Source organism: Coregonus lavaretus (assembly GCF_964263955.1).
Source record: "Coregonus lavaretus genome assembly, chromosome: 30".
NCBI classification, from domain to species: Eukaryota; Metazoa; Chordata; class Actinopteri; order Salmoniformes; family Salmonidae; genus Coregonus; species Coregonus lavaretus.
This window is the reverse complement of record NC_140017.1, coordinates 5,443,332-5,584,377: the sequence shown is the minus strand read 5'-3', so window position 1 is coordinate 5,584,377 and position 141,046 is coordinate 5,443,332. Positions and strand designations below refer to the sequence as shown.

Genomic DNA, 141,046 nt, shown 5'->3' with positions numbered 1-141,046 from the left:
ACAGACAAACAATATTCCATGTTTAGATCATGAAAGTTTCAAAGTAATGAGATTCATTGTCACCAATTAGCATGGAGCATGAACCAATTAGACTACATTATCTATGGATGTAATATGTCATCATCATTCTTTATCAGACACCGTTTCTATGGTCCCCTTGTAACCTTCCTTGATGAGCTCGATCAGGCCTGTAGAGCTGGTGGCGTGACCTATGTCATTGTGTGGGATAATGTCAGGTTCCACCATGCTCATATGGTGCAAGCATGGTTTCAGGCCCATGCACAATTTACCACCCTGTATTTACCCCCATACTCTCCTTTCCTTAACCCGAATGAGGAATTTGTCTCCACATGGAGATGGAAGGTTTATGATAGGCGCCCTCATGAACAAGTCACTCTTCTCCAGGCCATGGATGACGCATGCAATGACATCACGGCAGACCAGTGTCAGGCCTGGATTCGCCATGGCCAAAGGTTTTTTCCAAGATGTTTGGCTAATGAAAACATCCATTGTGATGTAGATGAGAACCTGTGGCCAAAACCACAAGACAGAGTTGATGAAAATGTAGAAGTACAGTAATTACTCCTATGTTTTGCTTTTTACAGTACAAGCAAGCAAGTTGAGGAACACTGCATTTGATGTTTTACAGTACTGTATTGTTTTTCATCAATATAATATTTCAGATTTTGTTCAATGATTCCACTGTGTCTGTAGTATTCTCTCTACTACTGCAGTATTTTTACAGGGATGGATTTACATGTAGTACCATAATGAAACATGTATCACCTATTTTGTACTACAATATTTAATGATCGTACGAACAATGACACAGTGAAACTATCGGTTGCTTGTGTGTGGGTGATCTAAATTAACGTTTCATTGGTATTTCACAATAAATTTGTTTTTTGAACCAATGTTTGTGCAAGTGCAAGATTTCTTTAAAGATATGAATGCACAATGCAATGTTTTGAACATTGGACAGCCTGTGTTACAAGTGATGACCGTTTTGAGTTTTGTGTCTAGTTTTGAAAAATGACGTCAAGGTTCTGAAATTAGTGCCAAAGTGATTGTAAAAAAACTGTATTATTTTTCTATTATTTTCTGCATTATTGGGAAGTAAGCATTTCAATCATTTCACTGTTAGTCTACACCTGTTGTTTACAAAGCACGTGACAAATACAATTGGATTTGATTTGACATTAACAAAATGCTTAGATCAACACCCAATCTCCAATAACAGGAAGTCATTCAGAGTACCTAGAGTCATTTCCCTTTTGAACATGAGCTGCTGAGTGCAAGGCTCATGACTGACACGGATGGGTGACTGACACGGATGGAAATTAGACTCCGGTTATGATGAAACTCGTTTTGAAACATTCTGAGCCTCGGGCTACAGATTGTACCCATGAACCCAGTGGATATACTGTATATTGGGTTAACTGTTCTTGCATGCAAGTTGTGTGCCTGGTACTACGAAAGATTGACAGGACAGAGTCATTGATACACAATACTAAACATAGAAGAAGGGCTTTGCACCCACACGCACACACATACATAAACACACACACACACACCTGGAAGGCATGCCCTTCTCCAAGACACACATCTGTCCTAGCCAGGTAGCTCCACAGGGCAGGCTGGAGGTCAGAGCAGGCCGAGGGCAGTAGTGGTTGGTTGGGCAGCTGAGACAGCTCTCTATGTATCTAGCACCAACCGTCGGCCCAAACGTACCCTTTGGACATTGCACCGGTGTGGGACTTGCCACTGGACAATAGTATCCTGTTTGAATAAATAGAGTTTTACCACATGAGATGGTAGTGATAGTGTACCACCAAGGGTATTCAGGTATTGTCACAAGGTGGCATAGTCAGGTTTTGTCTCTCATGCCACACACAGTTAGAACATAATAGCCTAACAATAGGATCTTCATTATTCCCAATATCCAGGTCTATCTAAGCATGCAGAGACTCACAGATAGCCTACCTTGTTCATAAAATGGCCTCTCCATCTCCCTGGTTTCCTCCGTTCTGTTGTGGCCATAGACAGTGTGCTCCTCCACACAGACATACAGGCACCAAAGCAGCAGGGTGGGCCACCTGCAGACCCCTGACCCTAACTTCCTTAGCATCATCCTGGTCCTGGACGGTCCTGCTACTGCTGTCCCAGACTCAGTGAGGGCCAGTGGGGGACAGGAGACCAGCACTTTACCTGGCCTACTGAACCATCGGTTTTGGCACTCCCGAGTGGCGCAGCGGTCTAAGGCACTGCATGTCAGTGCTAGAGGCGTCACTACAGACCCTGGTTCGATTCCAGGCTGTATCACAATCCGGACGTGATTGGGAGTCCCATAGGGCGGTGCACAATTGGCCCAGGTTTGGCCGGGGTAGGCCGTCATTAAAAATAAGAATTTGTTCTTAACTGACTTGCCTAGTTAAATAAAGGTTAAATATGTTGTTGTTTTTTTAAACAACATTTATCAAATATATAGTATTTTTTTATGGGACCTGAGAGGTAAGGTAACATGGGAGGCTAGTGGGTTGAAAGCGGCAACCCAATGCATCCAGTTCAGATTACACGCTTTCTTCATATCAATCCTACCATTGAACTGATATTTATTTGGCTCTCGTCACATCATCTCAACTTTGCTTTGCGGTTCATTGCAATTCTCCCAAAATTCTAGGAATGTACTATTTATTTGCATTGGATGTTCAAAATTACCGGACTGTTTTTAAGCCGGTTTCAATACCACTTACCAAATAAATATCAATGAAAACCAGTAGCCGTTTGAATATAGGCTAGCCACCTAGAAACCACAAATACAGAACTAAAGTGTATAATGCAAGACTGTGTATGTGTGGGTGTGTGTGTTTGTGTTTGTGTGTGTGTGTGTGTGTATACACTAGGAATGTGCATGCGCATGGGTTTGTGCGTGTGTGTGTGCTTGAGTGTGAATGCACTTGAGTGTGTGCCTGGGATGTGTAATAACCTGCAGTATGTTCAGAAGTCAACCGTCTCCACAAGCAGAAGCAGGTGGTCTTAATCCACAACTGGAGGTCCCCCTTATCTCTTCATTTGATGCCTCTCCTGGCCTTTATCTAGTGGTACACATACCCATACACTAAATCAACACCACATACCAAATAAATATCAATGAAAACAAGTAGCAGTTTGAATATAGGCTAACTGCCTAGAAACCACAAATACAGAACTAAAGTGTATAATGCTTTAGATGAACACATAATAAGTGATGGCAAAAACAAAATAGAATTACAGGACATTAGCTTTAAAAATGCTAAATCCTCTCAGCCTCATTGCAAAATGTGAATAATAGCATGAGATTAAAACTGCACATTTTTCTCTCTGCTCTATGTCAATGTGTGTAGAATTACAGGAAATTAGCTTTAGAACAGGAAAATGTTTTCTTTGCCCCATGGCTAAATGTGCAGAATTGTAGGAAGTTAGCTGTCCCCTGTCCGATGCACCACCCCCCCCCACCCCTGACTCAGACCTTGTGGTACACCACTGTTTCTTTTTTTAAGAATGGACTTTGGCTACCTGGAATAACCTACATAATTCACCAAAGAAGCTCTGGACTATGCACTGTCAATGACAACTAGCTAGTTACCTAAGAGAGTTGTGGTGACCTTTTACACACATACAAGCAGGATGAGATGAGTGAAGGATGTGCCCTGGCTGCAGTCAATGGTTAAACTGTCTGTGTTGGCATGATGGCTGCAGATAATAATATGCCATTTAGCAGACGCTTTTATCCAAAGCAACTTACAGTCATGCGTGCATACATTTTTGTGTATGGGTGGTCCCGGGGATCGAACCCACTACCTTGGCGTTACAAGTGCCGTGCTCTACCAGCTGAGCTACAGAGGACCACCAGATCAATGGCATTATGGTTATACTCATTCATATATAAATATGACTCATATAGAGATGTTGCAACAGATGAGCTCAAATGAGGTGAGAGTAATATAGATAGGTGGGGTGATTACCAACAAAACCGATACATGCACAACTTTGAGGCAAACAGACGGGGTTGGCTTACAATCAAAGGAATACTGACAACATGTAAACTATATCTAGTCTGCAAACGTTTATTGAAGCACTTGTTGTCTCTCAAATACATTGTTACAGTTGTTGGTTACCTAGCTAGCACATTTTAGCCATGTTAGCATAGACGTGAGGGGGGTGAAAACACGTCAAAACAAGAGACGGCATCAAAAAGTGCCGGCCTTAGCCTCAGAAGGCATTTTTTATGGACTTGTGATGATGTGGTTTGAGTTTTAACAGCATATATTATGTCTCAATAAGGCTACATTCACAGACAATAACACTAGTCTGTGAATGTAGCCTAGTGCCTCCACCCTACACCCACCATGATCCTGGGTGCTCCATTAGGTATTCCAGAACTGATTAGAGAACTCTAGCCAGATGGAAACATTCAACCAAGTGCAGCCAGACCCTGATAATATATACCGCCATTGTTTTCAGAGGAGGAGCAGATGGTGTGAGGTCTTTGACAGAGGCCTAATTTCCATGTCTGTGTACTCTTCGTGTTAAGCGAAGTAGGCCTAGTCTCTGGCCCAGACTGAGGGGATTCAAGCGAAAATCAAGACTTATCTGAGAGTTTATAGAATGAACTGAATGAACTTCAACATAGAGTTTTGCCATTCTCACCCAGTTGTTGACTCATGACAGGGACTGATGGGAAACAACCATTGAGCTTTAGCCTAGTTGGCTAATATCTGATAGTGCCATTAAGTGCCTGTCACATGTTGCCCTCCCCTGTTTTTCCCCCAATTGGAAACCAGCCCTTTTTGTGTATATTTAATATTTATTTAGAGTTTCCAGTGACCTTTATCATCATTTGTGTGCTTTACTCTATGTTACATGATTTTCAATGGTGTGCTGTGCCTCTCCCTCCTTTTTTGTTTTCTGATGTATTTATTGTAGACTCCTCCCCCTTGGCTGGTCTCCTTGGAGACTGAGTTGGCCTAGGTCTGCCACACCTGGGCATGATTGAAAGAACGAGCTACCAGCTCCAGTTCGGAGACTATCCTGAGAGAGCGATTTTACAGACATGCTGGGAACATGAGCGAGGACAGAACACGAGCTTTGGGTGGGGTAATAACCAGGCGAGGGAGATGGGACTGTATGGAAGGGAGTTTAGCCCTACCATAGCTATTCCTGTGAACCCACCATGGCTACTTCCGCCTCCAGTAGTAGATCTAGATGTGTTGGAGAGACTACGGAAAGATAGGGAGGGGGTTGATCCATCTAATGTTTAATAGATGTCAGGATACTGTATATCAGGATTTTGTGCCCATTTTCACAGATGGTTCAAAAGACCCAAGGAGAGGACATATTGGGTCAGCATTTGTAGTGCAGGAATGAGGGGTGTCAGGAAGTGGAGCTGATGTCCGTACTGTTGGCCTTACAGTGGGTGGAGGAAGTCAAGCCAGACAGAATAGTTATTTGCTCTGACTCATTTGCAGTGTTGATGAGTCTGAAGTCCTTTAGCCCACGTAGCAGACAAGACTTTATGAGGTACTACAAACCCATGGCAGGGTTAGACAGATGGGTATACAGACTAGATTTACTTGGGTCCCAGCCCATGTGGGGGTGGAGGGGAATGAGCCAGCTGACGTACTGGCTAAAGAGGCCCTTAGTAGTGGGGAATTGGATGTTGAAGTTTCAATGAGCAAGGCAGAGGCAAAAAGCCTGATATGGACAGTGGTGGTGCAGAGATGGCAGGAGCTGTGAAACAGAACCACTAAGGGCAGGCATTTATTTCAAGTACAGAGGAAAGTCGGGGAGGGGAGGACGGCAGGAAGGTACAGAAGAGAGGAGGCTATTTTTACAAGATTAAGGGTGGGACACAGCTGGTTGAATAAGACATTAAATGTGATAGGAAAGCATCCAACAGGAAAGTGTGATTATTGCCAGGAAACAGAGACAGTGGAGCATGTACTGATACAGTGTGGACAGTATGAAAGGGAAAGAGAGGCTGAGATCCAGTATGAGGGAGAAGGGGATACAGGAAATGAGTTTAAAGAGCATACTGATACAGTCTCAAATATTTTATATTTTTTAAGAGAAACTTTAGGTGGTGGTAAGGCACGATAAACCCCACCGAAGAAGAGTTTGGGGACTGCTGCTGGAGGGCAAACACACCAATGCCGGATACTGCCGGAACAGGATCCGGCACCTCTCAAGTTTGGTTCCGGAACCCATTTGCCAGAATCCAGTACCTTTTGTCGCATGATAATTTTCTTTCACTGATTGCAATGTAAAAATTTGAATAAAAAAAGTTAATTCAAGTTGCCTCCTCTGTAGTTATCCTGCCCCCTAAAAAATTTAATGTGAAATGTGGCTAATATTCTAAGAGTGAATTCATGTTGGGTCGGCCCGGGTTTATGGTTGCCGCAACATTGTAGCCAATGATCAACGACTGGCCACTGCTCTCCAGCATTGCACTTCATCTTGCTGATAAATCTGTCTATTCAGAAAGAAACTAAAATAATTCAGAATACTACACCAGGAGCAGGCCTATAATTTAGCCAAAGATGATCAATAGTTTATAAAAAATAATAAAATAATAAAATAAAATCAAGCCTAGCTGTGGATTGTGTGTAGCCCAATCACAGCATGCCTACAGTCGGGAACGCACAACAAATCTGTCAGTGAACAGAGAAGACTAATCTGTCTGTAGGCTACCAAATATGTTATCAACTTTCAAATTGACCTACTAAAACAAGAGAGAGAGATAGGCTTTCGGCAGAGCTCATCGGCCATCGACGGTCAGTGAGCTGCGCATCATTGGGTGAGTCAGAGAAACTGGAAAGCTGTTTTAGGACTATAATTTTCTCATGTTGTACAATGTGTCTCCACACAAGTAGGCCTAGACTATTGATGGATTCAAGACAAGGTGGTTTTTATTGATCTCAGATTCTCAGTTTGCCAGTGTCAAAGTAACCTGTCATTATGATGTAGAATTGCATAAAATGTATTTATAAAAGGCCACATTTTTCACAGATCCTAGGCTTAGATTTTTGGTTCTCCTATGTGTGCAACTTCTGCATGCGGCTCTACTCTACTACTCTATGCCAGCACACAAAAGCGATGATAATGCATGCAATGCTTTATTATAAAGGTGATATTTTTTAAATGCGTTCAGGTACCTCATAGCCCCCCAGATCACCCCCATCTCGGCTCACCTTTTGTTCTGGCACCTCCCAATTTACAAATTAAGCACTGGCCAAACTGGTGCTGCCACCACGACCACTACCTCCATTAGTCACCACGTCACATCCAGACTGCAGCCAGAAGGGGACCTGAGTCGACAACACTCTATCCTGCAGATAAGGAACAGTCGACCCCTAAACATGCGAGCTTGGTCAAATACTTCTGTTCAGAATGGCTCCCTGCTCATGCATTTCTTCCTCTCCCCCTCTGTCGCCAGCATGGAACAGATCATGGGCTCGGTGCCACAGACGCTTGATGATAACGGGCGAAGAGGAACGACTGGCAACCAACAACCAATGGACAAATGCTGGACGAGCGACCGACGGTGGTGGAGGAGGCCATCTTGAGGACCTCCAGCAGCATGGACAGTGTTTTGGGACTGTGTGTGTGAATGGTGTGAACCCCTCTGATACTTTATAGTCTTGTCTGTGTGGTGGCCTGGAATCTTAGAAACCTGCAAATTGACATACTGTACTTTTGGCCATGTAGTGTACATAAGGGAATTAATTTAATAGTGCATTGAAATTATAATTCAACGTGGTGGTTTTTAGGACATGTGTCCCCATGGTAGTTGTATTGAATCAACTTTGCATGTCCTCTTTTATTGACCTGCAAACTCTTCCTGATATTGACCCTGTCGCCCCACATGACTCCTTTTAAGACCACAACGCTTTTAACAATCTTGCCCTTAATACAGGATGACATCATTTGAAATTCTTTAAACCGATGTTGCAAGGAATGTTGGCGCTTGAGCATTCTGTGACAGTGAGCGTTCTTGTGCGTTGTGTTGGGTGCTATTCGTTATCAACATGACCCTCCACATGTTGTGTGTTGACACAGGCCGAGTTAAGGACAGCCAATGATAAGAAGGACCCGTCCCTTTATAAGCACGGTCTTGATGAAGAGTCATTCTGCCAAACCTAGTACCCAGGTAAGGACAGGCCACTCTCTCACTTGTTGATCTTCAGCTACTTCTATTGTTGTTTGGTCTATTCAGTCTGAAGATTCCTGTGAAAAATCCTAATTCATTTTCCCATTTCTACTCAGTGGAAAAAAAATATGCATCTCAAAGTAGTGATCTTCGCCTTGTCATTCTTGACAACCACAGGTTTGTGCTTTCTTCACTTTCCTTTTCATTAAAAACATAATTGCATCTGCTATCGAATTGTGTTTATCATAATATAGAGCAGATGCAATGATGTTTTAAAGAGAATAATAGGATTTAAAATGAGTTAATGTATCAATGGTGTTAACTTCTCCTATCTTCTACTGTAGCCCACCCACTCCACCGAACCAGCAGAGAAACATCACAGACCCTACAGGACATCATTAACAATCAGGCTCATGAGAAGACTGACCTCAGCAAGGATGTCAAGTATGTCCTCATACAATATATGACATAAACTATTGAATCATGAATCAGAAATGCATGTATACAGGTGAGTCTTTTAACAGCCTTTTAACAGTCCTATACAGCCTTATAACAGCCTTATAACAGTCCCATAACTGTCCCATAACATACTTATAACAGGCTTATAACAGTCTTTTAACAGCCTTATAACAGTCCTATAATGGTATTTTAACAGCTCTATAACAGAATTTTAACAGCCCTATACCAGTCCTATAACAGCCTTTTAACAGCCTCATAAATCAAATCAAATCAAATGTTATTTGTCACATGCGCCGAATACAACAGGTTTAGACCATACCATGAAACGCTTACTTACAAGTCCTTAACCAACAATGCAGTTTTAAGAAAATAGAGTTAAGAAAATATTTACTAAATAAACAAATGTTTAAATATATATATATTTTTTAAGTAACACAATAAAATAACAATAATGAGGCTATTTACAGGGGGTACCGATACCGAGTCAATGTGCGGGGGTACAGGTTAGTCGAGGTAATTTGCACATGTAGGTAGGGGTAGAGTGACTATGCATAGATAATAAACAGCCTTATAACAGTGTTTTAACTGATCCTGTATGTTAACAGTGGGCTGTGGAAGAGCCATGTGGAGAACAGCAACCTGTACACCCAGGACAGCCCCAAATCCATGGTGAGCGAGATCAGGCACAAGCTTTCCCTGGAGTCCGAGAGGCTGCGCACCCGCCTTCGCCAGGAGCTCACTAAGCTGAGGGAGACACTCGCCCCGTACCCTGCCCACTCCCAATCCAGCGAGTCCACCCTGGCCAGCATGAGAGATCGCCTGGGCCCCCTGACCAAGCAGCTCCAGAGCGCCGTGAACGGCAACAGCCAGGAGCTGTGTAGCCACCTCAGGCTCTACTTTCAGGGATTGGAGGCCGCGGAAAGCCAAGCGGCAGCCGGACCCACCCTATACCTGGAGGCCGTGCAGTGGATCAGCCAGACCTTGGATGACAGCAGTGCCAAAATTACCTTCGTCATCCAGGCCTTCAAAACCAAGGCGTCCAGCATGATCAGGGAGCTCAATGGTACCATCCAAGGGGACTTCTGGCAGGAGGTGAACATCCGGCTTGGACAGGAGGTGCAGGCGTTGAGTCTGGAGGTCCAGGGCAGGGTGGGGGTGCTGAAAGCAAAGCTGGCCCGTCTCCTGCTGGCTCCACAGCCCCTCAAGGCTGAGGTGTCCACCAGCATGGAGCAGTTCTGCCAGAGCGCCGCCTTACAGGACCAGTTGTTCCATGCCCGAATTGAGAAGCACCTTCTGGGGCAGGAGTCACAGGCTCAGAGCCCCAGCGAGCCGCTCTCTCTACAACCTCTGGGCTTATTGGAGGAGGACTTCTCTGATAAACTAAGTGCTCTCCTCCAAGACATTCTGCACACTGTCCAGTAAAAGCAGAACTTTTCTCATAGCAGAATGAGAGAGATGGCGAGAGAGAGAGAGCACATTGTGTCCCATTATAGGGACCATTTAAACTATATAATTGTTTCTACTCCTTGTGCTTACATATATCAACTCCTTTACCATTGTATATACAGTACAGTAAGTAATCCATGTATATTCATGATGTTTTCGTTGTTGTGTTTATTTCATGTGGATGATTGTTGTAAAGGCATTTTATGTGAACTGTAAATAAAGCTTGTGTGAAGTTTACACAGTGTAAATAGTATGTATTGTTACGGCTAGTTCATATGCAGTACTTTTACTGTATTCTCATAAAAACAGACATCGTTACACATAACATTGAATTCATATTAAACTTTATTTTGTATTTTTTCAAATAATATACAGTACAGAGCAGCAGCAGCAGGTCTGTAATTGGAGCATGATTGACACGAAAACTTGGTTTGCTAAACCCAGCCATCTTAGGTTACAAGTCAGCTGTATTGAGTACAGTATATCAAAATAAAATCCCCAAAACCCATATCATATTATAGCATTGTGGAAGACTCAGTGCATATATCTATGGATATAGGAAACATATATCTATGGTCATAGGAAACGCTATTAATACTAGTCAGATAAATGCCATAGGTAATATATCAGTTCCCACATTCCAGAATAATGATATCAATTGAAAGAAGTATTAATGTTGCCTCATCTTATCTTGTACAGTATTGCTCAAGCGTTTTAACATACACTACATGGCCAAAAGTATGTGGACACCCCTTCAAATTAGTGGATTCAGCTAATGCAGCCACACCCATTGCTGACAGGTGTATAAAATTGAGTATACCACCATGCAATCTCCATAGACAAACATTGGCAGTTGAATGGCCCGTACTGAAAAGCTCAGTGACTTTCAACGTGGCACCGTCATAGGATGCCACCTTTCCAACAAGTCAGTTCGTCAAATTTCTGCCCTGCTAGAGCTGCCCCGGTCAACTGCAAGCGCTATTATTGTGAAGTGGAAAGGTCTAGGCGCAACAATGGCTCAGCCATGAAGTGGTAGGCCACACAAGTTCACAGAACGGGACCGCTGAGTGCTGAAGCGCGTAGAGCGTAGAAATCGCCTGTCCTCGGTTGCAACACTCACTACCGAGTTCCAAACTGCCTCTGGAAGCAACTTCAGCACAAGAACTGTTCTTAGGGAGCTTCATGAAATTGGTTTCCATGGCAGAGCAGCCGCACACAAGCCTAAGATTACCATGCGCAATGCCAAGCGTCGGCTGGGGTGGTGTAAAGCTTGCCGTCATTGGACTCTGGAGTAGTGGAAATGTGTTCTCTGGAGTGATCAATCACGCTTCACCATCTGGCAGTCCGACGGACGAATCTGGGTTTGGCGGATGACAGGAGAACGCTACCTGCCCGAATGCATAGTGTCAACTGTAAAGTTTGGTGGAGGAGGAATAATGGTCTGGGGCTGTTTTTCATGGTTCGGGCTAGGCCCCTTAGTTCCAGTGAAGGGAAATCTTAACGCTACAGCATACAACGACATTCTAGACGATTCTGTGCTTCCAACTTTGTGGCAACAGTTTGGGGAAGGCCCTTTCCTGTTTCAGCAAGTCCCCGCAGCAATGTTCCAACATCTAGTGGAAAGCATTCCTAGAAGAGTGGAGGCTATTATAGCAGCACAGGGAGGACCAACTCCATATTAATACCCATGACTTTGGAATGAGATGTTTGACAAGCACATTTTCCTTCATAACCTGTAATTGATATAGCATATCAGGAATTATTTAACTTAATCTATAACCAAAAGGAGAATGAGACACCTGTGTCCACTTATTTTCTTAGGACACGATCAAGGTCTTCTAGCGGTTTTGGCTACAAAATTATTTACATCATGAGAAATCTGAAACACACCCTATCAGATTGGGCAGCTCGGAGGTGGACAGGTTGGTTGGTAGATGGTCATTGGCCGAGACACCTGTCAGTCAAAGGCGTGGGACAGACCGCCTGCCCAGTAGAACTTCTTGAGGACAAACCAGCTGCCTAGGACCACCAGGGCTATGGCTGCGGTGCCAAAGAGGATCCCTACCACCAGCCCTGTGATGTTAACCCTGTCACCTCCTGACTGTACCCCTCCGCTGTCTGGATCACACAGAGGAAAAGTAGAGCTTTAGTTTGGGGCGTGCTTTAAATGACACGTTTATGCTCCCATCTAGACATATTCACCATCTGACACTTTAATTTAGCAAAAACATTTAACTCACTATATGCCAATGCAGCAGGTCTTTCCTCTGTAGGAGAAACAACAGGGAGGGAAAACATCATATTATTTGTTGAAATGGAATTTGAGTAGCAGTGGTACTGATAACATTTAACTCTATAAACTCCAGTGAATGACTTGCTACCCGTGATCATTATTACTGAATATCAGAATCTCAGACATAATGTTGAACAAAATCGTTAACAGATGACTCCAGATCTCACCATCTCTGCTAGTATAGAGTGGTCCCAAAGAAACAGTAGCTGATTCCGCTGACTCGGATCCAAAAGGCTCCAGTGATCTCTTTCTCCTGCTATTGCAAGCCTGTGACAAAGACAAGTTCTTATGGTTATACAAACCATTTATAGTATTGCAGCGAATTCAGGGGGTAGCGCCGACCGGGACTTGGAACTCGGGTCCAGTGACTGTCAACCCAACACGTTAGCCACTTCACCAAGAGATCCGATCTCTTGACGAGGTTGCTGTGATGGGTCAAGGTCAACACTGTTTTATCGATGGTACTGAGTGTAGAGAACAAGGTATGTTAGAATGGTGTAGGTAGGTGAACTCCACTTACATCAACCAGTTCCTGACACTTGTTGGGCTCACACAGTCAAAGGATACAGTGCAGGTAGATACTGGACCTTTCCAGGTTATTGTGCGTCACAAAGCGGAATGCCTCAAAGGAGAATCGGGAATTCTTGGAAATCCCATTCCGTGTGACTGATGAGCGTAGATCAACAGAGCATCTGTGAATAAGGATTATAAGAATGTGCTTTGTCATTTAGCACATTCTTATTACAATCAATATATTGAGCTGTAATGTATCATCCATATTTCTCTATATTTGAAATTGATGAGAGGATGGTTTTTATCAAACCCTGTGAAGAAGTTGTGCCGCTCATGGTTTGACATGTTGTACGCAGATGGGGTTGCAAAGCAGTGGTCAAGTAACAGATTAAAACTGTTTTAGGGAGAGAGAGAGAGAGAGAGAGAGAGAGAGAGAGAGAGAGAGAGAGAGAGAGAGAGAGAGAGAGAGAGAGAGAGAGAGAGAGAGAGAGAGAGAGAGAGAGAGAGAGAGAGAGAGAGAGAGAGAGAGAGAGAGAGAGAGAGAGAGAGGGAGAGAATCAGAGAGTGAGTGAGAGCGAGAGCGAGACAGAGACAGAGACAGAGAAAGAGAGAGAAAGAGAGAAAGAGAGAAAAAGAAGACAGAGAGAGAGAGAAAGAGAGAAAGAGAAGACAGAGAGAGAGAGAGAGAGAGAGAGAAAGAGAGAAAGAGAAGACAGAGAGAGAGAAATTGAGAAAGAGAAGACAGAGAGAGAGAAAGAGAATACAGAGAGAATCATCATGTCAATTTGTTTAAAAAAAGAGTGTATTCTATTCACAACAATGAAAATATAGAATATACAAATATGAACATAAAGGATATGACAAACTACAATACAAAATACATTAAATGAGTGTGGACTCATTGACATTTGACCCAGTAGATAAGTTAAGGTTGACTTCCTTCCCAGTGAGGTTGGTGGCCTTGACCTCCACGTAAACCTTGGAACGCAATTCAAGTCCTGTCGGTGGAATCACCAATGGGTGGCCGTAATCAGTGTCCTACACAACAAACAGTAGAGAAGAGAAAGACTTGTGAAGAAGATCCCAAGTGAGATTTATTCTGTAAATATCCAAATCAAAAGACTAATAGTAGAGTAAAATAAGAGTAAGAGTCAATTAACACTATACAATATGTCGCTAAGATATAGTTACATTGTAATAACATTCTATAGGCAGTACAGTGTACTTGAGATATTATATACTTCTCAGACAGCCCTGACCATTCATGGATGCTTTTTTATACATTAGGAATTGAATCCTGCACTCACATTAAAAACACTCATACTCAAGGTGTCGATGAACGTGCCATTGTTGTCACTGGTGGCCACTGAGACTGACGACCTAAGATAGACAAAGTGAGAGAGAGCTGGTGTTAGAGAAGAAGGAGAAAGTGTCATAGTTCATTTATATGTCAGCTGACCTAGCTACATCTAGCTACCTCACTAGCTATATAACCCAATTCACCCTCTGGGGATCAATAAAGGACATTTTTACTGATAAACAGTTAGAGGGCCGAGACTCACGCCACGATCTGTGTGTTGTTGAGAAGGTACTCCAGCGGGTAGCGGCAGGAGAAGTGATAGTAGAGGATGATCCCCACAGAGGACTTGGGGGTGTCAAGGTAGCCCGTAATGATGAACGACTGGATGCTGGAGAAAAAGCTGAATGGACCAGAGGCATCCGGGCCCTCGTTCAAGATCTAGGCTCAATCAACACAATGATGGATCAATGAATTGGTGATTGAAAGGGAAAGGGGGTATCTAGTCGGTTGTTGATATAAGATCAATGAATGATAGATCAATTATATAGGATCAACACAATGATGGATCAATGTAGGATCATGATTGATTGGATTGATATAGGATCAACACCTTGTTATTAGTACAGAAAACAGAACTCATCAATATTAGGTTTGTTTTACATTCGATTCTATAATAAGGTAAGGTAGTATCATTTTACACAATTGCAAAGTTCACAGTAGGCTACACAACGGTCCTCTGTAGCTCAGCTGGTAGAGCACGGCGCTTGTAACGCCAAGGTAGTGGGTTCGATCCCCGGGACCACCCATACACAAAAAAAAATTTATGCATGCATGACTGTAAGTCGCTTTGGATAAAAGCGTCTGCTAAATGGCATATTATTATTATATTATTACAACATTTTCCTATTTCAAATAACCACCAGAGGGCTAATCTCGGACACAGTTCACATTATATACAGTTAAAAAGCCCAAATCCTAATGATTTCCTAATTTACACTGTAACTAAGGCACTCTTTCCCACCTGGACAAAAGGAACACCTACATGTATGTGAGAATGCTGTTCATTGACTACAGCTCAGCGTTCAACCCCATAGTGCCCACAAAGCTCATCACTAAGCTAAGGACCTGAGACTAAACACCTCCCTCTGCAACTGGATCCTGGACTTCCTGACGGGCCGCCCCCAGGTGGTAAGGGTAGGCAACAACACATCTGCCACGCTGATCCTCAACACGGGGGCCCCTCAGGGGTGCCTGCTTAGTCCCATCCTGTACTCCCTGTTCACGCACGACTGCGTGGCCAAGCACGACTTCAACACCATCATTAAGATTGCTGACGACACAACAGTGGTAGGCCTGATCACCAACAACGATGAGACAACCTATAGGGAGGAGGTCAGAGACCTGGCAGTGTGGTGCCTGGACAACAACCTCTCCCTCAACGTGAGCAAGACAAAGGAGATGATCATGGACTACAGGAAAAGGCGGGCCAAACATGCCCCCATTCACATCAACGGGGCTGTAGTGGAGCGGGTCGAGAATTTCAAGTTCCTTGGTGTCCACATCACCAACAAACTATCATGGTCCAAACACACCAAGACAGTCGTGAAGAGGGCGCGACAACACCTTTTCTGCTCGGCATCCGACCGTAAGGTGCTACAGAGGGTAGTGCGTACGGCCCAGTACATCACTGGGGCCAAGCTTCCTGCCATCCAGGACCTATATACTAGGCGGTGTCAGAGGAAGGCCCAAACTTTTTTCAAAGACTCCAGTCACCCAAGTCATAGACTGTTCTCTCTGCTACCGCACGGCAAGCGGTACCGGAGTGCCAAGTCTAGGTCCAAAAGGCTCCTTAACAGCTTCTACCCCCAAGCCATAAGACTGCTGAACAATTAATCAAATGGCCAGCTGGACTATTTACATTGACGTCCCCCACCCCCACTGTTGCTACTTGCTGTTTATTATCTATGCATAGTCACTTTACCCCTATCTACATGTACACATTACCTTGACTAACCTGTACCCCCGCACATTGACTCAGTACCGGTATCCCCTGTATATAGCCTCGGTATTGTTATTTTATTGTGTTACTTTTGATTGTATTTTTTACTTTAGTTTATTTAGCAAATATTTTCTTAACTCTATTTCTTGAACTGCAATGTTGTTTAATGGCTTGTAAGTAAGCATTTCATGGTAAGGTCTACACCTGTTGTATTCGGCGCATGTGACAAATACAATTTGATTTGATTTGATTTGACTCTCTCATTGTGCATGCACTGTAATATGCAGACGTCCTAATATGTACACCTTACCTAAGACATGTAATATGCAGATGTCCTAAAATGTACACCTTACCTAAGACATGTAATATGCAGATGTCCTAAAATGTACACCTTACCTAAGACATGTAATATGCAGACGTCCTAAAATGTACACCTTACCTAAGACATGTAATATGCAGATGTCCTAAAATGTACACCTTACCTAAGACATGTAATATGCAGACGTCCTAAAATGTACACCTTACCTAAGACATGTAATATGCAGATGTCCTAAAATGTACACCTTACCTAAGACATGTAATATGCAGATGTCCTAAAATGTACACCTTACCTAAGACATGTAATATGCAGACGTCCTAAAATGTACACCTTACCTAAGACATGTAATATGCAGACGTCCTAAAATGTACACCTTACCTAAGACACTCTGTTACAGTAACCCTCTCAACTGCAGTGACTGGTGACAGGGGTTCTCCTGGCTGTGATTGACAGGCAGCTGGTAGCGGATGGTAGCTTAGTGGTTAAGAGCGTTGTGCCAGTAACCAAAAGGTCGCTGGTTCTAATCCCCGAGCCGACTAGGTGAAAAATCTGTCGATGTGCCCTTGAGCAAGGCACTTAACCCTAATTGCTCATGTAAGTCGCTCTGGATAAGAGCGTCTGCTAAATGATGTAAATGTAAATGGATGACAGGCGGATCCACGCTGGTGTCAATCAAGCCCTGGCACTGGCTCTTGTTGTGCTTTCCATTCAGAGCCAGACCAGCGGGGTCAAAGCCTGCCCACTGAGCCGAACACAGGTTCACCTTCAGGTTGATCATAATGGCCCCGCAGTCCACCGTCAAGTCGTTGTTGTCTGAGGGGCCACAGAGGAGAGGTAGTGGAGGTTAAAACATATACAGAATAATTAGTAGGCTACAGTAGCTGCTGGGAGGAATCACACAGTGAGCTTACCACTGTCTGATCACCAGGCAGCATGTCTCAATTATTGTTCAGGTCAAAAAGTTCCCCCTGAGACTTTCACATGGGGAATACCACCCCTGAATAGCCGTGTGGTTCAACCCTCAGGACTTACCTGGGACCCTGTACAGAGCAGAACAGTTGTAGGTAATGGATAAGGCAGGCTGGAGGGAAATAGCCATCACAGCAGAGACACAGCACAGCAAGAGCATCTTAACTACTGTGGAGAGAGAGGATGAGAGACACACTTAGAAGACATTCACAGAACAGAAAGAACCACAGTCAGTATCCATGACCAGAGTGCAAAGCAGATGATAATGCAGAGATGGTTGTGAGATTGTTATCCAACATAGGAAATGCACATTTAAATGTACCACTAAAAAAAATCTGTACAATTTCTAAAATGATAAACTTCCCCCAAAATTGATTCACTATTCTAAGTAAGTTTGATTTGACCTTTCAAAACTAAAGCAGGAGAGCTGAGTCTCAAGTCATCCCATCCTACCTGTGAGGTTCCTGAAGAGGTGTTTGTGTGAGCAGGTGGTGGTGGGATGTGTCTTATAAACAGGTGTTATACCTCCCTGACATTTAATATCACAGGGGAGTGAAACACACATCCCTCCCATTAACACACACACACACAATCTTTAAAAAAAAAAGTGAAACCATCAAACAACCACTAAGAGGACTGTCAGTGGGGTTTGGCATAGATCTCAAAGGTTAACCTGCTAACCTGTTAACCTGCATGGGATATTTCATATTACTTGGAAACAAATAGGGGATATCTTGAAAATGATTGAGCGTTGTTGCTTTTCAGGGACATATCGTACACTGTATTCATATCTGTTTCAAATATCATGTTAGATTAATCCAATTCAGCATCAGGATTTTCATTGAAATGAACCCACTTGAATGCAAGATGGTTTCACTAGCTACAAATATATATAACTTTTAGATATTTTTTATTTTTATAGGTTGAGATAATGTGTAGAATATCCGATAATATGAATTCTGAGCCAATGAGATGATACAAAAAATCTATACGGAATACTATAGAATGATTCTCCATTGGACAGAGGTTAAGCCTAGTCCTGGGCTAAAACGCATGCGTTTTAGCCCAGGACTAGGCTTAAACTCTGTCAAGGAAACAGGCCCTTAGAACTTCACGTGTTGGGCATGCATTGATTGACATTTCATTACAAAACCTTGTTTGGAACAGGGGTGCGTCTGTTTGATTTTTGTATACATTAATCACCACACAAAACCTATTAATCAAAATGCCGTACAATCTCTGGGGATCCTTTTGCATTTCTTATCAAACTTCCATCTAAAAGTGAGAAATTAAGTCTCCACTAGAGACAAAGCTGTTTTTGGGATGTCCTATGTAGGAGAGTGGATTCATGTCTTGAGAATGAAACACTATGAATGCTGGAAATGTGATAACGCACGCCACAAGGCAACAAACACAGAACCAAAAATAGCCATTGTTAATTTCACTTGCATGTCAGCCCTCTGTTCTATTGTGTTCCAAGAGCTACTTTGCAAGTAGACTTCACTATAGGCTACAACTGCTACTGTTCAACTGTGAAGGCCTATTGTTCAGTGTGAAATATAGAATGAAAATGACCTGATATGTTTTTGCCAAAAAACACTTGGGGAGAGAAGAGATTTGTTGCACTATATGGATGCGTCACTCGGTGACAGTCCCTTCACTTTTTGTTTCTGCCCAAGATCTCTCCAATGACAACTCTTTAGTGTTCAACACGAGATGCAATGGGCATTCTTATGTGGTCTAATTATATTATCAGATTCCAATAATCCTAATGGCTGCAGGGTTCACTCAATGGGACAATTCCAGATTACGCAAAACTCTGTCAATCTAAGACAGTGTAGTTTGAAGCTAAGCTGTTTACTGTTTAAATCAATGGATAATCAAGGTTTATTGATTCTGAAAATGAATGAAAGGGCAATACTGTACATCTGGAAATACCATAGTAAACAAATGCATGTTGCTTACCTTACATGTTTTTTTGTTGTTGTTTTTTTACGTTTATTTTATCAGGGAGTCATACTGAGACCAAGGTCTATTTTACAGATTAGTCCGGAATTACATAAATTATAGAAAATGCACACATCAAAATATAAATGCAACCAGAAAGAAAAGCACAGTCATGATTTGCCCTAGAGGCAGCAAAACATAAAATGTAAGAACATTTTGAAGATTGTTCCACAAATAAGGTGCAAGAAAACTAAAAGTTGATTTACCTAACTCGGTAGAGACCAAAGGAATTTCCAGAGTTAGCCATCCCTGAGACAGGGTGTTTAGTTTAGTAATGATGTTAGGTACAGTGGGACTTTTTGTAAAAGGGCTTTATAAATGAAAACATAGCAATGTATCAACCTAAGTGACATCAAAGAGGGCCAACCTACTTTCTGGTAGAGAATGCAGTGATGAGTACTAAAATTGTCGCTCGTAAAAAAGCGCAGTGCGCTATGATAAACTGCATCTAACAGCTTTAATTAAGTGGTAGCTGCATTCATATAGATGATGTCGCCATTGTCTAGGACCGATAGGAGTATAGACTGAATAATCTGCTTTCTACTATTTAACGAGAGGCAGGACCTATTTCTACAGAAGAAGCCCATTTTAATTCTCAACTTCTTAACTAACTCATCAATATGCTTTTTAAAAGACAACATTTCATCTATCCAGATGCACAGATATTTGTATGCACGGACACGATCAATATGGACACCATCCAAAGTACATATGCTTAAATCATCAGACATATATTTATGCGCTCTAGAGAACAACATATACTTAATTTTACCTACCTTCAGTACTAATGTCAGGTCAATAAAGTTTTTCTGTAAAACAATGAAGGCATACTGTAGTTCAGATAGAGCCTGATCAACCGTTGGGGCAATAGCATACACAAAAATTTCATCGGCATACAAGCGCAGGCTACAATTTTTTACAGACAAGTCAATATTGTTAATGTAAAAGGTAAAAAATACAGGACCCAGAATCGACCCCTGCGGAACACCTTTCATAATATCCAGGAAAGCTGATTTAACACCATCAGTAGATATACAGTGCCTTCGGAAAGTATTCAGACCCCTTGACTTTATCCACATTTTGTTACGTTACAGCCATTAAGCATCCTTGAGATGTTTCTACAACTTGATTGGAGTCCACCTGTGGCAAATTCAATTGATTGGACATTATTTGGAAAGGCACACACCTGTCTATATAACGTCCCACAGTTGACAGTGCATGTCAGAGCAAAATCCAAGCCATGAGGTCGAAGGAATTGTCCGTAGAGCTCCGAGACAGGATTGTGTCAAGGCACAGATCTGGGGAAGGGTACCAAAAAATGTCTGCAGCACTGAATCATTCTTAAATGGAAGAAGTTTGGAACCACCAAGACTCTTCCTAGAGCTGGCCGCCCGGCCAAACTGAGCAATCGGGGGAGAAGGGCCTTGGTCAGGGAGGTGACCAAGAATGCCGAAGGTCACTCTGACAGAGCTCTAGAGTTCCTCTGTGGAGATGGGAGAACCTTCCAGAAGGACAACCATCTCTGCAGCACTCCACCAATCAGGCCTTTATGGTAGAGTGGCCAGACGGAAGCCACTCCTTAGTAAAAGGCACATGACAGCCCACTTGGAGTTTGCCAAAAGGCACCTAAAGACTCTCAGACCATGAGAAACAAGATTATCTGGACTGATGAAAGCCAAGCCTGAATGCCAAGCGCCAAGCACCGCGCCACAACCTGGCACCATCCCTACGGTGAAGCATGGTCGTGGCAGCATCATGCTGTGGGGATGTTTTTCAGCGGCAGGGACTTTGGAGACTAGTCAGGATCGAGGGAAAGATGAACGGAGCAAAGTACCGAGAGATCCTTGATGAAAACCTGCTCCAGAGCGCTCAGGACCTTCCAACAAGACAATGACCCTAAGCACACAGCCAAGACAATGCAGGAGTGGCTTCGGGACAAGTCTCTGAATGTCCTTGAGTGGTCCAGCCAGAGCCTGGACTTGAACTCGATCTAACATCTCTGGAGAGACCTGAAAATAGCTGTGCAGCAACACTCCCCATCCAACCTGACAGAGCTTGAGAGGATCTGCAGAGAAGAATGTGAGAAACTCCCCAAATACAGGTGTGCCAAGCTTGTAGCGTCATACCCAAGAAGACTCAAGGCTGTAATAGATGCCAAAGGTGCTTCAACAAAGTATTGAGTTAAAAATTTTTTTTAAATAATAATAAATAAATAGGCCATAGTGCAAAATATTTACAATTTAGTATTAACACTGGAGTGATAGATGTGCAGAAGATGATGTTCAAATTAGCAAAATAAATAACAATGTAAATAACAAGATGGGGATGAGGTAGTTGGCTGGGCTAATAAAAAAATAAAAATAAAAATAAAAATAAAAAAGTATTGAGTAAAGGGTCTGAATAATTATGTAAATGTGATATTTCCGTTTATTTTATTTTATACATTTGCATAAATTTCAAAAAAACTGTTTTTGCTTTGTCATTATGGGGTATTGTGTGTAGATTGATGAGGAGGGGAAAAAACAATTGAATCCATTTTAGAATAAGGCTGTAACGTAATTTTGTGGGGAATTTTGGGGGGAAAAAGTCAAGGGGTCTGAATACTTTCCGAATGCACTGCACATTGAGTTCTATCTGTCAAATAATTTTTTAACCAGTTACATACAGCCTGGTCTAGGCTAATTGAGGAAAGCCTCTGAATTAGCAGTGAGTGATCAACGGTATCGAAAGCCTTTGACAGGTCAAAGTTAACCACATCATTTATAACTAGGGATACAGCCGAGATAGTGCTATGACCTGGTCTAAAACCTGACTGATGTACATTTAGAATACATTTCAAGATAAGAAAGATCTTAGCTGAGAATTAATCAAGGATTCTAATATTTTAGCTAGGCAAGAACGTTTAGAAATAGGCCGATAATTATTTAGGTCACAAGGGTCACCGCCTTTGTGAAGGGGGAGTACATGGGCCGCCTTCCAAACCTTGGGGATAGTACCAGATGTAATCGTCAGGTAAAAAATGTGGGTTAATGATTCAGCAATCAGTGGGTTAGAGAGCTGCAGCAAAAATTGATCAAGCATATCAGCTCAAGTGGATTTTTAAAAACATATATCTTAAGCAAGGCATCTAGCACATCACAGATAGTAAATTGTTGAAATGAAAACATAGATTCACTAGAAGTTGACGGGTTAACCGTCGAGTCAGCTAGAGGCTGGCAGAGGTAAGAGCAGTCGATTGACTGACCAGGGACAACTACACCACCGTTTCTCTCAAATACACTGAACAAAAAAATTTACGCAACATGCAACAATTTCAAATATTTTACTAAGTCATATAAGGAAATCAGTCAATTGAAATACATTCATTAGGCACTAATCTATGGATTTCACATGACTGGGAGTACATATATGCATTTGTTGGTCACAGATACCTTTTTTTTAAGTAGGGGCGTGGATCAGAAACAAGTCAATATCTGGTGTGACCACCATTTGCCTCATGCAGCGCAACACATCTCCTTTGCATGCATAGAGTTGATGAGTTTGTTGATTGTGGCCTGTGTAATGTTGTCCCACTGCTCTTCAATGCCTGTGCGAAGTTTCTGGATATTGATGGGAACTGGAACACGCACGTCAATCCAGAGCATCCCAAACATGCTCAATGGGTGACATGTCTGGTGAGTATGCAGGCCATGGAAAAACTGGGACATTTTCCGCTTCCAGGAATTGTGTACACATCCTTGCGACATGGGGCCGTGCATTATCATGCTAAAACATGAGGTGATGGTGGTGGATGAATGGCACAACAATGGGCCTCAGGATCTTGTCACGGTATCTCTGTGCATTCAAACTGCCTTCGATAAAATGTAATTGTGTTCGTTGTCCGTAGCTTATGCCTGCCCATAGCATAACCCCACCGCCACCATGAGGCACTCTGTTCACAACGTTGACATCAGCAAATCGCTCGCCCACACGACACCATAGCATCGCCATCTGCCTGGTACAGTTGAAACCGGGATTCATCCGTGAAGAGGACACTTCTCCAGCGTGCCAGTGGCCATCGAACTGCAGTCAGGTCAAGACCCTGGTGAGGACGACGAGCACGTAGATGAGCTTCCCTGAGATGGTTTCTGACAGTTTGTGCATTCTTTGGTTGTGCAAACCCACAGTTTCATCAGCTGTCCGGGTGGCTGGTCTCAGACGATCCCACAGGTGAAGAAGCAGGATGTGGATGTCCTGGGCTGGCGTGGTTATACGTGGTCTGCGGTTGTGAGGCCATTTGGACATACTGCCAAATTCTCTAAAACAACGTTGGAGGTGGCTTATGGTAGAGAAATGAACATGCAATTCTCTGGCAACAGCTCTGGTGGACATTCCTGCAGTCACCAAGCCAATTGCACAAAACTTGAGACATCTGTGGCATTGTGTTGTGTGACAAAACTGCACATTTTAGAGTAGCCTTTTATTGTCCCCAGCACAAGGTGCACCTTTGTAATGATCATGCTGTTTAATCAGCTTCTTGATATGCCACACCTGTCAGGTGGATGGATTATTTTGGCAAAGGAGAAATGCTCACTAACAGGGATGTAAACAAATGTGTGAACAAAATTTGAAAGAAATAACCTTTTGTGCATCTGGAACATTTCTGTGATTTTTTATTTCAGCTCATGAAAATTGGGACCAACATTTAACATGTTGCTTTTGTATTTTTGTTCAGTATAAAAAGCCTGCCGAGATAAAAGGATGATTAAAAGCATCATTTATCCCATTCTTCTCAGTTAGATGCCAGAGTCAGAGAGAACTTGCTTAGGCAGGGAAGAAGAGGAATGTGTATGCTGAGTGAGGCCAAGGTAGTGTATGCACTGAGCATGTACTGTTCTCCAAGATTTTGAAGGATCACCAGCAGAGTCAGAGATAGAGCTTAAAAAGTAGCTTGATTTAGCTTTCTTAATCAAGATAGTACATCTGTTTATCAATTGTCTGAAAGATTGCCAGTCCACTACAGAGTCAGTTTTCCTTGCTTTGGCCCAGGCCTGACTTCTCCTCTGAATGAGCTCAGACAATTCCGAAGAAAACCAAGTGTTCGATCTATCTTTGACTCTGAATTGTTTAAAAGGGGCGTGTTTATCTGCCAGATAAATAAATATGGAGGATACATTTTCTAGAGCCAACTCAGAGTCAGGAATACAGGAGACAGTGGCTAAATCAGAGTAGAGCATGTCAAGTAAAAACCCTTGAGCAGAAAATGTTTAAAAATATATCTTCTTAATTAAACGAGGATTAGTATTTAGCTGTTTCATATCTCTAATACATACTATGGGACAATGATCACTGCGATCATATGAAAATACTCCACTAGACAAATATTTATGTGGGTTATTAGTAAGAATTAAATCAATCAATGAAGAGTTAACAGGGTTTTTCACAATTAGCCATGTGGGTTTTTAGATCATTTGAGTCAAATTAAAATTAATGCATATACTCTTAAATTGATCTGAGGCCGGGGATAGCCAATCCAGATTCAAATCCTCTAAAATGATCAACTCTGAGGACAGAAAAGGTGTTAAACACTCAGATATAGCACCAACATCATCCACCATGGCAGATGGGGGGTGGTAAATCCCAGCAACAAATAAATGTGTATTCTGGTTTATGGACACATTTACAACCAGGAGTTCAAATGTCTTGGGAACCAAAATATTTAAAGATTGGGACACCATGAAATTAGATTTTACATATATGGCCACTCCTCCCCCTTTCTGTAATCTGTCACATCTAAATACATTATAATAATTTACTTCAATGTCTTTATCAGAGACATAACCATTTAACCATGATTCCAAGAGAACCAGAATCTCAAGACATGATTCCTGTACACAAATGTCAATAATGTCATAATTTGCACATTTAAGTGCATTAGCCAAAGCCCCCTACGAGATTTAAAGTCGGAGGGGGTATTAAGCTCATTCCTATAAGAGCTAACAGGCATAGGGTCATCTGCAGCTATTTATTGAGTGAGCTGATATTTTGCCAAGGTCCCAGGCCAACCACTTGAGGGCAGAGCAGACTGAGCATCTGACAGACCTCCCTCAAGTCGCTGGATGCAGGGGCTGGGGCGAGAACTGGGAGAGCAGTGTTGGCAGAGCTCAGTCCACCCGCATGAAGCTCCCGCCAAAGGAGTGGAGCTGCTGCAGGGGACCAGAGTGGCTGCCAATGCTCAATTCTGGGTGTGCACAGGAGGTCTTGGTGTGGCTCCTGTTGCAGGGTTGGGGCTGCCATGGGGGGCAGGAGTGTCCCAGGCCTGTCCTGGGGATTGGAGTCGGGAGGGTAACCAAAACCAGCCTGTGAGGGAAGCTGTGGGGGGAATTAAGGAGGGGGGTGTGGAGGGCAGTGTGGCCGGCGATGCTCCAAACTCTGCTTGGGGCCTCTTTACTGTGTACGGCTTGGGCATAGTTCAGTTTACCTGCATACAGTTCCTGGGAGACAAGTGGTGGAGGGTGGTGTGGGGGGCAGTGTTGCTGGCTGTTCTCCAGTCTCTGTGAAGGGCCACCAGATGCAGGTCTAAAAGAGCGTCTGATTTGTGGGTTCTGATTCAGCTGTTGGCTTGGTCCTGTGTTTTTGTGGTACTCTTTGTAGATTGGATGGTGGTGGCTGAGAAATCCCTGCCTTAGCTCATGTAGCTCCATCTGCACGTCCTGCATGTGGCTGGCGTTTGACGGTGCTGGACAGTTCCTCTCTAAGTCTGCGCACTTCCATCCTGAGAGCCTGGTTGTCCTACTCAACATTTTTCATTGCACACTGCAGCTACCGGATCTCATCCCTATTTTCATATGATGCCAGGAACAAAATGATTGAGCATATCTATTTTGTTATATTATTTGTGGTTTGAGAGGGTGACACAGATATGACACAAAGGATTTTAGAACAATTAACTCAAATGTAAGATTAATGGGTTAATAATAGCTGTTAAATGTGGAATATTTCTCCTTCAGTCTTCCTAATAAAGGTATTCATCCAATCAGTCACCAATACAGGAACCCTCAAATTTCACAAAGTTAAACCCTGCATGAACTGTAACCTTCACCACTGAAAATGTGCCAGAAGACGACATGACAAGTGTAATAACGTCAAGACATGTCAGCCAGGATTATACTGTAGTGACAACATATTCCAACACAGTAATCGCCATTGTGCTTCTTTACAGTATTCATTCTCAGGGCTCAACAAAGGTGGCGGAAATTCGATCACAGTCATAGCAATAACCAAGGGCAATTAGGCTTCTTTAAGATGTTGGTTTGATTTGGGAAAGAAGATATGCTGGGAATGGGTAAGGGAATGATACTGTACACTTTGGAAGGGTATAGTGGAGAGATCAAGGAGTCATTATAGTACCTGTGTATATGAGTTTACATCCCCTGCATCACACAACTAGTTTATCTCTCCTTTCTCATCATGTCAGCTTGCAAGGTGGACGTACTATAGAGTACCACAGTATGAGTCATAATACCCATAAAACCTAGAAGTCAAACAGGGAAATGGTTCCAATCGTTTTTTCACCATTCATTTTTCCCATGTGGGATTTTAGAATCACTTAAAATAAAGTCTGTGTTTTGTGTAGGCTTACCCTGGCGTGACGTTTTCATAACCGTGTAAATCTCTTTTAAGGGGACTTTTATCAATATATTCACCTGTATTTACCACCCAAAAATGAAATGCTATGTCACGGTGTATAAATGGTGTGGTGTGGAATCAGGCGCAGAAGCAGATGTACAGTCCAACAAGACTTTACTAGCGAGTGCAAAATAATCCAAAAACGGCCAGAGGCCAAACAGACGCACACAGGCGTCGAACACGAGCGCACAAACACAGGGCGCAAAAACTCTCCTCAACCGAGGAGGAAGCTAATTGTAACTGGCGTACCGAAACACGGGTAACGCACAAACACCTGACACGAAACAATTACACACAACACTACACTAACAACAAGGAAACTAAATAGGGTGCTTAATGAGACATAACACAAGACAGGTGTGGCTAACAGACAAAACTAATCAAACAGGAAACATGGAACATACAACGGTGGCAGCTAGAATTCCGGAGACGACGAACGCCGAAACCTGCCCGAACAAGGGAGAGAGGCAGCCTCGGCCGAAACCGTGACAGTACCCCCCCCTTGACGCGCGGCTCCAGACGTGCGCCGACTCCGGCCTTGGGGACGACCCGGAGGACGTGGAGCAGGGCGCGTCGGATACCCCCGATGGAATTCCGTCAGGAGCGACGGGTCCAAAATGTCTCTCCTCGGCACCCAGCACCGCTCCTCCGGACCGTACCCCTCCCACTCCACTAGATACTGGAGACCCCCCATCCGACGTCTCGAATCCAAGATGGACCTCACGGAGTACGCCGGTGCCCCCTCGATGTCCAATGGGGGCGGGGGAGTCTCCCCTATCTCATTTTCTTGGAGCGGGCCCGCTACCACCGGCCTGAGAAGGGACACATGGAACGAGGGGTTAATACACTTATACTCCACAGGTAGCTGTAATCTATAACATACCTCGTTCAACCTTCTCAGGACTTTAAATGGCCCTACAAACCGCCGACCCAGTTTCCGACAGGGCAGGCGGAGGGGCAGGTTTCTGGTAGAGAGCCAGACTCGATCACCAGGTGCGTACACCGGTCCCTCACTGCGGTGGAGATCAGCGCTCGCCTTCTGACGTCGGAGGGCCCGCTGCAGGTGGACGTGTGCAGCGTTCCAAGTCTCCTCCGAGCGCCGCGCCCACTCATCCACCGCAGGAGCCTCGATCTGGCTCTGCTGCCAGGGTGCCAGAACCGGCTGGTAACCTAACACACATTGAAATGGAGTTAGGTTAGTGGAGGAATGGCGTAGGGAATTCTGGGCCATCTCGGCCCAGGGAACGTACCTTGACCACTCCTCCGGCCGGTCCTGGCAGTATGTTCTGAGAAACCTACCCACATCCTGGTTTACGCGTTCCACCTGCCCATTACTCTCCGGGTGGTACCCCGAGGTGAGGCTCACCGAGACACCCAACCGCTCCATAAACGCTCTCCAGACTCTGGAGGTGAATTGGGGACCCCGATCAGCCACAATGTCCTCGGGTACCCCGTAGTGCCGGAACACATGGGTGAACAGTGCCTCGGCAGTTTGTAGGGCAGTAGGAAGACCCGGCATGGGGAGCAAACGACAGGCCTTAGAGAACCGGTCCACAACGACCAGGATGGTAGTATTCCCTTGGGAGAGGGGAAGGTCTGTTATAAAGTCCACAGAGAGGTGGGACCATGGTCGTTGTGGAACGGGCAGGGGTAGCAACTTACCCCTAGGCAGATGTCTAGGCGCCTTACACTGGGCGCACACCGAGCAGGAGGAAACATAAACCCTCACATCCCTTGCCAACGTGGGCCACCAGTACTTGGCACTAAGACAGTGCACTGTCCGGCCGATACCCGGATGTCCAGAGGAGGGTGACGTGTGAGCCCAATAGATCAATCGATCCCGAACCTCGAGCGGAACGTACTTCCGACCCTCCGGGCACTGGGGTGGACTAGGGTCGGTGCGTAACGCCCGCTGAGTTCAGTATCGACCTCCCACACTACCGGTGCCACCAGACACGACTCAGGCAGTATGGGAGTGGGCTCCACGGACCTCTCCTCCGTGTCATACCGCCGAGACAGCGCATCTGCCTTACCATTCTGTGACCCAGGGATGTACGTGATCTTAAAAGTAAACCTGGTCAAGAACATACTCCATCTTGCCTGGCGAGGGTTCAGCCTCCTCGCCGCCCGGATGTACTCCAGGTTACGGTGGTCCGTCAAAATGAGGAAAGGGTGTTGAGCCCCCTCAAGCCAGTGCCTCCACACCTTTAGAGCCTGTACCACGGCTAACAGCTCCCTGTCCCCTACGTCATAGTTCCGCTCCGCCGGACTGAGCTTCTTAGAATAAAAAGCACAGGGGCGGAGTTTAGGTGGCGCGCCAGACCGTTGTGAAAGCACGGCTCCTAAACCGGCCTCTGACGCGTCCACCTCTACCTGGAACGGCAAAGAGGGATCCGGATGCGCCAGCACCGGGGCCGAGGTAAACAGGTCCTTCAGCCTCCCAAACGCCCTGTCCGCCTCGGCCGACTACTGCAGACGCACCGGACCCCCCTTCAAAAGAGACGTTATGGGAGCTGCCACCTGTCCAAAACCCCGGATAAACCTCCTGTAGTAATTTGCAAACCCCAAAAACTGCTGCACCTCCTTCACAGTGGTTGGTGTTTGCCAATTACGCACGGCCGACACCCGGTCTACCTCCATCTTCACCCCTGACGCAGACAACTGATAACCCAAAAAGGAGACCGACTCCTGGAAAAACAGACACTTCTCTGCCTTCACATACAGGTCGTGCTCCACCAGCCTCCGCAACACTCTACGCACCAGGGCCACATGCTCGACACGGGTAGGCGAGTACACGAGAATGTCATCAATGTACACAACCACCCCCTGCCCCTGCATGTCCCTGAAGATCTCATCCACGAATGATTGGAAAACTGACGGAGCGTTCATCAACCCGTATGGCATGACCAGATACTCGTAATGGCCCGAGGTGGTACTAAAGGCTGTCTTCCATTCATCACCCTCCCTGATGCGCACCAAGTTGTACGCGCTCCTGAGATCTAATTTAGTGAAGAAACGCGCCCCATGCAACGACTCAGTCATGGTCGCAATCAGCGGGAGTGGATAACTGTACTTCACCGTAATCTGATTGAGACCACGGTAATCGATGCACGGGCGCAAACCACCATCCTTTTTCTTCACAAAAAAGAAACTCGAGGACGCAGGGGAAGTGGAAGGCCGTATGTATCCTTGTCTCAGAGATTCGTCTATGTAAATCTCCATAGCTTTCTTCTCCTCCTGAGACAGAGGATACACATGGCTCCGTGGGAGCGCAGCTCCTGCCTGGAGGTCTATCGCACAATCTCCCTGCCTATGGGGTGGCAACCGCGTCGCCCTCGCCTTACTAAACGCAATAGCCAAATCCCCATACTCAGGGGGAACGTGCAATGCGGGCACCTGGTTTGGACTCTCCACCGAGGTAGCCCCTACGGAAACGCCCAAACATCTACCCACACACTGAGCAGACCACTCCATCAGAGCCCTCTCCTGCCACGAAATAGCTGGGTTATGGGTACTCAACCAGGGCATGCCCAGCACCACCGGATACGCAGGAGAGTCAATCAGGAACAGCTGAATCATCTCCTGATGATCCCCCTGCGCACACATCCTAAGTGGCGCCGTGACCTCCCTGATTAAGCCCGTACCCAACGGACGACTATCTAGGGCATGAACGGGGAAAGGAACATCAACAGGAATAAGGGGAATCCCTAACGCTAAACAAAACTTTTTATCAATAAAATTCCCAGCCGCGCCTGAATCTACCAGCGCCTTATGCTGGGAATGAGGTGCTACCTGTGGAAAACGCACAGGCATCCAAAAATGGGCAACAGTGAGCTCTGGGTGAGTGGGGCGCCTACTCACCTGGAGGGAATCCCCAGTGCGGGACCTGTCGTCATCCTCCCTAGGAGGCCATCCCCAGCACCTAGCCGCGGTGTGTCCTCCCCGACCACAGTTGGTGCAGTGGATGGACCCCCTAACCAACCGACTCCTCCTCTCTCTAGCGCCAGCGCCCCCGAGCTCCATAGGACACGGCTCGGAGGCGCTGGAGGGTGAAATGGACGGACCCCCCTCAGGACGTCCGCGGGTGGCCAATAGGTTATCCAGCCTGATGGACATGTCGACCAGCTGGTCGAAAGAGAGACTGGTGTCCCTACAAGCCAGCTCCCGACGGACGTCCTCTCGTAGGCTACATCTGTATAGATCGACGAGGGCCCGCTCATTCCACCCTGCATCTGCCGCTAGAGTACGGAATTCGAGAGCGAATTCTTGGGCACTCCTCCTCCCCTGCCGGAGGAAGACCAGACGCTCCCCCGCCGCTTTCCCCTCCGGGGGATGGTCAAACACCGCCCTGAAGCGGCGGGAGAACTCGTTGTAGGTGATCGTCTCGGCGTCGATCTTCCTCCACTCCGCGTTGGCCCATTCCAACGCCTTCCCGGACAGGCAGGAGATCAGGGCGGACACGCTCTCATGCCCCGAGGGTGCCGGGTGTACGGTGGCCAGGTACAGCTCCACCTGGAGGAGGAATCCCTGACACCCAGCCGCGGTTCCGTCGTAGGCCCTCGGGAGAGAGAGTCGGATTCCTCGGGGTTCTGGCGCTGGAATGGGCGGACTGGCCGATGGTGCTGGCAGGGAGGGAGGTGGTGGAGGCGCTCCCCAGCCTCGGAGCGTGGTGATCACCTCCTGCAGGGCGGTCCCCATCTGCTGTATCTGGTCCTGTTGTTCCCGAACCTGGACCTCCAGTCTCGTCGGGGCTGCTTCGGCTCCTGCTGATTCCATGTCTGGTGTGTAATTCTGTCACGGTGTATAAATGGTGTGGTGTGGAATCAGGCGCAGAAGCAGATGTACAGTCCAACAAGACTTTACTAGCGAGTGCAAAATAATCCAAAAACGGCCAGAGGCCAAACAGACGCACACAGGCGTCAAACACGAGCGCACAAACACAGGGCGCAAAAACTCTCCTCAACCGAGGAGGAAGCTAATCATAACTGGCGTACCGAAACACGGGTAACGCACAAACACCTGACACGAAACAATTACACACAACACTACACTAACAACAAGGAAACTAAATAGGGTGCTTAATGAGACATAACACAAGACAGGTGTGGCTAACAGACAAAACTAATCAAACAGGAAACATGGAACATACAACGGTGGCAGCTAGAATTCCGGAGACGACGAACGCCGAAACCTGCCCGAACAAGGGAGAGAGGCAGCCTCGGCCGAAACCGTGACATGCTAATTAGCTGCTAATGTAGCTGTCATAAAGAACTACAAATGCCATGATGATCTGGATGAGATTGCCGAATCGAGGCAAAGGTAAGAATCTAATGTTAGCTAAATGTAGTAATGAATAAATAGGCTACATTTCTTTAAATAGACAATTCTGTGATCTGTCTTGTGCAAGTTTTAAATTGACACAATATCTGTTAGCAAAGGTATCAGCTACAGATGACGTGCAGAAGCTTGCAGGGATTTGTAGTTTTACATGATGTCTACTTTGATGTTAATTAGCATTTTCGAATCTGAGAGTAAATAGAGCCGAATATATTGATAAAAGTCACCTTGTCTGAGAGAGATTAATATGGTTATCAAAACGTCACGCCATGGTAAGCCTACACAAAATACAGCCCTTATGTGTTTCTAAAATCGCCTATGGGAAAAATGGATAGTGGAAAAATTATTGGAACCATTTCCCCTTTTGATTGCTAAGTTTTATGGGTATTATGACACCTCCACTGTGGGGCTCTCTGGCCATACATGGGCCATTGTCTAGTTATGGTACATGGTGTGTCCTTGAGACGACTCTTGTCTGTTAGAGATGTTGGAGTAGAACTACTGTGAAAGTAGAAATAGTGTGATTATTGGTCACTGTCATTGCTTGGATAAGACAATGCAATGACAGTCAAGACATGGTGACGAGTAAAAACAAATTGTTGTGAGAGAAGTAGTCTTTTGCTGTCATCTGCTGGCCAAGTTTGGGTGGTTATCAGTGATCATGGACCAAAGTATACAAAACATTAGGAACACCTGCTCTTTCCATGACATAGACTGACCAGGTGAATCCAGGGGAAAGCTATGATCCCTTATTGATGTCACTTGTTCAATCCACTTCAATCACTATAGATGAAGGGGAGGAGACAGGTTATAGGATGATTTTTAAGCATTGAGACAATTTAGACTTGAATTGTGTATGTGTGCCATTCAGAGGGTGAATGGACAAGACAAAATATTTAAGTGCCTTTGAACAGGGTATGTCAGCAGGTGCCAGGCACACCTATTTGAGTGTGTCAAGAACTGCAACGCTGCTGGGTTTTTCACACTCAACATCAAGAATGGTCCACCACACAAAGGACATCCAGCCAACTTGACACAACTGTGGGAAGCATTGGAGTCAACATGGGCCAGCATCCCTGTGGAATGCTTTTGACAACTTGTAGAGTCCATGCCCCGACAAATTGAGGCTGTTCTGAGGGCAAACAGGGTGCAACTCAATATTAGGAAGGTGTTCCTAATGTTTTATGCACTCAGTGTATGTTCCTCTTATTATTTGGAAATAACCGCAAATTCAAATCTGATTTTTAAAAATGAACAAAATCCCTGTCCCAAATCATAGACTTTTATTACCTTTCAGTAAGACCCTATTTAGCATTATATAACATACTGTGCATTGTTTCCCTGTCATAAAGTCAACTGATGCTTTGAAATCAAAAAGGCCTAGTCCATTCCTGAGTTACAGCAGATGTGGACCCCCTCACCGAGAGACAGTGCATGCCATTGCGTGACTTGAGTAACACTACCCTGGCCTCACTCAGATTACGACCCTCTCATGGGGCCAAAACTCGTGTCACTAATAAAGAGACATGATAGAGCGTTACATTCCAGGAAGAAGAGTAGTGAACCTCTGGCCCAGAGCCAGCCAGACAGCACAAAAGTGCCTCACATAAAATGCCTGTGTTGTGGAACACAGCCCGGCTTGTCTGAGCTCTTCATTTGCTCCCAGAAAACATGTGTTGTAGAGTTTACCATCTGCTGATGACTGATAGAGATTACACGAAGAGAGGCCGATGAGTCTCGGTCTTGTGGCTGACTTACTTGTGGCTGACTACTACTGTGTGTGCTGGGCCAAATAGGCTAGTCTTTTCTGTTTACATGCTGTCTGCTTCCTGGAAAAACCTTGTATCAAATGTTTTGCTGATTTAGATTTAGATGTAAAAATTAAAATAAAAAAGATTTGTGATTTATTTTTGAATAAATTGACTGTAGGACCAACCAAAGTCATTCAAAAAATCTTGTGAATTTCCACGACTAGCCTACATGGAAATATATCTGAAAATAAATGTATTTCTTTTTTTGTTTAAAAAAAGTTGACTCTTTGGTTGATAATAGGTTTTTCCAGGACACCGACAATGCTGTTTATGGTATGAGAAAGCGTGTGCTACCTCTTCATTCATAGAAGATTGTGGTCATTCTTTCCTGATTCTGTGGGCATAATCTCTCATTGACAATATTGCAAAAAGTATGTTCTGACTACATTATATGTAAGTAATATTATTAGTAGAGAGTCTATTATACTGTTATTGATTACTCTGATTTAAGCCTTTTTAAGCCTCTACATTTTTCTTCATATTCTTCCTTAGGCCTATGCATAATTTCGTCAAATAATTTATTACATCCTTTTCACCATAGAACATTTGAAATTGACTTATTTTCATTTTTCTAGAGAGAAAAGGGAAATGAGTGGAAGTGCCTGAAAAACCGAGGAGAAGGGACAGGGACAGGAAATATGGTGTTGAAAAAACAGCTATTCCCTTTCCTCCTTTCTGGCTTCCTGTTAGGGGCCAATGCTTTGCACACTCCTCTGAGCCCATGAGCTCACTGCGATCAACTCTCCTCACTATCCGTATTCACCGATCCTAGATCAGCACTCTTACTCTAAGACACTTCATCAATGCAGGCCCTGGACTTTTCCGTTTCTGATAGTGACAGTCGAAACACGAATTCAAAACTGTTCACTACTGGGGTAATTAGGGTTTCCAGGTTTAACATACCTGGCAACCATCTGCTGTTTGTTGCCAAGATAGCCAACCCCTTCCCATGTAGCCTAGGCCACAGCATACAACCAACTGTGTTATTATGGTAGAGTCTGAGGTGACTGATGTTGGCTCTCTGAGACTACCAGATGAGCATCAGCACTCAATTATATTTCAGATCTGCTCTGGCATAAAACAGGCTTTTTTACTGACTGACCATGTGTAAATTATGTGGATTCAGATTTATTATAGTATTTATTATATTAAAGTAGTGTGTGTGTGTGTGTGTGTGTGTGTGTGTGTGTGTGTGTGTGTGTGTGTGTGTGTGTGTGTGTGTGCACGTGCTTGGGCGCGTGTCTATGTGTGTGAAATACAAAACGTTCACTACTATACAGTTGTTCAATCCTATGTACATTTCTCTCGCTCAATATACCATACCATACAAAGACATCCATTCATTCCATTAGTCTCTCTCCCATTCTTATCAAATACATGTGACTTTGATTATTGTGTGGGTACAGCATGGAGTAGCCTAATTTCATTATGCCTTTATATGAGTCCTCCTTTAAATGTTTATCTTCGATGGACTTACTCATCATGAGCCATTCGCAGTAAGAGGGGTTTAAAAACGCTTTACCGGATCTTGCGAAAACACTTCGACCTAATTCTGATTGGACCATATCCCACTGTTTCCCTCTCTCAGGCTTTGACGGGTGGCCACGGATTTGCTCGAATTTACGCAAACGCTTTAGTGAAGATGAAGAAATGGATTTTATTAAACTGCTCGGGACTGTTCTCGCCGTTTTCTGCCACCCAGGATTCACCAAATTGGAACTCAATGGTGAGTGTTTACAAGGAAAAAATGTCAAACTTGTCAAAGCCCGTTGTCAAAAAGTAACGGTATGATTAACCAAAGTTATCTAATGCATGACAATATTGCGCCCTGTTGATTGTGCGAAAAAAAAATGTTGTTCTGTAGTGCCCAACGAAAGAAGAAAGATTTTGTACCACTAAAATGTTTAAATAGAACATTCAAACGTCACTCAAAGTCTGGTGCTTTTGTAGGCTAGATGGCAAAAACAGTCACTGCGATATTTCACTTCAATAGGCTTATACATTGCCCAGAGCAGGCTTTTTGGTTTGGTTTGTGTGTCGGAAACCTATGATTAGTTTTGAGATGGGATATTGTGCTCGCAAGTAGGCTACAGATTTAGAAGACCAATGTGGTATGTAATGGCCTAAAGGTAGTGCAAAAATCAAGGTGGGTCATATTACTTGAAAGATTAATCACTGTAGTTTGCAACATTATTAATAAAGGCCCTAATAATAGAGAAAATAAGACAGTAATAATACATAAATAATAACATGCAGCCTATTCATTGTGTTACATGCAAGCACTTATGAAAAACAATAAAACATTTCTTAAGCTTATGGCAATAGGCGTACATAAAATCAAGAGATCTTGCATATAGGCCTATTATCATGTAATTAATGTAGGCTAATATGTGTGCCATATGTCCTCACAGCTTACATAACAACTTGCAATGTTATTCCAATTAATTACCATTCTGATTTGCCATTCTTGATTAGCCATGATTAGATTTTCAATTTTGCAATTGAATTAGCAATTTCATTTTTCATTCTTGATTAGCAATATCTTGTTTTCCAATGCGATGCACTGTAGGCCAGAGGATCTGCCGGCGTGGAACAGAGCGACCCTGCTACAGGATCAACTACTTCCAGGACTCACGGCGGAGGGCGACCTTCGATGATGCCAGGCAGGCCTGCAGGACAGATGGGGGAGAGCTCCTCAGTATCGAGACTGACAATGAGCAGCGCCTGGTGGAGAGGTTCATCCAACAGTTGCAGGCCACTGATGGGGACTTCTGGATCGGGCTGCACAGAAGCCCACGCCACCGGGTGACTACCATAGGCTGCCCTTCGCAGTACTACTGGCTGGATGGCAGCAAGGCCAGATTCAGGTGTACTTGTGTTTTACTTTGGTTTCAAGTCTCCCTGTAGCAAAAAGTCTAGGAGATCCCTGCAGCTGTTGGCATGCACACCACAGGAAAATACAGAGCCATATAGATACCTCACATGACACACAGTAGTCTGAGAGTCATCAAAGAGCATCATGATGAACATATGTTGGTGTCTACATGCTTTGAGGGTCATTGCATATTTCATCTGTAAAATTTTAATTATCATGAATGTTGTGGTATCGGCAGTGTTGAGGAAGCTATTCTGGAAATATCGTTTACCAATTACTTCACACTGGAAGAAGTAAGCTACATTAAAGCTATCCTTACAAAATATAGTTTACTTAACTATAGTTACTTTGAAAAAGTAGTTTACTACATCCAAACTACTTTGTGAAAAATTATCATATGTAAATCTGTAATGTCATAGACAAGAAATTGCAAGAACAGATCACTGTAGTCAGATGTTAACAGAATGTGTAATTTATCCTATTAATCACAAAATAAAATCTTTCAAGTGAGAATTAGGCAGGTCTGAGGCCGAAAAAGAAAGGAAATGATTGCCTATTTCACCGATATTTTCTTTTCTTTTACAAAAAGAGTAGTGTGTAGTTCCAGTAGTTAGCTACACCACTACATGGCAAAAAAGTAATTAACTACTGAAAACACTACCTTGATTTGAATTTAGTTCAGCCACCAAACTACTGCAAAATGTAGTTAAATTACTAGTTGAACTACATGTAGTTCACTACTCCCTAACACTGGGTATCAGTAGGATGAGTGTCCATTTTTAGAAGCATGCTGTTGATTATCAGAGGATCTCTGATAGGGTTGTTGACCTATGGAAAACACGCTCGTTGCAGAAACTGGCATTGGGACGAGCCATCATGTGGCAACGAGATGTGTGTGGTGCTGTATCACCAGCCTTCTGCCCCCCCTGACGAAGGGGGGCACTTCATGTTCCAGTGGAACGATGACAACTGCAACACCAAGAACAATTTTGTCTGCAAGTACTCCGAAGGTGAACTGTACCCTGAACACGTTCTGAGTAGGCAAACGCTGTGGAACATTGCAGATAGAAATGTCATGAATAGAGCTGACATGATTCATTATTCTACATGTCAGAGAGTTATATTTGTTCTACATCATGTTTTTCTATCTGAACGTTCCACAACATTGTGCCCTGCTGAACATGGCCCCGGTGTCCTTGATAGTGTCCATATTTAGACATGAACAGATTAAACCAGGGTTGTATTCAATAGACAGCAAACAGAAGGAAAGGGACCAAAACAGGGAGGGACTACCTGAATTTGTCCAATAAGAATCTCTCGTTTTCATTGATGAAACGTTTTGTTACGGTTTGCAACAGGGTGCACTAATGAATTCGACCCATGTTACATTACATTTATCCAATCTCAATCCTGTAGTTTATCTCCGCTGAAGGAGATAATATTGTATGGTATGATTTTGATTATAAACTGGGTGGTTCGAGCCCTGAATGCTGATTGGCTGACAGCCGTGGTATATCAGACCGTATATCACGGGATGACAAAACATTTATTTGTACTGCTCTAATTACATTGGTAATCAGTTTATAATCGCAATAAGGCACCTCGGTTAAGGGCTGTATCCAGGCACTCTGCGTTGCGTCGTGCATAAGAACAGCCCTTAGCCGTGGTATATTGGCCATATACCACACCCACTTGGACCTTATTGCTTAATTGAATACCAGCTTATAAACAAGGAACCATAGAAAACATTATTCACAATCAAAATAGTCCATATTCATTTGCAGCTGATGATTGTCTCTTTCTCTATCTTACAGAAAAGTTGCCAGTGTTTACTGTGGCGTGGAATTCAATATACACAGGTAAACCCACCCCTGTAGCTAAGAAAACATTATGACTCTATGATATTTTAGAGTCCATTGGACCACAAAACATATGGTTGGTGCATATGTTACGGTAAATGTGTAAAATCGGGAAATCTATACATTTCCACACATTTAGCCTACCAGTGTGACAGTCTGATTTTACACATTTGCCGTAATACATAGATCAGTGATTGAGTCCATTCAATATAGGTAAAGGTCTGCATAAAAAAAGAGATCTAACGGTTATTTTTGTCCATCAATTTAGTGAGTTATATCTTCCCCTTACCTTCTTTAAGGTTCAGCAATTAGGCCTGGCTGTGTCCTATAGTAAGTGATGATTTCACTAAGTTACACTTACATAAAAGTGCTATTTATAAACATTTTTTGGACATTTTTTACAGAAACATTTAGATTTTCTAAGGTCAAATATGTGAATCCTTGAGATGCGTAATTTGTTGATACTGAGATCAACAGCTTGAACATTGTTATGACATCACCGTTCTCAATCTCCGAAGTGTCTATGAATAGGATGACATCTAGAGGTCAAGATTTATGAATCACAATATAATAGAATATAAGACAATAGAATAGAAAAACGTTATCAGAGTGCCATTGAATCAATCCTCTTCCCAGACAATAAAGGCTATGCATGACAAATACTGTATAGTACAGTTATAGTTTACCAGTGATGCTGCTTAAAATGGTTGCTCTGATTGAGTTTATTCCGAGGAGTTTCTTTCTAGTAGGCTGCTAATTTGCATAATTTGTACTTGTCTACCCATTGCTGCATCACACATGCTCAATCTTTCATCTCTGATGAAGACAAATGTTGCTTATTTTTAGTCTACATATCTATTTGGACAATATGACGTTTTTGGATATCAACCGAACTTACAGTGTCTGTCTATTTACAAGTTTTGTTCATGATCTATTTTCCAGTTGCCCCAATTATATCTCTAATGCCAAACCTACCATCAGCTACAGTGAGTGATGAGAAGACAAAAATAGGACTGTCTGAATCATCAGGTAAAAAATCTGCACTCTTCATGTCTATCGAGTTTGATCCTTGGTTATGCAATATTGTACATTGTGTGTCAAACACAATAAGTAATCTCCTCATTTATTTTCCAAAGTTGTTTCCAAAAGTATTCAAAGTGAGGTGCCAACTTACTGCCATTAGCCTGGTCCCAGATCTGTTTGTGCTATCATGTCAGCTCCTTGTCATTGACAATGAGTGACAAGGAGTTGGCATGATAGCACAAACAGATCTGGGACCAGGCTATAATGCCATTGTCTTACCTCTGGTGTTTTGATTCTCCCTGCAGTATCTCTTTCAGATAATGCCCTATTTGTCACCTACATTCTATTTGCCACTATCCCTATTCTACTGCTGCTGCTTGTGGCTACAGGAGTCTTCTGCTATAAACGGGCCGTCAAAAGGTAATACTTATTTGCTTCATTAAATAATAACAGGGAATAATACATTTCGTACTATAGGCACCTTTCAAGGTCACCTAACATTATTTAAAAGTATGTAAAAAAAAATCAAAAAATGACACAGATAAGAGGGGCAAAACAGAGGAAGCTCACAAGAGGGCTTGCGAAACATAATCAACATCAGACATCACAGAGCATAAGATAGCCTTAAGAGATGTTTTGTTTTGAGGTGGTTTTGAATGCCGTATATGGCAATGCTGGAGGTGTTTGTGGCTCACTACATGCCTCTGTAACTGATAGTGTAACTGTCTTTATGCAGGAGAAAGTCTCAAACAGACAGCTACCCTGAGCAAGAGCAATGGGGTACAATGTCCACAGCGGCCTGCAACATCCAAGTACCCTATGCCTACCAGGACATCACCAAGTTTCAACCAGCCAATCTGCAGAGCATGGCACCTGAAACAATCAAGAAGATGTCCTTCTGTGCCTCCTCCTCTTTTGATTCCCAGTGTGATGATTACGAGAATGTTTCAAACAAGGAGACAGTGACAGATAGTGGCTTTGTGACCAATGACATCTATGAGGCCTGCCAAGACCAGGGTCGGCACTATCTCAACGAGACTGGATGGGTGGAGAATGAGATCTATGAGTAATGTTGCTGTCCTGCAGTGCCTCTCTCTTTACCACATGTCCATTGGGCCATCTGGGCATCTGACTGTTGTTGTCTCCATTCATCTTTCATATCTCCTGCTGGTGGGTTGTATGGCATCATGTGACATGAGACAGGATGGACAGATCCTGTGTGGTATTATAAAGTGTTCGCTTTAGGGTACGTCCATTAACCGTACAAAGAAGCCCCATTTGAGGCTTCCTGTGTGGAAGCTGATGTCAGGGAACAGGACAATATCTTCGGAAGCTCGGATGACAGAAGTCTGACCCCACGATACCTCTGAGCAATGGTCTCCCCCGCCTGCAAGAGATGATCCACCAATTATGTTTACCAAAGCCTCCACTGTTATGACACCAATTTGAGCTGGCTGGATATAGTCTTTAATGTGCCTTGTCATGGCTACACCAAAGTCCTGGTTGAATAACAGTGTGTAGCATTAGTTTATTTGCCTATTCCTATGTCTTCATCTGATAAACATTGTAGGATAATAGTGAAGACATCAAAACTATGAAATAACACATATGGAATCATGTAGTAACCAAAAAGGTATTAAACAAATCAAAATATATTTTATATTTGAGATTCTTCAAATAGCCACCCTTTGCCTTGATGACAGCTTTGCACACTCTTGGCATTTTCTCAACCAGCTTCATGAGGTAGTCACCTGGAATGCATTTCAATTAACAGGTGTGCCTTCTTAAAAGTTAATTTGTGGAATTTCTTTCCTTCTTAATGTGTTTGAGCCAATCAGTTGTGTTGTGACAAGGTAGGGGGGTATACAGAAGATAGCCCTATTTGGGAAAAGACCAAGTCCATATTATGGCAAGAACAGCTCAAATAAGCAAAGAGAAACAACAGTCAAATCAAATCAAATCAAATTTTATTGGTCACATGCGCCGAATACAACAGGTGCAGACATTACAGTGAAATGCTTACTTACAGCCCTTAACCAACAGTGCATTTATTTTAAACAAAAAAGTAAGAATAAAACAACAACAAAAAAGTGTTGAGAAAAAAAGAGCAGAAGTAAAATAAAGTGACAGTAGGGAGGCTATATATACAGTAAAATAAAGTGACAGTAGGGAGGCTATATATACAGGGGGGTACCGTTGCAGAGTCAATGTGCGGGGGCACCGGCTAGTTGAGGTAGTTGAGGTAATATGTACATGTGGGTAGAGTTAAAGTGACTATGCATAAATACTTACTTAACAGAGTAGCAGCAGCGTAAAAAGGATGGGGTGGGGGGGCAGTGCAAATGCAAATAGTCCGGGTAGCCATGATTAGCTGTTCAGGAGTCTTATGGCTTGGGGGTAGAAGCTGTTGAGAAGTCTTTTGGACCTAGACTTGGCACTCCGGTACCGCTTGCCGTGCGGTAGCAGAGAGAACAGTCTATGACTAGGGTGGCTGGAGTCTTTGACAATTTTGAGGGCCTTCCTCTGACACCGCCTGGTATAGAGGTCCTGGATGGCAGGGAGCTTTGCCCCAGTGATGTACTGGGCCGTACGCACTACCCTCTGTAGTGCCTTGCGGTCAGAGGCCAAGCAGTTGCCATACCAGGCGGTGATGCAACCAGTCAGGATGCTCTCGATGGTGCAGCTGTAGAATTTTTTGAGGATCTGAGGACCCATGCCAAATCTTTTTAGTCTCCTGAGGGGGAATAGGCTTTGTCGTGCCCTCTTCACGACTGTCTTGGTGTGTTTGGACCATGATAGTTCGTTGGTGATGTGGACACCAAGGAACTTGAAGCTCTCAACCTGTTCCACTACAGCCCCGTCGATGAGAATGGGGGCGTGCTCAGTCCTCTTTTTTTTCCTGTAGTCCACAATCATCTCCTTTGTCTTGGTCACGTTGAGGGAGAGGTTGTTGTCCTGGCACCACACGGCCAGATCTCTGACCTCCTCCCTATAGGCTGTCTCATCGTTGTCGGTGATCAGGCCTACCACTGTTGTGTCGTCGGCAAACTTAATGATGGTGTTGGAGTCGTGCCTGGCCATGCAGTCATGGGTGAACAGAGAGTACAGGAGGGGACTGAGCACGCACCCCTGAGGGGCCCCCGTGTTGAGGATCAGTGTGGCAGATGTGTTGTTACCTACCCTTACCACCTGGGGGCGGCCCGTCAGGAAGTCCAGGATCCAGTTGCAGAGGGAGGTGTTTAGTCCCAGGATCCTTAGCTTAGTGATGATCTTAGAGGGCACTATGGTGTTGAATGCTGAGCTGTAGTCAATGAATAGCATTCTCACGTAGGTGTTCCTCTTGTCCAGGTGGGAAAGGGCAGTGTGGAGTGCGATAGAGATTGCATCATCTGTGGATCTGTTGGGGCGGTATGCAAATTGGAGTGGGTCTAGGGTTTCTGGGATTATGCTGTTGATGTGAGCCATGACCAGTCTTTCAAAGCACTTCATGGCTACAGACGTCAGTGCTACGGGTCGGTAGTCATTTAGGCAGGTTATCTTAGAGTTCTTGGGCACGGGGACTATGGTGGTCTGCTTGAAACATGTTGGTATTACAGACTCAGTCAGGGACATGTTGAAAATGTCAGTGAAGACACTTGCCAGTTGGTCAGCACATGCTCGGAGTACACGTCCTGGTAATCCGTCTGGCCCTGCGGCCTTGTGAATGTTGACCTGCTTAAAAGTCTTACTCACATCGGCTACGGAGAGCGTGATCACATAGTCGTCCGGAACAGCTGGTGCTCTCATGCATGCTTCAGTGTTGCTTGCCTCGAAGCGAGCATAGAAGTGGTTTAGCTCGTCTGGTAGGCTTGTGTCACTGGGCAGCTCGCGGCTGTGCTTCCCTTTGTAGTCTGTAATAGTTTTCAAGCCCTGCCACATCCGACGAGCGTCAGAGCCAGTGTAGTATGATTCAATCTTAGACCTGTATTGACTCTTTGCCTGTTTGATGGTTCGTCGGAGGTCATAGCGGGATTTCTTATAAGCGTCCGGGTTAGAGTCCCGTTCCTTGAAAGCGGCAGCTCTACCCTTTAGCTCAGTGCGGATGTTTCCTGTAATCCATGGCTTCTGGTTGGGGTATGTACGTACGGTCACTGTGGGGACGACATCATCGATGCACTTATTGATGAAGCCAGTGACTGATGTGGTGTACTCCTCAATGCTGTCTGAAGAATCCCGGAACATGTTCCAGTCTGTGCTAGCAAAACAGTCCTGTAGCTTAGCATCTGCGTCATCTGACCACTTTTTTATTAACCGAATCACTGGTGCTTCCTGCTTCAGTTTTTGCTTATAAGCAGGAATCAGGAGGATAGAGTTATGGTCAGATTTGCCAAATGGAGGGCGAGGGAGAGCTTTGTATGCGTCTCTGTGTGTGGAGTAAAGGTGGTCTAGAGTTTTTTTCCCTCTGGTTGCACATTTAACATGCTGGTAGAAATTAGGTAGAACGGATTTAAGTTTCCCTGCATTAAAGTCCCCGGCTACTAGGAGCGCTGCATCTGGATGAGCGTTTTCCTGTTGATTAATGGCCTTGTACAACTCATTCAGTGCAATCTTAATGCCAGCATTGGTTTGTGGTGGTAAATAGACAGCTATGAAAAATATAGATGAAAACTCTCTTGGTAAATAGTGTGGTCTACAGCTTATCATAAGATACTCTACCTCAGGCGAGCAAAACCTCGAGACTTCCTTAGTATTTGATTTTGTGCACCAGCTGTTGTTTACAAATATACACAGACCGCCGCCCCTTGTCTTACCGGAGTCTGCCGTTCTGTCCTGTCGATGTAGCGTATAGCCTGCTAGCTGAATGTTATCATTGTTGTCGTTCAGCCACGACTCCGTGAAACATAAGATATTACAGTTTTTAATGTCCCGTTGGTAGGATAACCGTAATCTTAAATCGTCAATTTTATTCTCAAAAGATTGAACGTTGGCTAATAGGATTGATGGGAGAGGCAGTCCATCATTACTTTAAGACATGAAGGTCAGTCAATACGTAACATTTCAATAACTTTTAAAGTTTCTTCAAGTGCAGTCGCAAAAACCATCAAGCGCTATGATGAAACTGGCTCTCATGAGGACCGCCACAGGAATGGAAGACCCAGAGTTACCTCTGCTACAGAAGATAAGTTCATTAGAGTTACCAGCCTCAGAAATTGCAGCCCAAATAAATGCTTCACAGAGTTCAAGTAACAGACACATCTCAACATCAACTCTTCAGAGGGGACTGTGTGAATCAGGCCTTCATGGTCGAATCGCTGCAAAGAAACCACTATTAAAGGACACCAATAAGAAGGAGAGACCTGCTTGGGCCAAGAAACAAGCAATGGACATTAGACTGGTGGAAATGTGTCTTTGATCTGGAGTCCACATTTTTTATTTTTGGTTCAAACCGCCATGTCTTTGTGAGACCGTAAAGCATGGAGGAGGAGGTGTTATGGTGTGGGGGTGCTTTGCTGGTGACACGGTCTGTGATTTATTTAGAATTCAAGGCACACTTAACCAGCATGGCTACCACAGCATTCTGCAGCGATACGCCATCCCATCTGGTTTGGGCTTAGTGGGGCTATCATTTGTTTTTCAACAGGACAATGACCCAACACACCTCCAGGCTGTGTAAGGGCTATTTTACCAAGAAGGAGAGTGATGGAGTGCTGCATCAGATGACCTGGCCTCCACAATCCCCCGACCTCAACCAAATTGAGATGGTTTGGGATGAGTCAGACTGCAGACTGAAGAAAAAGCAGCCAACAAGTGCTCAGCATATGTGGGAAGTCCTTCAAGACTGTTAGAAAAGCATTCCAGCTGAAGCTGGTTGAGAGAATGCCAAGAGTGTACAAAGCTGTCATCAAGGCAAAGGGTGGCAATTTGAAGAATCTCAAATATAAAATATATTTTGTTTTGTTTAACACTTTGTTGGTTACTACATGATTCCATATGTGTTATTTCATAGTTTTGATGTCTTCACTATTATCCTACAATGTAAAAAAATGTAAAAATAAAGAAAAACCCGTGAATGAGTGAGTAGGTGTGTCCAAACTTTTGACTGGTACTGTACATGTTTTGCGTACATTGTAGATTCAAGTGGGGCTGACTAAAGTGTTGTGAAAAAGTAGTCTAACGAGCTAAAGCTGAGTGTTCTTGGAGGATGTCTGACAGGAAATGCCGAAAGCACATCTGGAACTCGCACATCCAGGAAATCTAGCAGTGACAGCAGAGGCTTTTGGGGTGCTGCGCTCAACAGTTTTCCATGTAAGGCTGTCACGATAGGTTAATTAACAAAACATGTACTTGCTGGACATGTAGGCCTAAATGGGTCACTGATCTGGCCACAAATAAAGCCTATGAATGACATGCATAAGTGTTTTTTTTATTTTTATGTTTTATATGCCTTTATTGTGTTTTTGTGTACAAGAAGACAGAAAAATAGACAATTTATAAGTCATAAAACATTTGGTAAGATATACTTTACTGTACTATTGCAAACAGTACTTACTTATGGTTTCCATATTGTTTGTTTGACCAGCAGGTGGTACTGTTTCATGTAATCTTTTAACTGTCTTTCCATTGGTCTCGAACTCCAGCAGCTTCACTCAAATTTTATGTTGATCGCTATATGTGCAATGGGTGTGTTAAAAAAGATGATAATAATTTGTTCATAATCTGTCATATTATATTATTATTCTCAAACAAATTGACACGGCATAATAACCTGTATCCAAAATGTACAAACCTGAATTGCAGAACACACACCATCCAGCATAATCCAAATTAATGTTTGCTGTTTCGTGCATAGCTGGGGAAACCTGGCAAGCATCTCACACTGTCCATTCTCAAAATGTATGATTATTTTACTACAGCCTTAAAGGGCAAATGCAACCAACAAAAGTTATAATAAAATGTATTTGTGGTTGCATTACTTGCATGCATAATTTCCTTTGTGCATGAACATACATATGTTCCATAGTCAGAGGCCAGCTGCACACATAACTTTACATATCAAAACAACATGCATGCATGGAGTAATTTGCTAGCATAAATGTACATAAATAATGCACCAGTCCAGTCCCTGCACGTTGACTCAGAGTAACAAAAGCTTTATCTGTGCACCTGCAGGCCAAACTTTAAAGTCAACTATCCACTCAGGGCCGCGAGCAAACAGATTTCAGAATAGCAATGTTACCGGTTGACGTAAGAGGTGGGTCCAGTTACCTTGGAAATGAATTGGCACTGAAGCGTTGAACCGCTTCAGAGACCCGCCCCCTGTACAAATACCCCATGGCTCTGACGTCAATGTACGTCAACGAGAGAATATGATGCCTCCTGCAAGTCAACTCCTGTACTTTAGCTAATATAGATAGCTAGCTGAAATATTATAGCTCTATTGTATTGGAGAACGTGGCGTGACAGCCGTAAATGTCCTCTGTCGTCTCGTTGGTCTGAAGGGTCGTTAAAGTTCAAACTGTCTGGGCGACCGAGAATTGTACTTCGTCTATTTTGAATAGACACATTTTAGCGGGCGGTTTGTTTTCCCTTCCTTGTTATCTGTAGGCTCAAGTCGCGAACCCCTGCCTCCTCACCCCAAACCACATTTAATACAGCATGGTCATGCCTGACAATCACCAAAAACCGATGGTCCGGGGTCCTGTCCGAGTGGGCTTCTACGATATCGAACGTACTCTGGGAAAGGGTAATTTCGCCGTTGTGAAGCTGGCTAGACATCGCATTACCAAGACCGAGGTAAGTGCTGAGCAAACTAGCTAGCTGGCTAGCATGTTAAGTAACAGTGAGCTACAGTAAGCGTGTGATTTTCTTGCAAAGGGCACTAACCTTGCCTTTTAACTGACAAGCTAGTTAACGTTACTTGCCCCCTGTATTGCAGCTGTGAGTTAGCCAGCTATCTAAATTTATATTTGCACATTTATTCTGTAGTTAACTCATTCTGTTCACATTTGACATTGACATATTTAGACTATTTCACACCTAGCTAGCTTGCTTTGTTGCAAACACAGTAGTCTCCTTTTTTTGCTAAGCTTTTGACCCACACATGAAGAAAGCTATAGACTAGTACCAGCTGATGTAACTTGTTAATCAAAACTGTCTGACTGTGGTTAACTAGTAAAATTGGGTGTCACCCAGTTTTAGATGTAGCTAACGTTAGCCTAACGGTGAAGCTGATTCATGTGTGTGTTTATTCCATGAGAGCCACATTATCCCATCACTTTGTAACCTCAATGTTGTGCAATACACTGCCTTTCTTTGACCATGGATCATTACATTGCTTCATTACTCTCACTAACAATTGTGTGCAGTTTGTATAACATTATGTATAATGTGGTCAACAAGCCACCCATAGACCAGGGTTTCCCAAACTCGGTCCTGGGGCCCCCCTTGCGTGCACGTTTTGGTTTTCGCCCTATTACTACAAAGCTGATTCAAATAACCAACTCATCATCAAGCTTTGATTATTTGAATTTGACTGGTGTAAACAACCACATAAATATCTAGGGCATGCAGCATGGCATTACTGCATTGGTTACATAACCCAATAATAATGTGATTTTGTTGCCTCTTCTTGGGACAATCACTGTGGAGCTGCTGTGTACATACTCCATTCACAGACACTAATAGCCCTTGATCATGACTCTCAGTTCCATTACATTACACATAAGTCATTGGACGAAGGCGTCTTCTGTACAGGGGTGTTTTGTTGAGCCTCGACGCTTGCTCTAAACCTTAACACGCATCGCTTGCGGAGTGGTTTTGGAAACCTAAGGAACGTATCTTTCATATCAGCAATAAATAATTTTCAAGAAACAAAAGGTTAAATTACTACACACCTTTATAGGGTTCCCACACTTCCATATTACAGCGCTGGTTTACGGAAACAGAGGGAAGACAGGGTGGACTAGGGAGAGGCTATACAGACACGCCTGGTGCCCAAATTGTTGACGTATGTTGCGCAGTTGAGAGTCGAGTGGAGATGAATGGATTCGGTTTAGTCAGTCCTCCTGATGAGCCCTTCCCAGCTATTTAGTTTATGCTGTCTAGCTGGCAACAACCGCAGCATGGCGCTAGTTAAAACTTGTAAAAGAAAGTGATGTTTGTTTCGATGGGCGAAGGAGAAATAACTTGTAGCTAGGGCTGGCACAATTATTGTATAATCGTGTAACCGACAATTATGGACAATAACCGCGAACGAAACAATTTCTTGGCCATAATCGTCTTACTACTCTTTTCAGGAGAAGGGGGGATTCAACATTATATTTAGTATATATAGTTTACCCAATAACACTTATTCATTTTTACATGAAGTGGGTAAAGTTGTTAATAATTTTATAATCAGAATGGCACGGTCGGGAGGAGAAGCATCATTTCCAAAAGTTCCAAGCGGTCAAAACCATTCGTTTTGGAGACAGGGGTGTCACCAAAGCTGTTATTTATTCAGTAGGTATGTCGCAGCAAATCTTCTAAGATGCATTCAAAGCTAAAACACATTTTTCTACTAAAATGACAATTATGACAATAACCGTGGCCATTTGCATGACAATTAGGCCTAACCGGTACCCAAAATCCATAATCATCACAGCCCTACTTATAGAATTGGTCACCATCTGGATGTCACCGTGATATGCCAATTAGCTAACATAACGAGGTCGTATCGATGTGCTTCCCACTGTTTTTCTTCACCAGGCAACTGTATCACGTCGCTGGTGGTAGCTAACGTGGCCAATTTGTTCCATCCCACTTGATTATATTTTGAGTAGGATAGCAGCCTTCCTTGAGAAATAACTTGTAATATTGGTAGTCACCGTGATACAGTCTACTGCTCAATGGGAGAGTTTGCGCTGCAAGCCGGCAACACAACATCACGGGGCACAGTGTGTCCTTAGTTCCTGCTTGCCGACTAATGCCGAGCACTGCTGTCCTGCAGGAAGGAGAGGGAAGTAGCTAGATAGTCTCTCTCGTCAGACTTTTCTCTTAAAGCAAAACAGAGTTGGTGAAATAATGAAGGATCTAGAATAGGCCAATGCAATGTCATACTTTTAAAAAAGAAAGACATATGTGATACTTTTATAAATGGATTCTTTGAGGATGTGTATGGAGCCGAGTAGATCTTATAGTTTCTATAAAATTGCATTTGAAGTTTGGATTGAATCACACGACTGGAATCATCATCAATGTCCAGAACACAATGAGCTTTCTATTCCACTGCGATTACACAGGGGAACTAGTAATCATTGTGACTGAGCTCGTTTTTAACACAGATGGGTCATCTTTCTTCATTAGCTTTGAGCTCACAGAGCTCTCGAAGGTGCAACATAAAACATATTTTGTCACTGAAACTTGGAGTCCTGTGCTGTTCCTCTGTTGAATGTAGCCAATGTATCTATATAGCTAGTCAGTGGCACCGTTTCTCAGATAAGCAAGCGAGTCACACGGGTCAGTTCAAAGATCAACATAAGCCCGCCTACGTGTTGAAACGGTCGAGGAATAACATTATGTGACACCATCTGCCACAGATGAATACAAATTGATGACCATTACGGCATGTGACGTGAGTCATAAGCATGCAGAGACAGGACAGTACAGTGCTTAGAATGACCCTCACTGTATTTTATGTTGTGAGGCTGCTGAAGCCACTGAACATAGGTCTACTCTGCTGCTCTCCCTCTGACCTTCATGTTGTCCAGACCCTCCATATCCAAGGTGTGTCCCAAATGTCACCCTATTCCCTATGTAGTGCACTACTTTTGACCAGGGCCCATAGGTCTGCTCAAAAGTATTGCACTATGTTGGAAATGGTGTGCCATTTGGGATGAAATCCTAGCCTATCCATGTTGTGTGAAATCAATCTGTCAGTAGGATAACGATGGGAGAACTGGGGTGTACGAACCAAACGGAAGCGAACAGAAGCAAACGGCAAACGACCTACATTCATTTGTCCAATAGAAACTCTTGTTTTCGTTGCGAAACGTGTTCTGTTACAAAACGTCTTGCAACTGTTTGCTATGGTGTGCAATAATGATTACACCCCTATCCATCTCCTGTCGTTCCACTTTTTCATTGGTTTCTTTCATTACCTAGGACTGTTAGGTTAGTTCAGTAGTTACTCATATCGTCTTTGTGATCTTGCGATCAGTCGGACCTCAGTTCATGAATGCCCCCGACCTTACTTGACGACCTTGTAGTGGCTGGCAGTAGGCCTAATGCCTCCATCACACTGACAGTGTCATTGCCTTTTGGTGCAACAGAAGTACATTCATTTCCAATGGAACACTGCATTTGCCTTGCAGCATTGCGTTGCAGAGGCAGTTGCAGTGCGTTCTGTGACGCACATACGTTGGATATCTCGAACGTATGCATCAAATTGTAATCGTACACAGCTTGACAGAAATGGTTGCAGAAGGTGAATGTGTTGCACACGTATCCAGATGATGCTGTGCACCATTTTGCGCAATTACGGTATAGGTGTGATCGAGGTGTAAATGTCTAATATTTATAACGAAGAGCGAGAGGAGCGTTCGTGTAGTGTTGTGGATCTAATCAAGCATTTTATTGGGTAAGATTAGTGTGGAATGATTAAAGGCCTCCCCTCGCTCTTGTTTACTCCCAGAGCTTGGCTCGCAGACATTTGGATCTCTTCAAGTCCTGGTGATGAAATGCTGTTTATGAGAGCGAGACTTGGGATATTGCATGTTATCATGACATGGACACTGTTAATCAACTCTCGCAAGGATGAAGAAATTGCCTGTTTTCCAGCAGCTTCTGCTAGTGCTTGCCCCCCTTACCTCACACCCAGTGTGGATGACAGAATATAAAAGCTGTTTATGATTTCTTCCAGCAAACAGTTTTTTGTGTGCAAAAGAGAGCATTTGAGGAGGTTTTTTGTCTGTGCTTGCCTTGCAAGAACTGAGAGTGCTGTGGAATTATATTATGGAGAGATAGGCCTACTGCTTGCCACTTTTGCCTCTGACTTTCTTCGAATTCTCTGCCTCAGTCTAAGCGACACTTTAAAATGTAGGCCTACAAAAAAGTGTTTTTATTTTCCTTTACACCAAAAGACCTCAAGGGAATCCTTTGAAAGTTTTGTCCAGGGACTCATCACTGTATTCTGTGTTCCACAGGTTGCCATTAAAATCATTGACAAGAGCCAACTAGATGCTGTGAACCTGGAGAAGATCTACCGGGAGGTACAGATCATGAAAATGTTGGACCACCCGCACATCATCAAGTTGTACCAGGTAAGCCGCTCCTCTTAAAACACCAGTATACAAAATACATTCCCTTTTTATTTGATCCTCTGGGATTTGTATAAATTTGCAACGCCTACGGTCATTCAGGACATTTTCTAATGGGTGAGCAAACATCTCCAATCTATCTGGCCTTCACAGTCCTAGACCTTCATAGATATCAGAACTGACGTCTGACGGAGTTAATGACTAACCAACCAACCCTCTGCCTCTTCAAGCAACGTGTCAAGGTGCTTGATAAAATGTCACCCAAACTGCACTCTCGTGTTAATAGTGGGGGGGGGGGGAGCCATGTTCAGCTGCCAAGCTCTACCATCAGAGGAGGTCCTACTAGTCAACCCGAAAAGCCCACAACAGACTTCACTTTATTACATAAGACTTTAGATGACTTTGGTCGTTGGGAATGTGAATAGCAGTTCGTTATTATTACACAACCAAATGGCTCGGGTCCAGACGTTGCTGTGTAATAATGGTGTATCATTATTTCCAACAGCTCTTCCATTGAAACGGCTTGGGTCAATTAGTAATAAACAGAGGGCAGCAGGCTCGGCATCGGCTCTCTTCTCGCTCTCTCATCCCCAAACGACCAACTCCCCCCTTGTTCAGTTTGTCTTGGGGTCTTTGCTTCAAAGGATGCCCCCTCAGCGGACTCAGAGGCCCAAGTTTCCCACAGTCACACACACACAGCTCTTGCTTAGGCCACTTCACTGTTTCCAATAAACTCCTCATCCCCACCTTCATCAATATATGGCCTATTTGTCCCCATCAAGCATTCACAACAACACAGAGAAGTTGGAGGCTATAATGTTGTCCTTTGCATGGGATGACAATCCATGTAATTTCTCCACTCTGGCACAATTTGGATGATAAGTGCCATGTGGTCGGCATGTTATGGAAAGCACTGGGAAAAGTGACATTGATTATCCCTACAGGGTTTTTGTTAAAGTCATGGAGACAGGGGCATATTGGTCAGAAAGGGTGCAGAGGAACGGGTTAGTTTGCCCAGATGGGAATTTACATGAAATAACCACTTTGTGATATTTCTATGTGAGTGTATCTGATTCATTAATGCATCTATTTTCCTCTCTCTCAATTTAGCAATGTTCATCCCTTTGTTTTCTTTGGCTAATTCCATGTTATGTCCCAAATGGCACCCTATTCCCTATGTAGTGCACTACTTCCCATAGGGCTCTGGTCAAAATAAGTGAACTTCATAGGGAATAGGGTGTCATTTAACTTCATAGGGAATAGGGTGTCATTTGGGACGTAACCCAGGATGTCCTCCCACACACACACACCGCTGGCACTATCAGTACCGTCTCTCTACAGGGAATAGAGGAGCCGTTCAACCATGGAACTGTTCCCATTCTCTCATGTGTTCCATATTTGTGTAATATTTAATTCCGAAAAAAGAAAGCATATTTTTTGTTGTTGTGAGCCTTTACTGTGTAATATTTGCAACCTTTACTCTGCTGATCAATGCAAGTTTGCATTCATCCATTTGTTATTTATGATCCTTTCATCAAGGCTGTTCTGCGGTTCTCAATAGGCCCACATCAGCCAGCCTAATACTGTTCCAGGAATCTATGCACAAGGATTATCAGATGAATTTACATCTTAACAGCACCAAGGTCGTTGATGAGGTTGGTCTTAATCTGTTTTGCTGTGTGCTTATTGCTTACTCATCGTTTCCTTCCCTCTTTCACAGGTAATGGAGACCAAGAACATGCTCTACTTGGTGACAGAGTATGCCAAAAACGGGGAGATTTTTGGTAAGTGACACAGACGTACCAAGTGAATTTTTACCCGACTGGAAACAATGTCAAACAATTTTAGCATAAAGCTCTTTTCTAATGTGTTGTCACCTCTCCTCTCCTGTTAGTTATATTGTGTGTAGCCTACTTGCATGCAGTAGCCTATACACTGAGTGTACAAAATATTATTAACACCTGCTCTTTCCATGACAGTCTGACCAGGTGAATCCAGTTGAAAGCTATGATCCCTTTTTGAATGCCGCTTTTTAAATCCACTTCAATCAGTGTAGATAAAGGGGAGGAGACCGGTTAAAGAAGGATTTATAAACCTTGAGACAATTGAAACATGGATTGTGTATGTGTGCCATTGAGGGTGAATTGGCGAGACAAATTATTTAAGTGCCTTTGAACGGGGTATGAAAGTGCAGTGGATCCCAAACTGTGGGGCGTGCCCGCAGGGGGGGCATGGGGGGGGTCTTTTTTTTTTTAAGGAACTCAGTGCGGCTTTCAACTTACTCTTGAAAGTTGTAATAGTAGAATGCAGAAGGTGAAATTTCGAAATTGGATAGTGCATCATCAGTTTTCCTCTTGTCATGTCAGTCATTGCATACCTTAGAGAGCTATTTATAGCTTGCAAAAAATGTCCGGATCAACTAGCCCATGTCAGCTAATGTTTTTAATCTATGTTTTTTAGCCCATAGATTTTGTTGTAATGTTTTAGAACTCAAATATCACATGAATAGACATTAGACATGGCAAAATGTATAGAATTGCAAGAAAAGTAGCTTTAAAACTGCAAAATGTTCTCTGCAGCCCATGACAAAATTAACTTTAAACCTGCAACATTTTCTCCGCCAACAAGAGGGGTGTGAACAGTTTGTGTCATGAACAGTGCTTGTGCCCATAGAAATAAATGTGGTGTGCATGCAGTGGGGGTGTGGGATGTTCCCCAATGCTTGATGCGGAGCCTGAGTGAAAAAGTTTGGGAACCCCTGTGGTAGTGGGTTACAGGCGCACCGGTTTGTGTCAAGAACTGCAATGCTGCTGGGTTTTTCAAGCTCAACAGTTTCCCGTGTGTATCAAGAATGGTCCATCACCCAAAGGACATCCAACCAACTTGACACAACTGTGGGAAGCATTGGAATCAACACTGGCCAGCATCCCTGTGGAACGCTTAAAGATGTGAAATGTGAATGCTATTTTACCCCATAGCACATGTTAGCAAAGTTATCTTTTGTACAGTACATTGACGTCACAGAGAGACCTTCTTCCTGGCAAACGTACAAAATCAGCAGGTTAAGTGATTTGTATCGATGAGTTGTTTTGCGTGATGTTTGACAAATCATTGTACTGTAGGCAGTGCAGAGCTGTGTACAGTGATCCTCCTGTTATGTGTGCTTGAGGTTGTGCACAAGGTGAGTGGGTTGGTTAACCTTTGCCCCATAAAAAGTGGAAGACGAACAATTGGTGGGATTCTACTACTGGACTGGAGCAGTTATTTATATGAAAACACGAGAGGTAGCCTAGCTGTGAAGAATGAATAAGAGAGAGTGATCATGGAGGGCAAAACCAGAAGCCCTAGAAATAGGACTTATAGAACATAAGAGGTAATCTTGATGTACCATTGAGCTAGGAGGCGCATGTTCTGTCACTGACACGCCAGGCTCTCTGGTCTGCTCCAATGAGAACCAGTTTGCTGCCACCAGCCGTCTTGGTTATATAAGCAGCATTTTCTGGTTCTCTCATTTATTAATTTGTTTGTATAGAGGGAGAAAAAAGGAGTGCTTGCTTGACACATGAAGGATGACATTTCTTTACCCGTGAACAAAGTGAAGTGACGCAGGGCCCTCAGCAAAGTTGTCTGCCTTATCCATGCCCATTGCCAATGCACAGAGAGTGCAGTTGTTGTTGTTTTTTTGCTTGTCCGTGATAGAGCTGCAAACATGAGTGCAGGCAGATATTATTGCTGTAGAAGGCAGAAGTATGGTGGCTTCAGAAAGTATTCACACCTCTCTACTTTTTCCACATGTTGTTGTGTTACAAGGTGGGATTAAAATGGATTTGTCATTTTTTGTCAAGGATCTGAACAAAACACTCTAATGTCAAAGTGGAAGAAAATTATAACATTTGTACAAATATACACTACCGGTCAAAAGTTTTAGAACACTTACTCATTCAAGGGTTTTTCTTTATTTTCACAAATGTCTACATTGTGAAGAAGTCAAAACTATGAAATAACACATGTGGAATGCAGTAACCAAAAAAGTGTTAAACAAATCAAAATATATTTTATATTTGAGATTCTTCAAATAGCCACCCTTTTCCTTGATGACAGCTTTGCACACTCTTGGCATTCTCTCAACCAGCTTCAGCTGGAATGCTTTTCCAACAGTCTTGAAGGAGTTCCCACATATGCTGAGCACTTGTTGGCTGCTTTTCCTTCACTCTGCAGTCAGACTCATCCCAAACCATCTCAATTGGGTTGAGGTCGGGGGATTGTGGATATCAGGTCATCTGATGCAGCACTCCATCACTCTCCTTCTTGGCAAAATAGCCCTTACACAGCCTGGAAGCGTATTGGGTCATTGTCCTGTTGAAAAACAAATGATAGTCCCACTAAGCCCAAACCAGATGGTATGGTGTATCGCTGTAGAATTCTGTGGTAGCCATGCTGGTTAATTGTGCCTTGAATTCTAAATAAATCACAGACAGCGTCACCAGCAAAGCACCCCCACACCATAACACCTCCTCTTCCATGCTTTACAGTGGGAAATACACATGCGGAGATCATCCGTTCACCCACACCTCGTCTCTCAAAGACACGGCAGTTGGAACCAAAAATCTCCAATTTGGACCCCAGACCAAAGGACAGATTTCCACCGGTCTAATGTCCATTGCTTGTGTTTCTTGGCCCAAGCAGGTCTCTTCGTCTTATTGGTGTCCTTTAGTACTGGTTTCTGTGCAGCAATTCGACCATGAAGGCCTAATTCACACAGTCCCCTCTGAACAGTTGATGTTGAGATGTGTCTGTTACTTGAACTCTGTGAAGCATTTATTTGGGCTGCAATTCCCCCCCAACCTTGTCACAACAACCGGTAGAGTGTGTGTGATATATATAATTAAACACTAATATATATCTTGATTACATAAGTATTCAACCCCCTGAATCAATACATGTTAGAATAACCTTTGGCAGCGATTTAAAGCTGTGAGTCTTTCTGGGTCTTGCCATAGATTTAATCCAATTTAAGTCAAAACTGTAACTAAGCCACTCAGGAACATTCAATGTCGTCTTGGTAAGCAACTCCAGTGTACTGTATATTTGGCCTTGTGTTTTAGGTTTGTCCTGCTGATCGGTGAATCTACCAATAGGTGCCCTTTGCGAGGCATTAGAAAACTTCCCTGGTCTTTGTGGTTGAATCTGTGTTTGAAATTCACTGCTCGACTAAGGGACCTTACAGATATTTGTATGCGTGGGGTACAGAGATTAGGTTGTCATTCAAAATTCATGTTAAACACTATTATTGCACACAGTGGGTCCATGCAACTTACTATGTGACTTGTTAAGCATATTTCTACTCCTGAACTTATTTAGGCTTGCCATAACAAAGGGGTTGAATACATTTCAGCTTTTTATTTTTAATTAATTTGTAAAAATGTCTAAAAACATAATTCCACTTTGACATTATGGGGTATTGTGTGTAGGCCAGTGACACAATCTCAATGTAATACATTTTAAATTCAGGCTGTAACACAACAAAATGTAGAAAAAGTCAAGTGGTGTGAATACTTTCTGAAGGCACCGTCATGTGACAGGTATTTTTCTTGTTCAATTTTTTAATTGTTCTTACACATCTTAGAGCGTGTGCTTCTGTGATCTTGCCTAGTCAGAGTAATGCATGTTTACAGAGGGTTGGGAGTAGGGACATGTGGCAAGTGGTTGATGCCTTCTTTTGGATGGTCATCACGTGTGTGTGTGTGTGTGTATGTGTGTGTGTACACAATAGATCTAGGCTATAATAGCAGGAACATTTGCATATGAATGTTTGATGTTCAATTAAAGTAGTGTGTGTGTATGCACAAATCAGCAATACTGCACAAACTGTGTGTTTGACACTCTGCGTCTCCCCGTGCCTGGTTTATGCCAGGGCCAAGCTCAGACCTGACACTAGTGTTGATTCTAACAACAGCCATCTTGTTTTCACCACGACTGATAAAGAAGGGTGCAGAGTAGGGTCGAGTGAATGGGACAAAGACGACTGCATTGAGACCGGGCCACATCCCAAATGACACCCTATGGCCTTTTAGTGCACTTCTTTTGACCGGGGCCCATAGGGAAGCCCATAGGGCTCAGGTCAAAAGTAGTGCACTACATAGGGAATAGGGTGCCATTTAGGACTCTTTCCGGGGCTGTATTGGCTTCTGTGGCGCCTGGAGGATTTGTCTTGCAATCAGCCCACTACAAGCCCATTATGATAGAAATAGACTGGGCTTGATCGTTCACCAGTGCAGCGCTCCAACAGTACTACTGAATGGCGGACAGTACATTGGGTAACCTCATTTCAGAGAATCCTTAGATTGCTCCGCGGATCATGTCTAGGTATTACAGAACTATTTTGGCCCCACTTATTGTGCTGTAAGTCCTGATTGCACAATGTAATATGGTTATAGAATGCATTTCTATGCTCTCGCCATCAACATCATCACTGAGATTGTCAGACACCAGCAAGCAGCACAATAGCTGATGTAGGTAAACAGGATTATAATGTTCTGTTTTTCTTCCACTATAAACAGACATCCCATCCACTTAACATCAATCTAAAGATCCACCAAGCCCACCATGCTACATTTGTGCAACTTAGTAGCTGTCTGTCAAGTAGCGTCTGTTGTTTGTGGCTTTATGAAGCCACAGTTCTTTAGCCAATCACCAGAAAGCACTTTACACACCTATCCGTTATCACTGCTTAAAGTCCTTTTTATAAGCCTGCTGCTCTCGATCCGTGTCCATCCAGCTTTGTCCCAGACTGAGTGTCAGCTAGCTAGTTGTCTGGGAGGAGATCTAGTCTGTCCGTCCATGTCCATCCCATAGAATTAGAATTACTAGAACGGACGTTCCTATACAAGTCAATGACTTAAACAGTTCCAGTAGGTCTATTTCTACGATCCAGCCATCCCAACCCTGTGGAGTTTGAGTCTGGCAGGGTGGTGGGCCAGACACAGTGAAAGCAGCCATGCCAACCTGTCTGCTGGCTCGTCAACCTCACCCACCCACCAAGCTGCAGGAGTGGATCAAACCTGGAGAAATTGGGTCAACCACAAATAATGAGGAGGAGCTGCAGAGGAGAGGGGGGAGAGAGCAAGGGGACATCAATTTGAATTTGGAAAGGGGGTGATAAAATGTAGGCCATGCATATTAAGAAGAAAACACTGCCGGAGAGTGGGTGGGTTTTATTGACTAGGCCTAACCACATCTTGTCTTCTTGAGAGAGTGCCACGGCGAGATTAATTTTGGCCGTCAACTTCTATTGTCCGCTGCAGTAGTTGGGTCTATAATATATGTTATTCTGTTACTCAGTAGGTATCGGGTGTTTTGTCTGAGCTGAAAAGGCTTGGCTGCACTGTTGACTCACCTAGCTGACACTAGTATCATCGCGTTGATGGCTGATTGACCTGGGGCATGCTAGGTAGTGTTGAATTGTGTAGCCTACGGGTACGTCTTTACTTCAGCACTAAGTTTCAGGAAAATAAGTTTGGAGCTGAGACGTTGCAGGAGGGATAGAGGGAGAGAGTCGTTATTTCCCATGTTAAGTGGGTAGGCTCCCCCTGGCTTGGCTGTCTGGATGCCGGCCAGCGGAGAAATTTACGGACGCCGTGTCCTGCTCTCGCTTTCCAATCTCTTCAAAACCTGAGCAGCTGTTAAGAGATTACAAATCTCCCCAACAGAACTGGAACACGGTGCTCTTCTGAGCCTTTTCCTCATTGTTTTTAACACCCTGTCTTGGACCTGTGATTCATCATTCATCCCCCCCTCTCTCCCTCTTTCTCCCAGAATGCAACACTTCTTTGACTGAGTACACCTGACTGTGCTGCCATGTTGTCGGTCCTCCTCCTTGCCCCTTCTGACGTTGAAGCGGTGCATTACTCATCCATTCACTGGTGTGACGGTAGCTGCTGTGACGAGCATACTTTTTTGTGTCATTAGCCCTTAGTGGAAGCACTCTGGAGCGCAGCAGACGCTGTTGCTAGTGTGTGAAAGGAACGGCTTAGGCTAACAGTAAAGCTAAAGGTCTGTTTTGCCAGGGCTAGTTTACCTTCCGGCAGTGCCTAGAAAGTATACATTTTATAAAGATGAATGAAAAATAAACACTAATATACCTTGATTAGATAAGTATTCACCCCTCTGAGTCAATACATGTTAGAAACACCTTTGGCAGTGATCACAGCTGTGAGTCTTCTTGGGTAAGTATCATAAGAGCTTTGCACATCTGTATTGTGCAATATTTGCCATTTATTATTTTAAAAATTCTTCATGCTCTGTCAAGGTGTTGAGGGTCATGGCTATTTTCAAGTGTAGATTTGGCTTTGTGTTGTAGGTTATTATCCTGCTGAAATGTGAATTTCTCTCCCAGTGTCTGGTGTAAAGCAGACTGAAGCAGGTTTTCCTCTAGGATCTTGCCTGCTTAGCTCCATCCCGTTTATTTTCATCCTGAAAAACTCCCCAGTCTTTGCCGATGTCCAGCATACCCATACCATGATGCAGCCAACACCATGCTTGAAAATAAGGGGGCTGAGTGTTGTGTTGGATTTGCGCCAAACATAAGGCTTGGCGTTTAGGCCTAAAAGTGTATTCATTTCCTGTGTTTTTTTTGCAGTATTATTTTAGTACATTGTTGCATACATATGCATGTTTTGGAATATTTGTATTCTGTATATTTGTATTCTTTTCATTCTGTCATTATTGTGGAGTCACTTCAATGTTGTTGATCCATCCTCTGTTTTCTCCCATCACAGCCATTGAACTCTGTAGCGGTTTTAAAATCATCAATTGCCTCATGGTTACATCCCTAAGCAGTTTCCTTCCTGTCCTGCAGCTCTGTTCAGAAGGACGACATCATCTTTGATGTGTCTCTGTGGTTTAATACATCATCCACAGCATAATGATTAACTTGACCATGCTTAAAGAGATATTCAATGTCTGATTTGTTATTGTTACCCATCTACTAATCACTGCCCTTCTTTATGAGGCTTTCGAAAAAGCTCTCTGGTCTTTTGTTGTTGAATCTGTGCTTGAAATTCAATACTTAACTGAGGGACATTACAGCTGTTGTATGTATGGGGGACAGAGGAAGGAGTAGTCATTCAAAAATCATGTCAACCCCTATATTGTATTTCTCTTAATATCTATTTCAATGCAATACAAATAGTATCTAGCACAGTGAACAACACTTATATTGTCCAATGTCATAGTGTCAGCTAATTCCAGCCAAACGGGTATCCAGGATCCAAAGTCCACAGACTTCCTCTAGCGAGGGATTGGTTAGGTACTATAGTGCAAGAGGCCGCTGTAGGTTTACTACTCAGTGTACGCGGAGAGGTTTATCACATAGCTGTGTTGTAGCTGCAGCAGCCGTAGCCCACCCACCCACCCAATCTCTGTATTCAGAGCACCTCGCCACATTCCCATGCCAAGTGCGTTTTTTGATTAGCGACACGTTACAAAGAGAAGCCTCAGTCAAGAGGGGTAACAATATGGAATGTGGCACCCTCTCTAATCAGTGTCATGTTTTTCTCATTCCCTCTGAAGTTAACCATTCATCAGAAGTACTGTACTGTCTGTCTATAATGTCACAGATTCCTGGAACGTTAGCTGTATGCATTACCATTTGCATAATGAATTATAATTCAGCTTGATGGATTTAATGCTTGCTATTGCCCTTAGGAATAGCCTAACGTTGCAGTTGCTCCATTTTTCTTTTTTATCCAGCCCTCTCTCGTGTGAGCACAGGATGGTTGACGGTGTTGAGAGAACTCGAACTCTGGTTGGTCACCTGAAACATTATATATTGTTGAAATGTCTTGAACGTAATTTTGCCCTTGTACTATAGAGGGATATGAGTGCCCATTGCTGTCTCTCTCCCTCCATGCGATGTGAGGGTGTGAAATACAGAGCTGCATGCCTGGCTGCCTGCTGGTTGGAGGTGTGAAGAGGCCGCCATGACACGAGTTCCCCAGAGGCTGTTGATGAGGCTAGATGGGAAATGATGAATTAGGAATTATTAATTCTCTCCCCCATTATATCTGTTCATGGGCCTGCAGGATTAGAAGGTTGTAATTGGCGGGAGGAAGTCGTAATGAGTTTCATGTGATTTGGCATTTGCGGATGGTTACGATTCAAATCTAATTTGATTTGTCACATGCCCCGAATACAACAGGTGTAGACCTTACCGTGAAATGCTTACTTACAAGTCCTTAATCAACAATGCAGAATGTTTTTTAAAGTAAGTAAGAAAAATGTGCTAAATAAACTCATACCGTCATGGCTGCCTACTTTGTTGAAGCACCTTTGGCAGCGATTACAGCCTCGTGTCCTCTTGGTTATGACGCTACAAGCTTGGCACACCTGTATTTGGGGAGTTTCTCCCATTCTTCTCTGCAGATCCTCTCAAGCTCTGTCAGGTTGGATGGGGAGCGTTGCTGCACAGCTATTTTCAGGTCTCTCCAGAGATGTTCGATCGGGTTCAAGTCCGGGCTCTGGCTGGGACACTCAAGGACATTCAGAGACTTGTCCCGAAGCCACTCCTGCGTTGTATTGGCTGTGTGCTTAGGGTCGTTGTCCTGTTGGAAGGTGAACCTTCTCTCCAGTCTGAGGTCCTGAGCGCTCTGGAGCAGGTTTTCATCAAGGATCTCTTTGTACTTTGCTCCGTTGATCTTTCCCTCGATCCTGACTAGTCTCCTAGTCCCTGCCGCTGAAAGACATCCCCACAGCATGGTGCTGCCACCACCATGATTCACCGTAGGGATGGTGCCAGGTTTCCTCTAGACGTGACGCTTGGCATTCAGGCCAAAGAGTTCAATCTTGGTTTCATCAGACAAGAGAATCTTGTTTCTCACGGTCTGAGAGTCCTTTAGGTGCCTCTTGGCAAACTCTAAGTGGGCTGTCATGTGCCTTTTACTGAGGAGTGGCTTCCATCTGGCCACTCTACCATAAAGGCCTGATTTGGTGGAGTGCTGCAGAGATGGTTGGCGTTATGGAAGGTTCTCCCATCTCCACAGGGTAACTCTAGAGCTCTGTCAGGCCTTTCTGACCAAGGCCCTTCTCCCCCGATTGCTCAGTTTGGCCGGGCAGCCAGCTCTAGGAAGGGTCTTGGTGGTTCCAATGTTCTTCCATTTAAGAATGATGGAGGCCACTGTGTTCTTGGGGACCTTCAATGCTGCAGACATTTTTTGGTACACTTCCCCAGATCTGTGCCTCGACACAATAATCCTGTCTCGGAGCTCTACGGACAATTCCTTCGACCTCATGGCTTGCTTTTTGCTCTGACATGCACTGTCAACTGTGGGACCTTATATAGACAGGTGTGTGCCTTTCCAATCAATTGAATTTAGCACAGGTGGACTCCAATCCAGAGTTAGAAACATCTCAAGGATGATCAATGGAAACAGGAGCTCAATTTCAAGTCTCATAGCAAAGGGTCTGAATTCTAATGTAAATAAGGTATTTTATATATATAACTTTGCAAAAATGTCTAAAAACCTGTTTTTCCCTGTGTTATTATGCGGTATTGTGTGGAGGTTAATGAAAAAAAAAAATATTTAATCCATTTTAGAATAAGGCTGTAACGTAACAAAATGTGGAAAAAGTCAAGGGGTCGGAATACTTTCCGAATGCGCTGTAGGTAGGGGTGAAGTGACTATGCATAGATAATAAACAGAGTAGCAGCAGCGTGTGTGTTGGAGTGTGTGTGTGTGTGTGGTTAGAGTCCAGTGAATGTACATCAAGCCTGTGCAAGAGTCATTGAAAAAAAATCAAAATAAATAAGGGGATCAATGCAAATAGTCAGGTTAGCCATTTGAATAACTGTTCAGCAGTCGTATGGCTTGGGGGTAGAAGCTGTTAAGGAGCCTTTTGGTCCCAGACATTGCGCTCCAGTACCACTTGGATAGGGAATTCAGTGTGTATTATACAGGGATGTTGTGAGAGTTTGGGCGAAGTGTTTGCTGTTGGAGTATTTTTGGAGTTGCTGTGTGTGTGAAGACTGTCAGCATTGCTGAATACTGAAATATCAACAGAATCGAGCCATAATGGGTCCATGATCTTTGGAGATGGATGAGGGAGGTTTCTTTTACATGTAGACTATTCTAGTTGTGTTTCACTTTTAAAGTCAACCAAAACAAGATGATAGGGATATTGGAGTTAGGTCATCGTGACTCTTTCTCACTCGCTCCTTCCCTCCGTCCCCCTCCTTATGTGCTCATGCACAAACAGCAGGCCAGTTCTGAGTAACCCTCCTTCTATCTCTTCCTTGAGTTAGCCGATGAAGAAATAAATAGGCCAAGGTCTTCATTTTCAATGTGTTCTGTTTTCTGTGTATTACAATAGGCTAAGGCTATAATGGGTTTGTCACTGCCCAGCCCTGCCAGCTCACCCTCAGCCCTCCAGCTGTAAGCTGAGGGGAGCTAGTCGAGCCCTGTATGCGTTAGTTGGGCCTGTTGGGGTCTGTGAGCTTGGCTGGCCGGGGGCCGAGGGCCAGGGGGCTGACCCAGCACTCCTGGGTGTGGTGACTGACCACATGATTACGTCCGTGTGGGGGGGGGATGTTTACTCTGCTGCCCCGATCTGACCACAGAATCACAGGCCAGGCTCCTTATTGTGGCTCATCGCTGTCCTGTCCTCTGTCGGCTGGCTGGCTGGCTGGGGGAAGGGTGGATACTGTAAGAGTAGTTGAGAGAGCTGAGGTGTTCCATGCCACTATGTGATTGTACTCTACAACCTTGGATATGGCTAACCAAACCCAAATGGAATTGTACTAGCCTATTACTGTTCAGGCATGAGCAGAGTGGGGATTCCATTAGTCACACAAATGGATTTGGTCTAATATGTGTAGTCTAGCAAGCATTAGCTAGGAAGAAGACTTGGAGCACACATAGGCCTACAGTACATGTTTGAGGCCTATGCATCCTAGCCACCCCTGATTTGAATGTAAGCCGAACGTATATGACTCTAACCCTCTCCCCTCTCTAGACTACCTGGCCAAACACGGGCGACTGAGCGAGCTGGAAGCGCGGCGCAAGTTCTGGCAGATCCTATCAGCGGTGGAGTACTGCCACAACCGTAACATAGTCCACCGAGACCTGAAGGCTGAGAACCTGCTGCTGGACGGACACATGAACATCAAGATAGCAGGTAGGTGGTCGGTGCAGTGAAGCCAGAATTGTTGTGTTTTTTTCTGATCCAATAACCTGTCATGAGAGACCAGAGTTTTTTTCTGGTCAGGTCACATGGTCAAGAAAAACTCCTTGACTTTCTCATCGCTAGGGTTCCAAAATTCCCAGGTTTTCCAAAAATCCTGGTTGGAGTCCTGGCAATTCTTGGAAGGTTACCTGAATTTTGCAACCCTACTCTGTGTTTCAGGACTCTGTGTTTCAGGGCAACCTAATAAGAAGGATCTTGGAATGGCCAGTGGGATGGACTGTATGAGTAGACCTTGTGTAGAGAAAGAGTCATGTTCACAAAGTATTTTATATTGCAGTAAGAACAACTCCACAACTTGTTTTGATCAGAACATTGCTTTTGGATTACATGGCCAAGAGCAATGACCTCAGTGACGGTTCAGTTCTGAAATGTCTAATGACCAGAGCAGGCCATTTGCACTGTGTTGAGAGGTGACCAAAGCCCCCTAGCTAGATGAGGGAAGCAGGAGCTGAAGCTAGGTCGTACTGCACAGAGCCCCGGGTTGTTGTTGCATTATCAGGAAGATGGCATTTTGAGCGGGCTGGTGAAATGTCATCGACCGTTTGCGAGAGGGCTGGATGAGAAGGCGTGTTCTGAGATGTTTGTCAGACACGATGTGCGCATGCCCACAGAGTCCTTGCGTTCCTGCTCCAGGGGTGTTAGATCTAGGCTAGTCCGGACAGTGACTGATGGAGAAAGAGACTTGGCTAGGGCTCCCTAAGAAGCCTTTCTTCCCGTGTTCATTAGGGCACGCAAACTGAAAATGAAAATGAGACCTGGTAGTCCCTCCTCGGTTTTAGTCTGTTTTGTTCTGTTTGATGGCTAATGAACACGACCCGGTTTGTCTCTCTCTGGATGTAAGAGAAGGTTGTTGTTATTACCAAAGTCGTTATCGCCACCACAATGACTCGGATCCAATTGTTGGAAAAGGTACACTTATTTGGGGAAATGGACCAGTGAAAACAACATTAACCTAGGATTACAAATACATCAGGCAGGCACACAAGGACATTGATACATCCTGTGCTTTGCTTGTCTTAGATGAGGACAACGTTTATTGTCATTTTGTTCTAGTCGCTCTGGACTAAAAAGAGACTCACTGCACAGAGAAACAAATAAATCTTCCCCCGGTGATATTTAACCCCTTGTTTTACCTCAACGAAGGACATTGTGGTTTCATTCTCAAATAAGAGGATGCACTACCACACTAGTCCCCCTTTTTAAAGGTCTCCTTTTGTATACCCAGAACTGCCCGGTCGGTCAGTCTCTCAGAAGCGCCGTAGTGCTGTCGTCGTTCATGGTCAGTCAAGGAAAGGTCATTCAATTTATGTTTCCACTTCAAAGAGCTTGTCTCTCTGTGCGCGCGCGCACGCTCAGCCAGGCCAGCACGTTCTGAGAAGCGGCCAGATCATGCACTTATCAGGAAGCCTCTTAATTACACTCGGGGCCGCCGTTGGCGTCAAATGAACTGCTTTGAAAACACTTGCCATATGTGATCGTGGATTGCCGCAGCAAACAACATTTGATCACAGTGGTACACTGCTTGCCACCACCCCCCTCTTCACCCATACTATTACACTATGTCTTGTTTTATTGTTCATGGACCAAGCTGAAAGGCCACCCTCTACACAGAATAACATGTTCAAGGTGCCGGTGTGATATCATCATTCAGCCACCCTCAGACAGGGTGATACTCACCCACACACACTGTCCCCCGGCTGTATGAATGACCATAGTAAGCTGAGCTGTCTATGCACATGTATGAACTTGCACAAGGACTCATCGCATTATCCCTCATTATAAACAAACAACCACTGTTGGCTACTAGCTAGCGTTGAGCCCTCCCCTGTGTGAGTAGACACGTTAGGCTAATATTTGGAACAGGAAGTATTCTAGATAGTGTCTTCATCCCAAATGACACTTTATTCTTAATGTAATGCACTACTTTAAACCAGAGCGCTGCTCAAAAGTAGTGCACTTAATAGGGAATAGGGATCCATTTGGGACACAGACAGAGTGATCGGTGCTCGGCGCGGCGTTGCGCAGCCCACCCTCCCCACATAGCGAGTCCCTGGGCTGTTGGGAGCATTGACGTCAGCCAGCCGCGCTGCTCAGTATGCAGCCCGCAAAGTGGGTCAGCTCCTCTGATAAGCCCTCACTCCTTCCTTACTCTGCCTTAATGTGCCTTGCCGTGGCTCTCACAGTCATTTAATTATCTCGGCTAGTCTATCTACAACTCCCTTTGTCTCGGGGTGATACAGATCCACTACCTTTAGATCCCCCGTCTTAGATATAGGCATAAAAGGTATAGGATTGACCGCTTCTTTTGTCTCTAGTACAAATGTAGCCTAAAGCCTAGGCTAAATCTAGACGTACGTATACCGTGCCATCACTTCTTTTAACATCACATTTTTACCCTGTTGCAAGCATCACTCTGAGCGTGTTGCATTGCCAGAGCTAGCCAGTTTTTCAGGTGAGGTATAAAAAATAAAGGGAAAAAAACATGTTTCAGATTACTATCATTCGGAAAATCCAGATTCACAGTATTACTAGAATAGAATCCAGACGTGCATGGGATTGGATTAATGTTCATTTTAGATGGTGGTTATGAAACCTTGTTTTTAGCTAGGCTGGTCAATGGCAATGCTGCGCTGCTGCTGTTAAGTGTGTGCTGTGCAGTCTGTGGTACACATCACACAGGGTTTTCGTTAGCTGAAAATTGCCGGCTTTTGTCCCCCCAAAAATGAAAAGCCGATAAATCTGTTGCCGGCTAAAATGACCGGAAACCCCCCCAACAATTCCAATAGTAAAATAATGCTGTTTATTAATTGATGGAAATACCAGTCAATGTAAATACATTTGACCGTCATGCTTATCGGTCTATAGGTTAATTTGCATAATTTAGTGGAATTACATTTTCGTTAGTCATAATGTAGGCCTATCTTATTTATCCAACACAACTATCAGACACACACAGCATACAGAGGCTATTTTGAGCGGGATTTTTCCTGCAGCTCCGAGCTGTTAAAAACAGTTTTGGTGCACGATTAAAATGAGCTACTATTTTTATTTCTCAAGTGTTCATTGAAGCACGCCTCCCATTCACCATTCAAGTGCAGGCAACAGGCTGTCAGCGTGTCACCCACCACTTTACAATGTGAGCTGGAGGCAGTATGCACTTAAAAAACACTTAATTGTTTGAATCCTGAATGTTTCATTTCATATTATGAGGCATGTCTTACCTTGCTTCAAAGTAGCCTATAGGCAAAATCCGACCATGGACGTGGAGGCAATTATTTTATAAAGACTTCATAGGCGGTGCATGAGTTTCATGTTTGGGGAAGCTTACTATTTATCCTACCATTTCTACCGTTCTACGTGCCAGTTATGATTTTCATATGTGCATTTTCGTGGAACAGTTTCATTTCAATAATAATGTATTTTCAAATGGCTTACTGTGAGGAACTATAGTTTTAATATATTATCATTCGCAACGGATATTTAAAAAACACTTTCCTACATCACAGGCTCCCTAAACAGAGACCAGACACATGCTCATTGCTCACATGGCACACTCCAAACAAAAGATAATAAAAAATTGACAGATCTCGTAAATGATGGTTATGAAATAAACCAAAACTTGTTTCTCACAACTGTAGCAGATTTTGAACTCTGCAAACAATGTTTCCACTCCGAGAATGAGAACAGTAAATGACTGTAATTAATATATGCATTAACAGAAATGTATGTAACCAAATGACTGGTATTAACGGGTCTCCCGAGTGGCGCCGAGTGGCGCAGTGGTAGCTGTGCTACTAGAGATCCTGGTTCGAATCCAGGCTCTGTCGTAGCCGGCCGCGACCGGGAGACACATGGGGCGGCGCACAATTGGCCCAGCGTCGTCCAGGGTAGGGGAGGGAATGGCCGGCAGGGATGTAGCTCAGTTGGTGGAGCGTGGCGTTTGCAACGCCAGGGTTGTGGGTTCGATTCCCACGGGGGGCCAGTATGAAAAAAAAATAAAAAAAATATATATATATATATACAGTGGGGAGAACAAGTATTTGATACACTGCCGATTTTGCAGGTTTTCCTACTTACAAAGCATGTAGAGGTCTGTAATTTTTATCGTAGGTACACTTCAACTGTGAGAAACGGAATCTAAATCAAAAATCCAGAAAATCACATTGTATGATTTTTAAGTAATTAATTTGCATTTTATTGCATGACATAAGTATTTGATACATCAGAAAAGCAGAACTTAATATTTGGTACAGAAACCTTTGTTTGCAATTACAGAGATCATACGTTTCCTGTAGGTCTTGACCAGGTTTGAACACACTGCAGAAGGGATTTTGGCCCACTCCTCCATACAGACATTCTCCAGATCCTTCAAGTTTCGGGGCTGTTGCTGGGCAATACGGACTTTCAGCTCCCTCCAAAGATGTTCTATTGGGTTCAGGTCTGGAGACTGGCTAGGCCACTCCAGGACCTTGAGATGCTTCTTACAGAGCCACTCCTTAGTTGCCCTGGCTGTGTGTTTCGGGTCGTTGTCATGCTGGAAGACCCAGCCACGACCCATCTTCAATGCTCTTACTGAGGGAAGGAGGTTGTTGGCCAAGATCTCGTGATAAATGGCCCCATCCATCCTCCCCTCAATACGGTGCAGTCGTCCTGTACCCTTTGCAGAAAAGCATCCCCAAAGAATGATGTTTCCACCTCCATGCTTCACGGTTGGGATGGTGTTCTTGGGGTTGTACTCATCCTTCTTCTTCCTCCAAACACGGCAAGTGGAGTTTAGACCAAAAAGCTCTATTTTTGTCTCATCAGACCACATGACCTTCTCCCATTCCTCCTCTGGATCATCCAGATAGTCATTGGCAAACTTCAGACGGGCCTGGACATGCGCTGGCTTGAGCAGGGGGACCTTGCGTGCGCTGCAGGATTTTAATCCATGACGGCGTAGTGTGTTACTAATGGTTTTCTTTGAGACTGTGGTCCCAGCTCTCTTCAGGTCATTGACCAGGTCCTGCCGTGTAGTTCTGGGCTGATCCCTCACCTTCCTCATGATCATTGATGCCCCACAAGGTGAGATCTTGCATGGAGCCCCAGACCGAGGGTGATTGACCATCATCTTGAACTTCTTCCATTTTCTAATAATTGCGCCAACAGTTGTTGCCTTCTCACCAAGCTGCTTGCCTATTGTCCTGTAGCCCATCCCAGCCTTTTGCAGGTCTACAATTTTATCCCTGATGTCCTTACACAGCTCTCTGGTCTTGGCCATTGTGGAGAGGTTGGAGTCTGTTTGATTGAGTGTGTGGACAGGTGTCTTTTATACAGGTAACGAGTTCAAACAGGTGCAGTTAATACAGGTAATGAGTGGAGAACAGGAGGGCTTCTTAAAGAAAAACTAACAGGTCTGTGAGAGCCGGAATTCTTACTGGTTGGTAGGTGATCAAATACTTATGTCATGCAATAAAATGCAAATTAATTACTTAAAAATCATACAATGTGATTTTCTGGATTTGTGTTTTAGATTCCGTCTCTCGCAGTTGAAGTGTACCTATGATAAAAATTACAGACCTCTACATGCTTTGTAAGTAGGAAAACCTGCAAAATCGGCAGTGTATCAAATACTTGTTCTCCCCACTGTATATTAAAAAAGAAAAAAAAAATATATATATATTATAATAATAATGTATGCACTCACTAACTGTAAGTCGCTCTGTATAAGAGCGTCTGCTAAATGACAAAAAAAATAAAAAATAATAATACAGTACCAGTCAAAAGTTTGGACACACCTACTCATTTGAGGGTTTTTCTTTATTTTTTACTATTTTCTACATTGTAGAATAATAGTGAAGACATAAACTATGAAATGGCACATATGGAATCATGTCGTAACCAAAAAAGTGTAAAACAAATCAAGATATATTTAATATTTGAAATTCTTCAAAGTACCCACCCTTTGCCTTGATGACAGCTTTGCACACTCTTGGCATTCTCTCAACCAGCTTCATGAGTTAGCCACCTGGAATGGATTTCAATTAACAGGTGTGCCTTGAGCCAATCAGTTCTGTTGTGACAAGGTAGGGTATGTATACAGAAGATAGCCCTATTTGGTAAAAGACCAAGTCCATAATATGGCAAGAACAGCTCAAATAAGCAAAGAGAAACGACAGTCCATCATTACTTTAAGACATGAAGGTCAGTCAATTCTGAACATTTCAAGAACTTTGAAACAAGTGCAGTCGCAAAAACCATCAAGCGCTATGATGAAACTGGCTCTCATGAGGACTGCCACAGGAAAGGAAGACCCAGAATTACCTCTGCTGCAGTGGATATGTTCATTAGAGTTAACTGCACCTCAGATTGCAACCCAAATAAATGCTTCACAGAGTTCAATTAACAGACACATCTCAACATCAACTGTTCAGAGGAGACTGTGTGAATCAGGCCTTCATGGTCGAATTGCTGCAAAGAAACCACTACTAAAGCATACCAATAAGAAGAAGAGACTTGCTTGGGCCAAGAAACACGAGCAATGGACATTAGACCGGTGGAAATCTGTCCTTTGGTCTGGTGAGTCCAAATTTGAGATTTTGGGTTCCAACCGCTGTGTCTTTGTGAGACGCAGAGTAGGTGAACGGATGATCTCCGCATGTGTGGTTCCAACCATGAAGCATGAAGGAGGAGGTGCGATGGTGTGGGGGTGCTTTGCTGGTGACACTGTCAGTGATTTATTTAGAGTTCAAGGCAAACTTAACCAGCATGGCTACCACAGCATTCTGCAGCGATACTTCATCCCATCTGGTTTGGGCTTAGTGGGACTATCATTTGTTTCTCAACATGACAATGACCCAAAACACACCTCCAGGCTGTGTAAGGGCTATTTGACCAAGAAGGAGAGTGATTTGAGTGCTGCATCAGATGACCTGTACTTCACAATCCCCCGACCTCAACCCAATTGAGATGGTTTGGGATGAGTTGGACCGCAGAGTGAAGGAAAAGCTGCCAACAAGTGCTCAGCATATGTGGGAACTCTTTCAAGACTGTTGGAAAAGCATTCCAGGTGACTACCTCATGAAGCTGGTTAAGATAATACCAAGAGTGTGCAAAGCTGTCATCAAGGCAAAGGGTGGCTACTTTGAAGAATCTCATATAAAATATATTTTGATTTGTTTAACACTGTTTTGGTTACTACGTGATTCCATATGTGTTATTTCATAGTTTTGATGTCTTCACTATTATTCTACAATGTAGAAAATAGTAAAAATAAAGAAAAACCCTTGAATGAGTAGGTGTGTCCAAACTTTGGACTGGTACTGTATTTAATGGGGAATTTATTAAAATGGGCAAACAATTCACACAATGAAACAATGAAAGCGCAAGAATTGGCGGGAGACAGCTGAGCCGTTCTGGAGAGAGACTCACCTATATCTTCGCCACACACCCCTCCCCTTCTTCTTGTCTCAACATTTTAAATTATACTCAAGACATATTTACTCTACACTTCAGTGGCGGTCGGTGCCATTATAAGATGAGGGAGGATGATGATTTTTTTATGAGTATGGCCTTATTTCTATTACAGCATATTTGGTGATTGTCGTTCATATTCCATTCACCCAGCTCAATGTAACGTCGATAGGTTTAGGCTACTTCATGATACGCAAATGTTCAGGCTCTACGTGGTTGCTATAAACCTAGCATATGAATGAAAGTGTACAATGTAGATGCACAGGTCAATAGAATTTTGAGTAATCAAGGTGCTAGACAGTGAAACATTCAATACCGCCTTGCACACTCTTGCCTTTATGTAGCTGATCTAGGGTGTAATCATCAGTCCAACAGTTGCAAATTAGAGTTTTTGTTGGACAAATCAGGTATGTTTATCCCCGTTTCATTCCGTTTGCTTCCGTTTTAAGGAAAAATTTTCAACAGAATCGGTGGAATGAATACACCCCTGATCACACGCAAACACAGTTCACTTTCATAGCAGCCACTTAAAAACAGCATGATCACTTTGCTCTTTGTATATATAATTCCTTCTCGCAGCTATAGTATCTACTCGCTCTCCTCCTCTCACCGTTTCCCTTCGCTTGTGGACTTCAGTGCACAACACACCAGCTGTCTGTGACCAGGCGAAAAAACCTTTCTAAGCCAAACCTTCATATCATGATCGCTAACCGCTACACACAGCCTACATAGCCAGCTAGCTAACATAGCATCCCTCTCTGTTTGAGTAGGCTAAACTAGCTAGCTGCATTCACTAGCTAAGTGAAAGTAAAAAATATATATACACAACCTAATATACTGTAGCTAGCTCTCTCTCACGCGCTTCTCCTTAATTTTTGAAGAAATTAATTTGTTAACTGTTCAACTATTGTCTTTCTCACTCTTTTTGAGTCAACTAATCATAACATGTTATGCACTGCAGTGCTAGCTAGCTGTAGCTTATGCTTTCATTACTAGATTCATTCTCTGATTCTATGATTGGGTGGACAACATGTCAGTTCATGCCGCAAGAGCTCTGATAGGTTGGAAGACGTCCTCCGGATGTTGTCATAATTAACCATGAGCCTCCTAGGTTTTGTATTGAAGTCAATGTACACAGAGGAGGACAGAAGCTAGCTGTCCTCTGGCAACAACATGGTGCTACCCTACAGAGTGCTGTTGAGGCTACTGCAGACCTTCATTGCAAAACTCTGACTAAAACAATTGTTTGGTGACGTGAATATATTTAGTGTAGTAGTCATATTAGCAACCCAACCCAGTTGTTGCATCTTTAGATCCCCCCTCTTTCTAAGTTTCTAACAGAGATTTTAATCTCTGTCACATATGGAACTGCTATCAAGTGCGCTGTTTAGAGTGGGTTTTCCCGCGAATTACATTTTGTCACCCCGCTCCTCCACACACTCCACTGGCTTCCAGTCGAAGCTCCTATCCACTACAAGGCCATGGTGCTTGCCTACGGAGCAGCAAGAGGAACTGCCCCTCCCTACCTTCAGGCTCTGCTCAAACTCTACACCCCAACCCGAGTTCTGCCACCTCTGGTCTCTTGGCCCTCCCTCGCAGCTCCCGCTCAGCCCAGTCCAAGCTCTTCTCTGTCCTGGCACCCCAATGGTGTAACCAGCTTTCCCCCTGAATCTAGGACAGCAGAGTCCCTGCCCATCTTCTGAAAGCACCTGAAACCCTACCTCTTCAAAGAGTATCTTAAATAATCCCCCTCTTCACTACTTAGAGGAAAAGTGTACTTACTATGCCTGTGATATGTGGTTTTCCCACCTAGCTATCTTAAGATGAATGCACTAACTGTACGTTGCTCTAGATAAGAGCGTCTGCTAAATGACTAAAATGTCATGAGTTGCCTGTGTTGAGGGTCAGCGTGGCGGATGTGTTGTTGCCTACCCTCACCACCTGGGGGTGGCCTATCAGGAAGTCCAGGATCCAGTTGCAGAGGGAGGTGTTTTAGTCCCAGGATCCTTAGTTTAGTGATGAGCTTGGAGGACACTATGGTGTTGAACTCTAAGTTATAGTCAATGAACAGCATTCTTATGTAGGTGTTCCTCTTGTCCAGGTGGGAGAGGGCAGTGTGGAGTGCAATAGAGATTGCGTCATCTGTGGATCTGTTGGGACAGTATGCGAATTGGAGTGGGCTCAGGGTGCCTGTGATGACGGTGTTGATGTGAGCCATGACCAGCCTTTCAAAGCATTTCATGGCTACAGATGTGAGTGCTACGGGGCAACAGTCATTTAGCCAGGTTACCTTGACGATCTTGGGCACAGGGACTATGGTGGTTGCTCTGAGTACGTGTCCTGGTAATCCGTCTGGCCCTGCGGCCATGTGAATTTTAACCTGTTTAAAGGTCTTACTCATATCGGCTACGGAGAACGAGGTCACACAGTCGTCCGGAACAGCTGGTGCTCTCATGCATGGTCCAGTGTTGGTTGCCTCAAAGCGAGCATATAAGGAATTTTGCTTGTCTGGTATGCTCGCATCACTGGACAGCTCGCAGCTGGGTTTCCCTTTGTAATATGTGATGGTTTGCAAGCCCTGCCACATCCGACGAGCGTCAAAGCCGGCGTAGTAGAATTTGATCTTAGTCCAGTATTGACATTTTGACTGTTTGATGGCTCTTCGGAGGTCGTTGCAGGATTTCTTATAAGCGTCCATAAATGTTATCGGATGAATCCTGGAACATATTCCAGTCTGTACTAAACAGTCCTGTAACTTAGCATCCGTTTCATCGGACCACTTCCGTATTGAGCGCGTCACTGGTACTTCCTTTTCGAATTAGTCAAATGTTAGTCTGGAGTCCTGCCTATGGGCTTACTATTGGGCCCTGGTAAAAAAATGAATAATAATATTTGTCACATGCGCCGAATACAACAGGTGTAGACCTTAACCAACAATGCAGTTCAAGAAATAGTATTTACTAAATAAACTAAAGTAAAAATAAAATAAAATAACAATAACGAGGCTATATACAGGGGGTACCGGTACCGAGTCAATGTGCAGGGGTACAGGTTAGTACAAAGTGACTATGCATAGATAAACAGCGAGTAGCAGCAGTGTAAAAACAAAGGGGATGTATATAGTCCGGGTGTCCATTTGATTAATTGTTCAGCAATCTTATGGCTTGGGGGTAGAAGCTGTTAAGGAGCCTTTTGGTCCTAGACTTGGCGCTGCGGTACTGCTTGGCTTGCAGTAGCAGAGAGAACAGTCTATGACTTAGTTGACTGGAGTCTTTTACCATTTTTTGGGCCTTCCTCTGACACCGCCTAGTATATAGGTCCTGGATGGCAGGAAGCTTGGCCCCAGCGATGTAGGTATTACAGACTCAGTCAGGGAGAGTTTGAAAATGTCAGTGAAGATACCTGTCTCTTGGTCCGCGCATGCTTTGAGTACACGTCCTGGTAATCCGTCTGGCCCTGCGGCTTTGTGCACTATAAAGAGAATAGGGTGCCATTTGGGACACTGCTGCAGCTTTATACGGGTTGATCTTGGACATTGGCCTCTCACGGGGTTGACAGCCCCTCGGGGCATTTGGCCAGAGCACTGAAGAGGCTAAATCAATTTGCTGAGCTACTGAACACTGCTTTGTGCCACACAGTTCAACGCGACCTGCTCCCATTACGTAAGGCGGCGTATTATTTGTTTTTGTCACAACGCATCTTCTTCCCTCGGCTTTATATAACTGTGATGATAAAAAAAGAGTAAAAAATACTTGTTATTCATCTGATAGTTGTTTGTTACAACAGGGTCCCTTAACACCGTCGGGCTCCACAGATAACGATCTCTCCATTCTCACACTCGAGGGCAACGACGCTGAAGTTTATTCAAATGGGAATCTTAAACATAAGGAACAGACCTGCGAGGGAGTGAGACGGAGAAGGGGAGAGAGAACGAAGGGGGGAGGGGGAGCGATTTGCGTAAGAGAAAAAGCGAGCAGCTTCATACTTGTAAAAGATTTGGCAACATGTCGTTGGACGTTTAATTTTAATGAAGGCAGACAGAGAGCTTTTTTTCTTTCCGAGTTATGATTTAAGATCAAGTGTAAGTTTGGAGATCACTGACTCTCTCTCTCTCTCCCTGGGAACAATCAGAACACACAGTCACTCCATGAGCTCATGTCAGTCTCCTGGGAGATGACCTCATGAATGCCCAACTAGCCCACCAATGGCCTCAACACACAAATATGTGCATTACATATCGCATTGGCAAAAAAACCTGCAGGTTGTTCTACTCTGCGTCCCAAATAACACCCTATTCTCTATATGGTGTGCACTACCTTTGTCCAGAGGCCCTGGTCAACAGTAGTGCATTTTAGAGAATAGGGTGCCATTTGGGACATATCCCTTGAAAATAAGAGTTTTTCAAACATAGCCACTAGGCTTAACTACTAGACTGTTGCATAGTTATTTATTAGTATTGCTACCTACCTGTATTGTTATATTGTTGTGGAGTTATTTTCATTTGTTTTGTGGTTTGATTTGTGGAGCATACAGTTGAAGTCGGAAGTTTACATACACCTTAGCCAAATACATTTAAACTCAGTTTTTCACAATTCCTGACATTTAATCCTAGTAAAAATTCCCTGTCTTAGGTCAGTTAGGATCACCACTTTATTTTAAGAATGTGAAATGTCAGAATAATAGTAGAGAGAATGATTTATTTCAGCTTTTATTTATTTCATCACATTCCCAGTGGGTCAGAAGTTTACATACACTCAATTAGTATTTGGTAGCATTGCCTTTAAATTGTTTAACTTGGGTCAAACGTTTCGGGTAGCCTTCCACAAGCTTCCCACAATAAGTTGGGTGAATTTTGGCCCATTCCTCCTGACAGAGCTGGTGTAACTGAGTCAGGTTTGTAGGCCTCCTTGCTTGCACACGCTTTTTCAGTTCTGCCCACAAATGTTCTATAGGATTGAGGTCGAGGCTTTGTGATGGCCACTCCAATACCTTGACTTTGTTGTCCTTAAGCCATTTTGCCACAACTTTGGAAGTATGCTTGGGGTCATTGTCCATTTGGAAGACCCATTTGCGACCAAGCTTTAACTTCCTGACTGATGTCTTGAGATGTTGCTTCAATATATCCACATCATTTTCCTTCCTCATGATGCCATCTATTTTGTGAAGTGCACCAGTCCCTCCTGCAGCAAAGCACCTCCACAGCATGATGCTGCCACCCCCGTGCTTTATGGTTGGGATGGTGTTCTTCGGCTTGCAAGGCACCCCCTTTTTCCTCCAAACATAACGATGGTCATTATGGCCAAACAGTTCTATTTTTGTTTCATCAGACCAGAGGATAGTTCTCCAAAAAGTATGATCTTTGTCCCAATGTGCAGTTGCAAACTGTAGGCTGGCTTTTTTATGGCGGTTTTGGAGCAGTGGCTTCTTCCTTGCTGAGCGGCCTTTCAGGTTATGTCGATATGGGACTCGTTTTACTGTGGATATAGATAATTTTGTACCTGTTTCCTCCAGCATCTTCACAAGGTCCTTTGCTGTTATTATGGGATTGAGTTGCACTTTTCGCACCAAAGTACGTTCATCTCTAGGAGACTATTGTTTGTACAGATGAACGTGGTACCTTCAGACGTTTTGGAAATTGCTCCCAAGGATGAACCAGACTTGTGGAGTTCTACAATTTGTTTTCTAAGGTCTTGGCTGATTTCTTTGGATTTTCCCATGATGTCAAGCAAAGAGGCACAGAGTTTGAAGGTAGGCCTTGAAATACATCCACAGGTACACCTCCAATTGACTCAAATGACGTCAATTAGCCTATCAGAAGCTTCTAAAGCCATGACATCATTTTCTGGAATTTTCCAAGTTGTTTAAAGGCACAGTCAACTTAGTGTATGTAAATTTCTGACCCACTGGAATTGTGATACAGTGAATTATAAGTGAAATAATCTGTCTGTAAACAATTGTTGGAAAAAGTACTTGTGTCATGCACAAAGTAGATGTCCTAACCGACTTGCCAAAACTATAGTTTGTCAACAAGAAATTTGTGGAGTGGTTGAAAAAACGAGTTTTAATGACTCCAACCTAAGTGTATGTAAACTTCCGACTTCAACTGTATGTGTGATACTTGGTAGTCTGTCCTTATGTTGCACTTCTCCTGATACTCATGTTTTGTTAGATGGAAGCAGAGATAAAAACTATAGATAATTTGCTTCCAGGGATAGAAGATAGTCACGTTCCAAAGATATGACTGAATCCGTTCATTACACTTTTTTCCTGTAACATTCTGCCTTATTTCATGTACGCTAACACTTTTCTCAATTAGTAGGCTAACTTTTGTCAAAAATACAGTACATATACAGTACCTTCAAAAAGTATTCACACCCCTTGACTTTTTCCACATGTTGTTATGTTACAGCCTGAATTTAAAATGTGATTTTGTACCCCACACATGCAATTATCTTTTAAGGTCCCTCAGTCGATCAGTGAATTTCGTACATAGATTTAACCACAAAGACCAGGGAGGTTTTCTAACAAGGGCACCTATTGGTAGTTCGGTAAAAAAAAAAAGAACGTGGACATTGAATATCCCTTTGAGCATGGTGAAGTTATTAATTACACTTTGGATTATGTATCAATACACCCAGTCACTACAAAGATACAGGCATACTTCCCAACTCACTTGCCGGAAAGAAAGGAAACCGCTCAGGGATTTCACCAAGAGGCCAATGGTGTTTTTAAAACAGTTAGAGTTTAATGGCTGTGATAGGAGAAAACTGAGGATGGATCAACAACATTGTAGTTACTCCACAGTACTAACCTAAATGAGTGAAAAGAAGGAAGGGAGCGTTATGTTTGGGGCAAATCCAACACAACACATCACTGAGTACCACTCTTCATATTTTCAAGCATGGTAGTGGCTGCATAATGTTATGGATACGCTTGTCATTTTCCAAATATAAATAAACGGAATAGAGCTAAGCAGGCAAATTCCTAGAGGAAAACCTGGTTCAGTCTGCTTTCCAAAAGACACAGGGAGACAAATTCACCTTTCCAGCTGGACAATAACGTAAAACACAAGGCCAAATATACACTGGAGTTGCTTACCAAGACAACTTTTGAATGAGTGGCCTAGTTACAGTTGTTACTGAAATTGGCTTGAAAATCTATGGCAAGACTTGAAATGGCCATCTAGCAATGATCAACAACCAACTTGACAGAGCTTGAAGAATTAAAAAAAGAATAATGTGGAAAGCTCTTAAGAGACTTACCCAGAAAGACTCACAGCTGTAATCGCTGCCAAAGGTGATTCTAACGTGTATTGACTCAGGGGTGTAAATACATATGTAAATGAGATGTATGTATTTCATTTTCAATACATTTGCTAAAATATCTAAAAACATATTTTCACTTTGTCATTATGGGGTAATGTGTGTAGATGGGTGAGAACAAATCAATCGAATCCATTTTGAATTCCGGCTGTAACACAACTAAATTTGGAATAAGTCCAGGCGTATGAATACTTTCTAAACGCACTGCAGCTCTCCTTCCTATTAAACTACACTGCTCAAAAAAATAAAGGGAACACTTAAACAACACAATGTAACTCCAAGTCAATCACACTTCTGTGAAATCAAACTGTCCACTTAGGAAGCAACACTGATTGACAATACATTTCACATGCTGTTGTCCAAATGGAATAGACAACAGGTGGAAATTATAGGCAATTAGCAAGACACCCCCAATAAAGGACTGGTTTAGCAGGTGGTGACCACAGACCACTTCTCAGTTCCTATGCTTCCTGGCTGATGTTTTGGTCACTTTTGAATGCTGGCGGTGCTTTCACTCTAGTGGTAGCATGAGACGGAGTCTACAACCCACACAAGTAGCTCAGGTAGTGCAGCTTATCCAGGATGGCACATCAATGCGAGCTGTGGCAAGAAGGTTTGCTGTGTCTGTCAGCGTAGTGTCCAGAGCATGGAGGCGCTACCAGGAGACAGGCCAGTACATCAGGAGATGTGGAGGAGGCCGTAGGAGGGCAACAACCCAGCAGCAGGACCGCTACCTCCGCCTTTGTGCTAGGAGGAGCACTGCCAGAGCCCTGCAAAATGACCTCCAGCAGGCCACAAATGTGCATGTGTCTGTTCAAATGGTCAGAAACAGACTCCATGAGGGTGGTATGAGGGCCCGACGTCCACAGGTGGGGGTTGTGCTTACAGCCCAACACCGTGCAGGACGTTTGCCATTTGCCAGAGAACACCAAGTTTGGCAAATTCGCCACTGGCGCCATGTGCTCTTCACAGATGAAAGCAGGTTCACACTGAGCACATGTGACAGACGTGACAGAGTCTGGAGACGCCGTGGAGAACGTTCTGCTGCCTGCAACATCCTCCAGCATGACCGGTTTGGCGGTGGGTCAGTCATGGTGTGGGGTGGCATTTCTTTGGGGGGCCGCACAGCCCTCCATGTGCTCGCCAGAGGTAGCCTGACTGCCATTAGGTACCAAGATGAGATCCTCAGACCCCTTGTAGGACCATATGCTGGTGCGGTTGGCCCTGGGTTAATCCTAATGCAAGACAATACTAGACCTCATGTGGCTGGAGTGTGTCAGCAGTTCCTGCAAGAGGAAGGCATTGATGCTATGGACTGGCCCGCCCGTTCCCCAGACCTGAATCCAATTGAGCACATCTGGGACATCATGTCTCGCTCCAACCACCAACGCCACGTTGCACCACAGACTGTCCAGGAGTTGGCGGATGCTTTAGTCCAGGTCTGGGAGGAGATCCCTCAGGAGACCATCCGCCACCTCATCAGGAGCATGCCCAGGCGTTGTAGGGAGGTCATACAGGCACGTGGAGGCCACACACACGACTGAGCCTCATTTTGACTTGTTTTAAGGACATTACATCAAAGTTGGATCAGCCTGTAGTGTGGTTTTCCACTTTAATTTTGAGGGTGACTCCAAATCCAGACCTCCATGGGTTGATACATTTGATTTCCATTGATAGTTTTTGTGTGATTTTGTTGTCAGCACATTCAACAATGTAAAGAAAAAAGTATTTAATAAGATTATTTCATTCATTCAGATCTAGGATGTGTTATTTTAGTGTTCCCTTTATTTTTTTGAGCAGTGTAGTTAAAGCGGTTTTAATCCATGATAAAAAAGCAATAGGCCTATATATAGTGTTCTTTGCAGGACAAAAACACAGTTAAATCCCTGTTCCTGCTTGGAACATCTCGATTTATTCTGTTTGTCTGCTGGAACAGAATCTTTGGGAGCCTAAACTTGCTGTTAAATGTAGTAAACAGATTAGCATGTACAGGTGCTGCTGTGCAGGGAATATTTTTCCGCCCCTTTAGCTACCACCCCCGCTCCTTGCGCACACATGCGTGCACACACACACACACACACACACACACACACACACACACACACACACACACACACACACGTTTGCATGTTCTAATCTGGAGCTAGCGTTAAAGCCCCCCCCCCCCTATGCCACAGGCTACAGGTAGTCAATCTGTCTTGACTTCCTGTGAATCAGCCACCTTCGGACACGTCTGCTCTCTCTTTCTCTCTCTCTCGCGCTCAGTACTCACTGTTCTGTCTGCATCTCCCCCTGTTCCGATCCGTCCCCATCCTTCCCTCACCTCTTACCACCCATCACTCACTTAGTCAGTCAGCCAGACAAATGTGCCCAGGCAGAACCCTCCATACAGTCTATGGGCAGAAGAACTCAACCCAGTGTATGTTTGTTTGAGTCAAGGTGAAGGTGGGTAATAATATGAAGTTAACCGTGTCATTCTTCCGTTTGTTAGATTTTGGCTTTGGGAACTTCTTCCAGCCCGGGGAGCCCCTGGCCACGTGGTGTGGCAGCCCCCCCTACGCCGCTCCGGAGGTGTTCGAGGGACAACAGTACGAGGGGCCCCAGCTGGACATCTGGGTAGGACAAAGCTCTTGTCTGCGTCCTAAATGGCATCCCTATTCCCTCAATAGTACCCTATTGGCCTTGGTCCAAAGTAGTGCACTATACAAGGAATAGGGTGCCATTTTCACACACCTGCTCTGCGATGAGTCACACATACTGCTAACTAGTCCCTTGGTGATACCAACGGAGTGTCCCAGAACTGACTGTACATTGTCTTTGACACTGGACCTAATGTAATCATGGACATCAGAAGCAATAGTGAGGCCAACCAGATTAAACAAAGACAAAGCCGAGGCAAAGATCTGCAGAGCCCTATCAGAAGCAGTGCACTATATAGGGAATAAGTTGCCATTTGGGATGCAGCCAAGGTGCTCAACTGAGAGAAGGTGGGATAAAAAAATAAAATAAGATATCTGACGTGATTGCGTCGGGGATATGATTGTGAATCATCAACCCTAGTCAGTGATAATTGTATGAGAATGATGTCTTGCCATAAACCAAATAGCCCTACCTACCCTCTTTTTCAAAGGCGACTTGAAGACATCATGTGAGATCATAAGATTTCCCAACCTCTTTTTATAGCCCTGCCTGTATTATGGCATATTGAACTCGCCCTCGCATACATCTAGGTGCCTTTGTACCTCATTGATCTAGTTATGTGAGTGTAAGGATTTTTCCCACAGCAGCCCCTGACCTAGTGTGTGTGTGTCTGTCCGTCTGTCTGGCTGTGCTCGTGTGCACGTGCGTGGTTGTGTGTCTCAATGTAGAGTATGGGGGTGGTGCTGTACGTGCTGGTGTGTGGCGCCCTGCCCTTCGACGGCCCCACCCTGCCCGTGCTCCGACAGCGTGTCTTGGAGGGTCGCTTCCGCATCCCCTACTTCATGACAGAAGGTGAGAGTGAATAACATAGTGCTTTACACCCCAAAAAAGCCTGAAGTGACACCACTGCTCCTATGGAAAAACATAATCCGAAGCCAAACAGCAGTCTGTGTTGTTGTTGTTGGAATGGGGTTTGTTCACTGGTGATGCCAGCAGAGGACGTTAAAGGGGCAATTGGAGATAGAAAAAACAACAAAGTGGTCACCCCACCACTTGTTTTGGTAAACAGCTGAGGGATAGGGCTATAGAAATATAACCTCCTCAAATCAATGGCTATATATTGTTCATTTAAAAGTCCCCAAAAATGTATACTGAACAAAAATATAAACACAACATGCAACAATTTCAACAATTTTACTGAGTCACAGTTCATATAAGGATATCAGTAAATTGAAATAAATTCACCAGGCCCACCCACTGGGGAGCCAGGCCCAGCCAATCAGAATAAGGTTTTCCCTACAAAAGGGCTTTATTACAGACAGAAATACTCCTGAGTTTCTTCAGCTGTCCGGATGGCTGGTCTCAGACGATCCCGCAGGTGAAGAAGCCGGATGTGGAGGTCCTGTGCTGGCGTGATTACACGTGGTCTGCAGATGAGGCTGGTTGGACATACTGCCAAATTCGCTAAAACAATGTTGGAGGTGGCTTATGGTAGAGAAATGAACATGAAATTCTCTGGCAACAGCTTTGGTGGACATTCCTGCAGTCAGCATGCCAATTGCTTGCTCCCTCAAAACTTGAGACATCTTTGGCATTGTGTTGTGTGACGAAAATGCACATTTTAGAGTGGCCTTTTATTGTCCCTAGCACAAGGTGCACCTGTGTAATTATCATGCTGTTTAATCAGCTTGATTAAACAGTATGCACTCACTAACTGTAAGTCGCTCTGGATAAGAGCGTCTGCTAAATTACTAAAATGTAAATGTTGATATGCCACACCTGTCAGGTGGATCGATTATCTTGGCAAAGGAGAAATGCTCACTAACGGGGATTAAAAACAAATTTGTGCACAACATTTGAGAGAAATAAGCTTTTTGTACGTATGGAACATTTTTGGGATCTTTTATTTCAGCTCATGAAACATGGGACCAACACTTTACATGTTGCGTTTGTGTTTTTGTTCAGTATATGTACCAATCCGTGATTACCCCTTTAACTGGCTGCTTGGAGCGCTTCAGAATCCACTCTCTTGTGTCTCACCACTGCACTGGGGTCTGGCATGCAGGGAAAGCATAGACCGCTTTTGAAGTGAGGCTCAACTGATCAGCATGGCATAAATACCTGTTCAAAACACCTGTCCAAAATGGAACCCATTTACTACTAAGGCAGGGAATTGCCATGGACCTCACGATACGATATTATCATGATACTGTGATTTTATTGCAATTCGATGTTCCAAACATATTGTTCACCATATGTCTGCTGCAGAGGGACAAGAGAGAGCCATTCATAAAGCATCTCAGAGTAGGAGTGCTGATCTAGGATCAGGTCCCCTCTGTCCATGTACCTTACATCTTATCCATTATGATCTAAAAGGCTAAACTGACCCTAGATCAGCACTCCTACTTTATGAATATGGGCCTAAGAGATCCTAACAGTGCTCCGTTTGGTGGTGGTTGTGCTTCAAAGCTAGAGAAGTCAGCATGTCAGGTTAGAGCTAACACTATACGCCACCCTGGTGAGATGAACTCTAGTCCGAGAGAGCCAGAGTCATTGTGCTTACATAACCTGGGGAAGAGCCAGTGAAGTTCCCGCTCTGCCAGCCCCCCCTTTAGGGGTGGGGGTGATGGGGGGTGCTGGGTTCTGTGGGCCAACATGCTTTGTTCAGGGAACTATTTATTCCATGTTGAGAATGTAGGAGTGTAACTTAAGCCCCCTCCCCTTCCTGCCTGCAGCCCCCTCCCCTTCCTGCCTGCAGCCTCCCATCCCGTTCCAGTCCTATTCCCTTGTCGTTTCCTCCTATATTTCCTCCCCACATGTTCTCACTCTCTGCTACATACACACACACATAAACACACTGTACGGGACAGTACAGAGGCTCTCTATAACAAATCAGACAGTGCTGTACTGGTAGTACACTACTTTGTTTTACCTCCAGTACTGTACATCCCAGGACCATACATTATTTGACCTCGGTATCGAAGCGGCCCCAGGGGATTTCGTCGAAAGAAAGGAAGTGTTAACCAAACGGCCCTGAATATTTCCATGATGGTGTCATGATGTACTCAAGAGAAAAGAAGAGGGTCAATGTGGATTGCATAGTTTCTCTCTCTCTCTCTCTCTCTCATCCCTCTCTCTTGCTGGATTTCTCTGCCAGAGAAGTGCTCATTCGGCAGCAGAGCAGTCATACCGAAAGTATTCAGACCCCTTCCCTTTTTCCACATTTTGTTACGTTACAGCCTTTTTCTAAAATAGATTAAATAAAACATTTTCCTCATCAATCTACACACAATACCCCATAATGACAAAGCGAAAACAGGTTTTGAGACATTTTTGTAAATGTATTAAAAATAAAAAACAGAAATACCTTATTTACATAAGTATTCAGACCCTTTGCTATGAGACTCGAAATTGAGCTCAGGTGCATCCTGTTTCCATTGATCATCCTTGATGTTTCTACAACTGGATTGGAGTCCACCTGTGCTAAATTCAATTGATTGGACATGATTTGGAAAGGCACGCACCTGTCTATATAAGGTCCCACAGTTGTCAGATAAAAAACTAAGCCATGAGGTCGAAGGAATTGTAAGTAGAGCTCCGGGACAGGATTGTGTCGAGGCACAGATCTGGGGAAGGGTACCCAAAAATATCTGCAGCATTGTAGGTCCACAATAACACAGTGGCCTCCATCATTCTTAAATGGAAGAAGTTTGGAACCACCAAGACCCTTCCTAGAGCTGGCCGCCCGGCCAAACTGAGCAATCGGGGGTGAAGGGTCTTGGTCAGGGAGGTGACCAAGAACCCGATGGTCACTCTGACAGAGCTCCAGAGTTCCTCTGTGGAGATGGGAGAACCTTCCAGAAGGACAACCATCTCTGCAGCACTCCACCAATCAGGCCTTTATGGTAGAGTGGCCAGACGGAACCCACTCCTCAGTAAAAAGGCACATGACAACCCGCTTGGAGTTTGCAAAAAGGCACTTAAAGGACTCTCAGACCATAAGAAACAACATTCTCTGGTCTGAAGAAACCAAGATTGAACTCTTTGGCCTGAATGCCAAGCATCACGTCTGGATGAAACGTGGCACCATCCCTACGGTGAAGCATGGTGGTGGCAGCATCATGCTGTGGGGGTGTTTTTAACAGCAGGGACTGGGAGACTAGTCAGGACAACGCAGGAGTGGCTTCGGGGAACGTCCTGAATGTCCTTGAGTGGCCCAGCCAGAGCCCGGACTTGAACCCGATCTAACATCTCTGGAGAGACCAGAAAATAGCTGTGCAGCGATGCTTCCCATCCAGCTTGAGAGGATCTGCAGAGAAGAATGAGAGAAACTTCCCAAATACAGGTGTGCCAAGCTTGTAGCGTCATACCCAAGAAGACTCAAGGCTGTAATCGTTGCCAAAGGTGTTTCAACAAAGTACTGAGTAAAGGGTCTGAATACTTATGTAAATATGATATTTCCGTTTTAAATTTTTAATTAATGTGCACACATTTCTATAAATCTGTTTTTGCTGTGTCATTATGGGGTAATGTGTGTAGATTGATGAGGGAGAAAAACAATGTAATATATTTTAGAATAAGGCTGTAACATAACAAAATGTGGAAAAAGTCAAGGGGTCTGAATGCACACACACACACACAGATACAAACAAACGCACAAAACAGCACAGCCTCAGCCCAGTGGGCAGTAATCCTGTTAAGACCCAGCGGTTGGTGACGTCAAGCTCATTTAGCTGCTAACTGAAGGTTAAGAGGCCTCTCCATCCTCCTCCGAGAGAGAGAAGGGGGGAGGTGCAGAGGGAGAGGGAGGAGGAGGGAGAGAAGGAGAGAGAGAGAAAAAATGAGAGGGGTAGGGATAAAAAAGAGAACAAGAGGGAGGGGGCTAGAGAAAACCGAGAGGGGGGAGAGCCTGCTCTGCATTCCTGCCTGAGCTCATCTGTTTTTCTTAGCATGAGTAGTAGAGGTGCTCCTTCACTCCTTCCCTGTGGCCGGCCCTGCTTCAATACATTTACATTTTAGTCATTTAGAACCGCTTTGTTCCACCAACGTAACGTTTCAGCCGGAGCGCTCTCTTCACTCAAACGGGGGCTATTCTTCCCTCGGAACTCTCGGTACATGGTACACACAGTACCACTGTCCCGGGCTGCGTGTTGTTGTGTATGGCCTGATGTGTCGGGGCAAATGTGGAAGGAGAACACTCTCCTCTCATCAGGCGGTGTCTGAAGTGAGGGCTCTCAGTTATGGTTCTGAGTACCAGGGGTTGTACATTTGATTTTGTTCCCCTTTCTCTCTCTGCCTCCATCTTTATTCCTCTTCCTCTCCCAGACTGCGAGCACCTGATCCGGCGGATGCTGGTTTTGGACCCGTCCAAACGTCTGTCGGTGGCCCAGATCAAGGAGCACAAGTGGATGGCACTGGACGTGCCGGTGCAGAGGCCCATGCTGTACCAGCAGGAGGGCGACCTGGGTGTGGGCGAGTACAGCGAGCAGGTTCTACGGCTCATGCACAGCCTGGGCATTGACCAACACAAGACCATCGAGGTGAGAGATGACCGAGAGAGAGATGGTGCCTTGTTCCTTATATAGTGCCCTACTTTTGACCATAGGGCACTGGTCAAAAGTAGTGCACTGTAAGGGAATAGGGGTGCAATTTGGGACGCAGACAATATCTACACTAGCCTTTTGGTGGCCCTAAGCAAGATTTGGTTGGACTGCCCCCCACCTCGTGGCAAAACAACACAATTTTGAGACCCAGACTGAGTTCCTTTTTTGGTCGCTTATGCCTGGAACCAGCCCTTTACACTAGCATACTAAAGAGAATGGAGCAATGTGTTGTGCATTGATTCAAAGTAGTGTGCCAGTGTGAATATTGGCTGTATCTCTAATGACACCCTATTATGAGTATTAATGTTAATACAGGTGTGGTCCTCTGTAGCTCAGTTGATAGAACGTGGCTCTTGCAATGCCAGGATAGTGGGTTAGATTACCGAGGCCACCTTTACCTGAAACATGTATGCACGCATGAATGTAAGTTGCTTTGGGTGACAAATTCCCTCATAGATTCTCTAGACATCACTCTGGACCCAGAACTTTTCATGTTTTACTTGCACGATTGCCCCTATTACTTCCATTGGTTGTTAGCTAGCGGTGGCTAAAGTTAGCTAAAGTTTGTAATAATAAAATAATAAACATTTGGTGGGTGCTTATATTTGTCCTATTTGACACATGTACAAGTCTGTATTATACGCATGTGCGATTTGGAAATGTTTTTTTACATATCCCAACTTAGAGCGGGGTCACAGCCAAGGTCAGACATTATCAACAGCGACCCTGGAGCGATTAGTGTTAAGTGCCTTGCTGAAGTGCAAATCAACAGATTTTTTACCTTGTCGGGGATTCAAACTAGCGATATTTTGGTTACTGGGCCAACGCTCTAACCGCTAGGGTACCTGCTGCCCTACATGTAGTGGCTGTTTCAAGAAAACCTAACCATGGATTACAGTTTATCCTGGTCCATAGACTACTTTCAGGGTGAGGAACCATCTGACATCAAGATATAAAATACTGAACTATCCCTTTAAAAATGCACTATGCAGTAATCATTCAGCCATTTCCTCGTTGCTAAAATTGTAATAGTTCACCTAATTTCAGTTTATGTGACAAAACAAGCAAGTATCGTGTAGAGCCATCAAACTCAACTCTGGACCTCGAAGCCAGTTCCACTGCATTTTTTTATTGTTCCCCTCTAATCAGGGACTGATTTAGACCTATGACACCAGGTGTGTGCAATTAATTATCAGGTAGAACAGAAAACCAGCAGGCTCCGGACCTCGTAGGGTAAGAGTTGAGTACCCCTGGTGTAGAAAATCATTGTACCATCTAAACCAGTGGTTCCCAACTTTTTTCGGTTACTGTACCACAAACTGAATTTTGCTCTGTCCAGAGTAACCGCTCGTGCATTTTACCAGAAGGCCTATGATCTCATGAGTCTTCCCAAGTACCCCCTGTGGAAAGGCCAAGTACCCCCAGGGGTCCTAGTACCCCTTGTTGGGAACTACTGATCTAAACCGCTGTGAAATAAATATATTTTCCATAACCAAAAATATTGTATTTTCAACTGTTTTGAAGCTTGTGTACCAAACCGAAAGTAAAAGATGCAAAAACGAAACTTAACGGGAGGCATAGAAATGGTGCACATAAAACAGATCTACAGCTTCTTAGACTTGCATTCAATGAGAATGACAGATCTATAACTCACATTTCTATGTGAATTTGGTCGGGTCGCCCAAAAAGTGACATATTGCAGCTTTAACATGGTGTGTCCCTTCCTGTTTCCAGTCTCTCCAGAACAAGAGTTACAACCACTTTGCTGCTATCTACTACCTGCTGGTGGAGCGTCTCAAGGCCCACCGCTGCAGTTTCCCTGTGGAGCAGCGGCTTGACGTACGCCAGCGCCGGCCCAGCACCATCGCCGAGCAGACTGTCGTCAAGGTAACCCCCGCTGTCTTCGTCGCCGGTTTTCGGCGTCACAAAGTAGATCTGTCTGTGTGGTGTATTAGTATGGGTGTCTGTGGTCGTAATTATCAAGGACATTTACATTCACACACCTGGCTGTTCAAAGAACATGTATTCATTGATAAATGAAACATATATTCTCTTCCTTTCACTGCCCTCTCTCTTTTTTTTCCATTTTTTTTGTCTTTCTCACTCTATCCATTACATTTCCTTTCTTCCTTTTTCTCTCTTTCTCTCTTTGTTACCTTTCCCTCTTTTCCTCTTTCTTTGATTCTCTCTATCCATTCCATTCACCCTCTTCCTCTCTTTCTTTGATTCTCTCTCTATCCAACTTTTTTCCTGATCTCTTTCTCTCTCTTGTCTCTCTCCTTATCTTCCTCCTTCATTCTCTCTCGCTCTCTCTGTACCCCTCCATATATCTCCCCTACAGCCAAGCGAGCTGAGCGGTGGCTCCCCCCAGGTGGGTCTCCTGCCCCAGGGGGTGCGGGGTCTCCTACACTCCCCAGCCCTGCCCCAAGCCTCTATCGATGCCTTCAACTTCCCACAGTCGCCGCTTCTGCCCGAGCACAGCTTCATGGTCGAGGACGTGGCCACTCCTAAAGTAAGTCACCACACCAAACAAGTCGCGCCATGTCATCTAAGGTTACGAGCTATTCTGAACCGAAGCACCCCGGCCTGTAGACACCCACTATGTGGAGTGTTATCCAGTTTTCCAGCTGGATAACGCTATTGAAGTTAGTGGAATTAAGCGTTTTGATATATTAAATATATGTAATATATATATGTAACTATATACTCATATTTTGGAAGTCGAAGAAAACCATAAAGGAGTGTCATCAAATGGATTGGCATTTCAGACTCACGCTTCAATTCTGATATACAAATTATAAACATTATGTTTGCACAGAAACACACATGTGATCAGTGTCATGTGGGAACAGATCTGGGTCGTGCTCATTAGGGGACATCGTAGCAAAACAAATTGCAACGTGAAACGAAAATTGAGGTTCCTATTGGACAAACTCAGGGAGTACCTCCCCTGTTTGAAAACTTTTGAAAACTTTTTTTCCCAACTGAACACGACCCCATGGAGCACTGATTGCAACAGGACAGTGGTGACGCTACAGAGGACCGATCCTCCCCCCAGGCCACCCCAACCCCGACTGGCCACTGCTGCTGAGTTATCCAAGAGGGGACTCTTGTCTGTCTGTTTTGTTTTGTTTGGTTTAGCCCACTCATCCTGCCTCCTCCTCCCTCCCTCCCCAGGGGGCTCTTTGTTCAAGGCTGTCCCCAACACCCCATAACCAGGCAGCGAGAGAAGGGAGCGTTGCCAGTTTGGCACTCAATAGAACAACACAAAATCAGCGGAGGAGTGACACAGTCCAGCTCCAGTCTCCTCTTACCCCCTTTTATACCGTGTGAGAGCTTCTAGCTAGTTCCGACTGAGGCTGCATCCTAAATGGCACCCTACTCCCTGTTTAGTAGTGCACTGCTTAAGTGGTGCACTTTATAGGGAATAGGCTGCCATTGGATGGATGGTGGTGTATACGTCACAGTTATGTTATGAAAGAGCTCTGACTCACATTTCACTGAGGACGGGGCTCCACAGTAGAGTACATAAGCTGGGAACATGACCATGTCTGTGTGTTAACTTAGTTCAAATCCCCTGTCCTATTCGGACCCCTGCTGACCGGCACCTGCTGCTAATGCTACTTGGCTGGGCCCCTTTCTCTCTTCTGCATCCCAAATGGCACTCTATTCCCTATATACTGCACTACTTTTGATCAGGGCCCATAAATTCCCTATATAGTGCATTACTTTTGACCAGGAACAGGGTGCTATTTGGGACACTGTCTGTGCACCCTGCCCTAGCTACAGCCTGGTTGTCAGAGGGGGGAAAGGAGGGATGTGTCCTTAAGGCTGAGGCACTGGGCTGGCTGGTTCTGACAGTAACCGCACGGCAGGCAAGGCACAGCTGCCCCTCGCTAGTTTACGTAAGCCACTCCACTCAGCCCCGTCCGTCCCCTCTATCTGTCTGTCTGGCTGGGGCCACACATCTGACGTGACAGCTGCCAGTTCTCTACAGCTCAGGCACAGTTAGAGACCTCTTTCCCCCTCACACAAACAAACAAACACACACTAGGAGCACATGCACACTTAGCGTTGGCCCATGTGACATCGGCTGTACTCTTGCCCCTGCAGGTCTGGACCCAGACTCTCTCCATCTCACTCCCCTCCTCCCTCTCTGCTAAGTGTCTGTCTTTATCTATGCCAGACTGTGACCTTTTCTTCCAGCCTGGCCAGGCTTTACCATTCCCCTGCTTGCTGCTGTGTTTTGAACATCTGCGTTATTTATCACTTTTACAACCTTTTTTTTTTTTCTTAACTGACAAACTATACTTAAAATATATATATTAACCCTCATAAAAAATATATATTAACCCTCATAAAAAATATATATTAACCCTCATTAAAAAAATTGCTGTGTAAGAGCAGACTTCCGAGAAATTAAATCAAAGAATGAATCCCAAATGGCAACCTGTTACCTATTTAGTGCACTACTTTTGGTCAAACTAGTGCACTAAATAGGGCATAGTGTGCCCTTTTGGATGCACACGAGGCACTAGGGCAGTGTGCGGTAATAGCCTGGTGTGGCCTGGGTTCGAGCAGCCAGCCCCTCTCCCTCCCCAGTGCGTTGAGTAACAGGCAGCATTCCTGGCCCAGCACGCTTCAGGAAACTGGGATCAGGAATTGTACAAAGCAGCTCTGACTGGAGGAGCCCAGGGTTCTGGTTTCCCCAGCAACTCATCCAGATGATCCGTGTCAGCGAGGGGTGTGTGAGAGAGACTGACAGACACAGAGAGTGTGTGCGTGCGAGAGAGATTTGTGTCGTAGGGAGACATTTGTGTGTGAGAGAGACACTGTGTGAGCAAGAGACATTGTGTGTGCGTGCGCGTGTGTGTTTGATGAGCGAGCCTGATTGTGTCTCAGTGTGCCTGTGTCTGTGCGAGAGTCTCTCACTGCGCTTTCAGCCAAAGTACACTTCCTGTGCATGCATTCCAGACTTCCACCCCTCCTCCCCTCTCCTAGTGTCTGAGCAACGGGGGGAAAAGGAGGGCAGGACAGAAAGAGAGGGGGAGAGAGAAATGGCAGACACATTTTGTTTACCCATCCAGTCCCCAAACCTTGCAGTAGATTGTATGTTTCTGTAGGTCCAGAGCTGTCCACTCCAATAACACAAGTAAAGAGGACCCTCTGGATGTGGACATTAGGGGGAAGCTGCCTGGTCATGAATTAACCGAGAGGAGCCATGTCCTGATGAATGGTTTCACCCTCTTAGGACGTGCGTGTCTGTGTGTGGGACAGAGGAGGAGGTCCCATTCACGTCCGTAGAGATGTAGGAATGGAGCTAAAATGGGGAGAGCCAAGTATAACGGAGGTGTTTAGGTGAGACCCTCTCGCATGATGAGTAACCTTGCCTAGGTGCTGGAAACTCACATTAGCTCCCTAGAGGTAATGCCCTGAGAGTCTGGGTTGGAAACCCAGTTCAATCCCCAACTCTATAGCGAGTATGGATGAAAATTAGCTATTTTGCTAACACCTGACACTTGAGCATTGATGTGGAAAGGGGAATAATGATTAATATGTACTGTCCCTGTGAAGTACATTTCATAAATACATTTCATAAATGGATTAAGGTAAATGAATTTTTCCAGCAAGCAACTCACCGTGCCTCTCCCTGTCTTTGCCTTTAGGTGAATGGCTGCATGCTGGACCCCCTGCCCCCCACAGTGCTGCGCAAGTCCAGCGTGTCGTCACCCAGTAACATGATGGAGACATCCATCGACGAGGGCATAGAGACGGAGGAGCCCGACGCCGAGGACGACCCCGCCCACTTCTTCTCCGCCTTCCAGACGGCCCGCTTCGGCCAGCGCCGACACACCCTTTCCGAGGTCACTAACGAGCTAGGCCCTGTCATCAACCAAGGTCAGAACTGAACCAAGGTTCTGGGACATTAGAGAATCATATACGCCATTGGCTAGATAGGGGAAATAGGGCTGTGTTCATATGATGGGTTGTTGTTCTGCTAAGCCAGCAAGTATTGCGTTTGTGAATGGTGAAAATGTGCGCTTCCAGTGGAAATTATTTTAAACGCACCACATTTATTGATGGATGAATGAGTGGATAGACTGGTTTTATTTATTATATGTAGCTAATGCCAGAGGGGTAAACTACAAAGCAGGATCAACGAGTTAACTTTGATAAACAAACAGAAATTACAATAGATTTTCTGGTTCATTTAAGAAAGCTAAACTTAGTGTGTTTTGGTTGTTGAGGCAATTGGACCATGTCCATTTCATGCTTATCTTCTTAATGTTTTTATTTATTTCAGAATATTCTGGAAAGTTAACTGGCTAAGTCATTGATCATGCTTTGTAATATACCCCTCAGGAATCTTTCCTGACCAGCGACCTTACCTGGAAAACGGGCTGTGACGATTATGGAATTTTGGCTACGGCCACGTTTATATTCATAATTGTATATTTTTTATTTAATTTTTTTAGCTTGTAATGCATTTGAATGCATCTTTGAACATTTGCTATCACATACCTAATGAATACAACATTTACATTTTAGTAATTTAGCAGACACTCTTCTCCAGAGCAACTTACAGTTAGTGAGTGCATACATTATTTTATTTTTCATACTGGCCCCCCGTAGGAATCGAACCCACAACCCTGGCGTTGCAAACGCCATGCTCTACCAACTGAGCTACATCCCTGCCGGCCATTCCCTCCCCTACCCTGGACGACGCTGGGCCAATTGTGCGCTGCCCCATGGGTCTCCCGGTCGCGGCCGGCTACGACAGAGCCTGGATTCGAACCAGCTAGCACTGCCTTAGACCACTGCGCCACTCGGGAGACTCTACAACAAAGCTCTAGTGACACACTTGTCTCAGTAACTATTGGTTTTGAAAGCATTAAACTTTTGGAAGTTAAGCGTCTCCTCCCGACCATGCCGTTCTGCTCGTAGAATGATTGGTAGCTTTACCTACTTCATGTAAAAATTTAAATTGGGTAAACTATATCAACTTGAATATAAAGTTGAATCCCCTCTTATCATAACATGAATGTATGAAAACAATTATGACAACAACAAAAAATATAGTTTTTTTTGTTCACGGTTATTGTCCATAGTGTCGGTTACACGTTTATATGATAATTGTGCCAGCCCTACCCGGAAAAACCTGTGACCCTAATTAGAGCAATATCCAATCCACCAGTAGTACTGTCAATGAACCCTTGCTTTCCTGTATTGCTATGAACCAACAGGTAAACTGTTCACAATGGGCCACAACCCGTCCCTGGGCAGCGTGGACTCTGACATGGGCTACGACATGGGCTCCTTGCACAGTGACCTGGGTCTGCTGGAGGACGCCCCCTCTCTCAGCGAGGTGGTCCTGGCCAACACCCACAGCTCGGGGTCCCACGTGACCCAGGGCCCCTTCATGAGCCAGCGGCCCCCCAACCCCACCATGCAGGCCCTGAGCTCCCAGAGGAGAGAGGCCCACAACCGCTCGCCCATCAGCTTCAGGGAGGGCCGCCGCGCCTCAGACACCTCCCTCACACAAGGTGAGATCCACTGGTTGTCTCTTTCTCGATCTTTACCAGTCTCCATCTCCATCTCGTTCTTCATGTATCTTTCTCTCCTTCTTCCCAGCTTCATTCACACTCTTTTTCAAGCTGAAAATTGGCTCTCTTTCATTTTATTTTCTTCTCTCTCTCTGATGATTCATTTTGTGAATCAGACTGCACTTTGAAGGTCTGGCCCACATAGCTCTGTTTTAATGTTTCATCCCGTAGCAGAAGCACCCTGTAAAGTAACTCAATTAATAGAGAGCTTAAAATGTATATACAGGAGATGTATGTGTGTTGTTTTTCCCCCAGCTGCCTCTTCAGTCTGCACACACACCCAGCAGGAGCTTTGAGTCACCAGAGCTCCAGTTCTTTCTAATGTCAGTGAAACGTCAGTGAATCAGCGGCTGGGTTCTGCATGCCGCTGCAAGGGGGGAGACATGGAGAAGCTTCTCAAATCTTTATATAGCCTTATCATTAGGATGAGTCAGGTCCCATGGTTCACGTTGTCAGGAACAGTCACCCTGCCTTTTAGGAGCCGGAGATGGGTTTTATTACAACCACCAATACACACACTCATGATGTACATACTCTCCCTGCAGGTGGTGGAGGAAGTAGGCTAGAAGTGATAGCTATGTAATTTCAGCCGGATAGATACAAGGGAACCGGGTTATAACGATTAGTTTGGATGCTAAAATCCCCTGACTCCTAACTATGTTGTCAGGTCTGGTTGCGTTCCGGCAGCATCTCCAGAACCTGGCACGGACCAAAGGCATCCTGGAGCTGAACAAACAGATGTACGAGCAGATGGGCTCCGGGGAGGACCCGTCCTCCATGAGGACCCTGGGGCCCAATGCAAACCTGCAGAACCTGCTGGACCCCATGCTGCAGGTCAGTACTGGCTCCACAGTGTCGGGAGTGGATGGGACAGACAGACAGCTAGATAGTTAGCAACAATGACAAGAAGCTGCCAAGTGGGGAATCATAGGTGGCTCGTTTCAGCTCGTTGTGTTGATACCATGTCTTGTTTTGAGGTGTTTTTAACCCAGCAGCACCTCTCCTGACCTCCCCAGTGATTAGTTAGCCAGCCAGCCGGTGAATCACAGACGATGCTGGTTATATAATGTTCCGTCCGGACGAAGAGGTAGCCAATTGTCTCCTTGTTGACTGTCAGTCAGCCCCTGGTGCTGCAGAGTGAATGCAGCCATTGTTGTTTAGGTCATATGAGAGAGAGGAGAGAGAGAGGAGAGCGGAGAGAGACTGTGACTGACTGAACTGAATCACCGTCGGCTGCTGCTTGTAAACAGGCAACAACGAGTCAATTCAATGGCAGCTAAGACAGAGAGAGACGGCATGATGGATCTGTGAATCAGTGCATCCATTTCCCTTGCCCTAGAACAATGGTTGCTGCGTGTAAACACAAGGCCTGTGTGGTTGGTTGGTTGTGGCGTCCCAAATGGCACCCTAGTCCCTATGGTAGTGCACTACTTTTGACCAGAGCTCTGGGTGAAAATAGTGCACTCTATAGGGATTGGGAATAGGGTGCCATTTGGGACAATGCCCTGGTGGTCTAAGGGCTGATTGGCAGCATGTCTGTCTGTCCACAAGGTCCCTATAGTTGCTTACCACACAATCACTATACACAGTCAGCAACAATACAACAACACATTGGCCCTGTATACAAGAGTGGCAATGACTTAATTAATCAGTGGAGCTGTGTGTGCTCCGGACAACGTGACCAGGAACATTTTTATTTACCGGCCATCTGAGAGATTCACCGGACCCATATGCAAAGGGTGCATAACCCATTAGGGCGTCCACACACGGTGCTCAGAATGATAGAAATCACATTTAGATGATGGTAATTATTCTTAACAGAACATGCAACTCCTGTAATGAAGCAGCCAATAAAACGTCATTTTAAACATTTGCCAAAATTGAATTTGCGGGAACACACCATTCCATATGTGACTATAACCAGGTTTACATCCAACATTTTTATGTGAGTAAAGTACGTGTCGGATAACAAATGTAATGACAGCCCTGATGGAAAATTTCCAAATGTCGACAAAACAAAATACGCTAGACAAGGTGGGCTCTTTTTGTGTCTGTAAAATTATTTATGCGAGAAATGTCTGTGGAAAAGCTTTTATGCGCAAATAAAGATATGATAATCATATTGAAGTAAACTTGGAGTCACGCGATGACATGTTGTGTGGTCCTCACACTACGACTTGTCGGGAAAGCATGCAGTTTATTAGCCTACAGATCAAATGAATGATGACCTTCACAAGGTGGTGGAAGTGCAAGGTGATGAGCATGATGCTCTTTTCCAATAAATATTGAGGGTCTTATTCTGGTGGCATGATAATCAATGCTTGGCTGCTGTTTAACAAATACAAATAATCTTGCTATTTTGTCCATAATAATTATGTAGGCTATATGTGCGCTCTAGACAAAAGCGCACAGATAGCGCTGTTGGCTATCGCGCACATGCCAATACCAGAGTGGGCACACTCACTATATAATGCAAACATTTTTGTGAGAAAATCAGTCAAGTTAAAAATGCGATGGAAACCCATTTAACTAGTTATTTTGATGTGCACTACGTCATCATGTACAGCATTATATTTGCAGTCAATTTGATGGAAACATCTCTGGTGGGAAAATTTGCATATTGTTTTTGTGCAGATTTTAGAATATTCTCATGAAAAGCTGTCGCCAATTGGATGGAAACCTTGCTAGAGATGAAAATCTCTTAGAAACTTAGAAAGAATGGGAATCTAAAGATGCAACAGCTAGGATGGGTTACTAATATGACTAGGATTGTGCCTTTGGCTTTTGGATAACGAAAGAAAGTTGATATGAAAACCAATACAACGGCAGAGAAATGCTGGTTTCAATGGCAGTCTTTATAAAATAACTATCTCCGCGTTTCTATGGTCAGATGTTGCCTAGGCTACTTTGAAGCAAGGTAAGACATGCCTCATAATATGAAGTAAAACGTTCAGGCTTCAAACAATTTAAGTATCGTTTTTCAAAATGCAAACTGCCTCCAGCTCACAATGCAAAGTGGTGGGTGATGCACTGATAGCCTGCCTACCGTTGCCTATGCACTTGAATGGTGAATGGAAGGCGTGCTTCAATTACCAGCTGAGAAATAAAAATAGTAGCTATTTTGAATCATGGTGATCAAAACTGTTTAACATGCGATTGCATTTAGAATTGTTGCGAAATGACTGGACTTAAAAAAGCACGTTTCACTCCAGCAGCAACGAGCTGAGGAGCTACAGGAGCTCTAGTGCTGTCTGACAAGTGATATTTAGCTCAAAATAGGCTCTGTATGCTGTGCTCATGTGAAAAATAAGATACATAACGACAATACACACACCCAAATTTTATTCCACAAAATTTGGCAAATATCCTACAGGCCGATAAGCATGACGGTCAAATGTATTTCCATCGACTGCTATTTCCATCAATTAATAAAAAGTATTATTTTTCAATGGGATCGTTTTTTCTCCCAGTCAATTTGGCCGCCGACCATTTTATTTATATGCTTAGATATTTTTTCCTAAAAGCCGGCAATTACCGGCAAACGGAAACCCTGCTCCGCGTTTGTGTGTGCGTAGGTGGTCTGTAACCCAGTGAGATTGTGAGTGTAACCTCTGAACTCTTCTGTGTGTATTGTGTGTGGGGGGAGGCATCTAAGCACGAGGATAACTTAGCTTTATACCATGATGGCGCCCAACCTCTACTGTCCCGAAGACAGAGCCTGGAGACACAATATCTCGCACACAGACTACAGGTATTAATACACCACTCAATCTGTCTGATATGTATATACATATTTATTAAAGGAGTAATCAATTACAATAAAACAATGACTAATAATATGTTGTTAGTTTGTATGCATTACTGTAAGATTTTATCTCAATTTCATTGTCATTTTATATCTATCAATGTTTATGGATGGCACATTTGAGATTGGTCACCCTCATTGCAACCACAGATATTTATTGAATCCCTCATATTCCCCTCTCTGTCCCTTACAGAAAGCTAGTGTTATGGCTAATGTAAGTCCTGCTAGCTGCCAGCTCTTCTGTAAGGAGAATCCTCGGAGTCTAGAACAACAGCTGCAGGAGCATAGGTACATTATTAGACTATTCACACTTATCAAACAGATACCACCGACATCTTATTTTTCCTGGTTGTCGCTATAACCTATATCGCTATATCTTCAGGTTGCACCAGAAGAGGATGTACCTCCAGAAGCAGACCCACCTCCAAGCCTACTTTAACCAGATGCAGATAGTGGAGGGTTCCTATCCAGGGGACCCAGGGGCCCCTCCACAGCAGCAGGGGGCCTTGGCTGGGGCCCACCAGCAGCAGGGCAGCTCCCAGGCCTCCCCTCCCTACACCCAGGCCCTCAGCCCCCTCATGGAGCCCAGCGCCAACCTGGTCTACGACCCCAACCTGGTCTACGACCCCTACCTGGCCCAGCACTACCCCCACCCTCACTCCCACCTCAGCCCAGTACTCATGCCCCCCAGCCTGGCCGGCCAGCTGCAAAACCAGCACCCCGAGGCCCTGGGCTACAGCTACCAGCTGTGTGACCACCAGGGCCAGTTCCACTCCCCCCAAGAGGCACTTTATCCAGAGCAATACGAGTTCCCCCTGGACCCCGGTCAGCCGCACCCGCCTGGCCCAGGAGAGGCCCCTGTTGCCGGGTACGAGGGGCTGGCGCTCCCCGCCGAGCTCCAGGACTCCTTTCTGGACAGCGAGATGATGGAGACTGTAGACTCGCAGCACGGCTTCGTACTGGTGAACTGAAGCCGGTATAACTGTGGGGAGAAAGCAGTATTACGTCGTAGATGTCATGGAGTGGAGTTGGGGGTCAAGGTACAGGGGAAAGGGGAAGTGTTTTTTTTATTGTATCAATGAATACTATTTTTTTGTTGTGGTGAACCAACCTCAGAACCTTTCTACCAAAGTCCTCCCCATCTCCCTTCTTTCCACTTCTCTGTTCCCATCAGCCCTATGCCAGGACCCAGGCCTGGTGGCTGCCTGGGTGATGGGGGCGTGCCAGCATGGCTGGGTATGTATGTGTGGATGGATGGATGTTGCCATGATGGGGCTGTCACGTGTGAAGTGATATCGCTCCACAGGAACACAACTGCCTCAAAGCTGACTGCAGCCGCAGCGGCCTAGTCGAGAAGGAGAGCTGGACGATGCAAGAAAACCTAGCACAGTTTGGTCGTTTTTGGAAGACGTGCACAACGGAATTTGGCTTACCGAAAGCACAAACCAAACGGCAAAGATGCTATTTTGTATTGAAATAGGACAAGAACTCTCAAAAACACGTTGCGTGTTTGACGTAGTAAAAAAAAGAACGAAGAAACGAGACAAAGTAATGAATTGATGCGCGCTTGATAAGTGCAGTATTAGTCAATATTTGATCATGGCAATATTGAAGCAACATATCCATCTGGGACTGGGGAGCCGCACAGGCTTCTTCCTCACCAGAAAGTTGTACTTTAATGCGTGATATTTTTTGGGAGAATTCCAGTATGATGACTCACAGCCAACATATCCACAATGACAGCTCATCACCGCGTAGACCGTGATGATGTAATCAGGAGATAATCCTCCCACCAATCCCATCGGATAAAAGGGAAGAAAAAAAACTAACAGTACTCCAATCAATATTTAATGAAGAGAAACATGACTTGTGTTCATGTTCCTTATAAATCGGGTAGTTATTTCCAACAAACTACTCGAATCAGTTTGTAAGGCCGTTTGCTTCACTAGTAGCTCAAATGAATGTCAAGTTAAGTCCAATCAAATCAGTTTGCTGCACTAGTGTAGAGTTAGGTGAGATTTTTATCTCCAGATTGTGACATTATACCTCCTGTGGTATGCAGCTGATGTGGAATAGCCCTAAATACCTACTGGGTTTCTGAAGGTATGTGTTTCTTTAACCTAAAGGTTGGTATAAAAAAATAATAAGACATGTAAGAACAGAACGTTAGTCACCCGACACTGGATTAATTGAGTCAAGTTTCACCATGGCTCTCTTACAACAAGCTTAGAATGAACACTTAACTTTTGAATCTACTTGAAGCGTACAGATCTCTGACGAAGAAAAACTAATAGTACAATACTTTTGAACAGAGCCCTATTGGCTCTGGTCAAAGTAGTGCACTATATTGGGAATAGGGTGGCATTTGGGACGCAGCCATAGACTAGACTACAGGATTGTCTGTGGAAGTTGAATTACTGGAGCACTTTTACGAGGAGGTAAAAAGGAAATGTAGCTAGAGCGAGAGAAAGGTGGTGATGGTGGTGGTCAGAATGGTGTTTAGCCTAGTCTGCTGCTTCCCCGGGAGACTAAAACAAAAGCGAGGGACCCATTCGCTGTCTCTTATCCCAATAAATGGACACAAAACATTTGGTTCTTTCAAAGAAAGACCAGAGAGAATAACACTATTGGTTGTTCATTGTGCTTTGTACAAATTAGGGGTTTAGAGACTCTCAAGATGCAACAAATATTGTGTTGAGCGTGAAGTGTTCAGTGTGCCTTTTTACTTTTTTCTTTTTGAATTAAGATTAGAATATTTTAGCATTTATTTCTCGTTTTAATTCCGTTCTGTTTTTATTTTGGGGTATCCTTTCCGGAAATAAGTAGACCCAGGTTTTACAAAGGTACAAAACCAAAGTCCCCTCAGAAGTTTCGCTGTACAACCACTCCATGTGGAGTTAGGAGCTTCTTGGTTTTAGCTTCTTGACAGTGCTTTTTTGGTCAATCAGTATATGCCATTTAAAAAGTATTATAGCAATATTTCTAAGTAATAGCAGAAGATATAAAGAACATAATGAAGATTAGTAGTGGATGTGTTTCAGTATCATAATTGCACCTCCTGCTGACAAACACCTGTCGTTAGAAAATCCAATTTTATATTTACCATTGATGTTGACCACACATAAGCTAATTTGCTGTTGAGATTAAAAAGGTTTATCGAACAACTTGTGTATGAGTATTTCTTGATCTACTTTTTATTTTTTTCAAATAATCTGACTACGTACTCTTGTGTTGAATCCAATGATGAATAAATTTATGTCCATGGTTGAATTACAGGCATTGTCATTCCCCAAAACACAGCTCATGATTTGAGATTCCATTACAACAGCCTAAATAGGGACATCAACGGATCATCTGTTGTACCAGTATAACCTGTGTAGGCGCAAAGTAATGAACATGAAGGGTGAATCACACGTAGCCCTTTATAATACACAGTTGAGTCACACAGTACATGAGCCTGAAATCGTTTCAGGAAAAATATCCAAGATCTCACAAAGGCCATCCATTGTCAGTTGTTATTATTAGCACTTTATTACCCAAACTCAGTTCAATATCCAAATTGATTGGTAATGTGGCATGGGTTTTGTAAAGACACTCAAACGGATGGGTATGTGGCATCATTACTGTGTTGATAAATATGTTCAGGGTTCTTATTAACACCATTGACTCGGTCCTAGTTACGAGAGTATTCAATGGCATAATTGGACCAGAGTTAACGGTCTAAACTTTTATAGAGTGAAATGTCCACCCTCACAAGCACGGCACGTTTGTCATCACTAGATGTGGAGTAAATCAGGGCCTGTATTCATAATTCTGCTGATCTAGGATCAGGTCCCCCTGTCCATATAATATTCACATGATCTAAAAGGCCAAACTGATCCTGGATCAGCACTCTTACTATGAGACGCTATATGAATATGGCCCAGGAATGGGTGTGAATAGATCTGACTGAGTGAAATGTTCCACTTTAACAAAAGCCTCTACATGACTGTAGCCTACAGTGAGGGGAAAAAAGTATTTGATCCCCTGCTGATTTTGTACGTTTGCCCACTGACAAAGAAATGATCAGTCTATAATTTTAATGGTAGGTTTATTTGAACAGTGAGAGACAGAATAACAACAACAAAATCCAGAAAAACGCATGTCAAAAATGTTATAAATTTATTTGCATTTTAATGAGGGAAATAAGTATTTGACCCCCTCTCAATCAGAAAGATTTCTGGCTCCCAGGTGTCTTTTATACAGGTAACGAGCTGAGATTAGGAGCACACTCTTAAAGGGAGTGCTCCTAATCTCAGTTTGTTACCTGTATAAAAGACACCTGTCCACAGAAGCAATCAATCAATCAGATTCCAAACTCTCCACCATGGCAAAGAGCTCTCCAAGGATGTCAGGGACAAGATTGTAGACCTACACAAGGCTGGAATGGGCTACAAGACCATCGCCAAGCAGCTTGGTGAGAATGTGACAACAGTTGGTGCGATTATTCGCAAATGGAAGAAACACAAAAGCACTGTCAATCTCCCTCGGCCTGGGGCTCCATACAAGATCTCACCTCGTGGAGTTGCAATGATCATGAGAACGGTGAGGAATCAGCCCAGAACTACACGGGGGGATCTTGTCAATGTTCTCAAGGCAGGTGGGACCATAGTCACCAAGAAAACAATTGGTAACACACTACGTCGTGAAGGACTGAAATCCTGCAGCGCCCGCAAGGTCCCCATGCTCAAGAAAGCACATATACAGGGCCGTCTGAAGTTTGCCAATGAACATCTGAATGATTCAGAGGAGAACTGGGTGAAAGTGTTGTGGTCAGATGAGACCAAAATCTAGCTCTTTGGCATCAACTCGCCGTGTTTGGAGGAGGAGGAATTCTGCCTATGACCCCAAGAACAGCATCCCCACCGTCAAACATGGAGGTGGAAACATTATGCTTTGGGGGTGTTTTTCTGCTAAGGGGACAGGACAACTTCACCGCATCAAAGGGATGATGGACGGGGCCATGTACCGTCAAATCTTGGGTGAGAACCTCCTTCCCTCAGCCAGGGCATTGAAAATGGGTAGTGGATGGGTATTCCAGCATGACAATGACCCAAAACACACAGCCAAGGCAACAAAGGAGTGGCTCAAGAATAAGTACATTAAGGTCCTGGAGTGGCCTAGCCAGTCTCCAGACCTTAATCCCATAGAAAATCTGTGGAGGGAGCTGAAGGTTCGAGTTGCCAAAGGTCTGCCTCGAAACCTTAATGACTTGGAGAAGATCTGCAAAGAGGAGTGGAACAAAATCCCATCTGAGATGTGTGCAAACCTGGTGGCCAACTACAAGAAATGTCTGACCTCTGTGATTGCCAACAAGGGTTTTGCCACCAAGTACTAAGTCATGTTTTGCAGAGGGGTCAAATACTTATTTCCCTCATTAAAATGCAAATCAATTTATAACATTTTTGACATGCATTTTTCTGGATTTTTGTTGTTGTTATTCTGTTTCTCACTGTTCAAATAAACCTACCATTAAAATTATAGACTGATCATGCCTATGTCAGTGGGAAAACGTACAAAATCAGCAGGGGATCAAATACTTTTTTCCCTCACTGTATATCCCTCTTGGTTCTCTTGTCTGGAATTACATCAGGATCCCCTACAGGTGTTCTACTTATAACTAGACTAGTTCCCGTTCCCATCGGTGTCTATCTCGGTTGCTAACTGGATTGTTGTCAACACAAACATGGCCCACAAACAAGTGTCATTGCTTCGGAGGTTATTATTTGATTAGTTCAAGCATTGCTCCCATTTCTCGGCAGATGCCCTTGCTATTCGTTATCTGGGTATGGATCAGTAAATGATGCTCCCCGGCAGCTGAACTGTGTGAAACCCAGAGATGTCATGTCCCATTAGTGCACTGCCCCCCATTGCTGCACTCAACTCCACTGTAGCCTATACATACCAGAGCAGTAGAGTGAGCCCACCGAGCCATGACTAGGAGTGCAGTTGAAAAGTCACCGGTTCTGAGGACCTCCCCATAAGTGGATGATGAGATCACTTGGCCTTCAACCTAGCGGTCTCTTGGTCCCCAGTACAGATTGAGCTAATGTCCAAGTCAAAGCTTAATCCTTGTACATAAAACTTGAGCAGGAATACAATTAATCCAATCAGGCCTGTAATCCCATTCAGACAAGTTACAGCTTCAGGTAACTGCCAATTTAAAGGAAACACCACGATAACGTGTCTTAATAGGGCGTTGTGCCACCACGAGCCAGAACAGCTTCAATGCACCTTGGCATAGATTCTACAAGTGTTTGGAACTTTATTGGAGGAATGCAACAATATCTTTCCACAATAAATTCCATCATTTGGTGTTTTGTTGAGGATGGTCGAAAATGCCGTCTCAGGCACCGCTCCAGGATCTCCCATAAGTGTTCAGTTGGGTTGAGATCTGGTGACTGAGACAGCCATGGCATATATTTTACACCGTTTTTATGCTCATCAAACCATTCAGTGACCACTCGTGCCCTGTTGATGGGGGCATTGTCATCCTATGAGGGCATAGCCATGGTAGCCAAAATAATGGCCTGCCCAGCATTTTTATACATGACCCTAAGCATGATGATGTTAATTGCCTAATTAACTCAGGAACCACACCTGTGTGGAAACACCTGCTTTCAAAATATACAAAAGTATGTGGACACCCCTTCAAATTAGTGGATTCGGCTGTTTCAGCCACACCCGTTGCTGACAGGTGTATAGAATCGAGCACACAGCCATGCAATCTCCATGGTCCCGTGTAGCTCAGTTGGTAGAGCATGGCGTTTGCAAAGCCAGGGTTGTGGGTTAAATTCCCACGGGGGCCAGTATGAAAAAATGTATGCGCTCTGGATAAGAGCGTCTGCTAAATGACTGAAAATGTAAAAAGATGTAAAATAGACAAACATTGGCAGTAGAATGGCCTTACTGAAGAGCTCAGTGACTTTCAACGTGGCACCGTCATAGGATGCACACCTTTCCAACAAGTCAGTTCGTCAAATTTCTTCCCTGCTAGAGCTGCCCTGGTCAACTATAAGTGCTGTTATTGTGAAGTGGAAACGTCTAGGAGCAACAACGGCTCAGCCGCGAAGTGGTAGGCCACACATGCTCACAGAAAGGGACCGCTGAAGTGCGTAGCAAGTAAAAATCGTCTCTCCTCAGTTGCAACACTCACTACGAGTTCCAAACTGCTTCTGGAAGCAACGTCAGCACAATTACTGTTCGTCGGGAGCTTCATGAAATGGGTTTCCATGGCCGAGCATCCGCACACAAGCCTAAGATCACCGAGTGCAATGCCAAGTGTTGGCTGGAGTGGTGTAAAGCTTGCCGCCATTGGACTCTGGAGCAGTGGAAACGCGTTCTTTGTAGTGATGAATCACACTTCACCATCTGGTAGTCCAATTGACGAATCTGGGTTTGGCAGATGCCAGGAGAACGCTACCTGCCCGAATGCATAGTGCCAACTGTAAAGTTTGGTGGAGGAGGAATAATGGTCTGGGGCTGTTTATGGTTCGGGCTAGGCCCCTTAGTTTCAGTGAAGGGAAATCTTAATGCTACAGCATACAATGACATTCTAACGATTCTGTGCTTCCAACTTTGTAGCAACAGTTTGGGGAAGGCCCTTTCCTGTTTCAGCATGACAATGCCCCCGTGCACAAAGCGAGGTCCATACAGAAATGGTTTGACGAGATCGGTGTGGAAGAACTTGATTGGCCTGCACAGAGCCCTGACCTCAACTCCATCGAACACCTTTCAGATGAATTGAAACGCAGACTTTGAGCCAGGCCTAATCGCCCAATATCAGTGCCCAACCTCACTAATGCTCTTGTGGCTGAATGGAAGCAAGTCCCCGCAGCAATGTTCCAACATCTAGTGAAAAGCCTTCCCAGAGGAGTGGAGGCTGTTATAGCAGCAAAGGGGGAACCAACTCCATATTAATACCCATGATTTTGAAATTAGATGTTTGACGAGCCGGTGTCCACATACAGTGAGGGAAAAAAGTATTTGATCCCCTGCTGATTTTGTACGTTTGCCCACTCACAAAGACATGAGCAGTCTATAATTTTAATGGTAAGTTTATGTGAACAGTGAGAGACAGAATAACAACAAAAAAATCCAAAAAAATGCATGTCAGAAATGTTATAAATTGATTTACATTTTAATGAGGGAAATAAATATTTGACCTCTCTGCAAAATATGACTTAGTACCTGGTGGCAAAGCCCTTGTTGGAAATCACAGAGGTCAGATGTTTCTTGTAGTTGGCCACCAGGTTTGCACACATCTCAGGAGGGATTTTGTCCCACTCCTCTTTGCAGATCTTCTCCAAGTCATTTAGGTTTTCGAGGCTGACGTTTGGCAACTCAAACCTTCAGCTCCTTCCACAGATTTTCTATGGGATTAAGGTCTGGAGACTGGCTAGGCCACTCCTGGACCTTAATGTGCTTCTTCTTGAGCCACTCCTTTGTTGCCTTGGCCGTGTGTTTTGGGTTATTGTCATGCTGGAATACCCATACACGACCCTTTTTCAATGCCCTGGCTGAGGGAAGGAGGTTCTCACCCAAGATTTGACGGTACATGGCCCCGTCCATCGTCCCTTTGATGCGGTGAAGTTGTCCTGTCCCCTTAGCAGAAAAGCACCCCCAAAGCATAATGTTTCCACCTCCATGTTTGATGGTGGGGATGGTGTTCTTGGTGTCATAGGCAGCATTCCTACTCCTCCAAACACGGCGAGTTGAGTTGATGCCAAAGAGCTCCATTTTTGTCTCATCTGACCACAACACTTTCACCCAGTTCTCCTCTGAATCATTCAGATGTTCATTGGCAAACTTCAGACGGGCCTGTATATGTGCTTTCTTGAGCAGGGGGACCTTGCGGGCGCTGCAGGATTTCAGTCCTTCACGGCGTAGTGTGTTACCAATTGTTTTTTTGGTGACTATGGACCCAGCTGCCTTGAGATCATTGACAAGATCCTCCCGTGTAGTTCTGGGCTGATTCCTCACTGTTCTCTTGATCATTGCAACTCCACGAGGTGAGATCTTGCATGGAGCCCCAGGCCGAGGGAGATTGACAGTGCTTTTGTGTTGTCACCTTCTCACCAAGCTGCTTGGTGATGGTCTTGTAGCCCATTCCAGCCTTGTGTAGGTCTACAATCTTGTCCCTGACATCCTTGGGGAGCTCTTTGGTCTTGGCCATGGTGGAGAGTTTGAAATCTGATTGATTGATTGCTTCTGTGGACAGGTGTCTTTTGTGGACAGGTGAGATTTTCCAAGATGGCGTAGCAGTGCGGTCGCGGTTTTATTCATTGTCCTTGTGTAAATATCCCGTTTGTTTTTTTTTGGTCTATTTTGTATATATTTCTCAATTTTTACTTTTCATTCTTTAACTAAATATACTTTCCTGCAACCCGCCTCACCCAACGTGGAAAAGATTCTATTATTTCTTTATAACTTTCATCAAGAACCTTAAGCTGAAACTAGTGTAGCTGCAACTGAATGGCTACTTGCTATTAGTCACCGTTAGCGTCTTCACCATTGTCCGTGGCCTACACTATCCACCAGCCAGCTCTAGCTCTAGCCTGGACAATTCGTCGGCCAGTCTGCACAGCGTGCTATCGACCCAGAGCTTATCGGACTTTCTGCCGGAATCACTGGACCCTAGCGCCGGATCATCGCAACCAGCTAGCTAGCTGCAACCTGTTGTTGGCTAATTACCATTGCCCTATAGCAAGCACCAGTTAGCCTTGAGCTAGCCTCAGGCCCATCTCCCGGCTATCTACCTCTCTGTCAACCGGACGGGACCTCCTAGTGTTGACACTGAGCCCTGCCGATCCAACACGACTGGTTTGCCGACGAAATCGTCTGATGTGGTTTCAACAGGCTTCCCGTTGCGACGACCACGAAGATCCATCTGCCAGCCCCGGCCCGCTAGCACACGCAAACTACAACTGTGCTCCCTGCTAGCTGTGCTGAAGCACCAATTTGAACTGCTCTCGGACTCACATATTGCTGTTCACTGGACCTTATGATCACTCAGCTGCACAGCTGATGCCTGCTGGACTGTTCCTTTTACACGGTACCCTGTCCTGTTTATTCTGTTTAGCCTCAGCCCAAACTTTATCGCTATTACCAGTTGTTGTCTTAGCTCTCTCTAATAACACCTGTGATTGCTTTATGCCTCTCTCCCTTGTCAATTATGCCTTGCCTATTGCTGTTTGGGTTAGTTCTTATTATACAATTTCACTGTAGAACCCCTAGTCCCTCTCAAACTGCCTCAAATAGTTCCTTTGTTCCACCCCCCATACACGCCGAGACCAGCTCAATCGGTGCCTCCAGTGATGCTATCTCTTTCATTGTTACCCAACGCTTAGGTTTACCTCAACTGTACTCATATCCTTCCATATCCTTTTCTGTACATAATGCCCTGAATCTTTTCTACAACGCCCGGAGAACTGCCCCCTTTATTCTATGTACCCAACGCACTAGAAGACCAGTTCTTAAAGCCTTTAGTCGTATCCTTATTCTAGTCCTCCTCTGTTCCTCTGGTGATGTAGAGGCTAACCCAGGCCCTGCAGCCCCCAGTATCACTCCTACTCCCCAGGAGCTATCATTTGTTGACTTCTGTAACCGTAAAAGCCTTGGTTTTCTGCACGTAAATATCAGAAGCCTCCTTCCTAAGTTTGAGTTATTCACTGCGTTAGCACACTCCGCCAACCCTGATGTTCTAGCAGTGTCTGAATCCTGGCTTAGGAAGGCCACCAAAAATTATGAAATTTCCATCCCCAACTATAACATTTTCCGTCTAGATAGAACTGCCAAAGGGGGTGGAGTTGCAATCTACTGTAGAGAGAGCCTGCAGAGCTCTATCATACTATCCAGGTCTGTGCCCAAACAGTTTGAGCTTCTACTTCTAAAAATCCACCTTTCCAGAAATAAATCTCTCACTGTTGCCGCTTGCTACAGAGCCCCCTCAGCCCCCAGCTGTGCCCTGGACACCATATGTGAATTGATTGCCCCCCATCTACCCTCAGAGTTCGTACTGCTTGGTGACCTAAATTGGGATATGCTTAACACCCCGGCCATCCTACAATCTAAACTAGATGCCCTCAATCTCACACAAATTATCAACGAACCTACCAGGTACAACCCTAAATCCGTAAACATGGGTACCCTCATAGATATCATCCTGACTAACTTACCCTCTAAATACACCTCCGCTGTCTTCAACCAGGATCTCAGCGATCACTGCCTCATTGCCTGCGTCCGTAACGGGTCCGCGGTCAAACGACCACCCCTCATCACTGTCAAACGCTCCCAAAAACACTTCAGCGAGCAGGCCTTCCTAATTGACCTGGCCCAGGTATCCTGGATGGATATAGATCTCATTCCGTCAGTAGAGGATGCCTGGTTGTTCTTTAAAAGTAATTTCCTCTCAATCTTAAATAAACATGCCCCATTCAAAAAATACAGAACTAAGAACAGATATAGCCCCTGGTTCTCCTCAGACTTGACTGCCCTTGACCAGCACAAAAACATCCTGTGGCGTACTGCATTAGCATCAAATAGCCCCCGCGATATGCAACTTTTCAGGGAAGTTAGGAACCAATATACACAAGCAGTTAGGAAAGCAAAGGCTAACTTTTTCAAACAGAAATTTGCATCCTGTAGCACTAACTCCAAAAAGTTTTGGGACACTGTAAAGTCCATGGAAAATAAGAGCACTTCCTCCCAGCTGCCCACTGCACTGAGGCTAGGAAACACTATCACCACCGATAAATCTACAATAATCGAGAATTTCAACAAGCATTTTGCTACGGCTGGCCATACTTTCCACCTGGCTACCACTACCCCGGTCACCAGCTCTGCACCCTCCGCTGCAACTTGCCCATGCCCCCCCCGCTTCTCCTTCACACAAATCCTGACAGCTGATGTTCTGAAAGAGCTGCAAAATCTGGACCCCTACAAATCATCTGGGCTAGACAATCTGGACCCTTTCTTTCTAAAACTAGCCGCCGAAATTGTCGCAACCCCTATTACTAGCCTGTTCAACCTCTCCTTCGTAACGTCTGAGATCCCCAGAGATTGGAAAGCTGCCGCGGTCATCCCCCTCTTCAAAGGGGGTGACACTCTAGATCCAAACTGTTACAGACCCATATCCATCCTGCCCTGCCTTTCAAAAGTTTTTGAAAGCCAAGTTAACAAACAGATCACCGACCATTTCGAATCCCACCGTACCTTCTCCGCTTTGCAATCCGGTTTCCGAGCTGGTCATGGGTGCACTTCAGCCACGCTCAAGGTCCTAAACGATATTATAACCGCGATCGATAATAGACAGTACTGTGCAGCCGTTTTCATTGACCTGGCCAAGGCTTTCGACTCTGTCAACCACCGCATTCTTATTGGCAGGCTAAATAGCCTTGGTTTATCAAATGACTGCCTCGCCTGGTTCACCAACTACTTCTCTGATAGAGTTCAATGTGTCAAATCGGAGGGCCTGTTGTCTGGACCTATGGCAGTCTCTATGGGGGTGCCACAGGGTTCAATTCTTGGGCCGACTCTTTTCTCTGTGTATATCAATGACGTCGCTCTTGCTGCTGGTGACTCTCAGATCCACCTCTACGCAGACGACACCATTTTGTATACATCTGGCCCTTCATTGGACACTGTGTTAACAAACCTCCAAACGAGCTTCAATGCCATACAACACTCCTTCAGTAGCCTCCAACTGCTCTTAAACACTAGTAAAACTAAATGCATGCTCTTCAACCGAACGCTGCTTGCACCCGCCCACCCGACTAGAATCACTACTCTCGACGGGTCTGACCTAGAGTATGTGGACAACTACAAATATCTAGGTGTCTGGTTAGACCGTAAACTCTCCTTCCAGACTCACATTAAGAATCTCCAATCCAAAGTTAAATCTAGAATCGGTTTCCTATTTCGCAACAAAGCCTCCTTCACTCATGCTGCGAAACATGCCCTCGTAAAACTGACTATCCTACCGATCCTTGACTTCGGCGATGTCATTTACAAAATAGCCTCCAACACTCTACTCAGCAAATTGGATGTAGTCTATCACAGTGCCATCCGTTTTGTCTCCAAAGCCCCATATACTACCCACCACTGTGACCTGTACGCTCTTGTTGGCTGGTCCTCACTACATATTCGTCGCCAAACCCACTGGCTCCAGGCCATCTATAAATCACTGCTAGGCAAATCCCCGCCTTATCTTAGCTCATTGGTCACCATAGCAACACCCACCCGTAGTATGCGCTCCAGCAGGTATATCTCACTGGTCATCCCCAAAGCCAACACCTCCTTTGGCCGCCTTTCCTTCCAGTTCTCTGCTGCCAATGACTGGAACAAATTGCAAAAATCTCTGAAGCTGGAGACACTTATCTCCCTCACTAACTTTAAGCATCAGTTGTCAGAGCACCTTACCGATCACTGCACATGTACACAGCCCATTTGAAATTAGCCCGCCCAACTACCTCATCCCTATATTGTTATTTATTTTGCTCATTTGTACCCCAGTATCTCTATTTGCACATCATCTCTTGCACATCTATCATTCCAGTGTTAATACTAATTGTAATTATTTTGCACTATAGCCTATTTATTGCCTTACCTCCATAACTTGCTACATTTGCACACACTGTATATATATTTATTTATGTTGTATTTTTGACTTTGTTTTGTTTTACCCCATATGTAACTCTGTGTCGTTGTTTTTATCGCACTGCTTTGCTTTATCTTGGCCAGGTCGCAGTTGTAAATGAGAACTTGTTCTAAACTGGCTTACCTGGTTAAATAAAGGTGAAAAAAATAAAAAAAATAAAAAATACAGGTAACAAACTGAGATTAGGAGCACTCCCTTTAAGAGTACCTGTATAAAAGACACCTGGGAGCCAGAAATCTTTCTGATTGAGAGGGGGACAAATACTTATTTCCCTCATTAAAATGCAAATCAATTTATAACATTTTTGACATGCGTTTTTCTGGATTTTGTTGTTGTTTCTCACTGTTCAAATAAACCTACCATTAAAATTATAGACTGATCATGTCTTTGTCAGTGGGCAAACGTACAAAATCAGCAGGGGATCAAATACTTTTTTCCCTCAATTTACTCAAGTGTTTCCATTATTTTGGCAGTTACCTGTATGTAAGATGTACAGAAACCCTGTGCCACCTATAGGACCACACAGAACAACCTAAGGTGTTCAAGGAATATGAGATCCATCAGGTATTCCTGGACACAATCCATGTGCACGCTATTCTGTGAAAGCACACTCGAAACTCAATGAATATACAGTTGAAGTCGGAAGTTTAAATACACTTAGGTTGGAGTCATTAAAACTCATTTTTTAACCACTCCACAAATTTCTTGTTAACAAACTAGTTTTGCCAAGTCGGTTAGGACATCTACTTTGTGCATGACACAAGTCATTTTTCCAACAATTGTTTACAGACAGATTATTTCACTTATAATTCCCTGTACCACAATTCCAGTGGGTCAGATGTTTACATACACTAAGTTGACTGTGCCTTTAAACAGCTTGGAAAAATCCAGAAAATGATGTCATGGCTTTAGAAGCTTCTGATTGGAGGTGTACCTGTGGATGTATTTCAAGGCCTACCTTCAAACTCGGTGCCTCTTTGCTTGACATCATGGGAAAATCAAAAGAAATCAGCCAAGACCTCAGAAAATAAATTGTAGACCTCCACAAGTCTGGTTCATCCTTGGGAGCAATTTCCAAATGCCTGAAGGTACCACGTTCATCTGTACAAACAATAGTACGCAAGTATAAACACCATGGGACCACGCAGCCGTCATACCGCTCAGGAAGGAGACGTGTTCTGTCTCCTAGAGATGAACGAACTTTGGTGCAGAAAGTGCAAATCAATCCCAGAACAACAGCAAAGGACCTTGTGAAGATGCTGGAGGAAACAGGTACTAAAGTATCTATATTCACAGTAAAACGAGTCCTATATCGACATAACCTGAAAGGCCGCTCAGCAAGGAAGAAGCCACTGCTCCAAAACCGCCATAAAAAAGCCAGACTACGGTTTGCAACTGCACATGGGGACAAAGATCGTACTTTTTGGAGAAATGTCCTCTGGTCTGATGAAACAAAAATAGAACTGTTTGGCCATTATGACCATCATTATGTTTGGAGGAAAAAGGGGGCCTTGCAAGCCGAAGAACACCATCCCAACCATGAAGCACGGGGTGGCAGCATCATGCTGTGGGGGTGCTTTGCTGCAGGAGGGACTGGTGCACTTCACAAAATAGATGGCATCATGAGGAAGGAAAATTATGTGGATATATTGAAGCAACATCTCAAGACATCAGTCAGGAAGTTAAAGCTTGGTCGCAAATGGGTCTTACAAATGGACAATGACCCCAAGGATACTTCCAAAGTTGTGTCAAAATGGCTTAAGGACAACAAAGTCAAGGTATTGGAGTGGCCATCACAAAGCCCTGACCTCAATCCTATAGAAAATGTGTGGGCAGAACTGAAAAAGCATGTGCGAGCATGGAGGCCTACAAACCTCACTCCGTTACACCAGCTCTGTCAGGAGGAATGGGCCAAAATTCACCCAACTTATTGTGGGAAGCTTGTGGAAGGCTACCTGAAACGTTTGACACAAGTTAAACAATTTAAAGGCAATGCTACCAAGTAGTAATTGAGTGTAAACTTCTGACCCACTGGGAATGTGATGAAAGAAATAAAAGCTGAAATAAATAATTCTCTCTACTATTATTCTGACATTTCACATTCTTAAAATAAAGTGGTGATCCTAACTGACCTAAAACAGGGAATTTTTACTAGCATTAAATGTCAGGAATTGTGAAAAACTGAGTTTAAATGTATTTGGCTAAGGTGTATGTAAACCTCCGACTTCAACTGTACCTATTTTACCTTCTGCAAATAGATTACATTTGAAACAGACCACTCCATTCACTGATGTAATTGTAAGCTACACTGTAAACTGTCAAGATAATAAACACTCAACAGATAAGTGGGTCCCCTGAAAAGGTACTCCGTCTCACCACAGAATGTCCATCACAATGTTCATGTTTTTTTTTTTAAACCATCAGCAAGATTAGAATCTGTGACCTTCTGGTCCCTATATCAGTGTGTAGTCTACTGCGCTAGCAGAGGGGAGGGAACCACTGTGTATTCTTTTGTTATATAAAGCTGTTCAGTTAGTCAGTCATTTAGAATGTCAATAGAAATGTGATTTGTTAAGTATGTTGTGTAAGGTTGGAAAGCAAATGCTGCATTAGCATTCAAACTGGCGACCTTGTGTGTTGCAACCGTCGTTTAATGCTCTCCATCTACCTCCCTGCGAGCCTTTTCTTTATTTGACTCTAACCTGTCAACTCTACCCACTGAACTGTCACTAAGGTCCGCCCACTGAGCTTTCATAACCAATCAATTCTTACCCGGAATATTATCACAATAATTTATTTTAATCGTCTATACCGGTGTAAAAATGTGGGCACAATCAGAACGGCGACAAGATGACACAGGACACATGTTAGCACCAGGTATAAATGGGGCTTTTCAATATTATGTCTTGCAAATCAGAATTCTACCCTCTTCATGCTGGTAAAACTGAAATCAATGGTTGCCATGACGACAGGTGAATGACAACCGCATATTTCTGCTCTCCAGCTGAGGTCAGAGTACTCATCAGTTTAACCCTCTGAGGTCAGTTGAAGCTACACTGAGCAAAGGCAACTACACTGCTGAAAAAAATTAAGGGAACACTTAAACAACACAATGTAACTCCAAGTCAATCACACTTCTGTGAAATCAAACTGTCCACTTAGGAAGCAACACTGATTGACAATAAATGTCACATGTTGTTGTGCAAATGGAATAGACAACAGGTGGAAATTATAGGCAATTAGCAAGACACACCCAATAAAGAAGTGGTTCTGCAGGTGGTGACCACAGACCACTTCTCAGTTCCTATGCTTCCTGGCTGATGTTTTGGTCACTTTTGAATGCTGGCGGTGCTTTCACTCTAGTGGTAGCATGAGGCGGAGTCTACAACCCACACAAGTGGCTCAGGTAGTGCAGCTCATCCAGGATGGCACATCAATGCGAGCTGTGGCAAGAAGGTTTGCTGTGTCTGTCAGCGTAGTGTCCAGAGCATGGAGGCGCTACCAGGAGACAGGCCAGTACATCAGGAGACGTGGAGGAGGCCGTAGGAGGGCAACAACCCAGCAGCAGGACCGCTACCTCCGCCTTTGTGCAAGGAGGAGCAGGAGGAGCACTGCCAGAGCACATGGCGTTGCACCACAGACTGTCCAGGAGTTGGCGGATGCTTTAGTCCAGGTCTGGGAGGAGATCCCTCAGGAGACCATCCGCCACCTCATCAGGAGCATGCCCAGGCGTTGTAGGGAGGTCATACAGGCACGTGGAGGCCACACACACTACTGAGCCTCATTTTGACTTGTTTTAAGGACATTACATCCAAGTTGGATCAGCCTGTAGTGTGGTTTTCCACTTTAATTTTGAGGGTGACTCCAAATCCAGACCTCCATGGGTTGATACATTTGATTTCCATTGATAATTTTTGTGTGATTTTGTTGTCAGCACATTCAACTATGTAAAGAAAAAAGTATTTAATAAGATTATTTCATTCATTCAGATCTAGGATGTGTTGTTTAAGTGTTCCCTTTATTTTTTTGAGCAGTGTAGTCCTGGGTCATATTCATTAGGCACCAAACAAAAGAAAACAGACTGAAACCGGGAAAGACTACCTAGACATTTTAGTTGTCCATTGCAAAACATACCATTTTCTGTCGCATGCCATAATGAACACAACCCTGATGACAATGAAAAAGAGGCAAACCTCCACATGAGAAGGTAATAGATAAAAAAATACCTGTCTAGCCTGACCTACTACTGGTATGTCTGTTATAGTGACAGACGTGACCATGCAAGGTTGTTATTTCTAGGTCATGGGTCTCCTCTAACCTTTTGGTGGCCAGATAAAGTAGAACAACACCTTAAAACAGACGGAGACCTACACTGACCGCTGCTCGTCAGTTACGCAAGATCCTTCTTACATGGAATGAGTGCATATGTTTGGCCATGACTTATGTAATAAAACGACATGATAAGAACCACTTCAGAAGCGTCATGCCTATTGATCAGGGTGCCCTTAATTCGGTACAGTTCTAGGATGAAATATATTACACAGTAAATATTGTATGGTTTATTTCACACAGAATGAACTGTAAGATATTGAATTTGTCCATCAGTGCCCCCACAGAAAGAGGCAAGACACTTCTGCTTGTGATGGTCGAGTGTGCGGGATAAATGGACTAACCTACTCAAAACAGTGTGTGAGAGAGAAAGGGCAGGGTGACTTTAGGAAAATGAAAAAAAAGCTAGTTTCCCTCTTCTATGTTTGTCTTTTGTCACTGTGAGAGAAACCAACTGGAGGGCATCTCTCCCCCACTGAGCTGACGTACCTTTGCTGATTCCTGTCATCAATTACTTTATCTAGTTTCAGAGGAGCCAGCTGCATTGTTTTAATTTTCTCAAAGTTTGCAGCAGTTCTGACTGTTTGACGGCTTCAAATACTAGTATCCAAGAGATAATAGAATCTATAACTCCTCAATTCAGTAGCGCTGGGCTTCCTATATGAATTATGGCTAATAATATTAAATCAAAACAAACATGTCCTGTTTAACTGTTATTTAGGCTACAGGCACTATAAATCTTGACATAAGTCTGTTTGGCAATCCAATGCAGAGGATTATTGCATCAAGCTCTAAATTGAACAATGTCCAGCTGTGACCTCTTCGCTCCAGGCTCCCTATCATGGCATAAAACCACCAACACTCACAGTGTTCTGTGTACTAGTACAGTACTGTTATGCTACCATGTGACGTAAAGACTGACCTTTGCCTAACGTGTAGGCCATTATAACAGCGATGAGCTATAAATCGGGGGGTGGCCCGTGGCTTGAGTTGGTTATGTATGCGGATGGAGATTGAGAGATTAAAAAGCGTTCCCATTCTATTGATGATCTCTCATGCGAAACAGAAATGGTGTTTGATGTGCTGCCAAGGTCTTCCCTTGTGTAACCCTTCAGTGTGACAACCAAGTGAAAGTGGTAAATTAAAAACGATCTACTTCAAAATGAATTCTCCCTCTGCTAACTGCTGCATATGAAGGCAAACTTGAAACATAATTCACTCACTATGCTGCTGCACTAAGTCATAACAGCTTCAAAAAGCACAGTCGTCACTCAAAAATAGCATTTGTACAACTCCTATGTCCACTCCTTTCATCCAGGCCATGCTGTTGTACACATTTAAAAATCCTCTATCTGCAATTGATTGAATTCCAGAATCATCATCACATCACACTTTCATTCACCTTATCTCATTTGACGTCATTAAGTGAAGTTGTAATAAGTCAAAATAAACCCCCTTTCGTCCCTAAATTGACAATGAGGTGATCTTCATTTCAACCATTTTGCAACCGAGAGATTCTTATTGGGCAAATTCAGGTACATCTCTACCTGTTTTGTACAGTTTGCTTCCATTTGGTTCCTAATGAATACGCCCCTGGGGCCGGTTCAGGATCAGCAACAGCAAAGAACATTCAGACAGATGTATGACCCACCCAGAACAAATATGATTGTCATCATGTAGAATAGAAAATGTGTCACTTTTATTTATTATATTTCTAACTGCAATGTTCTGGGGCAGGTTTCAGAGACAAGGATTAAAAGGCCAGTTTTGGTCTATAAAGCACTTTCAAAGGAGAACCGCTATTAAGCAATAGGCTTAAAAGGATTGGTTTCCTTATCTTGGGCTGGATTCAATCCGTAGCGCTGAAGATCTGCGCTACAGGGCGCTAGAAATTTAAAGGCAATGTTCCCGCGTTAGCAGAGACTCCATTCACAGTAAACGCTGCATATGTCGGCTCAATCGGAACCTTAATTTAAATCGCGCTAGAGCGCTGAACTTCAGCAATACGGATTGAATCCAGCCCCTTGTAAGCAGTCCATCTACGAAACCAATGTGTCATTTTATAACTTGGGTGAACTATCCCTTTAATCTGTGTCCAGGAAACCAGCCCCTGAACAATTCACCTGTGAACAGGGCCTACCCACTGGACACAGATGTCATTTCAACATCTAGTTTTGATGTACATTTGGTTGAGATGTCAAGTTGTCAACTAATGTGAATTCAATGTGAAATCAACAAAAACATTCACCATGTCATTGGATTTATGTAAAAAGCTGGGTGAAAAAAACAAAACTCCCTTAAATTGATGACTTCCAATCAGTTTTCCACATTGATTCAACGTCATCAGATTTAATATTTTTGTTGAAATGACGTGGAAACAACATTGATGCAACCAGTTTTTGCCCAGTGGGTAGGGCCTACATCACAGGTTTTTGACCAGCAGCAGAGACAGGGTTGACACGAGGTGTAAGTAACGTTAGGCTCTAGTTCCTCCTCTCTTCATGATTCCCTGTTGCCAAAACAACCTGCAGGTTATTTGTATTTCATCTCCAGAGCAGCTGCCATTCATAATGCTGAAACACAAGCACGAACATCTGAAAACAATTGACCGCAATGGGTCTCCATGGATGGACTGGAGGTAGCTGGGCTGATCACTGAGAGAGCTGTACAAACACACTTTGAAGCACTGACACATAATAATAATAATAATAATGTGGATAGATAGGCCACCAGGTCTGCACATGGCCCAGGCATGGATGGACTTCTGTGGAGAGAAGGGAAGGGAAGCACCTGGCTTGACCCTTACTGCCGTTGAGGGCCAGCAGCCCATCTGGTCATCCATCTTAACCAACAGACCAGAGGGTGATTCAATTCCTGGCCTGCTGGTTTTCATTATTTTCTTCTAATCAGGGACTGATTAAGACCTGGTGGTGAGTGAACTACCTGGCCAATCAATGACATTATTTGATTAATTGATCAATTCATTAACCAGTAGCCCTTGAGGCCCATAACTGAATAGCGCCACATTGAATGTTAGATTCAATGAACTTGTTATCCAGTTGGTTACTTGTTATCGAACGTTAGATTAGAATTTGTTATTGAGCTCTTCTATATACAGTATCTGGTTGCATGAGTCAGCAGCAATTACCACTATTATGCAAACACTGTCTGCATCCCAAATGACACCCTATTCCCTATAGTGCACCACCTTTGACCAGGGCCCATAGGCCTCTGGGTGATTCTACAGAAGTGGGTCGCTGCTGTCAGATAAGTCTCCAGGACATTTCTTTATATCATGATATATTCTAATTCATTCCAAGACAATAACACACATTGTTATAAACTTCCTAACCACATGTAACATATGGATTTGCATTAGTATACGCATCAAAAGTCCCAATACAAAGTTACACCTCACTTTTCTATTTTTGGAGTTATTACATAAAACCGGTCAAAATTGTGTTGTAATATGGAGGACCAGAAAGCCAGCCTATTCCCTATAATGTAAACTCCAACAGAAATAACTTAATGTATAACTTTGCACTCATGATTACTGGTTTAAATTACATTTTCAGCCAACTTAGAAGCAAATACTTTATGAATTTATTGTTAAAAATCAACTTGCAAGGTTGCTAGCCAACTAGCCTGCTAACGTTAGCCCTACCAGCCTGCTAATGTCACATTAGCACTAAATGAGTCCGCTAGTTGCTATCAACACCTAGCTTACAGCTACAGTGCCTTCAGAAAGTATTAGTACCCCTTGACTTATTCAACATTTTGTTGTGTTACAGCCTGAATTCAAAATGGATTCCCCCCTTTGTTTTTTGCATATTCTCACAAATCTACACACAATACCCCATAATGACAAAGTGAAAACAAGTTTCTTGAAATGTTAGCAAATTTATTGAAAATGAAATACAGAAATATCTCATGTATTCACATCCCTTTGCTATGACACTCCAAATTGAGCTCAGGTGCATCCAATTTCCTTTGATCATCCTTGAGATGTCACTACAACTTGATTGGAGTCCACCTGTGGCCAATTCAATTGTTTGGACATGATTTAGAAAGAAACACACCTGTCTTTATAAGGTCCCACAGTTGACTGGGCATGTCAGAGCAGAAGCTGTACCATGAAGTCCATGGAACTGTCCGTAGATCTCAGAGATAGAATTGTGATGAGGCATATACCTGGGGAAGGGTATACATTTCCAGAGTGTTAAAAGTTTCCAAGAGCACAGTGGTCTCCATCAAAAATCTAATCAAATGTTATTTGTCACTTGCGCCAAATGCTTACTTACAAGCCCTTAACCAACAATGCAGTTCAAGAAATAGAGTTAAGAAAATATTTGGATGATTATGCAACTACGGGCACTTCTATGTCCTCGAGGTAAATTTTTGGGATCTTATTTGAAAAAAAAAAGTTTTTATTCTTTATACGTTAAGTTCACACTACAATCACCCCAGATTCTTTCAACACCTCTCTATGAAGTGTTTGAGCTACTTTTCAGATGCATTTTATACCTAAATGTTACTGTTTTGCCATTGTCCCTGACCCAGACTTGAGCTTCTACTATGTTTTTCTATGAGCAAACATTAATAATTACACATTATATAATGTTATCTACTAAAGAAAGAGTCAATTAAATAAAATCTATATCAATATTTTATGTGAGTATGCCCTTTATATTGTTTTTTTTTTTACACAAAATGTGGTGGTGTCATTTCCACCACTGAGAGCAAATTCCTCATTAATAAAGTTTTGTCAAGAGACTGTTAACTTAGTTACCATGGAAACGTATTGTGACACTGAATCACATGGCTGCAGCGGACAGTTGTTCCAGATGTGATGTCCAGAAGTTGAAGAAAAATCTAGGTAAATATTGCTTGTGTAGAGAATATTTTTATTGTCAGTAATTTCCTAACAGGCTATAATTTCTTTAATTTGTGATATATATATATATATATATATATATATATATATATATATATATTATGTATGTAGTGTAAACTAGTTTATATGCTAGCTGTAATACTAGCCAAAGCATGCTAAGCAGTTTGTCATTTTTCTCCAAAAACTGTAGAAGCATCATTTCCATCACAGTCATTTCCATCACACACTTAACTGTGGTGGAAATGACAGAACGTGGTGGAAATGACAAAAATCCAAATCGTTTTTATTTAATCATGTTTTAAATTAATTGAATCTAGAAAATGCTCCAAGGTGTGCACAAGTTGAAAACTTAAGTAGTATTTTTCTTTGTTTTAAGAAGATGCCACATAAAACAGCACAGAGGTCACAGCCATAGAAATTAAATAAAAAATGATCCTATACGATACCAGGAACATCTGCAAAAAGACAGGAAGAGATACTGGAAGAAAAAAGAGAAGGGAGAAGTGAAATCTATCTCTGAGCTTACAAAGTGAGAACAAAGAGAAAGCAATGGAAATGCAACCAACGGAATAGAAGACATTTAAAGAGAACAGTTGCAATGGAGACCTATCTATCAGGCAACACACCACCTCAGTCACCAGATGACTTGCAGCCAGAGGGCAACATACAGTGAGGGAAAAAAGTATTTGATCCCCTGCTGATTTTGTACGTTTGCCCACTGACAAAGACATGATCAGTCTATAATTTTAATGGTGGGTTTATTTGAACAGTGAGAGACAGAATAACAACAAACAAATCCAGAAAAACACATGTCAAAAATGTTATAAATTGATTTGCATTTTAATTAGGTAAATAAGTATTTGACCCCTCTGCAAAACATGACCTAGTACTTGGTGGCAAAACCCTTGTTGGCAATGACAGAGGTCAGACGTTTCTTGTAGTTGGCCACCAGGTTTGCACACATCTCAGGAGGGATTTTGTCCCACTCCTCTTTGCAGATCTTCTCCAAGTCATTAAGGTTTCGAGCCTGACGTTTGGCAACTCAAACCTTCAGCTCCCTCCACAGATTTTCTATGGGATTAAGGTCTGGAGACTGGCAAGGCCACTCCAGGACCTTAATGTGCTTCTTCTTGAGTCACTCCTTGGTTGCCTTGGCTGTGTGTTTTGGGTCATTGTCATGCTGGAATACCCATACACGACCCATTTTCAATGCCCTGGTTGAGGGAAGGAGGTTCTCACCCAATATTTGACGGTACATCGTCCCTTTGATGCAGTGAAGTTGTCCTGTCCCCTTAGCAGAAAAACACCCCCAAAGCATAATGTTTCCACCTCCATGTTTGACGGTGGGGATGGTGTTCTTGGGGTCATAGGCAACATTCCTCCTCCTCCAAACACGGCGAGTTGAGTTGATGCCAAAGAGCTTGATTTTGGTCTCATCTGACCACACTTTCACCCAGTTCTCCTCTGAATCATTCAGATGTTCATTGGCAAACTTCAGACGGGCCTGTATATGTGCTTTCTTGAGCAGGGGGACCTTGTGGGCGCTGCAGGATTTCAGTCCTTCACGGCGTAGTGTGTTACCAATTGTTTTCTTGGTGACTATGGTCCCACCTGCCTTGAGATCATTGACAAGATCCCCACGTGTAGTTCTGGGCTGATTCCTCACCGTTCTCATGATCATTGCAACTCCACGAGGTGAGATCTTGCATGGAGCCCCAGGCCGAGGGAGATTGACAGTTCTTTTGTGTTTCTTCCATTTGCAAATAATCACACCAACTGTTGTCACCTTCTCACCAAGCTACTTGGCGATGGTCTTGTAGCCCATTCCAGCCTTATTTAGGTCTACAATCCTGTCCCTGACATCCTTGGAGAGCTCTTTGGTCTTGGCCATGGTGGAGAGTTTGGAATCTGATTGATTGATTGCTTCTGTGGATAAGTGTATTTTATACAGGTAACAAACTGAGATTAGGAGCACTCACTTTAATAGTGTGCTCCTAATCTCAGCTCGTTACCTGTATAAAAGACACCTGGGAGCCAGAAATCTTTCTGATTGAGAGGGGGTCAAATACTTATTTCCCTCATTAAAATGCAAATCATTTATAACATTTTTGACATGCGTTTTTCTGGATTTTGTTGTTGTTATTCTGTCTCTCACTGTTCAAATAAACCTACCATTAAAATTATAGACTGATAATTTCTTTGTCAGTAGGCAAATGTACAAAATCAGCAGGGGATCAAATACTTTTTTCCCTCACTGTACCTGCCCCTAACTTCCCCGCCCCTGATGCATGCCCTGATATCCCTTCCTCATCGTCTGCAACAGGAATGAGAAGTTGAATAATTGCTGGAAGAAAAAAGGTTGGAAGAGGTCGCTCAAAAACATACAGAGTTCTTTGCATGACAAGTGTCAAACAAGTTTGGTGAAATCTGAGAAATACAAAAAAAGGTATGATCAACTGATGAAGAAAATGGAGAGACAAGATTCACCAAAGACAAAGAAAAAACAGCAAATGAAGGGAACTCCGAAGAACTTGAGAAGGATTTTATTGTTTAAAAATGCCATCATTGCAGAGTTAAAGCAAAAATATCAAAACATGCGCAGTGCCAAGGACAAAAATGCTCAGAGGCAACATCCTGAAAAAGAATGGCCTGGTCAAAGCCGCAATTTTTCAGCAAAAGCAATGAGGGCAAATGAAAACAGGTCAACAAGTCTTCAATACTCCAGGAAAAAGCAGTGTAACAGAATTAGCACAGCCACAGAAGAGAAAAATCACTAGATTCAATGAACGTGATGACAACAGTAGAGCAACAACAGGGAAAAAGGACACACTAATGTGGAACAAGAAAAACAAGCAGAAGCGCTTCTTGAATGGCACAATTCAGAACCTTTATCAGAATTTTAAGAGGGAATATTCAGAGATTAAAATGTCCTACTATTAATTCTGCAAAAGACGTGCTTTTTGTGTTGTCAAGCCAACAGTCCAGGATAGGGACACATACAGTGCCTTGCAAAAGTATTCATCCCAAAATAGTCCAAATTGGTGAAGTGAAATTTTAAAAATAATTATAATAAATAAATAATGGAAAAGTGGTATGCATATGTATTCACCCCCTTTGCTATGAAGCCCCTAAATAAGATCTGGTGCAACCAATTACCTTCAGAAGTCACATAATTAGTTAAATAAACTCCACCTGTGTGCAATCTAAGTATCACATGATCTGTCACATGAGCTCAGTATATGTACACCTGTTCTGAAAGGCCCCAGAGTCTGCAACACCACTAAGCAAGGGGCACCACCAAGCAAGCGGCATCATGAAGACCAAGGAGCTCTCTAAACAGGTCAGGGACAAAGTTGTGGAGAAGTACAGATCAGGGTTGGGTTATAAAACAATATCCGAAACTTTGAACATCCCACGGAGCACCATTAAATCCATTATAAAAAAATTGAAAGAATATGGCACCACAACAAACCTGCCAAGAGAGGGCCATTAATCAGAGAGGCAACAAAGAGACCAAAGATAACCCTGAAGGAGCTGCAAAGCTCCACAGTGGAGATTGGAGTATCTGTCCATAGGACCACTTTAAGCCATACAAGCCACAGAGTTGGGCTTTACGGAAGAGTGGCCAGAAAAAAGCCATTGCTAAAGAAAAAAATAAGCAAACACGTTTGGTGTATGCCAAAAGCCATGTGGGAGACTCCCCAAACATATGGAAGAAGGTACTCTGGTCAGATGAGACTAAAATTGAGCTTTTTGGCCATTAAGGAAAACGCTATGTCTGGCGCAAACCCAACACCTCTCATCACCCCGAGAACACCATCCCCACAGTGAAGCATGGTGGTGGCAGCATCATGCTGTGGGGATGTTTTTCATCGGCAGGGACAGGGAAACTGGTCAGAATTGATGGAATGATGGATGGCGCTAAATACAGGGAAATTCTTAAGGGAAACCGGTTTCAGTCTTCCAGAGATTTGAGACTGGGATGGAGGTTCACCTTCCAGCAGGACAATGACCCTAAGCATACTGCTAAAGCAACACTTGAGTGGTTTAAGGGGAAACATTGAAATGTCTTGGAATGGCCTAGTCAAAGCCCAGACCTCAATCCAATTAAGAATCTGTGGTATGACTTAAAGATTGCTGTACACCAGCAGAACCCATCCAACTTGAAGGAGCTGGAGCAGTTTTGCCTTGAAAAATACCCCAAGAGACTTGCAGCTGTAATTGCTGCAAAAGGTGACTCTACAAAGTATTGACTTTGCGGGGGTGAATAGTTATGCACGCTCAAGTTTTCTGTTTTTTTGTGTTATTTCTTGTTTGTTTCACAATAAAAAATATTTAACATCTTCAGAGTGGTAGGCATTTTGTGTAAATCAAATGATACAAACCCCCCAAAAAAATCAATTTTAATTCCAGGTTGTAAGGCAACAAAAGCCACTGTACCTCGCAAGCCACTGTACCTCTGCAAAACCCATGCCAACCTCCAGTTCATGGCGGACAAACTAAGTATCACAAAGGGATCAGCTGCAGCAACATTGAGAACCTTGTTGAGTCTTTGTCCTGTGAGAACCTGAAGAAAGAGTGCATGTACACAGAGTGCTCCCTTTGCCAAGAAAAAGAGCTTAAAACATCTGACTTTGATGCTGGTGAGCAGACATGGTGGTTTGAATGGCAAAACAAAGCTGAAGAGAGAGAGTAGAAAAACAAAGAGGGAAATGGAGAAGTTCACTGTACATTTGACAGTAAAAGAAAAGGTGTGTGGCACACTGAATATTCTACTGGAGGACTTCTCCAAAGGATTGAAAGAGAAGTTGGGGAAACACGTGTACAACATTCAACACCAATACTCCAAACTGAGAGAATTAAAAGAGAATCTGCGGAAAGAGGAGATCATCGTGCATATTGACTTTGCAGAGAACTACCTGTGTAAATACACCAGTGAAATCCAGGCAGTTCACTTTGGTGATTCTCACAAACAGGTGACCCTCCAAACCTGTGTTGGATATTGACAGATTAATTATTAATGACTAATTATTACACCCTGAGACTGTGTGAAATGTGTTAGAATGTGTGAGTGTAGGACCAGTAAAGGCTATGACATTGAGCTACTATTTAGCAATTTGAGTAAGAGTTAGACCAGACAACAAAGGACAAGGAGAACTGTCTACAGACAACTGAGAAACCAAGATAAAGGGGCCTCCCAATTTAGGGAGGAGAGAAACTGTTAGGCTTTTTAAGGAGTATGCAGGATATTGTGAGGACGGTGATAACTAAGGAATGCGTGTGTGTGTGTGTGTATATGTGTGTGTGTGTGTGTGTGTGTGTGTGTATGTGTGTACTGATGGTCAGGAGAGCAGTTTTAAAGTGGAAAACTACAGCCCGCCTAAAGAGGGGAGGGATTTTTGTATGACGTGTGAGTATAACAGACGGACTCTGAAATTGTGATGGGAGAATTCTCAATGAATAAATCTCTGACTATGCAGACCGGGACTCTGTCCGTTTCTTGATTTTGGGAGACGCACAGAGACACTGAAATAGTTTGTTAAATAATTCACATAACAGCTTGGTCCTTCTGAGCCGGAACCCAATACCTGCCTCTGTCATTCCAGGTAACTCTGAAAACCGTAGACAGGCGAATGATACATTCGTAAATAGAAAGTCCTGCCCTTTGACATTAAGGGTTAAGACAGGCCAGAGGACACCTGATTAATGACAGAGACGGTGACGGAATCCAAACCTACATCGAATCTCGGCTACAAGGATAAGATCAGTAGTCTTTATTCATTAATTGGGGCAGTCTGGAATTGCTCAGGGTGGATTCGTAACGATTCACAGTAATAGGCCATTACCAAAATAAACTACCCTGTATTCAGAGAACCTGGGGTTAAATAAATACAGGGAAGAGAAGGGATTTTTTAGTAAATTTGGACGGTTAAGATCACTAGAGGAGGGAGAACCCATTCCTGTTGTATGAGACTGTCAGGAATGATCAAGATTACATTGTGGGGATGAATTCCTCCGTAGAGTAGGAGATAATTCTGGGGGACTAGTACCTATACAGGAAGGGGTGATTCCAATTGTTGTGTGAAACTGTTTTGAATAACTTGTTATATAGAAGAGGTGGCTAAGGGATTTTTTAACAGTACCAACCATGGGGGGCAAATCCTCACAAGAGGTCCCAGAATTTACTGGGGACGAGAAATACATGGAAATGCGAGACAAACAAAATGTGTATTATGGACCTAATTGGAGAAAGAAATATGGCAGGGAGACAGTGAGACTATTAGTCAATACCTAGAGAGACTGAGAGATGTGTTCAATGCAAACAGTGGATTTATTAAACAATAGGTTTATATTTTAAAAACATCAATGCAACAGGTTGAAAGGGGTTATAGGTTTATATTAGAAGGTGTAGTGAACTTAATGAAACGTGGTATTATATAGTGTCTTCCAGGATTGATGGAAGTCTCCTATAGCATTATGTTAAGGTTGCCTGGGATAAAATATAATGTCTTACTTACACAGAGTATGTGATTGTATTTGCTAATGAATGAAATATGACATTTACAGGGGCGACAGGAACAATAGAAGGGGAGACAGATTTTCCAATGGTGTTGATCAAATAATTGATAATGGATCATTTGAGACGAGATCACATGGAGCAGATTTAGGGGTTCAATAATCATTGTGAGATTTAAAGAGGATATGATCTGAAAGGTGTCACGATCGTCATATGGAACAGACCAAGGCGCAGCGTGATGAACAAACATACTTTAATTAGTTAAAGTTTAAACACGAATACAAAACAAGAAACGACTCGTGACGTCCAACGGTATCAATGACCGAACACGGAACAAAAACCCACAAACACAAAGGGAAAACAGACAGTTTAAATATGGCTCCCAATCAGAGACAACCAGCCAACAGCTGACACTCGTTGCCTCTGATTGGGAGTCACTCAGGCAAACATAGAATTAAACACAACAGAATTACCAACATAGAAATACACACATAGAATGAACACACCCTGGCTCAACATAATGAGTCCCAGAGCCAGGGTGTGACAGTACCCCCCCCTAAAGGCGCGGACTGCGACCGCGCCTCAACTAAACAAAACAGGGGAGGGCTGGGCGGGCATACCTCCTCGGCGGCGGTTCTGGCTCCGGCCTTGACCACCACCCTCCAATACACCCCCCATAGCGCCCCTGGTCCAGTCTGGCCCCGCCGGCTGGAGCCGAACTGGATTTAGCAGGAGCGGTTAGCTTCAGCTCCATAGTGGAGCAGTTGACCGGTACCTTACCAGGCACCGGTGACCCAGGCACGGGTTGTGCTGGACTGACGACGCGCACCCCTGGCTTGGTGCGTGGAGGAGGAACGGGCCTTACCAGGCTGACGACGCGCACCCCTGGCTTGGTGCGTGGAGGAGGGGCGGGCCTTACCAGGCTGACGACTCGCACCCCTGGCTTGGTGCGTGGAGGAGGGACGGGCCTTACCAGGCTGACGACTCGCACCCCTGGCTTGGTGCGAGTGGCAGGAACAGGCCGGGTCGGGCTGGCGACGCGCACCGTAGACTTGGTGCGAGTGGCAGGAACAGGCCGGGCCGGGCTGGCGACGCGCACCGTATACTTGGTGCGAGTGGCAGGAACAGGCCGGGCCGGGCTGGCGACGCGCACCGTAGACTTGGTGCGTGGAGCAGGGACAGGCCGGACTGGGCTGGCGACGCACACCGTAGGCTTGGTGCGTGGAGCAGGGACAGGCCGGGCTGGGCTGTCGACGCACACCGTAGGCTTGGTGCGTGGAGCAGGGACTGGCCGGACTGGGCTGGCGACGCACACCGTAGGCTTGGTGCGTGGAGCAGGGACAGGCCGGACCGGGCTGGCGACGCACACCGTAGGCTTGGTGCGTGGAGCAGGGACTGGCCGGACTGGGCTGGCGACGCACACCGTAGGCTTGGTGCGTGGAGCAGGGACAGGCCGAACCGGGCTGTGGAGACGGATAGGAGCCCTGGAGTGAAGAGCGGCCACAACCCGTCCTGGCTGAATGCCTACCCTCACACACTCTGTGTGAGGCATCCGCACAGGACGTACAGGGCGGTGTATCCGTAACCTGGTGGCCTCCAGAATCCGCCCCTTTTTTGCCTCCGTCAGCCCCGTCGTCCATGCCGTGTGCCCCCCCCTAAACATTTTCTGGGGTTGCCTCTCGACCGCCCGACGACGACCCTGATCACGCCGTTGCTCCTCTCTACGGCGCGCCTCCACCGTCTCTTCTCCCGGCGCTTCCTCCCATGTCCAGCCCAAGAGCTGCCCCTGGACACGCTGCTTGGTCGTTGCATGGTGGGTTTTTCTGTCACGATCGTCATATGGAACAGACCAAGGCGCAGCGTGATGAACAAACATACTTTAATTAGTTAAAGTTTAAACACGAATACAAAACAAGAAACGACTCGTGACGTCCAACGGTATCAATGACCGAACACGGAACAAAAACCCACAAACACAAAGGGAAAACAGACAGTTTAAATATGGCTCCCAATCAGAGACAACCAGCCAACAGCTGACACTCGTTGCCTCTGATTGGGAGTCACTCAGGCAAACATAGAATTAAACACAACAGAATTACCAACATAGAAATACACACATAGAATGAACACACCCTGGCTCAACATAATGAGTCCCAGAGCCAGGGTGTGACAAAAGGTAATCAATTAAACATAATCATTGTATACTCGAGGAATTTTGAGTGATTTTATGGATTAGTTATGAGGAATTAGATTGATACAAACGATTATTGATGAGTTAGGACTGGGGATATCTGTATCATGTTTTGTGTGTACTTACCATCTTTAGATTACTGATGGTAATTGAAGGTTAACAAAATTAATAATGTATCTTCCAGGAGAAATAGATTCGCTTATCTCATTGGAATGTTGCCCAGGGTTAGGGGGAGCAGTTTAGTGGAGTTAGGCAGTATTTAGGTCGTAAAAGTGAGCTACCAAATTAAGTGGGGCCTGGCTATCTTTAGTTGTTGTTTTTCAATTGGGTTTTTCAAATCAAAAACAACACACCTAGTATGATGTTTATAAAGGGTTGTTATTTTGATTTTAGGGGGATTTCAACAGGTCAAAGGTGATAAGTCTTAAAGGAGCACACACAGTGAATTTTATGGAGTTTTTCGGTTTTGACTGAGTTTAGGGTATACATGATTTCTTATGAGAATAAATGTCATGAGGACTTAATGAACACTTGGGATAAGTAACATTTATGAAATATTTAGGATGATGGTAATGTTTAGTATACTATGGGATGGAACAGTTCGTTGAATGATTTCAATAGCCTCTGAACTCTGTTTTGACTTTCTGGTGTGAATTGATCATCCACACTGGTAAATTCCAAAGGCATGAGAGGAGGACTTTAAGATAGTTTATTTTACCAAGTTGAGGGTAATTTATAGTACTGTGAAAAGTGTGAAGAACTTTATAATTTGGTAATAATATATATGATTCGAATCATAAAATAACAGAAGAGAGAGAGAGCTTTCCCTGAATGAGGGATACCTGTTGCTAGTAAATTGTACTAATCTTGGATTACTTTTACGGGATAGAAGTAAGTTGAGGTATTATCAAATGTTGTCAGCAGGGTTAAAACACTTCTCTGGTCCCAGTCAGCTGTCAAAAGAGAAAGTTTCGATAGATAGAGATCTACTTATAGAGAGCTACAGTAGGGCCCCAATTAAGGAAGTTCACAGATGGGTGAAGCAAGGCGCAGTAAATAAGGAAGGAATATGGGTCAAAGATTGCTTACCAATTCTCCCGAAATTACTGTTTAGATATGCTGCAATATTGACACACGGGCAGAGCCATGTGTCAACGGGAGGGAGGGATGGTAGAGCAGATTAGACAACACTTTGTTGCATATGGGATTACTAATTATTTTACTACAAAAAAACCTTTGTTCAAGTTGTGTTATCTGTGCTCAAAATAATCACCAGGGCAGACAAAGGGCACCTCAGGGTGAGTATCCTCCGGCTAAGTACCCCTTCCAGCAATTGGAAATTGATTTTATAGAGTTCTCACGGAGTGAAGGGAAGAAATTTAGAGTAACCCCAGATAAAGATGGGTTATCCCCCTTTGGGAAAGTGTTTGGAAGACCTTACAGAATGCCACAGTTGGCAGGAACAGAACAGGCAGACATAGAACTAGAGAATACACTAGCAGAACACATGAGAAAATTGTTCGTTAACCATACCCGTATGTCTAAGAATTTGTGTCCTACAGGAGAATTAAAGGAGAAGGTGATTCATAGTATATAACCTGGAGACTGGGTGTGGATCCAATCATTGAGGAAAAAGGATTGAAAGCAGCTACGCTGGGAGGGACCATACCAAGTCCTATTGGTAACTGCCTTTGCTATAAGAATAGCTGAGAGAGTCCACGTTACCCACTGCAAAAAGGTAGGCCCACATACCAACACCGTTGAACACACACAGAGTTAAAGAGAAGAACTGATCCACTAGGGTTCGGGGGTAAACTCTGTTAACGAAGAAACCCTACCCCGACCTTTCATCACTGTGGGGTGTTTATAGAGGTGTGGGTATGTGGAAGTACCAGGCAGGTGGGTCAGGGACAGGATTGGGATGGCGGTTTTTGGGATTTCGGGGACTCTGGGCTGCATCATCATGTTAACCATATTATGGATTAATCCAGGTCAACCTAAACAGGGAAATGATGCACTGATTCAATCTCATATAAATACTGAAACCAAGAAAGACTATTGGGGGAATTATTATTTTAATAGTTAAAGTCAGTTTAGGACAAGATGGGGGATTCAAGATACCAATCGACTTCTCCCATGAAGAGATAGGAGGTTTTAGGGGCTTTGGTAAGAAGGGGGCGTGTACAAGAAAGTTTGGTCCTAGAAGGTATGGCAAATACATTTGCACTGGGGAACGCTCATGTCCTTGGGCAAGGGTGTTTAAACATACCTGGGGAACATACTATGAGAATGGAATGGACGCAGCACACCGATGGGGAATTAAACAAACCCATGATAAATGTAAAACGGAACTGGTGATAACGGTCAAAGTCAATTATGCAAGATGATAAGCAAGGAACTATTGGGTCTGTGTTGATGATGTCGGGGCAAATACATGTGTGAGGCTCATTTTTCAGGAGAGAAATGAATCTTCCACCCCCGAGATAGAACAGCAGGTAGATCTAATGTTATCACCAGAGGTACCAAAAATCTAGTCTAATACCCCTTGGAAGGCCCTCAGAAGGAATCCTAAATAGCACTAAACCACCAAGGGTAGAATATTTCCTCTTGCAGGAAATGAACCAAGGAGAAGTAGAAGGACTTTCAAATGAGAACTTCTGGGTAAGGTGGATAAACTACACAGCTAGGGTGTTTGTTATGCCTGTTCAACAGGTAGGCCAACCCTTCTAACTGCACCTATGCCTCAGACCATGTTCTCTTGTGTGATAGATTTGGGATCAAACCAAACCTCTGATATTAAAATAACCACTCTTAAAAAGGATCATACTAAGGCACCCCAATTCACCATGAACCCTGGAGATTATCAATGTTATAGACACCAAAGTAATGCGAATCACAGATCAAATTGGAGAAGGGTTTACAACAATGTTTTTCTGGTGGGTTACAATTGAAAAAAATGTTGACTGGATTAATTACATCTACAAAGGTTTGTTAATTAGACAAGGGATGCAGTGAAGAGAATCTCAGGCCAACTATCCGCCACCTCACTCATGACCTGCAGAATAGTTTGGTTCTCGAAATGCTTTTAGCAGAGAAGGGCGGATTTGCAAGATGGTGGGAGGTCATTGTTGTATGTTTATCCCCAACAATACAGCCCCAGATGGTACAGTAACTAGAGCACTGGCAGGTCTCACTGCATTAGGTAAAGAATGGGCTGAGAACTGGGGGGGTGAATACATCAATGACTGGTTGGTTTGATAACATGTTTGGTAAATGGAAAACTATTGTTGTAACTATTTTAGGCGCGGCAATCGCGTCTATGGGTATGCTTGTTCTTTGTGGATGTTGTCTTATTCCCTGTGTCCGAGGGTTGGTGAGCGAGGTGTTGGAGAATGCAGTTTCCCAACAGATGGTGAGATATGGCCCAATCCCGGACTCCGACCAACCAAATGAAGAATATGACCCACCAGGCTTGGTGGAGGACGACGACGACGATTCAGATAGTTTGAGACTGGATGTTTTCCTAGAACTATAAATCTCTAGTTTAAAAGTTATTGTAATGATCTTTTGTGTATTAAAGTCTTGTTTTAAGTATGATGTACTAGTTAACAGATGTTGCAGGATGTGATGAAGCAGATGTTCTTCACTATAGGCTTAGACTGTTGTTTCCAGATAGTGGGTAAACAGGTTACATTTACATACATTTTAGTCATTTAGCAGACGCTCTTATCCAGAGCGACTTACAGGAGCAATTAGGGTTAAGTGCCTTGCTCAAGGGCACATTAACGTCATTTAGCAGACGCTCTTAGCCAGAGCGACTCACAAATTGGTGCGTTCACCCTATAGCCAGTGGGATAACCACTTTACAATTGGGGGGGGGGGGGGGGGGGGGTAGAAGGATTCCTTTATCCTATCCCAGGTATTCCTTAAAGAGGTGGTTAGGTACCATTGCTAAAGAGTAACGTTACGCTTTTAATCATGGGGTAACCCTGATGAACCTGTATTGAATGAGACAATCTTTAATGTTTTTATATGCAAATCAACTTATATGCTTCAATGTGTGTGATTCATTTCTATAACAACATATATTTTGTGAGTATGTGTGTAATATTTAGTCAAAGGGTGGATTGATAGATTAATTATTAATGACTAATTATTACACCCTGAAACTGTGTGAAATGTGTTAGAATGTGTGAGTGTAGGACCAGTAAAGACTATGACATTGAGCTACTATTTAGCAATGTGAGTAAGAGTTAGACCAGACAACAAAGGACAAGGAGAACTGTCTACAGACAACTGAGAAACCAAGATAAAGGGGCCTCCCAATTTAGGGAGGAGAGAAACTGTTAGGCTTTTTAAGGAGTATGCAGGATATTGTGAGGACGGCGATATCTAAGGAATGCGTGTGCATGTGTGTGTGTGTGCGTGCGTGCGTGCGTGCGTGCGTGCGTGCGTGTGTGTGTGTGTACTGATGGTCAGGAGAGCAGTTTTAAAGTGGAAAACTACAGCCTGCCTAAAGAGGGGAGGGATTTTTGTATGACGTGTGAGTATAAAAGATGGACTCTGAAATTGTGATGGGAGAATTCTCAATGAATAAATCTCTGACTATGCAGACCGGGACTCTGTCCGTTTCTTGATTTTGGGAGACGCACAGAGACACTGAAATAGTTTGTTAAATAATTCACATAACAGATATACCACAAATTATACAGTTTCACTTTGCTCACTGAGCTCTTCTAAGCGGATGACCCCTCTGTAACATGGGCCCATCTCTCAAAAACAATGGCCTACTTCCTTGAGCTCTGCCCATTGGCTAATTTTGGAATCTTACTTTGTCTTATATTAATTAAATGTTTAATAATGGTTGTTGTTCAAAACGGTTGCAATAAAATATTGTTTTCATATGTTTTTTTACATAGATGTCATTTCCACCACACCCATATTTCTTACAACATCCTCTCCCTCAATGTGACCAAGACAAAGGAGCTGATCGTGGACTACAGGAAAAGGAGGGCCGAACAGGCCACCATTAACATCGACGGGGCTGTAGTGGAGCGGTCGATAGTTTCAAGCTCCTTCATGTCCACATCCCCAACAAACTATCATGGTCCAAGCACACCAAGACAGTCGTGAAGAGGGCACGACAACACCTTTTCCCTTCAGGAGACTGAGAAGATTTGGCATGGGTCCCCAGATCCTCTAAAAGTTTTACAGCTGCACCATCGACAGCATCCTGACCGGATGCATTACCGCCTGGTTTGGCAACTGCTCGGCATCCGACCGTAAGGCGCTACAGAGGATAGTGCGAACGGCCCAGTACATCACTGGTACCAAGCTTCCTGCCATCCAGGACCTACATTTATATACTAGGCTGTGTCAGAGGAAGGCCCAAAACATTGTCAAAGACTCCAGTCACCCAAGTCATAGACTGTTCTCTCTACTACCGCACGGCAAGCGGTACCGGAGCGCCAAGTCTAGGTCCAAAAGGCTCCTTAACAGCTTCTACCCCCAAGCCATAAGAGTGCTGAACAAATAATAAAATGGCCACCTGGACTATTTACATTGACACCCCCTCCCCTTTGTTTTTACACTGCTGCTACTCGCTGTTTATTATCTATGCATAGTCACCTTACCCCTACCTACATGTACAAATTACCTTGAATAACCTGTACCCCCGCACATTGACTCGGTACTGGTACCCCCTGTGTATAGCCTCGTTAATGTTATTTTATTGTGTTACTTTTTCTTTTATTTAGTAAATATTGAACTACAGTGTTGGTTAAGGGCTTGTAAGTAAGCATTTCACAGTAAGGTCTACACCGGTTGTATTCGGCCCATGTGACAAATACAATTTGATTTGTTGAACGCTGAGCTGTAGTCAATGAACAGCATTCTCACATAGGTGTTCCTTTTGTCCAAGTGGGAAAGGGCAGTGTGGAGTGCGATTGAGATTGGATCCCTGTGGATCTGTTGGGGCGGTATGCGAATTGGAGTGGGTCTAGGGTTTCTGGGATGATGGTGTTGATGTGAGCCATGACCAGCCTTTCAAAGCACTTCATGCCTACCGACGTGAGTGCTACGGGGCGGTAGTCATTTAGGCAGGTTACCTTCGCTTTCTTGGGCACAGGGACTATGGTGGTCTGCTTGAAACTTGTAGGTATTACAGACTCGGTCAGGGAGAGGTTGTAAATGTCAGTGAAGACACTTGCCAGTTGGTCCGCACATGCTCTGAGTACACGTCCTGGTAATCTGTCTGGCCCCCCAGCCTTGTGAATGTTGACCTGTTTAAAGGTCTTGCTCACATCGGCTATGGAGAGCGTGATCACACAGTCGTCCGAAATAGCTGGTGCTCTCATGCATGCTTCAGTGTTGCTTGCCTCGAAGCGAGCATAAAAGGCATTTAGCTCATCTGGTAGGCTCGCGTCACTGGGCAGCTCACGGCTAGGTTTCCCTTTGTAGTCCGTAATAGTTTGCAAGCCCTGCCACATCCGATGAGCGTCAGAGCCAGTGTAGTAGGATTCAATCGTAGTCCTTTATTGACGCTTTGCCTGTTTGATGGTTCGTCTGAGGGCATAGCGGGATTTCTTATAAGCGTCCGGATTAGTGTCCCGCTCCTTTAAAGCGGCAGCTCTAGCCTTTAGCTCAGTGCGGATGTTGCCTGTAATCCATGACTTCTTGTTGGGATATGTACGTACGGTCACTGTGGGGACAACATCGCCAATGCACTTATTGACGAAGCCGGTGACTGAGGTGGTATACTCCTCAATGCCTTTAGATGAATCCCGGAACATATTCCAGTCTGTGCTAGCAAAACAGTCCTGTAGCATAGCATCTGCGTCATCTGACCACTTCCATATTGAGTGAGTCACTGGTGCTTCCTGCTTTAGTTTTTGCTTGTAAGCAGGAATCAGGAGGATAGAATTACGGTCAGATTTGCCAAATGGAGGGCGAGTGAGAGCTTTGTATGCGTCTCTGTGTGTGGAGTAAAGGTGGTCTAGAGTTTTTTTTCCTCTGGTTGCACGTGACATGCTAGTAGAAATTAGGTAAAACGGATTTAAGTTTGCCTGCATTAAAGTCCCCGGCCGCTAGGAGCACCGCTTCTGGATGAGCATTTTATTGTTTGCTTATGGCCTTATACAGCTTGTTGAGTGCGGTCTTAGTGCCAGCATCTGTTTGTGGTGGTAAGTAGACAGCAACGAAAAATATAGTTGAAAACTCTCTTGGTAGATAGTGTGGTCTACAGCTTATCATGAGGTACTCTACCTCAGGCGAGCAATAACTCGAGACTTCCTTAAGATTAGACATTGCGTACCAGCTGTTATTGACAAATAGACACACACCCCCACCCCTCGTCTTACCAGAAGTAGCTGTTCTGTCCTGCCGATGCACGGAAAACCCAGCCAACTGTATATTATCCATGTCGTCATTCAGGCACGACTCTGTGAAACACAAGATATTACAGTTTTTAATGTCCCGTTGGTAGGATAGTCTCGAACGGATATCATCAAATTTATTCTCCAGTGATTGGACGTTGGCCAATTGAACGGATGGTAGAGGCGGGTTACCCACTCGCCGACGAATTCTCACAAGGCACCCCAATCTCCGCTCCCTGTATTTCCGTATTTTCTTCACGCGAATGATGTGGATTTGGGCCAGGTCTCGGAGAAGCACTATATCCTTTGGATCGGACTCATTAAAGAAAAAATCTTTATCCAGTTCGAGGTGAGTAATCGCTGTTCTGATATCCAGAAGCTCTTTTCGGTCATAAGAGACGGTAGCAGCAACATTATGTACAAAATCAAATCAAATTTTATTTGCCACATGCGCCGAATACAACAGGTGTAGACATTACAGTGAAATGCTAAATTACAAGCCCTTAACCAAAAATCCAGTTTTAAGAAAAAAAAAGTGTTAAGTAAAAAAAATTAAATAATAATAATTAAAGAGCAGCAGTAAAATAAAATAACAGTAGGAAGGCTATATACAGGGGGTACCGGTACAGAGTCAATGTACGGGGGCACCGGTTAGTTGAGGTAATATGTACATGTGGGTAGAGTTCAAGTGACAAAATAAGTTACAAACCATACGAAAAAACACAAATTAGCAAGGCAAGGTTAGGAGCCCGTGAAACGGCAGCCATCCCCTCCAGCACCATTCTTTTCCATCAATCGGAAATGGAAAAAAATATGGAACTACCCAGACCAACTACCCAGACCAACTACCCGACCAAACTGAGCAACCGGGCAAGAAGGACCTTAGTCAGGGAGATGACCAAGAACCCACTCTGATAGAACTACAGAGTTCCTTGGCTGAGATGGGAGAACCTGCCAGAAGGACAACAGTCTTACAGCACTTCACTAATCTGGGCTTTATGGGCGAGTGGCCAGACGGAAGCCACTCCTGAGAAAACGGTGGTCTGTGGTCTGATGAGACAAAAATTGAACTCTTTGGCTTGAATGCAAAGCGCTATGTCTGGAGAAAACCAGGCACAGCTCATCATCCGTCTAACACCATCCCTACCGTGAAGCATGGTGGTGGCAGCATCATACTATGGGGGTGCTTTTCAGCGGCAGGGACTGGGAGACTGGTAAGGATAGAGGGAACAATGAATGCAGCCAAATACAGGCAAATCCTTGATGAGAACCTACTTCAGAGTGCAAACGACCTTAGACTGGGGCGAAGGTTCACCTTTTAACAGGACAACGACCCTAAGCACACAGCCAAGACAACGCAGGAGTGGCTTCAGGACAAGTCTCTGAATGTCCTTGAGTGGCCCAGCCAGAGCCTGGACTTGAACCCGATCGAACATCTCTGGAGAGACCTGAAAGTAGCTGTGCAGCAATGCTCCCCATCCAACCTGACAGAGCTTGAGAGGATCTGCAGAGAATAATGGGAGAAACTCCCCAAATAAAGGTGTTCCCAAGAAGACTCGAGGCTGTAACCGCTGCCAAAGGTGCTTCAAAGAAGTACTGAGTAAAGGGTCTGAATACTTATGTAAATGTGATATTTCAGTTATTTATTTTAATTTGCAAACATTTCTAATAACCTGTTTTTGCTTTGTCATTATGGGGTATTGTGTGTAGATTGATGAGGAAAAAAAACATTAAATCCATTTTAGAATAAGGCTGTAATGTGGAAAAAGTCAAGGGGTCTGAATTCTTTCCGAATGCACTGTATGGTCACGTTCCATAATGATTCAAATAGGCTATATGTCCCAAATTATTGCACTTCCTTAGGAACAACCCCATGAACACGGCAGAGGAAATAAAGGTAATGGAATTATGCAAGTCAGTGACATTTATACATTGAGTATGCAAAACATTAACACCTGCTCTTTCCATGATGTACGTAGACTGACCAGACTATGATCCCTTATTGATGTCACTTGTTAAATCCACTTCAAATCAGTGTAG

The 141,046-nt window shown here is 44.0% G+C and overlaps 3 protein-coding genes and 1 pseudogene across 4 annotated transcripts; 3 read left to right on the top strand and 1 right to left on the bottom strand.

Annotated features, from left to right (window-relative positions):
• Positions 1-8,191: 8,191 nt before the first annotated feature.
• Positions 8,192-10,346, top strand: LOC311105416 (uncharacterized protein). Its single transcript, XM_084147565.1, has 3 exons — positions 8,192-8,365; positions 8,533-8,632; positions 9,253-10,346. The coding sequence occupies exons 1-3, from the start codon at positions 8,317-8,319 to the stop codon at positions 10,067-10,069; spliced, it is 966 nt and encodes a 321-aa protein (XP_084003691.1). The 5' UTR covers positions 8,192-8,316; the 3' UTR covers positions 10,070-10,346.
• A 1,704-nt stretch (positions 10,347-12,050) lies between these two features.
• Positions 12,051-17,646, bottom strand: LOC311106043 (zona pellucida-like domain-containing protein 1; annotated as a pseudogene). The gene is made up of 11 exons: positions 17,550-17,646; positions 17,167-17,330; positions 16,927-16,989; positions 14,462-14,637; positions 14,207-14,279; positions 13,813-13,937; positions 13,210-13,293; positions 12,907-13,078; positions 12,554-12,653; positions 12,334-12,360; positions 12,051-12,211 (listed from the first exon to the last, which is right to left on the bottom strand). The product of its transcript is annotated as a zona pellucida-like domain-containing protein 1 (transcript).
• Positions 17,647-35,889: 18,243 nt separating this feature from the next.
• On the top strand, positions 35,890-41,682 carry LOC311106027 (layilin-like). The gene is made up of 7 exons (XM_084148298.1): positions 35,890-36,035; positions 36,879-37,176; positions 38,037-38,194; positions 38,999-39,043; positions 39,986-40,072; positions 40,372-40,486; positions 40,803-41,682. Exons 1-7 carry the CDS (start codon positions 35,960-35,962, stop codon positions 41,134-41,136), a joined length of 1,113 nt encoding a protein of 370 aa, XP_084004424.1. The 5' UTR covers positions 35,890-35,959; the 3' UTR covers positions 41,137-41,682.
• Positions 41,683-47,413: 5,731 nt separating this feature from the next.
• On the top strand, positions 47,414-103,170 carry LOC311106026 (serine/threonine-protein kinase SIK2-like). Its single transcript, XM_084148297.1, has 15 exons — positions 47,414-47,839; positions 52,228-52,344; positions 54,062-54,125; positions 65,350-65,511; positions 82,846-82,970; positions 83,723-83,846; positions 88,320-88,534; positions 90,332-90,484; positions 90,939-91,109; positions 94,264-94,495; positions 95,842-96,141; positions 96,869-97,035; positions 99,857-99,952; positions 100,200-100,294; positions 100,389-103,170. The coding sequence occupies exons 1-15, from the start codon at positions 47,702-47,704 to the stop codon at positions 100,975-100,977; spliced, it is 2,748 nt and encodes a 915-aa protein (XP_084004423.1). The 5' UTR covers positions 47,414-47,701; the 3' UTR covers positions 100,978-103,170.
• The last annotated feature ends 37,876 nt before the right edge of the window (positions 103,171-141,046 follow it).

Excerpts from the sequence above, each read along its gene's own strand:
- LOC311105416 (XM_084147565.1), top strand. The coding sequence starts at position 8,317 with ATGCATCTCAAAGTAGTGATCTTCGCCTTGTCATTCTTGACAACCACA. Across the intron at positions 8,366-8,532 it reads GTCATTCTTGACAACCACAG|CCCACCCACTCCACCGAACC; the intron begins GTTTGTGCTTTC and ends CTTCTACTGTAG. Across the intron at positions 8,633-9,252 it reads GACCTCAGCAAGGATGTCAA|TGGGCTGTGGAAGAGCCATG; the intron begins GTATGTCCTCAT and ends GTATGTTAACAG.
- LOC311106027 (XM_084148298.1), top strand. The coding sequence starts at position 35,960 with ATGGATTTTATTAAACTGCTCGGGACTGTTCTCGCCGTTTTCTGCCAC. Across the intron at positions 39,044-39,985 it reads GTGGAATTCAATATACACAG|TTGCCCCAATTATATCTCTA; the intron begins GTAAACCCACCC and ends TCTATTTTCCAG. Across the intron at positions 40,073-40,371 it reads AGGACTGTCTGAATCATCAG|TATCTCTTTCAGATAATGCC; the intron begins GTAAAAAATCTG and ends TTCTCCCTGCAG.
- LOC311106026 (XM_084148297.1), top strand. The coding sequence starts at position 47,702 with ATGGTCATGCCTGACAATCACCAAAAACCGATGGTCCGGGGTCCTGTC. Across the intron at positions 91,110-94,263 it reads AGGACGTGGCCACTCCTAAA|GTGAATGGCTGCATGCTGGA; the intron begins GTAAGTCACCAC and ends CTTTGCCTTTAG. Across the intron at positions 100,295-100,388 it reads CAACAGCTGCAGGAGCATAG|GTTGCACCAGAAGAGGATGT; the intron begins GTACATTATTAG and ends CTATATCTTCAG.